This window comes from Hippichthys cyanospilos, chromosome 9, assembly GCF_059441005.1.
Source record: "Hippichthys cyanospilos isolate Australia breed blue-spotted pipefish chromosome 9, RoL_Hcya_1.0, whole genome shotgun sequence".
Classification (NCBI taxonomy): Eukaryota; Metazoa; Chordata; class Actinopteri; order Syngnathiformes; family Syngnathidae; genus Hippichthys; species Hippichthys cyanospilos.
Window position 1 is genome coordinate 7,117,930 of NC_142377.1, and position 144,179 is coordinate 7,262,108.

General features: G+C 39.6%; 5 protein-coding genes across 5 annotated transcripts; 1 reads left to right on the forward strand and 4 right to left on the reverse strand.

Annotated features, from left to right (window-relative positions):
- Positions 1-1,990: 1,990 nt before the first annotated feature.
- Positions 1,991-63,634, forward strand: suclg2 (succinate-CoA ligase GDP-forming subunit beta). The gene is made up of 11 exons (XM_088424394.1): positions 1,991-2,097; positions 11,349-11,490; positions 20,643-20,742; positions 21,563-21,653; positions 24,043-24,195; positions 25,019-25,108; positions 26,326-26,422; positions 27,719-27,880; positions 30,061-30,203; positions 55,583-55,703; positions 62,866-63,634. Exons 1-11 carry the CDS (start codon positions 2,014-2,016, stop codon positions 62,976-62,978), a joined length of 1,296 nt encoding a protein of 431 aa, XP_088280520.1. The 5' UTR covers positions 1,991-2,013; the 3' UTR covers positions 62,979-63,634.
- Positions 63,635-83,530: 19,896 nt separating this feature from the next.
- Positions 83,531-85,317, reverse strand: LOC148418663 (C-type isolectin Sp-CL4-like). Its single transcript, XM_088423968.1, has 6 exons — positions 84,807-85,317; positions 84,647-84,742; positions 84,451-84,581; positions 83,942-84,073; positions 83,761-83,875; positions 83,531-83,688 (listed from the first exon to the last, which is right to left on the reverse strand). Exons 2-6 carry the CDS (start codon positions 84,723-84,725, stop codon positions 83,576-83,578), a joined length of 570 nt encoding a protein of 189 aa, XP_088280094.1. The 5' UTR covers positions 84,726-84,742; positions 84,807-85,317; the 3' UTR covers positions 83,531-83,575.
- Positions 85,318-86,259: 942 nt separating this feature from the next.
- On the reverse strand, positions 86,260-88,869 carry gtf2a2 (general transcription factor IIA, 2). Its single transcript, XM_088423786.1, has 4 exons — positions 88,590-88,869; positions 87,785-87,889; positions 86,586-86,712; positions 86,260-86,433 (listed from the first exon to the last, which is right to left on the reverse strand). The coding sequence occupies exons 1-4, from the start codon at positions 88,659-88,661 to the stop codon at positions 86,408-86,410; spliced, it is 330 nt and encodes a 109-aa protein (XP_088279912.1). The 5' UTR covers positions 88,662-88,869; the 3' UTR covers positions 86,260-86,407.
- A 4,600-nt stretch (positions 88,870-93,469) lies between these two features.
- Positions 93,470-102,162, reverse strand: LOC148418665 (monocarboxylate transporter 2-like). The gene is made up of 5 exons (XM_088423374.1): positions 102,106-102,162; positions 100,357-100,577; positions 99,601-99,744; positions 98,192-98,986; positions 93,470-95,925 (listed from the first exon to the last, which is right to left on the reverse strand). The coding sequence occupies exons 2-5, from the start codon at positions 100,571-100,573 to the stop codon at positions 95,663-95,665; spliced, it is 1,419 nt and encodes a 472-aa protein (XP_088279500.1). The 5' UTR covers positions 100,574-100,577; positions 102,106-102,162; the 3' UTR covers positions 93,470-95,662.
- A 792-nt stretch (positions 102,163-102,954) lies between these two features.
- On the reverse strand, positions 102,955-112,545 carry kbtbd8 (kelch repeat and BTB (POZ) domain containing 8). The gene is made up of 5 exons (XM_088424556.1): positions 112,516-112,545; positions 109,853-110,060; positions 109,453-109,759; positions 108,468-109,287; positions 102,955-106,743 (listed from the first exon to the last, which is right to left on the reverse strand). Exons 1-5 carry the CDS (start codon positions 112,529-112,531, stop codon positions 106,280-106,282), a joined length of 1,815 nt encoding a protein of 604 aa, XP_088280682.1. The 5' UTR covers positions 112,532-112,545; the 3' UTR covers positions 102,955-106,279.
- Positions 112,546-144,179: the final 31,634 nt, after the last annotated feature.

Here is a 144,179-nt window from a genome sequence, read left to right on the forward strand (position 1 = left end):
TTCAACTATGCCGTCTGATGATGCCTGCAGCTGTGCACCTTGACGCACTTTCAATGAAACATGACGGCCTTTGAGGTGCTCACCAATTTTTACTTGCACCTGATCAATACTGTGTGTTTGTATATTTTATATATATATATATATATATATATATATATATATATATATATATATATATATATATATATTTTTTTTTTTTTTTTTTTTAAACCTCTTTTCACCTCTGAAGCACTTTGATTGATTTGATTGATTGATTAATCCATAATATGATAAAAATCATGATACAAAAGCCACTCTGGAACAGATTGATATGAAAAACGAAATATTAGGTTTCAAAATCGATACTGATATCGGTCATATTGCAATATGACTTTGTATTGTAATATATCAATTTGTGTATATATATAGGTGTATATATTAATATGTTTTGCTTTATTTCGTTTTGTATTCTTTTATAAACTCAGTGATTTTCGTAATATGAAAGGAAAAAAAACGTTTTACTTTTTTTTTAAAGAAGTTTAAGTGAAACCAAGAGCCCGTTTTGTTTCCAACGCTTGCATGCAGCATGAAAATAATCCTCTAAAACATTTCTAAATAATTGATGTGTTTTGTTTTGTTTTGTTTTTTTTCTTCGTTGTTGACGCTGCTCCAAATCTGTCTCTTATACATGTCTCTTATACAGCTATTGTTGAGTGGTTGGAGAAAGTGTCTTCCGCCTCACATTTCCTGCCCATTGACAGCTCCTCTCAGGGGAGCGACTCATTCCAACTTGTTGGAGACAGAGCAGCGGCCAGAATCTTCTTGCCACACAGACCGAAGCGGACTCTAGACAAGGGCCGCAGAGACTAGCGACTGACCTTTATTGGACCTTGTATGGACTAAGTTGCTCTCAGCAGGCGGCAGCTGGGTGCAGAAATTCAGAAATACATCCCTGAATGATATTATATCAGAGGTTGGCACACAGGTGGCGCTCTGTTGCGCATACACAAAGCATTCAAACACAGTGGTTGCATAAGAAGCAAGCTGTGAGCAATGTGACGCCCCGAAAATTATAGCAATTACCAGTCATTAACATAGACAGGCGTTCAAAGTTTTGGCAAGCAAACTTTTGCCGCATTATAAATAGCCCAAATATTATACCTCCGTGTATTTAATTTTGTAACACTGTAATGACAGGCTCTTGCCCTTCTTGACTTTAGAGCTAAATGTCGCTGGAAGATATAATTTAGCAAGTGAAAAGTAAGCGTTGAGAAAATATATTCAGTGACTCACAACCACCTTTTCTAATACCTTTTTTGAGTGGGCAGGGTGTTTTTTTTTCTCTGTATATAGCTTAACTAAAAACTATTTGGTGAAACACCAACAAAACAAAAAGCGTTTTAGGTTAAATGACCTCTGGCGGGGAACTAGCAACAGTAGAAAGACTGCCCTAAATACCCTATTAAATAAATAAATGTACATTTAAATAGAAAAATAAAAATGTCATTAATTATTTCATTACTTATATAGATGAATACGAGTTTAACTAGTTAATTTAATGTGGGATTATTTAACTGTTTCAAAAACTACATTTTCATTAAATTAATATGGAATCAACTCCCCTTTACATCCCCTTTAATTAATGAATGAAATTATAAATTAATTAAGAGATTGGATGGTATGTTGTATTTTTCTCGAAAACGTTATAAAAACATCCAAACATGTTTCATGTTTAGATTTTTAATTTTCAATGCAATACACAAAACATAAAAATAAAACAACACTGAACAACAACAATGCAACAATTTCAATAACGATTGCAGTCCTGTGAAATTTTGATTTCAATTCTATTTATTGCTCATATTTATTTAATGTACCTGCCGGCCAATTACAGTATACGTAGTTGATTTTTGGATTTTGCGAACGACCTTTGCTGAGTGTTTTGATTTTTCTTAGCACCCCCCCCAAGTGTCCGTTGACGTAGAAACCGAGCACGTGTTCGTGACGTCACCGCACTTGCATTTCCGGATCAACATGGCGGCATCCATGGCTGCACGGGCTGCAACGAAAGGACTTCGGACAGCCACGTCAAAGCACCTACTTTTGCACAAACTGAAGGTAATCTCTTTTCTTTCCTCCTCGGACTGCACGTGTGCGTTCGCATGTCAAATTTGACGAAAATTTACTCGATCGTTAGGTTAGGTTGCTACTCTGAGCATGTTAGGGCGTTAGTATACGAGGGGCATGCAAGGTAAAGTTAACACTAAGTTGTTCACATAATTATTATTTTTTTGTTGCACTGTAATAATTGTAATGTTGCGTTACGTGAGTAGAGTTACCCGAGTTTTATTTTTATTTTATTATTTTTTTGTTACACGAGTTTATGTGAGGAAAAATGTCAGCAATAATGACGTCATACGGACGAACACGTGATACCACTTTGGCATTAGGGTGCATGGTTCCTCACGTTTAGTGTTCTTATCATTCTTTAGTGCTGAATTCAGCGGAATAGTTTGCTGAAAGCTTATTAGCATTTGCGGCCTTTATTTTTATTTATTCGATGTTGTACAGAAAAAAAAATCGAGTAAGTTTGTTTTACGTGCTGTTGAGCTTTTGCAAATATGCAATTAAACTCGAAACTATATTTCGCTTGACTGAAGTCCATTAAGTTTTACAAGCAATATAGTTTCTTGCACTTTTGATTCAAAATAACAAAATGAAAAAATATCACGTGATTAATAAAAAGTAATTGCTTAAATAATGGTGAGCTTGTCCGATTTCAGTTCTGAATGTAGATCTAAAATTCAGATGCAGTGCAGTGACATTTTCTGCTTGGCTGGAAAATGTTCTGAAATCCCCAAATCTTGTAAAATGCTTAACTAGAAACTTATCCATTTTTACTAAAACAGCAATGTTGAGTATCAAACAAAATGCAAATAAAACGATTGGTCGATTTAAGGGTGCTTGATAAATTAACAAAAAAAATTCTAAATGGCCCTTGTATCCTTTGCTTGGTCTCAATTATGGTGCTTGGAGGTAAAAGTTTGTCTTGAAGCAAAAAAAAAAAAAACAGCCTCCATCAGATACCCAAAGCCACCAACGTTGCAAATAAGTGTAAAGGTCAAACTTTGGACTTTGACCAATTGTTGACTGGTTTTGCTACTTTGAACAAAGCGTTTGCTCTCATTGGATCTATATGTATAGCAAAAAGTTAGTTAACATTCCTTACACCTTTTTGCATCGCTGGACATGCCTTATAAATGATTACAAAAAATAAATATTTTAGATTTAAACAACACAATTCGATTTTAGTGTTCTAACGCACAGATTTGCATTTTTATATTGGCCGTATTCTTGCGTACAATAATTACCGTAACTGGACGAGCTAGAGGGCTTACGTCAGCAGCTGAGGTTGTTATGACGTTATTCTCAATAAAAGAAGCGAGCAGATTGAACCAACAAAATATAATTATACATAATATATTATTTATATAATATATACTTTATATATAAATAAATATATATTTATTTTACTCTATGCTTTATTATTCAATAGAATTTTCTGTAAGCCGCAGCCCTAATAACTGCTAATAACCTCCAACGAAAATGATCTTCCAAAACTAAATCAAATAATATAAAAGGGTTTCTTTAAGGACATTTTTCAATGACATCGGGGCCATTTTTTCGTGATATCAGACTGGCAAATGTTCAAATACCTTCACTTGTGAAAGTGGCATATGGCAGCCATGCAGCCAGGCAGGCATCTGGCTCACTGTCTCGCGAGACACTCTCTCGACAGTAATTATCGTCAACGGCACTCCGGGGACAACCTGACTCCCTAACTGCTGCTGTACTTAATACCACACAAGAATTCAGCCAAAACAACTCACTGCATGTACTGTGCGTACAAAAAAATTGCAGACAAATGTCTTCTGACTGATGTTGTGTCCGGATTCACAATTCCAAAGTATTGTTTGTAGACGATTTAAAAAAAAAAAATTAATATCTACATCACAATAGACTTTTTTTCAAAACAGATTATATAGCATTCACGGAACGCTGTGCTGTATTCGCACCCCCAACATGCCGCAGTGACTATGAACAAGATTATTATCTAAAAAAATTGTAGAAGTACACTTAAAAATGTATCTTTTTTTGATATATGTATCCTTTTTAATATTAACAAAAAAGCAATATAAATCCACTTTCAACACTTTTTACAGCATTTATACAGCTGACAGGCCAGTCTAAAACTGAAAAAAAGACAAGTGCATCAAAATACAAATTAAAATCAACACTGATATTTAAAGAAAAAAGCAATATAAATCAATGTTCAACACATTTTTGAAACAATTTATAATGGCCTTTATAATAGGCCATTCGTTGAAGGTACACCTTATAATCCGGTGTGCCTTATAGTGCGGAAAATACGATATGAAATTTACATGTCACAAACTTTTATGCAAGATCTTCATCAATTTAGACAGAGTTTTTATATTGTCGATACTATATTTCAAAACTCATTTTGATTCACATCTTCTCAGTTCTATTTCAGAATTGTTCCATAGATTGACACCTTGAACACATTTTCTTTACTGGTGGATTGTCTCCTGGTGACTAGTGAAAAATAAGCCACGGGGCTCAAATCATGAGAAAAAAAATGTGTGGGTAATAGTCCAAAAATGATGGTAGTTAAGTGTTGTTGAAAGTTGATTCATGTTGCTTTGTTCTTTTGTTATTGTAAAAAGTATAGAGTTTTACATATACTTTGACAATTTTTATAGATAATGATGTTATTGATAGTCACCGCGGCAAGGGGGTGGGGGGAGGGGGGGGGGGTTCCCTTTCCTACGGGGGTCTTGCAAAAAATAATTGGGAAGCCCTGGATCCGAGTATGTTCAGGCAGTTTAGTCAGCTACCAGAGTTGACATCTATCACGAAGCCCTTGCAGACGTGCAGTTGTGATGTTACACTACTTCATACTTGCTCTTGATCGTTTCCAGGAGCAGCGCAGAGGCACTGCCTTTTTGCTGTATTATAAAAACCTCTCTCCGCGCAATGCAAATAGGCGGGGAATGACGCAAGACGTAATCGGTGAATGAATTTTGCTTTTAGCAGACTTGCAGCAAGAGTCTTGGCATTCTAGAGAGTGATCACAAAATGTCAAAGTAATATGCTGCGGTAGGAATGGGTTTTAGGGCTTCTTTTGTTTTGAAGATGAAATGTCGAGTCCTCTATGTATAGATTTGAATGTCATCCATCCCGTATTCATCCATTCACCCGTCTTCTATGCAGTTTGTTCTGTTCACGGTCACTGGAAATGTGGCGCCTGTTCCATCTTAAAAAAAATGCTATGAATCAGTCAGTTAAACAGAGGAGAGAGTTCTGGTTTCAAAAATCCTCTGCGGCTATTGGAGAATGAGTGCCGCAACTAACTATTATTTCAATAATTGATGAATATGTCAGTTTTTTGTTGATGAGGACGGCAGTGATAACATTGCCGAAAATGACGACGACGATAATGACGATCACAGCTACGACAATGATGCCAACGACGTCTGGCGATGATGACGATAATGACGACGACAACGGTGGCGATTACAGCTGCGACTATGATGCCAACGTCAATCACTGCGATGATGACGGTGGCGACAATGACGATATTGCTGAATACGACAATGTCGACAATGATGACGACGAAAATGATCACGACGTCGATGACATCGATGTCGATGATGGCGATGACGTCAATGACGACGACGTCAATGACATTGATGCCTACGACGACGATGACCATGGCGACAAGGAGTACACCCATGCTGTTTTGAATTCAGATTTTGACAGAGGTCGAATGCATAGAAATAATAACTGACTGGTCCGTACCTTAAAACAAAAGATGATGGCCACCTAATATGGTCAGCAAAATTATAGGCCATAGCTCAGAAACTGTTTAAGGAAGGTGTAAATTTTGGATTTCCACATTTGACATCTTAAAGCTAATATCAGTATCCAAAATTGCAAAACTGAGCCAAGTTGAAATGACAAAGAATGACCATTCTAAAATCTCCGTTATATCACAAACTAGTATTTTTTAGAACGTCTTAAAAACAGATAAAGCAGTTTTTCCAAGCTTGTTTTTCTATCCTTATTCACCTTCCAACGTACTATGTCCTTGCCTGTTGAAAATGAAAGTCAAACGCGAACCATTAGGGTATAGAGAAAAATGGCATCTGTCTGTGAAAGACCTGTAAATAGTACAGATGAGCGGAGGCAGGAGCAGTGGAGCATGGCCTCCTGGATTTAGATCAGGTAGATTTGCATCCTGGCAGGGTCGCTCTAATCTCCTGCAGACAGGCTTAAGAATGAAAAACCTGACTGTTGTGTCTCTACAGGTATTTAAGTCATTAGCATAGGTAATTAGCTTGCGCCTATGTAGTCTTATTCAAAGGCTCCGTACTCGAGAATAGATAAAAGATGATGATGTAAAGGCGCTGCCTGGCCGCAGAATTGTTGTGGCGCAAATAAAGTATGAAAGTAGGTCTTATAAAATCAAGCCATTGATGTTCTCTCGGCACTTTAGTCACTTTGTTGTTATGGATACGTGCAGACCGGTCGCCCTCAGGTAGCAACACTAGATTATTTTTTACTGTTTAAGGCAAACATTTGAGAGGCAAAGAGTGTAGAGGGCAATGTTAATGCCTTAAATACAATTTAAGTATCTTCATGGGACTTTGCAAGCGCTTGTGGTCAGGTGAAAATACAGTATCTTACTTTGTGGATCATCATTCTTTTTAATGCCACGGGCAGTAGACATATTGATGTATAACAATGTGTATGGTTGCGTAGTAGCACTGCCATCACTAGATTTATTGCTCAAAAATGACACTGTCTGGCTGATAAATTGTCTTATGAAGGCAAGTAAGGTCTCCTTGACTTTAATAAAACGTACCATGACTTGAATAAAATGTCTTAAAGAATCCCCTCAGGCTACGATGTAGGGCTTAATGCACAATAACGATTTTTTTTGTGCAATCCGATTTGTGTGTGTGTGTGTGTGTGTGTGTGTGTGTGTGTGTGTGTGTGTGTGTGTGTGTGTGTGTGTGTGTGTGTGTGTGGTCGTTCACATTTCCGATTGAATGCAGCCTGTGTGTGTACGCTAAGCGGCCCACAACTGCGCATTGAGTACACCGTGACGTCACGCACGCTAACATTCGTGATCACAGGAGAAATTGACGATCTTGAAATGGCGGTTGTACCAGAGAGACAATATCTTCAAGCTGATAAATTTAAGGAAGAAATTGAGGAGGGGAGGAGTGAAGTTTTTGGCCAGGGCATTTTGTGTCGTGCCAGCAACGTCTCGCTCGCTTGCTCGAACCAAGTAAGAGAGAGAAATGTCTGGTCAAGGGTAAAATTTTGTCTATTGCGCCCAACCTGGCATAGTCTTTGGAACTTCATTTGTGCCATTATCAGTAGCGGTAATTTACATGTTATCATTTGATTTTCGGTGTCACACAATTTTTCTTAAATACTTGATTTTTTTTTTTTTAGCATGCACATCACATTCCCAGTTTTAGAAGCTTCTAACGTTTCCTAATCCTCCTCTAAATTATTGAAAAGCCCTAAGCACCTCACTAGTTACAGAAATGCCTATTAACCTTGGTAAAGCAGTATTCAAATCTAGTTAGAGCTAACTTTGTCCCTTGCGGGGAGGAAATGTAAATGCGTTCCCTCTCTGAGACGGAACGAGAAGCTGCCCGTTGTTTGAAGTTCCAGCAAGGGCTGTTTCAAGCAGAGGGCTCCCCGCCCCTCTGTGTAAAATATTCACGACTGAGCCTCAGTGAGACACCTTTGTTGCCTGTGTTTTCCTACCAATCATACAGTGTGGGGAAATCATTAAGTTGGGGTCCTTAAGATGCGGGTATATCATTAAGTCGGGGGCTTGACGAGTTTAAAAAAACAGCAGCAACAACATGTTAACAAAGACAACTTGCTTGGTGAAGCCGGAATCTGCTTTGCTTTATAAAAGACTGTCAAAGGATAAAGTATCACACGCAAATTAAATCACCCTGAAGGTCGGAGTTTGCTGTATTTACAGCCCGTGCACGCAACTATAAATTTGGCTTACAAAAGATTTTGAACACTGAAGATAGTGATAACGCTTGTTGATGACATAATCGTATCTGCCTGGTAGAATAGCTTCAGAAATGTCTGACCGCGGAATTGGAGGAGCTGTCGGATGGTTACCCACTCGCTCTGCCTTCCCGGGAATTCATATGTTGGTGGAATGCTAAGATAGCGCTCGGCAATAAATTGAATCAATGCAATTAATAAACAATCAAATGCCAGAATGCTAGATGAATGATTTGCAAGATGTGTTCCCAATGCCGCTTTCCCGCACTATAAGGCGCACCGGATTATAGGGTGCAACTTCAATGAATTTTAAAACTGTTTTAATATATAAGGCGCACTACATTATAAGGCACATAGAATAGGAGCTACAGTAGTGGCTGAGGTAGAAAGAGCTATCTATATATATATATATATATATATATATATATATATATATATATATATATAAATAATGTAACTGAATTTAATAGTTCAAAAGAAAAAAAATAGCACTGAAAGCATTGCGTTAAAGTGGGCATAGACTTAGTGAACCGTTGGCCCTTCGGCTTTGTAAATTTGAAATTGTTCATCTTGTCTAATTACTCAACACCAATAGAATTAAAGTATCAGTAATTAAACTCACATTTGGTTTACTAGTCATGTATTCTTTGCTATGCTGAAGCAGCATGGTGTGCAGCTGCTCTCAATCTCGCATTGTGCAGCCGTAATGGTGACTAAATGAGAAGCTTTGCTGCTCATAAAGGGGATTTTGCCATCTGTCCACGCCTTGTTAACAAGGCAAACGGCTAGTTAAATTATAATACATATTCAGTATAATTTAATAATTTATGCTATGGTATCATTGTTATTTGGATACATACCAAAGTAAGGAATTCAGCTGAGCAATCAAACAATTGCGTGAGAATCAAATAACACACTAAAAAATGGAAATTCTACTAGAATTACTGTATACAGGGATGCAGTCATTGGTTGAAAGGAAATATTTTAATGAGCTTAGCACACAGCCCTGTGGAACATCACTGTTCGGTATGTGAGTTGAAAGTGCGGGTGCGCTAAAGGGAATGTTAACAAAACAATCAGATCAAACGTTATTAATAGACAATCCGAAATTAAGAATACAGATGATTTGAGGAAAGTACTATCTGGGGAAAAATACGTCCTGATTACATTAAGACTAGTCAATTTTTGATGTGAGTTTGAATTCAGTTGACAAGCTCCAAATAGTGGAGAATCACACAGAACTTACCTTACAATAATCCTTGTTTTCATTCATGCACAGCAGCACTATAGGGACTCTTAACTCCAACATGCCTTTTCTCTTTACACATTTAAAATTCAATCTGTTTTTAATAGCAAGAGCAGCTGGAGCTGGCAGGGCCTATGTCTGCTGATGGTGCAAATAGCTCTAGAGCTGTCCTGGTGCTCAACTTGACTTAACGCCTCATTACTGGGAAAAGAGAAGGAGAGATGTTTGGAGGCAGCAGACAAGACAGAGTCAGGGAGTGGAGAGAGAGAATGTAGTCTGAGCAGTTCCCAGATAAGGACACTTGTATTGTGATTTTGTGACACGGCAGAACAGAAGCGTTCCCATTCGAGAAGACAGTGTCCATTTGAGACTTTATTTGGACGATTTTACCTCCATTGCGATTAAACTCACTGTCAAATCTTGACATCTTTCTTATCTTCAGTGCAGAGTTATCAATAAGAAAGACTGGTGACCAAGAACACAACCTGAGTCAAATATGTCAAAGACAAAGATGACGACAACGATGATAATGACAACGATGATGATGACAACGACGTTGATGACGCGAGCTGACGACGTCTTTGATGACAATGACGACGGCGACAATGGTGACTGATTAAAACGATGACAATGACTGACGAGATGACAATGACGATGACTACGACAGCAATAGTGACAATGATTAACAAGACAACGATGACGATGACCAAGACAATGACGGCGACGACATCGTCGACAACGACAATGATGATAGTGATTAAAACGATGACGACAGAAATGACAATGACAAAGACGACGGCAAAGATGACGATGACGACGATGACTACGGCGATTATGACAATGACCACAGCGAAGATGACGGCGATAACGGCGACAATGGTGACAATGATTAAAATGACAACAAAGACTGTGACGACGACGAAAATGACGACGACAAAGATGTCGACAAAGACTATGATAACGATAAAGATGATCACGACGACTGATGCCGACGACCGATGACGACGATGATGACGATGACTACGATGACGACGATAACGATGACAACAATGGTGACGATTAAAACAACGACGACAGCAACGATGACCAAGACAAATGACGACGACAATAGTGACGATTAAAATGACAACGAAGAATGTGACGACGACAAAAATGACGATGACGACAAAATGACGATGATAAGGATGACGACGATGACGACAAAGATGTCGACGACAAAGACTATGATGACATTGATGACAGTCGACTATGATGAAAAAGATGATCACAACAAAGACGATCACGACTGATGACGATGAGTATGACGATGACTACGACGGCGATTATGACAATGACTATGACGACGATGACGACAATGGTGACGATTAAAACGACGAGGACAGCAACGATGACAAAGACAAATGATGATGACGATGACTGCAAAGACGAAGAATGCGAAGATGACGGCAACGACGATTATGACAACGATGATGACGACAGCGATAGCGACGACAAGTCAAATTTGTCTTTTTTAAAAGGAGAATAGTTTTGCCTTTTCAGATCAAACCGGGGAGCTGAAATTGAACTCGGGACTGAAACGTGAGGCAAATACGCTAACCACTCTTCCACTGCGCCGTGGTTTATAACCTTAGCCATAGGTGTCAAACTCCAGTCCTCGGGGGTCGGTATCCTGCATGTTTTTGAATCCTCTTTCAAGCATACTTGAGTCAAGTGATTAAGATCATTTTCAAGCTCCTGTTAGTGAACTAATCATTTGAAAGAGGTGTGTTGGGGTGAGAAAACCGGAAAACATGCAGGATACCGGCCCTCGAGGACTGGAGTTTGACATCTATGCCTTAGACCATGAAATATGCCTGCAGGCAGGATAGCCCCTAACTAGTCGGGGACCTTCCACTCTCCGTCCAGAAGTACCACGCCCTGAGCGAATATTCATCATTGAATGCATGGGTTATGCATGTTAAAATGAGATAACTTTTATATTTTTCCTTCACAGTGCAATGGGTTTAGTCCTAAAAGATGGCTGAATCTTCAAGAGTACCAAAGCAAAAAGTTGATGCAAGAGTGTGGCGTTGCTGTCCAACGCTTCTTTGTAGCCGACACGGCCTCAGAGGCCTTCGAGGCGGCAAAGAGACTCGGTGAGTAGTGGAAACACACATTTGTTCTATAGGCTTGCGGATAAGAATCATTCAGGTTCTCGATTGCTATTATACCACTAATTCTTCATTTATGTTCATGCTACATTTCGCTTCTGTAAGGATGACCCGATCACGTTTTTTTTTACTTTTTTTTTTTTTTTTGTGAGAGTCTGAGCGATTTGATTTTACGAATCTGCCTATGCCAAGTCCTGACCTGACTTCGACATAAAGGGCACATCCGATTTCGGGCAGGGCCTTGTGGCCTAAAAATATATAACCTCAATTTTCGCCATGCATTCTAGACTAGTACGATTTGAATCCATTTTAATTGAAGTGTTAACCCAACAAACCATGGTGCAGTCTCACAATACCAGACTTATGTGTCCAAAATGTCAAATGGAGGTCGTTCAAAAATGGGCAAAATTACAGCAATTTGAATGTTGCAAAATTAATGGTGCGCCTTATACACTTGTGCGTCTATTTCGGGAGTTACCGTAATTAACAAAATGTTTTGAGAAATATTTAGACAATGATAATGTAAATGGATTTTGAATCAGTTTTATCGTGAACTTAATATTCATAATCTTACGGATAACTTGCTTAAATGTTACATTTAACCGATACCAAAGATGTTTTTGTTAAATGTATTTCATGAGTCAAGGCATTCAATCCTAGGTATCTATTTATTTATTTATTCATTTTCAAGTGTGAAGGTTATTTTTAAAATGACAATTATTTTACTTTTCTTTATACTTATATTTATAAGTATTATACTTTTATTTATTTATTTTTTGCTATCTTGCATTGCACCTAAAGTAAAAATGCCGGTTTGATTACACTACTATTTAGTTAGTGAAACTACCGTATAATTTAATATAAAATTTATGTTGCGTGGCTCTTTGGCCGTGCTACAAGATGTGAATTGTTATGATTAATCCGAGATGAAGTTTTATCAAGATTAATCATGTCTTCCAAATTTCTTGCTAATGCTTTGCAGCCTCTATTTTATGTTGTTGCTTTTTTTGTGAAGCTTGATGATTACGCCTTCTTGTTTTTTCATCACGGCACTCAACCGAATAGATTTTTTTAACAGCCTCTCGCGTTCAGTTTTTCACACATCACATGGCTTTCGTTTGTGTTTTTCTTATTTTATTTTAACCCTCGGGTTGCAGTTTGGAATCTTTGGATCATTACCCCCGCGTGCTCACGCCACGCCATGCTGAAAACGTTATTTTAGTTATACTTGATAGATACATTTGACTAAAATAGAACAGAACCCCAAACACATTTGTTTGCACTCACACAAACATATTTTGCATCTACCAGCTTCCCTGTTCTTCTCTCTGCCCCCACATCAAATTATCCAGAATGTATTACTTAGCTTTGTCACTTTCTACCTTCTCCAACTGAAGCTTTGTGTATCCAGGATTGCAATTAACAAGTATGTTGCTACTCTGTTGCCTGGCTTCGGAAATTGGCGGCTATCGATATCCTCGATAAAAGCACATTTTTACAGACTTTTCAGCCAGGTATTTTTCGAAGAGAACGATGAGGCACACTGAGGACAAACTAACAAGACCGATGAAGTTTGAATTGACTTGCGTGGAAGTCAGCCGAAAAAAAAACATCACTCAAGAACAAAAGAACACAGCGTTGTTCACATCGAATGCTGCTCGCGCTACAAAGTAAAAGATGATCCAGTAGCAGATCGTAGTCTCAACCTTGCTTCCTGGAGGAACTTCAAAATAAAATAAAGGCCGTTCGTTTCCTACATTACTTGTTATCCCACATTTTATTTTGAAACATTGTCTGGTTTTCTCAGAGCGTTCCTCAGAACTCCCACGGTTGTGCCACAAGCCAAGACACAATTGGCTCCCGGAGTGACCAATGAGGGCAGGAGTTGTAATCTACTCTCCCCCTTACTCCCATGGTCGCGCTTGCGAGCCATACACGTGTCTTGTAGGGATGCCCGAGAGCTGCGCTTCTTCATAAAACTCCCAAGCTGCGAGGTGAGATGTGGTGAGGAGCAGCAAGACAGCTATGGCCACGAAAGAAAGCGTTGTAAATCTCTTACCTAGATTTCTTTCGTCATAAATTGGAATTTCAAGTGTAAACTCTCATTGTTATCATGTTCGGTCAGCTGCAAGCTCACTAATTCTCTAATTAGACTTCCGGGCGCCGTTAATGTAACCTCGGCTCTCCGTGAAACTACAGCCGAGGGAAGGGATAACAGTACAGTTACTTTATAAAGTTTAATAATTTAAGAGTTAAGTAAATATGTTTACTGCAGTACTATTAAATATAGTAAATATGTAAGTAAATATGTAAATATGTAAGGTATAAATAATTTTCACATTTTAAAAAATTATTGTATCCACATACGCATGCATAAAAATTCCGTGGCGTTGTCCTCGTTAAGGACGAAAAATGTGAGATTTCTGTATATCATATTTGAATTCCCAATGTTCTAAAGGTAAGATTCCATCATTTTATATGCATACATTTAGGCTTATAGTACCATGATATAAACCTTTTGAAGTCAACAAGTAAAATACTCATTGACCCCCCTCACCCCCCATGACTTTAATAACATTTTGTGAGGTTAATAGTGGAGTTTTATTAACATTTTTGGCAGATGGGTGACTTAAACAACAATAGATCCTTTTTTGAATTATTATGGACCCATACTGGGACACACATGCAAGGAGCTGTCAGGATGTCAAAGCTTTTCTAACACGTACACCTCAGGGACTCCAAGGTAACATGCAGTTTTATTTCAGCCACTCTGTCTATCAAAAGTTAATTGCCCAGAACCATTACTAAAACACACATGAATTATAAACTGTGTGAATTTTTGAACTTTTTCCACCCTATTTATTTTCAGATGGGCTTATTACCTTGCACGCCTAACCAAGTCCTTCTCAAATAGTGGGGGCAGTGGTTAGCACGTCAGAGTTTAGGGACCCGAGTTCAAATCCGCGTGGCTCCGGCCTTCCTGCGTGGATTTTGCATGTTCTCCCCGAGCGCTTTGCACTGGTTAAGGGGTACCTGACTGAAAAGATATTTCACAGGGGGTACATCACTGAAAAAGATTGAGAACCACTGTGCTCTTTAACTGCAGTAATTTGTAATATTCGATTAGAAAATATGTATCCATTCATCCATTTTTTTATGAATATGTTGGGGTTAAATATACAGGCATGTTCAATAACAAAAACGTTTTTTGGGGGTCAATCTTTGCTGCCGCGGCTTATATATGGGATATACAACATCTCACATGATTGGAAAAAAAAAGGTAGAGAACCACCTGTCTAAATGAACAATTTCGTTCCTGAATATATTTCATCAACGTGAACAAAATGTATTTCATCCACCAATCCTCTTGTAGCTTTCACTCACGCAAGGTACCATGGAAACAAGAAGCTTCTGCTGGCACATTAGTATGGTGCTAATTCAATAGAAGGAGGATGTGTGTCTAAAATAATTCCATGTCTCACCCTCGTCGTGAATAGGTTAGGGTGCGTAATGAGGAGGTGGAAACACTAAGCTGCTTACAAAAATCATCTCTGTGAGAGACAGGCGGCTTTACACTGCAAAGCCTATTTACAGCTGTTAGGACAATTTAGCAATTCATGGCTTCTTCAAAACCCCAGACTTAAAAGCTAGCTAATTTATGCTGTGACATCAAGTCCAACGGAGGACAGTGGACAGTGTTCCTTCATGCATGTGTCTATGTAAGTCCTTGGATTACCTGACTGCTCTGTTGTTGTTGTTTTTTTTTTTTTTTTACCTTCTTTAACTAATTCAATCCCAAAGACATGTTTTGAAGGTTTTTTTTTTTTTAAAGTACAGTACAAATATTCAATTCTTTAGATTTTATACAGATGCTCATTCGCATACGAAGGCATTACGTTCTGGTCGCCCGTTTATGGAGTAAGCGGATGACTCTAAATTTTTTTGAGTTTTAATTGGTTTTGCACGCATACGACTCTAAACTGTGTTGAGTTTATGAATTGAAAACTTGCGAGTGAATGACTGGAAGTGAATGTCTGGACTCTTAACTATTTCATTTCCAAAAACACATTTAATTATAAAGTGCAATAGCAATTAATTCCAGGTACATAAATACGTATTTTTATCAAGTGTTTTGCCAAAAGACGGTCTAAGCATGGCTTGTGAATTAAGAATTATGTAATGAATGAATAAGGCACTAAAATATACTTAGTTACTTAAGGTACTAGAAATACTAAGATAATTGATTACTTTAGAAATCAAATTACTATAGCAATGAATTACTTTAAGCAAATATGTACTAAAGTATCTGACTACTTAAGGTTCTACGTACTGAAACAATCACTTGCGTTTTAAATATTCAAGCACCTAAAGTAATTGATTACTTAAGTACTTAAATTAGTGCCAGCCATTTTTCACACACTCCTTCAGTCAAACACTTGGAAAACATGGAAAAAATGTAAATAAGTGCCTTGGATCCTGGAGTCTTTTAAGAAAAAAGTTTAACATAAATGAGTAATAAACGAGATGAGAAAAAACGTAAAAACACGTCTTTGGGATTGAATGAGTGAATTGTATATCTCCAGCCTCCTAATCAGGTGTTTACCACAATGGCTAGAAGTGCAGAAGCATCTGTCTTCCTTTGTCACAGGTAAAGGACAAAAGCTGCTCTGTCCATCCAGGGACTCAAGGGAATGTGCTGCTGAGGCACAGCACTCAATTTATTGAGCTCATGTTGAGGCGAATTGGCTCGAACTAGGGCATTGAGGTAAAGATGCTGTACGGTTCTTGCATTACTATTTAATCAACAAGGAAGGTTAGGCACAACATTGAGTTCGATGTACTTAAAAGCGAGAGGCATCAAAGGATGAACGGCATTGAGAAAGCAAAGTGCTGCGCAGGTGGACCTGAAGCGGCGTGGGCAAGAAAATAAGTGAGGTTAAATGTAGTTTCGGTCCATTTAGTACAGTATTTGCACATTTATGGCGGGGTTAGCTTGCAAAAAAATATCAGCAATCAGTGAAATCTGCAAAGCCTCCGTAGATTTAATAAACAAAATTTGATGGAATTAACCCAAAGGATAGAACATTCATTTAAGAGATAAAAATGAATGCTCATTCTCCGTTTGCTTCATCTGAGCCGATCTTAACATCTTCTTAACAAAAAAATGTGTGTGTGTGTGTGTATATATATATATATATATATATATATATATATATATATATATATATATATATATATACATACATGCTATCGTTCAGGAACAACATATTTAGTTTTCATGATCAATCTGCAATGATGAACACAAAAAAGTATTACCGTATTTCTCCAAGTCAAGTTTTTTTCAACCTCCATTTTAGGGTGGTCGACTTATAACAAAATAACTCAAAGCAGACCATTTTTTTCCCACATATCTGTATTTGAATAACATGAATTCAAATGTGAAAGAAGTAATGTATTTCTCTGTGTTGAAGTCCCCCCCCCCACCGCCTTTTTTACTTGTATTTGCATGAATTTTACATAAGTATAAGTCTACCCCTGATTTTCGTGGTTACTTATATCATTTGTGTCCATAACCACAACAGTATGTTATTCAATATACGATGTAAAAATGCCTCTAAAAGTACCGTAATTTTGTCATTTTAACTCCTTCGGTGCCATGGACACGAACTCTCATCTTTTAAAATAGTAATAACAATAATAATAAAATTCTGGTCAAATGCAGGGTTTGTTTTTTTTTCATAGAAAAGAGCTGACACCCACAAGTAATGCTTACCAAATATAAGCCTATTGAGCACTGTAGTGCTCACTTTGACCAATGGATGGCAGTGTTTCCACACTTACAACAGCTATTAACTACATCAATTCTAACTGAAGAATGGAAGTCAATCTTTTTATGGCAGCACCCATATTTACATAGACATAGCACACAATTGTCTGTTGACCTTGAAAGGTGGATAAAAATGCGAAATAAACTGGTTTTCTTTTCCAATAACGCATGGCACTGAAAGAGTTAGTAACACACACGTGTTTTAATTGTACAGTCATGATCTATAAAGCGACTAATAGAATAATAATTTCCCCAAATTGAAGTAAAAAATCTGAGTTTTAGAAAGGTCGGCTTGAAATACGGTAATAATAAATTACTCCGCATATTTCACCCTTTATCTGGCCACGGCTCTTCGAATTTCAAATTAATTTGATGGATTCAAGTAAAACTATTGGGAATCTCCTTAAGTACATCAAATCGTTTAACACACTGCGCTGCACTTTTCCCCAGCCACTCACTCATCCTTATAAAAGAAATGAATAGGCCAAAGTCTCTCAGGGGGAGGAGCTTCACATCATTGACTTGTGAAATGAAAGATAGCAAACGCACCAACAACTGTGGCTTTGTATACTCATGAAGTTGAAGTACTTATTCAAAAGTAACTCCATCTACAGTAGTAGACCATCAAGAAGAGCATAGAAAAGTCTCCATATGCTCCACAGATACACGCAACAACAGCACACACACTCGCGCGGAGCTCTAAGAGGGTCGGTCGTCTTATCCCTCAGCACTTCTGACAAAGACGGCAGCAAAAGGACAGTGCTTAAGCCAACTCTACTCCGCGCTAAATGCTACTGTCAGCACTTTTCACCAGAGACACTGCCTTATTTTCTGAAAGGAAGAAGATGAAAGTCATTTGAAAAAGGCGCTTGAAGTGTTAAGGGGCACAAGGCGACCGTCGGAACAACAAAAGAGGGTTTACAGACAGAGAGGAAGTCCAGTCAGCCATATGCCGTCACTTTCGCCATATTTGATCGGCGTTTGGTTAGATTTCCCTTAGGTTGGGCCGGTCCTTCTCTGTTAGATTTTGCAAAGGCCCCCGAGGAAAGAGAAAACCCCCAGACTAGGAATAAGATTGTTAGGTACCAAAATTACAGTTACACAATTACAATTAAGTACAGTGGTACTTCTGCTAATGAAATGTATATGTCATTTCATAACGTTTATTTTTCGTAAGTAGAAGCGCTTCTTACATGGAAATCAGTTCCAAGCCTCCTAAAAACACCCCTTTAAATTACCGTAATTTCCTAAATATAGGACGCACATGTTTGGAGGACGCACCCTTAAGATTAAGGGTCAAATTCTGGTATTTTCTAAGTTACCGTGTATATGACGCACCGACAGTTTGGGAACAGTATAAAAACTGTCGCAAAACAAAATCTCCTCTTTGTCAACCTTTCATATTTTCTTGTGTTCATATTTGTAAGTTATATATTTGTTGTGGGTTAAGTGTGTTTCAGATTTCCCACATTGTGACAGCCCAGTGAACGTCTCATCAGTGGAACGTTGAATCCGCGCTAAGCCGTTGTTTTTCCTTTTCCTCGTGACGCTGCTCGAGCTCATTTTACCTGGAGTTGCGTAGCATCCGTTTACGAATGTATATGCTGAAGGACCGCACTTTATAAACGAGAAATGGATATACCTCTCCGTTTTCTCTTACCGGTGCGCTCATAATTGAATCAGCCGGAGACATCCTAACTTTAACGTTTTAGTAATATTCCTGCATGTGAACAAGGATGGACTCGGACGTTGCTTCAGTCTGCTCACTTCTTTTATTGAAAATAATGCCGTAACAACCTCAGCTAACATGAGCTGGATGCTAACCGCCAATGAGCATGTTCTGTTAATGTCTATTAGTTTTTTGTTGTGGGTTAGCGTTGTGATTTTTTGTGGTTTTCTGTTCTGGGGTTTTGTGGGCTTTTGTTCAGGTTTTTTAGTTCATGTTTTGTTCCCCTCATGTCTGTCCTTGTCAGTGTGATTGTGTACATGTCTGCGTATACCTGCTTCCTTTGTATTGGCCAATCATCTCCCTCTTCCAATTGTTACCTGTACAGGTATTTCGTGTTGTCTCGTTAGATGTGAGTGTATTTAGTTCCCCGTTTCCTTTCGGTTCTTCTCGGGTCATTTTCTCTTATTTCGTCTTAGGTCGAGTTGTGACACGTCCACCCTCTAGCCCTTTATGGTATTTATTGCAAGCAAGAATACGGTTTATGTAAAAATGCACATTTGTGCGTCAAAACTGCAAATCTGTGCCTCAAATGTTTGTCTCATATTAAGGGAATTATGGTATTTTTAAACAATCAATTAATATCTGCACAATTTAGTTTTTCTTCATCTCTTTTGCTTTATATAGCAAGATATAGATATAGCCCACGAAGCCCCGTTGAAAGCTAAAGTCGATTGTGATGTCATCCTTGTGCAGTTCGTGCCCGCCAGGCACTCTTATTTCATCTTACTTTGAACTCTTTTTAATTTTGCAAAATGGCCTTTTTATTACTTTATTTATTCATTTATGAATCCTCTCAACCCTCTTTTGTGTGTGAGTACACCCCCCCGCCCCCCCTTCGAAGCTTCACACTGCGAAGACTGGATCTCACTAATGCAGTGTTAGTTTAATCCCCGCCACCCTGTCAGAGACTATTTTCTCTTCTACTTTTTTTTTCTGTCTCTTCCTGCAGGAAATGTTTTTTTTAGGCCTCTGTGACTTCCCAGAGTTGTGTCTTCATGTTCTCCCTACTTTTCTGACATAGGATGATCTTGTTTCTTGCCTCGGGGGTCAAGGTGTCCATCAGGCTGTCCGCCATTTTTTTTTCCACAAGCATTTTCCCAACCTGACGAGAGCCTCTTGCTCTCGTCAATGGCCGGACTTGCCCACTTAGGTAATGATAACCTTGCCTGGAACCATCTTTTTATCAAGAGTACCAACTCTATTTAATTGGGGCTCTTGTAGGATGAATGCTGAAGAGACAGCTGAGTGGCATGGTGATTTTTTTTGCCTCTTGTCAGGTTAAAAAAAAGAAAGAAGGGCAGCAAAGGAGAAGCTGTGTGATTTTATATGAGAGCAAGGTCAATTTTTTTTTAACGGCATGAGTTTGAGGCTAATAAGTTGACTTAACATTAACGTATTTACCACTATATATATAATATAAAAGTAAGGCTAAATTCTCCAGTGACTAAATATTTTCCACATTAGACTTCACATTTCACACTCAGTATTGCATCTCAAAGGTGCAAAACTGCAATCTCATGTGCCGTGTGTTTTTTGTTTTGTTTTGTTTTTTTGCCCATAATTGCCTCTGTTTCGTTTCAGATGCCAAAGAGATTGTGCTAAAGGCTCAGATTCTGGCCGGTGGAAGAGGCAAGGGCGTGTTTGATAGTGGCCTCAAAGGTGGAGTGCATCTAACTAAAGAGTGAGTCATACTCCTTTGCTTGCTATTATTTTATCATTATATCATATAATATCATAGTTTTATTTTATACCTGCTATAGAATTAAGTGTAAAAATATAGGATTTTTTGTTTTTCTCCCTGGGATGTCCAAACTTAGGCCAGTGGGCCATTTGCGGCCCGCCATCCCACATTTAAGCGGTTCGTGGCATATGCTAAAATTACATTTTAACAAAATAAATAAATAAAAAAAAGCATTTTTTTTTAATTACTACTTTATATAGTCTATGTATCGCCCAATTGCTTGCTTAACTGATTGATTTGTACAGTTAATCAGTTCAAGTAAATATTATTAATAGCAATTAAGACTGTTAGGTCTTTAGGTATGTGGACCACAGAAGAAAAAGTTTGGACCCCCTGCATTAATGTCTCGCTTTATGCAGCAAGCTTTCGTTTTACTTACAAATTTGGTTTCCCCGGATGGCAGATTCACATCGTTATTTTCCTCTGTTACGGTTTTGTGCAGTAGTCTAAAAGGAGGATTTACCGTGAAGTGTTGTGCATATTTTTCGATTCCCTCCCTTGCATTTCTTTTTACTATTTGGGTTGTTTCTGAACCGTTAAATATATGTGAATATTACTGCTGGGACTTTTTTCCTTACAGAAATAACTAGTATTCGTATATCACAAGCATGTGGCAAATGACATCAATTTGCATAATATACACAAATTCTCTTAAAAATAATAATTAGTGTTTTTGCGCTCAACTAAATGTCAATCGGGTTGTTCTCTAGTCCTTCATGTTGCATGCATGTATGTGGCAATGTTATGGTCTCTCCCGTAGTCCTGCAGTTGTTGGTGAGCTGGCCAATAAGATGCTGGGTTTCAATCTGACAACGAAGCAGACACCTAAAGATGGAGTCAAAGTGAAAACGGTAAGTTATTGTCCGGGCAACATTTTGTGACTATATTTGATTTTTTTTTTTTAATGACTTTTCTCATTTCTAATTTGATGGTACAGTAATGTCTTGCGACATGACTTTACCGTAAATTTCAGAGTATAAGATGCTACATTTTTCTCACACTATAAACCCTGCAGTTTATAGTCCAGTGCGACTTATCTGCATTTTTTTTTCTTTGCCACTGATATCTGATGTTTTTTAGTTGTTTGTTACCTGCATATGTAAATGATAAACGCCATGAGCATCAACACATACCCACAAAAATTAAACGATATCAAATAAATAAATCAATATCATCAATTTCAGAACATAGGCAGTTTTGAACCCTGCGGCTTAATAGTCCAGTGCCACTTATCTGCACTTTGTTTTCATAGCCACAGTGGGGCAATCTCTTGGTAAACAAAAGAAGACACTGTTGAAGTATTTGTTTTGAGTTTGAACTGCTATTTTACTTGCCACTCTGCACTAGTAAACATCATCAGGCATGCCACTATTGTGTTGGGGCAGTGTTCTAACAATCTGAGTTTGTTGGTATTGCATTATGTTGAAAAGATGTTATACTCTTATTTCTGTGTATTCTAAATATGCAGGCTCGTTCAGTCTGTGTTGAAGGCATGATGTTGGATTTTGAAAAATGGAATTCAAACAACTTGCACACTTAAATATCTGATGCTACGTGTGGTTTACAATGCGGTGCAGCCTTGGCATTATAAAAGTAGATTTTCTGTTCAACTTTTAACTTATAATCGGTGCGATTAGTAGTCTGAAAAATACAGTGATTTGTTCTGTGACCGCTCTCACAAGTCAACACTTTAACTTCAAATCCTATTTTGTTTTTGAAAAGCATTTTCTTCTGGCATCCCCTAAAAAAAAACTGACCATTATTTTTTTTAATGTATTTTTTGTACAAGAGCAGTAGCACTTTGAAATGTTGTACTTGTACGTCTCTCATTGCTAAAAATCTTTTTGAAAGAAGATGATTAAATGCAATTTAAAAAAAAAAAAAAAACACAAGACTGACTCTCTTTTCACCATGCAAGACGCTCCTTAAATTACACTACTCAGAAAAACGTGCATTAGGCTTTTGGGTGAAACATCTACTGTATTTGAACTTGTTTAACCTTCCGAATGCATACATCTTGCACAACTTTTCGTTCTCCCGCCAGGAAATCTATGACTACGTTCCCATGGCAAGTGTCGAAGGAAGGTCTGAGTGACTGTAGAGCTTTTAGTCTAAGCTCGACCAATCTTATGACAGCCCGAGCTTAGTTGTCAATGTTCCAATGAAGCTTGAATCTAGTCCCAGGCCTGACTGCACCACAGAGCAAAAAATGGCATGCAGACGGAAGCACTTGTGCATCCGCTAGCTACATGGATTTGCTGTCAGTGCTGATAGAGGAATAAGCAGAGGTGATGAGAGAGGCGTGTGAAATATCGTTGCGGAATATGACAATATGCAGGATGGCACGTCGGCAGGCTATGTCTGAGATTTGAACCAGGCTCCTGCGGGTGTCAGCGAATCGAATACCATATTTTCCGTACTATAAGCCGCACCGGTATATACTGTAAGCCAAAGCAGCAAAAAAACCAAAAGAAAAATTTTTGGCGTGTATAATTCCAGCCGGACTATAAGCCGTCGGTCATAACATCAGATTTTGACGCAAAAAGATGGTAATATGGAAGTATTTTTTTTTTTATTTTATTAATTCATTTTTTAAACTTTTTTTTAATTGTCTGCTTACCACCAAATATTCATTAAAAATGGACCGATGGATATTTTTAACAATAAAACAAAACATTGTAACCAACACATTGCACACAATCATACTTATGGACAATATACAATCATATACACAGTCTCTCAAATTTAGACGTCACAAACGTTTGTACAAGATCTTAATCAATGGATCTTACAAGATGGCTCTCAAAATGCATTTGCACAATGTCGTATCTTTATAATAAGTTAGATACAAATGGCGCAGCACTCTGAAGTCTTCATCATCAAAAAGAGTTTAGAACTTCCGATTGAGACAATAGGTTGAAAGCAGAATGAAAAACTGAATAATATCATCCATGAACCTAACCGCTTCTGTCCCTGAACTAATTTTGCAAATTGGCCTCTCGTGCATTTCTCTGATTTGAATCTTAAGTCATTCTGCCAATCCTTCATAGTGTTTACTATTCAAATATATTAACTATTGCATATGCATTGTGACAGTGTATTTTCCGCGGTCAAAGGGGGTCGGCAAATTATTATCTTTCACCGGGGCCGCATTTCATAACCTCTATGGATTTTCAAATGTGTTATTGGAGCCAACTAAAGTCATCTATCAGTCAATTGTCCCCTGTTGTCCACGTCTAGGTGATGGTTGCAGAGGCCTTGGACATAAGTAGGGAGACCTACTTTGCCATTCTAATGGATCGCTCCTGTAATGGTCCCGTTATGGTCGGAAGTCCCCAGGGAGGTATGGATATTGAGGAAGTAGCAGCCAGCACACCAGAACTCATTTTTAAGGTATGCCCTTGCGAAATAGCACTATGCATACGTCCGTATTCTCCGCGCTATCAGGCACACCTAAAAGCCTTCAATTTTCTCAAGATGATAGTGCACTTTATAATCCAATGCGTCTTATACAGCGCATAAACCGCCAGTTTTCATTTTTCATTCTATGGTTGCCGTTTGATTTAAAAAAAATACATTGTAATATTTAATGGAATCATAATTATAGTCTTTAAACTCTTGATCTAAAAACCTTTTTTGGAATCAAAAGGTGTTTTTTCTCCATTCTTCAGGTAGTACTCTCTACAAATCATCTATATTCCTTATTTCTGACTGAAAAGGTTGACTGACTTCTCTGATGGTTTTATTTTAATTCCCTGTAGTGCAGCTCCTTCTACTGGATGCATAATGCAACCCCAGCCACTACTGTAGCTTCTATTCTATGCGCATCATAATGCAGTGCAAGTTATATAGGAAAACAGTTTTAAAATAGATCGTTTGTTGAAGGTGGGCCTTATAATCCGGTGCGCCTTATAGTGTGGAAAATACGGCAGCGGATTTTTTTTTTTTTTTTTTTTTAAGCCTCAAATTTAGAAAAGACGCTTATATTTCTGTATATTGTTATTATAAATTTCAGTTTATTGTGATCTCTATATATTTGTTTTTTGTCATCTCTCTGTCTCCTTTCTACTCCTAGATAATCCCCCGCCTCCCTATTTAATATGAATGGACGTTTGATATAAAATTGTACCCTAGAGTTTGAGATGCTGTCTACTTTTCTCACCTTTTCTCCCCCCCCCCCCACCCCCCCCCCCACCCCTTACCCCAACTCTCACAGGAAGTCATAGATATATTTGAAGGTGTACAGGACGATCAGGCACTTCGCATGGCAGCTAATTTGGGTTTCAAAGGACCTCTGCAGAGACAGGTAATCGGCACAGGGAAGGTCTTTATAAAGTCATAACAAGATGTGATGCAGACCTACTGATACATTGTGAGTGTATGTATATATTCTGTGTGCCCAAAGACAGCTGCATGATTATTTATAGACGGATCAAACTTGATATTATTAGTTGTTCAGATGTGCGCTGTGAAGTGTCAACGCACGAGGCACACTTGCCAGAGGGTCAGCTGTCACATCTGGCACTTTTGTACTGCGCTGTGTAAGTGGTATTTCCCTAGGTTATGTTTAGAGTGTGAAAGACATTTACTTGTATTAACTAGCCCTGTGGTTTCCAAATGGGGGGGGGGGGGGGGGGGGTTGTACATGAGATTGTAACAAGGCTTCTGCAGGGATCTATTTTGCCAAATTTGCATGCTGCGACAGGAATGATACATTTTTCTTTTCAAATTAAGAGCAAATTAGTTGAATCATGAGGCAATGCCTTGCAAAATTGTGTTTTATGTTGTTGTTTTTCATTTTGTTTATACAAATGCATGACTTCATTTTTCAGTTTTTTCATTTACAGTTTTCCAGCAGATGAAAACAGAAAAACTAATTAGCTATTTAGTAAACTAGATAGACAGAAAGAGATAGAGAGGTGAATTTCCTTAAAGCTTGTAATGGTTCTGGCCAAGCTGTGTACTGGAATCTACCGGCAGACAATGCTGGTTGGTGACGAAAACGAAGACCTCTTGGACTCAGGTGTCTTGGTTGGAAAAATATAAATCCAAAACTGTTTCAAAATCTAACAAAATCACATAGGGGTAAGCCTCTGAACACATTTTTCACATTTTTGATTGATATAATTTTTTGTTTGTGAGCGTAACATCAGTTGTAGAATTCCATTTTTTTTTCCATATTTTTTCAGGTTTCCCTTGTTGAAAATAACATCATCATCACATATATATATATATATATATATATATATATATATATATATATATATATATATATATATATATATATATATATATATATATATACACACACACACACCCACATTACATCCCTTATTTAGTTTAGAAGAAAGTCTATCGGTATCAGTATTTGGCATTCAAGTTCAACAAAATCAGACAGCGTGAGAGTGAAGGTGATCTGCCATGTTTGGTTGCGTGTGTGGGGAGGCTTATTGGTGTTGGTTGGGCCGGCTGCTCACTTCCGAACCACCGGGTAATTATTTTCCTCCATGGACTCCCTTTCAGGCAGCAGATCAGATTAAGAGGCTCTATGATCTCTTCCTGAAAGTCGACGCCACTCAGGTTGAAGTCAACCCTCTTGGAGAGACTCCTGAAGGACAAGGTACCTTCTATCACTATTCAAACCATTTATTTTTAATCTAAAGAAGTGTTTATATTTTGTTGCTACCATGCTTTTTTGAGGATACGTTGATCTTGAGTACCGTGTTTTCTACACGATAAGGCACACCGATTATATGGTTACCTTCACTGAATGGCCTGTCTTAAAACAGTTTTCATGTTGAAGGCGCATCACATTGTAAGGCAAGTAGAATAGAAGCTACAGTAGTGGCTGGGGTTGCATTTTGCATCCATTTGATGGAGCTGCGCTAAAGGAAATGTCAACAAAACAACTAGGTAAGTCAAAGACCTTTTAGATCAATGCCAAGATAATTCAAGAGTTTGAAAGAATAAAATTATGTTTCAAATAAATATGAAACATAATTTTTTTAGAAAATTGAAGGCTTTTTGGTGTGCTTTATAGTGAGCAAAATGTTATTTCATTTTAATAATACCATACAGTATATTTTGGACTATACCAAATTATAATCAGCAAAGTGCGGAAAATACGGTACACAAAAAAAATTCGGTAGGCCTACGTGGGGTAGGGTCAGTGTATTGTACTGTATTAATTTGTGACCATTGTCGTGGACATTTGTTATTGGTCAACATCTTTTGTCTCATTTGTGCGACACTACACACTACAGGTACTTGTGTGCTAGATGACATTCTGGCCTTTTCCATGAAGTCCTTCATGTCCGCGTGGGACGCCACTAATCTTGTTGTCTTTGGCTTACGGAGACAAAATGGACACAAATGAATAGGCTGGGTCTCGGGAGAATTTCCTATGTAACACGTTTAAAAGGTCATGCATTGCAAAGATATATTCTGATATTATGCATTGATGCTTTTTATTTTTGACACTATATTCTTTTTGTTTTCAAAGCAATTTCAAAGAAGAGACTAACGAGTGAATATTTCTGCCCGGTGTCTTTTGTAGGTAGCCTAATGAATGTGGTCTCTTTGAAATTAAATCTTTGAAGTGTAAAGGAGACATCCATGAGGTCTGCTATAATGGTCTATCCCTTGGAGGCAGCAAGGAGACACCAAGCAACGATTTATTAGCATGCTAACCTCTGAAATAATAATATCAACAGGCCAGACGAAAACCTTTCATTTAGTTGATTTTAGTTTTTTGGCGGCGAATTTATAATTAGCTGTTTGTGTGCCACATCCTTTCATTTTTCCCGCAGACCTCACTGGATCCAACTTACGTTTTTTTTTGTTTTTGTTTTTTTTTCTGCCGTTATTACCATAACCAGCGCTAATCCCCCTCCCGCCTCTCTTCGTACTTCACCAGTGGTCTGCTTTGATGCTAAGATCAACTTTGACGACAATGCCGAATTCCGTCAAAAGGCTGTCTTTGCCATGGATGACATGACTGAGAGTGACCCCACAGAGATGGAAGCGGCCAAGTGGGATCTCAAATATATTGGTCTTGATGGAAACATCGCTTGCTTTGGTATGGAAATGTGAAAAAAAAAACATATATATAGAAACATATATATATATATATATGTATATACAATTGCCAACTGAGTTGCTTGCTTGCGTAACACAAATGCAGTGAATATAAAAAGTCGTCACACCCCCGAAATGTGTTTTGGTGGTATTATTACTCATCCATTGCCATTGACGTGTATACTTGTTACTGGCAGTGAATGAGTAATTGATGACTACCGTATTCTCTGCACTTTAAGGCGCACCTGATTATAATGCGTACCTTCAGAGAATGGGCTGTCTTAAAACTGTTTTCATATATAGGGCACATCGCATTGTAAGGCACATAGAATAGAAGCTGCGCTAAAAGGAATGTCAACAATCAGATAAGTCAATCAAATTTTGTTGACAGACAATCAGAAATTAAGAATAAAGATGATTTGTGGTTTATCTGAAGAATGTGGGGAAAAAATACCTCTTGATTACATGAAAAGACTGTTTTGATCAATGCCAAGTCGAATCAAGAGTTTAAAAGAATAAAATGATTTAATTAAATATTAAACTTAACCTTTGCGCGACCTATCTTTGTTCTATTGCTGATAAAAGAACAGAAAAAGTAGAATCCACCATATATATTTTGTAATGGGTTAAGTAAGTGTCTTTCATATTTCCCACGGTCGGCGAATGCCTCACCAGTCTAATTTTTAATGTGTTCCAAGAAGTTGTTTTTCCTTTTCCAGCTCCGGTTTATTTCGCCCTAAGTGCCTGTAATGCGCAACATCTTTGCTCCACAAAGTATATGGTTGTGTATACATGCCAAAAAAAAAAAAACGCAATTAATAAATGAGTAAAATGGAATACCTCTGTGATCTTTAACCGGTACACACAGCTCCATACTTTGTCACTCTTTGTTGAATCAGCTAAAGACATCATAACATTTACATGTTCCTCTCGGTTTTAGTAATATTCCCGTTTGTGAACAAGGATGGACTCGGACGTCGGTTCAGTCTGCTCGCTTCCGCCCTCTAGCTCATCACTTTACGGTAATAATTGTAAGTAAGAACACGGGGGATACAAAAATGCACATCCCTGCGGCAAAATTCGTTATTTTTCTCGAAAGATTTCAGTCGGTCACGTTAAAAGCGAAAGATATTTCTGAATGATGTGTCCTGGTCTCTTTTTGCATCCCAAAAACTTGCATCAAACAAGGGCTATATAGACTATAGCCACTGTAAATCTTAATTCCCTTGGGACACAGTTAAATCCTTGCCAAAGTAAAGACACTCCAGGCTCTCCTCTAATCCACATGACAAGCCGTTTTCCGAGGACTCCAGAAGGGATGCCACCATAACCAATGTGTTCTAATTAGTGATAATCCACCCCGAAAGTCTCTTGTGAGCTGGATTGTTAGTATTCTCATTAAAGGCCTACATTATTGTCATAAATCAAAGCTTTTACAGAGTACAGCGGCACCAACAGGTGCACTGTCTCCTTCCCATGTTGCCTCATAAACACAAAGATTTTCTCAGCGCACTCTCACCTATACGCACACATGCACCTGTCCGGGCACCTCTTCATTACTTTTTGCAAAGCTCCCACTAGGAAAAAGAAAAAAAACCTTCACGGTTTTTTTTTTTCTTTGAAGATTGAAGATTTGATGTAAAATACAATATTTTACTCAAGTAAGCTAACTAATAGCCACAAGCTTCACAGAAAATGAAATCGTTGGTGAAAAATTAGATAAATCATGATTAATTATGCAAAATTTGGTAATGCTTTAGTTTTAAAAAAATATAATCGCTTTGTATGTATTAGACCAAACTGTTGCACCTGGCAAAAATCTATCATTGTTTTTAAACTTGTATACCATGCTAGTCCCGTCCGCTTGAGAATAATTTTCCTCCTGTGGCCCCTGAGCTAAAACGACACCGCTGGTCTAAGTGATCATAAAAATAAAATCATTGCGAGTTATTGTCACATTATGCACAGTTTGAACATTAATACTGTACTAAATACGTAAATACTGATGGAAAAGTTTGACTACAACAGAACCATGCCTAGTCCTTCAATTTCCTCTAAAGTGATCTCGGGTACTAGTGGCAAACTTTGATGGCAATCAGTGACATTCACCTCGTTTTGGTTATCCGTCATATTTGCATTTAGTCTGCTGATATAACGCGCATTGTGGTTTTTCACCTTTAGTAAATGGAGCTGGATTAGCCATGGCCACGTGTGACATCATTGACCTGCATGGGGGAAAGCCAGCAAACTTCCTGGACCTTGGAGGGGGAGTCAAAGAGAGACAGGTGTATGAGGCCTTCAAGCTTCTTTCGGCTGACCCAAAGGTACATTCAAAACATTTTTTTAGGACACACTTGATCACTTATGGTTTGTCACATTTACTGGCAAAAAATCGATACCTTTGGTATTGCCTGTTAAATGCTTTCTTTTTCTTCAACGTTGTAGACTCGTCACCTGTCTGTTGACTGAGCCTTTTCCCTTTCCCAAAGTCATCTGTTTTTTACCCATTGAACTTATTTTGTGAATTTTGACGCTCAAGTGACCGAAACGAATCCAAGATAATCTGTCCAATTTTGAAAATGTAAGGTTTTTCAAAATAAAATAACTTTCAGACTCAGATAATACATAAAACGGGAATAGTTCATTATTTCGGGTGTGTCTCATGCGGCCCAGTATCAGTTAATCCACGAACCGGGCCGCAGACCAGCGGTTGGGGATCTCTTGTGTTGACTTATACCTTTGTGATACACTCCACGTCTCCCTGCAATGATGCTATACATTTGCTCGATAACAAATACTTTGCGGTGGTCTTTTTTTAAAGCCACACTTTGATGACACACGTCTTAGCTCCTTTCACCTCCCCGTTCCCCCCACCGTGTCTCTGGCTTTGAAGTCTCAAGCTTATTGTGCTGAGAAGAGTGCGAGTGACAAGAGTGCGCTGTTGGCACCGAATAGCAGACACCGGGCCTACGATGACAAAGGCCTCTTTCTTTTTTGCACACTCCCATCTGCCATTTAAGCATTTCTTGCTTTAACCATTATTATTTCCTGAAAGAAAATGGAGGCGGAAAAGCTGAGAAAATTGCCTTGCTGTATGGGAAGACAACCTGGGAAGACAGGTTGAGAGAGAGAGGGAAAAAGAGCGAGTGTTTTTTTGCCAAGTAATGATAAAACGGGTTTCTGTATCTTGGGTCAGCAACAGGCTATTCGGTTTTGTATTGAGGCCTCTAGCATGTTTAAAGCTCGCAGATTTGTTTTCCTGACAACAATAAATTGCACAACTCTCTCCATGGCTCACGTAGGGATGTTTATGCACTAACATTGCGGAATGTATAAGGCTTACGTCACGTCACCTGTAGGCAAGATGCTGGTGAAGGCAGAAAATACCAAATAAGCCTTTTATTGCTTTGTGCCTTTGCAGTGACTGATGGATGTTTTGTCCAACTCTGGATCCATTTTGTTTTTAGAGCCAAAGGCTGTTTTCTGAAATGTTATAGGGTCGAGTAAGTAATGACACTTCTGAAGAATGGCAAACATGGTCAGATATTGAGATACGTTTAACCCTTGTGCGGTATTTTGACCATTTTGGGTCATTTTTTTCCACATGTTTCTGGCTGTATTTTAGCCAAATGATGGCACACTCCGAGTTGGGTGATAAGTAATTGGCTGTGCCATGTTGATCTTTGACATGTTGTCGCCATCTGGGTGAATTTTCGGCTCCCCTGTGTCTTTTTTCATTGCTTTCCGTTTGTTGTGAAATGCCTTTGCAGTGACTGATAAATGTTTTGTCCAACTCTGGATCCATTTTGTTTTTAGAGCCAAAGGCTGTTTTCTGAAATTTTATTGGGTTGAGCAAGTAATGACATTTCTGAAGAATAGCAAACATCATCAGATATTGAGATACGTTGAACCCTTGTGCGGTATTTTGACCGTTTTGGGTCAATTTTTTCCACATCATTTTGGCATGCCTTCTCTCCTTCTTTGTGTAGTTTCTCACAAATATGCAACAGGTGAACTTGACAGCTGTCCTGTAATTGACACAATTTCGATTACCAATTTTTTTTTCCCCTTATTTTCAAGCCCCATATTAGGGGTCTACTTATACCTGCATACCTCAAAACAAAAACACTTTTTTTTCAACGTGTTTGAACAAACATTAATTTTAATGTGAAATAAGTAATATGATGTCACCTACAAGGCTCAAAATGATTATATATACCTTATTTCTTCGAGTAAGAGTCGATATCAGTTACAAATCTAACCTCCCCCGTTTTTTTTACTTCAATTTGGGTGAATTTTACAAAAATACGATTATAAGTCTACCCTTGACATTAATGGTTACATCGATCTTGGCTGCCCAATGTGTGTGTGTTATTAAAATGAATAAATTCCGATACTTTTTGACTCATTTCTTCACCGTAATCCAATAACATACTGTTGCGGTAATGGGGGTAAGGGCGTAAACGAGACAAGTGAGAGGCAATGTGCGCGCAGACACAAATGCTGAAATCAATGTTGCAACAATAAAGCGATTTGAACTTTCCATTTTTTTTGTCACAGTTGAATATTAATTTGTCTAACAGCCCTAAAAATCATCATCACTACCTGACGCCCCAAATAGCTCCTCCCATTTAATTCCCAAATGTCCTTTTCTTCCTTCTCGTCAGTTGTTCAAACATCCTCGTTACTCCTCCACGGGTAGTCATCTTCAGACAGATGATCTTGCTGATCATCTTACTTGGGATGTTCTATATCCAAGTGACAACTGTTGTGAGTGCAGAGCCTGGGAGGTTGTCCGCTGTTTCTCCCCCACCTGCCGACATCAGTGCCATATTTTCCTTTTCATAATGGGTCAAATTCCGTGGAAAAAATTATCCATGCAGAAATATGGTATTTTTGTTTTACTTATTCTATGTATCACCCTCAAATGCCGTAACTGGCTTAGGAGAAACTCCCGTTGTTTGACTCAAAATACATTTTGCATATGTCTCGTCACTCGAAATTATAATCATTATTATTGACTTGATTCTAAAGAATTATTATTCAGATTGCCCCCTCTCACGCAGTTTCTTGAAAATGGGGCCATTTGGAGTCCGCCCACACTACTGTACACCCTCCACTCCATATAATATAGGCTTCGCTATGGCTGAACAACTGCACTGTGAACTCTTACCTTTTCTCTGATGCAGACATAATACAATCTATCGAGTGTATGTCAATGTCTAGCCATACACTGAAGAATTACAGCCGTCTTTCAAATGCCATACAAGGTCACAGAGTCAGTGCCATTCAATCTGCAACATTCACTTTCCATACTACTGTTATGAAGTATTGTTCTCGAGATCGGTCTTAGTCTTGAGACCGGTCCTGAGACCATTTTTAAGAGTATCGTCTCAGAATGAAAGGATTTTTGAGTAGAAGGCTTTTTTGAGGGTTTTTTTTTTTTTAAACTTCAATTAAAGCCGATTATAATCATAATCATCCAGTTTCACAGATGGATATCAAAATTGAAAATCAAGATTTTATTTTTTGGCCATATCACCCAACAGCCGAAGTCCTTATACACTTAGATGCAGTCCTGTTCTTGTCTCGATCTCAATCTCCACAAGTCTTGGGCTTCAAAAGTCTCGGGGTTGTCTTGGTCTTGATACTTTCTTGGTCTGGGTTTGTGTGGTTTTGACTACAGCACTACTTGTTGTGGCTTAATATATAGCGTAATAGATGCAGTCTTGGTCTTGTTTTGATCTCAATCTCCACAAGTCTCTGGTTAGTCTTAGTGTCCGCCTTCAAATGTCTCCTGTTGTCTTGGTCTCAATACTTTCTTGGTCTGGCTTTCTACAACTCTTGTTACAGATTAAAATATACCTTAATTAATGCAGTATTGGTGTTATCTCGATCTCAATCTCCACAAGTCTTGGGCTCTTTTTAGTCTCCGCTTTCCAAGATCTTGCAAGTGTCTTGGTCTTGTTACTTGGTCTTGGTCTGGGTTTGTTTGGTCTCGTCTATAACACTACTTTTCGCGGATTAAAATAGACCATAACAAAGTATTTTCCTTTAATCAACGAAAACCATCACAAGAGAAGGGTTTTAAACGCACTGTAAGCAGATCTGCAGAAAAACATTTGATGAAGTAGAACTTCTCCCTCGTAATGGCTAACCAATACAATGGCTTCGCCACAATATACTGTAGGTGAAAAATAAAAAGAGAAATGAATCACCAAGACAGCTCATTCTGCTTTAAGTACACAAACCCACACACTAACTGTCACTATGGTAGATCGTGGTCCAGACTAAATACACGTCCCCTCCATGGCCATCCCCGTATTTGGTTTTTGTGTAATATTCTCCACTCTGGGAATGAGCTCATTTATTGTGGGAGGTTGTTTTATTTATTTTTTTTCCTCCCGTTCCTGTTGGCTCGCATTGCTTGTGTTTACAACACAGGAGACCAGGCACCTCCCACAGGTCCTCGGCTTCAGGCGCAGTGGTGATTTCTCCTTCTAAAAAAGCCAGCTTGTGATTAAAAGTTGCGGTGTTGCCAGAGTGTAATGTGTGCGGGCTTCCACAGACAATATAAACGTTCACATTACTGAATGTAATGTTACTCTATGTGGTATGAGCATTGTTCATAAATCAGCTGGTCAGGAATTGTGCTAAAACTTTGGCTCTTGCTAAATGTCTTCTGCTAGCTTTGTAGTAAGTATAGAAAAGTAACATATTTGGGAAAATAAAAAAACGTAATCGCCATGTAAATTTTTACATTTTTACCTCTTCATTTCAGCTCTAAATGTATTTTTTTAATAAAAATATTTATTACACCCTGTTTTAAATTTCTATATACTATATATGCTTCAATTTTATAGCAATTAACTTGGGGCCAAAGCACAAAAAATGTGTTTTTATTTTCTAAAAGAAAGATTTTGTAAAACAAATCCAGAACGTTTTTTTTTTTAAAATCTACTAAACAAAATTTGCCCATTCTTCAGATAGTACTTCCCACAACTCATCTTTGTTCTTAATGTCTGATTGTTGATTCATAAAGTTTGACTGATTATCTGATTGTTTTGTTGACATTGCCTTTAGCGCATCAAGTGGATGCATTACGCAACCCCAGCCACTACTGCAGCTTCTACTCCGTGCGCCTTATAATACAGTGCGCCCTTTGCATGAAAACAGATTTTAAATAAGCTATTCGTTGACGATGCGCTTAATAATGCGGTGCGCCTTATGGTGCAGAATATACAGTAAGTAAAGATGACAAACTAAAAAGCCGCTATCCATCCATACATAAGGTGCTCCATATCACAAATTGTACTTTTTTTTTTTTTTTGTGGAAAATGTGGAAATTTAAGGAAGTTCCACTAGTTCCAAAAATACAGTAAGAAGGTAGATTTTTGCTTTCTTTTCTGCTAGGCCGGGGAAAAGGATTAATAGGGTTGCCGCGCATTCCGGCCAACATTCGTCTTTTGAAGGTTAATTTGAAGAAGTGAAGGGATTGTCTAGAAATGCGCAAGGGAACCGAAGACTTGTCAGATTGATTTGCCCCTCAGAGAACTTTTGTCTCGTCTGTCTTCTTCACCATGGCTTAAGGGTTAGTACAGTGCCTTGGATGTTTCAGCACACTTAACAGTATACTGTATCTGTTTATCATCATTAGACAGCAGTATTACTTAAGCGTACTTACAGTATGGACGGAGACTATGGACTGCTAATACATTGCCCGCATGCTGTCACCTTGTCCAATTTGTCCCTGTGGACTCTCACACATCCAGACAGGTCCCAACGGCATGTCTGATAGAGCGTTCCCCTGTTCGGCATTCCTTATCTGAGGGAAATCAATACGGGATCTGGGATTGGAGCGCCGGCTAATTGAGCTTTGCGCTCTTCGTTCTCTTATTGCTGTCAGGAGTGTTTTGTCATTGCGGCACCTGCTTCACACTCCTTGGACAAGGGGTGCTTCTCTGTCATAAAATCAGGGATTTGAGGAGCAAAACGTAGTCAAAGCAGTCAGAACAGCGTCGAAAAATGCAAAAGAATAAATGGCAAAGACAGTATTGCAAAGTTTTAATGACTAAATGGTTTGATGGGAAATATTCGTGGTTTACTTAGGTTGTCAGTTGCTGCAATGAAGCAAGTTCTTGCATCTATTTGCATCCATTTTCCATCCCACTGCTAACTACGAGATGCCATGGGAACAAATTAAAATTCACTGCACTCAATGCCTTGGCAGTATCGCAACACAGTTACCTCCACATAGTTTATGTATTCCAATAGCAGCCATGATACCGTTCTCTGTTGTGTTTTACGTTACCCGTGATGGGCAATAAATTCTTTTCATGGATGAATTTGAGTTTATAGGTCAGGCATGCATAGTGTTGGGCAAAAGGTAGTTTTTTTCTCTCCTCACAAAAAAAAAGCTTGTCCCAAATATTAATTTTGACTTATCCATGAAAATATTAATTTTCCACAGATTTGGAGATCTTTCAAAATACTGTACATACATATATATATATATATATATATATATATATATATATATATATATATATATATATATATTATGTATGTGTGTATATATATGTATGTGTATGTATGTGTGTATATATGTATGTATGAATGTATGTGTGTATATATGTATGTTTGTATGTATGTGTATATATATGTATGTATGTGTGTGTATATATATATATATGTATGTGTGTGTATATATGTGTGTGTGTGTGTATATAAGTGTGTGTGTGTATATATGTATGTGTGTGTATATATATGTATGTGTGTGTATATATATGTATGTGTGTATATATATATATATATATATATGTATATATATGTATGTATATATATATATATATATATATATATATATATATATATATATATATATATATGTATGTATGTGTGTGTGTATATATATATATATATATATATATATATATATATATATACACACACGTACACATGTATGTATACTGCGTGTGTGTGTGTTAATGAAGGAACTACATTTTCACCCTGCTTTTGCAAGATTTCAAGTGCCATCGACAAACCCGTTTGTTATGCATGTGTGTGTGAGCTCTTTATTATTGACGGTGCGCAAACGCAGTGTAAAAAGGCCTCCAGAGGTCAGAGTTGATTTTTGGGGGGGATAGGGGGCTGATTTTCTTTGCGTCATCTTGTGGTAGTTTGCCACTACAAGACTGACAAAATCAAAGTGCACTGCGAATAATAATATGAAGCATTTCTTGCAAATGTATTAAAAAATGAAAGAAATCATGATGTATCCTGTATATAGTACAGTCGAACCTCTACATAGTGAACTTCAAGGGTCCGAGGAGAGAAGTTCACTATGAAGAGAGATTCACTTTATAGAGGTTTTCCTAAAATGTTCAGAATTCATTGATGAAATATGTGAATCATTTTTTAATAAATATGTAAATAATTTTATATACGTTTTTTAAAAAATAAATATGTAAATAAATGTACATTAAACAACTTAAGTTGTTTAAACACTAAAATCTAATGCGGTAAAACTAATGTAAAAACATTTTACATTGAACAAATATCTTTATTATTATTCAACAATAGTTAATGAATATATGATCATAATAAAACATGATCAGTGCATGTCATCAGCGCGGAGAAAGTAACTGTCAATACGAGGTATTATCTCTTCTCTCTTCTTCAGAATGCCACATATCGCAGCAGGCGAAGCATCGTACTCCTTTGCAATGGCATTCTGCTTCACTCCACTCGCACACTTCCGAATTATGTCGCACTTCTCCTCCAACGACAAAGGCTTTCGCTTCCGACTTATAGATCTAGCATCCATACTTTTCACGGCAGATTCCGACATCTTAGAATTTTCGGAGGGATGACCAGCGGAGAAACGCGTGCGCAGTGGACGGCGGACGAAGTGAAAATGCAAGAGAAAGTCGCGGCGCGCGAGAGCGGCTAGGCAGGGAGGAAATCCCGACAGTGCGCCCAATTTTACAACTTCACAATTTTCGATAAGTTCAGATATTCACAATATAGAGGTAGATGCTGTCAAGGGACTGACTAATAGCATCACTATGAAGAGATTATTCACTATGTGGAGTTTCCCTATGAGGAGGTTTTACATACACGTCAAATATAGCTGTTTTGCAAGGGACCGTAAAGATTCGTTCACTATGAAGAGAGATTCACTTTGTAGAGGTTCACTATATAGAGGTTCGACTGTAGTAGTAATAAATGTGTTTACAAAATACAGATGCTAGTTTGTACTTGAATGATTTGTATACTTGAAATCAGTTTCCATGTCCTGGTAACCTCATTTTCACTCACTGTCCATGTTATAGTTGCATGTTGCTTTGTAAGACATGCCAGCCACAGTACAGCAAACGATTATTATCAGTGTAATTGAATTTTCCCGGCCTGATTCAATACTACCCTCTTCTGTGATTCTCCTATGTCTATAATATCTAGTATAATGGAGAGTTGATGAGGCTCATCCGCAAAGAAAGATAGCCCCGCCTTTTTGTTTTTTACATTCATAGTCTGGATAAAAGGTAATATGAACTGCACGGACGCAATGTTTGAGTTAATATAACTTGCTGTAGAGTTTTAGTGCAGCTCAAGCATTCCTCTAATGGTGGGTTATTGTGTGATGCGACAGCGGGAATACAGAACAAATTTCCAGTATTTCTCTGATTGGCTTTTGGCCAGGAAATGCAAGATCTTTTTTTAATTTTCCTAATTAAAGATGTGGGGTTTTTGGTAGTAAATTCAACCTCAGAAATACTTTGTTTCACTTGTAATGTATGTGACGGATGAAATTTCTTGAATGAAATGTCTTCTATAGTTGTAGTTAGAAATGAGAAATGGCATCCCCCATTATAGTCATGGAAAGCATGATAATCCCATCTAGTGGACATGATTGTTAGTTGCGCTCTCGGCCCCTGTAATAAACATGACGGTGTATCCTAGGGTTAAACCTCTTAGCTGGCCTTGTTTTTGTGTTACACTTATATCACTGTGTCGTGTTTCAATTGCAGTGTAACTATAGAACCACAGACGTGGTGTTAACTTTTAGTGTAAAAACTAAAGCAGAAAAAAAAAATTGTATGAATGTAGACAGAAATAAACCAGCGCCTGATGAGTGACGGACCATAAAAAAAGAAAAATTGTCAGATGTCGCCCTCTAGTGGTAGTGGAATAAAAAAAAATACACCAACGGACTTATACAGTTTTCACCGATAATCATCTCATTTATAGTCACCGCGGCTAGTGGGGCGGCGCGAAATGTTTTCTCTTTCCTTGGGAGTGCTTTGCAAAAAAAAAAAAAAATAATTGAGAATCACTGATGTAGAGCATCATGATGCTAAACAGTTCCTTCACCCATACATTATTGTCCCTGCGTTGCGATAAGTGACAGCCAGAAGAAAGAATCCGAATCAGCCGCTGCGATCCTGGACTGACATGACAATCTGATGCTCGAGCAATCTGCCATGTTCACTAAGCAGGAGAGACAATGGAGAATGCCTTAGCGAGATTGTTATCTCAGTCAGTATCTCCTACTGTCAGATGAAGCTGCAGATAGTCAAGAGATTTGTACTGGATAAATTCAACATTGCCACAGAAGGGAAAAAAATGCACTGGAATATTTTTCTTTCCCCGACATCATTTTTATTACATACGAATTAAATTTACGAGGTTGGATTCAAAAGGTTTAAAATAAAGTACTGCACTGTGTCCATAATTCGGGAGGCTGACAGCTGTTATATACTGGAACTATTCTTTGTGGTGTCAAACAATTGATGTGTTCAATGCAAAAATTAAAAAAACATACATTTGTGGAATGGTTTATCACAGTACAGTGGACCCCCGCCATATGAAATTAATCCGTTCCGGAGTTGGGGTCGTAAGGCAAAATTGTCGTATCATCGCCTAGCCTTTAAATAATTAATGAATTATTTAACAAGTCGCTATAAGTTGCTGGCATTATACCTCAAAATAAAAATGCCAGCAACGTATAGTTTTCCCATTTTGGGAACAGCATTGAACTCATTCACTGCCATAGACGGCTATAGACGTCAAAGATTCATTTTGACTGGAATGGGAGTGAATGAGTTAATCTGATGAAGATCAGTTTTTGTATAAGGGGATGGGATTTTTTTTTCAATATAATTCTTTGAGTAACCAAAGGAGTAAATTATTGTTAGTTTTCTAATAATGTATAGAATATATTCAGTCAAGACATTTTTGCTTTATTTTGGTTCATGATTTTATTATTATTTTATTTATTTTTCCTTTTTTATGATGACTGCAGCAGTTAAAGGATCGGAAATGCCAATTGGAGTCAAGAATCCAAATAATTAGAAGACCACGGGCACAGAGCAAATATGGCACAATAAATAAAGGCACAATTTTCGACATGACACTTGCAAAAAACATAAACAAGAAGTGGAATTCTCAGCGTGAAATGGTACATTTTAGATAAAGACCTGATGCATGTCGTAAAATTGCCAATAACGACTGCAGAGTTAACAGATCAGATCCACCCCATCAATGCGGGCTTGACATCATGGAAATGCACTCATCGCTCATCAATACTCGGTCACATCTGCTCAGTCAAGGCTAATAAACATTTTTGAGAATATCAAGCTGTGAATATAAACCACGGCGCAGGCATAGATCATTAGATCCCGCCTAAATATGTTTTAATAGAGCTGTGTTGACCATTAAACAAGAAAATTAGATGCCAAAAGCGGCAAGCGGTATTATGTGGAGTTTACTCTCATTTTAAATCAATAGGAATGAAAAAGTCAGCCCAGGCTAACTCAACAGTATTTAATTTACCGTATTTTTAGGTCTATAAAATGCATAGGATTATAAACTGCACCAACGATAATTTGTCAAAAAGAAAACCCTTTCATATAGTTCATATTCATTTTATCAGCTTTTAAAGGTCTGTTTAATTCAGCGGTGGGCAATTCCGGGCCTCGGGGGCCGGTGTCCTGCATTTTTTCATGTTTTCTCTCTCAAACACACCTGATTCAAATGATTAGGATTATTTTCAAGCTCTATCAGAGCTTGTTGGTGAGCTAATGGTTTAAATCAGGTGTGATAGGGAGAGAAAACTGGAAAACATGCAGGAGACCGGCCCTCGAGGGCCGAATTGCCCACCCCTGGTTTAATTGGAGGTTATGAGGAGTTATTAGGGTTGCAGGTTTTGTATTTTAGCTCTTACTCAATATTCTATTGAATAATAAGGTATTTGGATAAACATAAAAAAAATGTATTTTTTGCTTGGTTAATTAAGATTGTGATGAAATTGGGCCAATCCTTATTTTATTGCAATTACTCTTCACATTATAAATATGACTATAAACAAGATTAGCCATAAAATTGCATAACTACATAAAACTAAATCCTTTTTAACTCTTTTAGTGCCTTTTATCGAAAAAGAAATGTCTAGACGGCCAGTATATTTCGCATTTGACTCATCTTTCAAGGCTGACAGATTATTGTGGGCTATGTCTGTAAATATGGGCGCTATCATATGAAAAACCAATTTCCTTACTTTGATTTGCATGTAGGTAATATCTGTGTTATAAGTGTGGAAACACAGCCATCCAGTGGTCACAGTTATCACTTCAGTGCTCTGTTGGCTTATATTATGTAAGCTTTATTCAAGGGTGTCCAACTACCCTCCATGAAAATGTATTTGATGAGAATTTCACTCTATATTATTGTTGCTCCTATTTTTTTAAAAATGACATTTCTCATCCATGGCACTGAAAGAGTTAATGTTAACAAAAAAAGCAATATAAATCAGCTTTAAACAACTGTTAAGTTATTACAATGTTAATACAGGATATAGGTTAGTCTAAAACTGAAAGAATTGCTTGAAATTAAAACAAAATGATGTCAATCCTTATTTTATTTCAATTACACTTCACATGACAAATACAAAGCCATTTCTCTTGGGTCATCCACCCTTCAACATCATCGCCCACCTCACTATTTAAGAAGTACTGCACCCACACAATAGTAACATGCTTGTTTTTTTGTTTTTTTACTAGTAGAAAGTGCCCCCTGGTGGCACTCAGTTAACACTTGTATAGTGTCTTCTTCTGTCACTGTCTCCCTTTGTTTACCAAGCGATTGCCCCCTGGTGGTTACTAAACCGCAGAACAAACATCCCAAAAAAGATCAGATATCAGAATTCAACTTGGAGGCACTTTGATCTCCGCTGTAAATCCTGCTTAAGTGAGAAAGATCGCAAGATAAGGACAGAGATTAAAGCTAGCTGCTACGTTTATGAGCCCGGAAAAATGAATGGAAGAAGAGCCCAGAAATGGCGGGACTCTGAGAGGCAGGGCTTCTCGCTGTGATTACATTGTCCATCAGGGCACAGGACGGTCCGCATCAGCCCACAGGATTGATGCTTGACAGAATAATTAGAAAACTGTCTCGGCCCGTAATCACTGGAGCTCATCTTGCAGGAGAAGACTTCCATTTGCTGTCACTGACACACATGGCGCACTCACACACGAGCGGCAAGTCCAAGCCATCTGTTGTTGACTGTTATATGGGGCAGTAGCTTGATAGAGTGCTAAGATGGGAGCGTCCCTGTTTATTCTCAAGGTACTAAAAGAGAGCGCCGGTGTGGCGCCCTTTCACGGCTCGCTGAATGCAGCCATGGAGAACATGGAGGAACTCGCAGTTCATGGCCTGTGAAAGGGATTTAATGGAAGTTTGACGACATGGGCGGACGCAATGTAAAAGATGTGACCGATGTGCTTTGCGTGTCTTCCCTATGCGCGCTCATTTTGAGAGGGATTGTGGCGTGGACAGTTATATTCGCTGTCATGAGTGGCCCGCTGTCATCCAGTTCCGTGTTTCCCCAAATAACAGACGAATTTTGGGGTCGAATTCTCGTATTTTAAGACGGAACAATGTAAAAACTAAAGATCGACCGGCTGGGCTGATTATCGGGGCCGGTATTTGGAAATTCGACGTATATTGGTATCGGTCCTTTTTGTTTTGGTTTTTTTTTTGTTTTTGTTTTTTTTAAGTCCGACCGGCCGTTATGAATAAATCAATGTGAATATATTTTCCTAATAAATTGGAATTTTGAGTGTAAACTCTGCTTGTTATCAAGTTATCAGGCTTCACTCTAATTTGACATCTGGGTGCCGCCAATACAAGGAAAAACTCTGCTCTCTGTGAGACAACAGCCAAGGGATGGAAACGGGAAGGGATAACAGTACAGTTACTGTATAAGGTTTAATAATTTTTAGATTTAAAAAAATGTGTACTGCAGTGGTTTGATGTCCGACGGGTGCCCATGGCATGTGCATTTACAGTTAACTTGTCTATCTGAAGGAAGAAAAAAAAAATTCACGAAGGTGCGAAGTAGAAATCACTATACACACACATCACGATTAAAATGCGATTAATTGTGCAACCTCAGGTCCACCTACCTCTGCTATACTACGTACCATACAACGGAATTTCTAAAGCTGTACGTGCTAAAAGCCGTAGTTTTACGAGCATATTTTTTGGGAAAACCAAGTATGCCTCAAAAGTTGCACAAAAGTGAGGTTACATATTTAATGAAAGATGAATAATGATGGAATATACGCTGCCAAATCTGCATTGTGTATCGTTAATGTGTCGAGATTCCCATCCGAGATGCACTGTAATCCTTCCAATTCAATTACGATGCATAATTTGTTGTTTTGCTATCCTGTGCTTAGCATAATTTTACATTTGCAAGACCACCGCCAAAATTAAAACGCATGATGCACGAAGACTTCTAACCTACAGCATTTATCTCTCCTCACTACTGGGTTCCATACGCTCAATCATCAGGAATGGAATAATTAAAAATGAAAACTACGAACCATTATTTCTTGTCTTTGTCTCATGATCCAAACAGCCACAAAAGATGCTCAAAAAATTGAATGACTGTTGTAAAAGGTCAAACATTTTTCACACTCCGTAACTGAACTCACAGTGTCCAAACTAAGGGCCATTCGTGGCCCGTCGTTCATTTTTAAGAGCCCCACGGCATACATTAAAAATGACACTTGCTACTGATATATTCGTTGCATATTTTTGAGGATTTTTTCAAAATATGCGGAAACGTAAATAACCATTTACAACTAAATTACATGACTAACTCATAGTTATCTCTGCAGTGCTCAATTGGCTTTTATTTGGTAAGTTTATTACATTTTATTATTGATTGGTTTTATCACGATTTTGAATGACATGAATTATCTTCCATGGTACAGAAAGAGTTAACGACAGATTTGGCTAAGCCAGTTTTCACCCACTGTGAAGAAAACTGGGCCAAAACCCTCCATCATCAAGTGAAATTCCAAGGGCGGCACAACTATTTACTTGGTGCAAGGAGCAATTACCTTTTCTCAAAGGGCCATATAAATGACTTTTTTTTTCCTCCGTTATTATTACCTATTACCTGTAAAACTCAATCTCTTTTTTAGAAAAAAAAATAAAAATAAAAAAACATTCTCGTGGTGAAATGTTCTTTTTTCTATGAAGATCAGTGTTGTTTGTGTCAAACTAAATTCTCGGAATATGTCCAAAAACTTCAAGATTATGCTCGATGTAACGGTAATTGAGCCACCGGTAATCACTGGCAACGGGTGCCATATTTCAATGCCAAAGTCGGCGTAATGAAGTCGTTTGTTAGCGCCCTGAACAACAATCCATGTGTTAAAGTCTGGCGAACCCATGATTGAACTTTTGTCAGTCGTCATACCAGGAAACGGTTGGGATAAAGTGTTGAATTTGTTTTTAAAGTTTAGCCAAAAAGGTCTATTTATTCGCTCAAATGTTTCCTCTCATGTGTGACCGACGACAAAACTTGACAATAACACTCGGCTCTTATCTGCAGCTTCTTAAGATAACACCTAAGAATGTATTCTGTGAGACATGTTGATTAGTTTTAAGTTGTGTGAGTGTGTGTGTTGTGTTTGTTTGAGTTGCGGTAGGTGTTGGTAAATGACAGTAACACCTCTATGCTTCTGGAAGTGAGGTTTTCCTCGACAAAGTTACTTTTCTGTTAGATTATTTTTGTTCTAATTTGTTTAGACGTTATTGGGTGGTTATGAAGGACACTATATTTTAGCAATGTAAAGGTGTGACCATTGAATAAGTACCGTAATTCCCCAAATATAGGACGCAGCTGTGTATAGGACATAATTTTGAGGTTTAATTTTAACCCAATTAAATAAAAAATAAACAAAAAACTTCTTGGATTTAGGTAACTACGGTAGTTGTCCATTGGTCGCAGTTGGTAAAACTGGCGAGTCTTCGTGTCAACATGCAAACGCTGAAGGAGTGTCAAAGGAAAAAAAAAAAGTTGGGGCAATAATTTGCCTTGCAAAGGACGCCCATCTGCACTTTTAGTGGCTCATTGGCTCCCAAGATCATGGTACAATCTAAACGGGAATGATTTGGTTAATTGACCTTCTATGTGCATACATTACAATAAATTAATTTGGGTCAGGCATGCAACAATAGGAACAAAGCGGAGAATGTTGGCTCTTTAATATTCATTTGACAGTTTATTGTACCCTGCCTTTGACCTAACTATGTCTGCCATTTCTCTTCTCTATGTTTCTGTATGCATCGCTTCCGTTTAGTACATGCTAGGGCTGAAACGACTGTTTGTGTCTTTTGAGTAACTTGTGAAAGAATGCTTGAGACATTTTCTTGCCCCAGTTAACCGCTTATTAGTGTTGCACGTCAAAGAAATATGTCGAGCCGGTGACAGCCGACTTTGAACCGATTTCAAAATAAAATATATGCCTTGGTAAGCTTTTATTTTGAAGTTGTTCCCGACAGCATGTCGCGACATAACGTCTTGACTGGCCTTTCTACTTCAAACGTTACTTTCGATACGAGCGGCATAACATTGTTCCAAAATCACGTTTTATCAGCAATACTTGGTTTCCGGCGTAAATTGACATTGCGAGTGTCACAGGATAGATTAGCCGCTAGCTAACAGCGCTCAAATGCTCTGTAGGTAAAGTATAAACAACTTTATTACGTTGACATTGACATACAGCACCTGTTGCCGGTGTTTTCTTTATAGTCGAGCATAAATTAGCCACTAGCTAGCAGCGATCGAGTACTCCATATAGGCTGGCGAAACAAATGTAAATAACATGCACACATTGCTCAAACATTGCTGTTACTACTGAGCACTTTTTAACAAACCTTGCTGACGTAAATGTACTGTTTTTCGACAAATTTGTCTCATAAACCAAAATTTAAAGGGAGAGGTTTGTGTAAAATGTTATTTTTATAGAGAAGAAAGTAACATGCTGCTAATATAAAATCAAATTTAAGTTAAGAAAAAATATTTTTTAAGTTGGTCAATTCAAGTGAATCGACAATTCAAGGTGCTAACAAATGACTTAATTACACTGACATTGCTTGTGTTGTAGCTGCGTGTAGCATAAATTAGCCACTAGGTAGCAGCGCTCGAGTGCTCCATATCGGCTGGCGAGACCACTTTTTAACAAACCTTTCCTGATGTAAATTACGCTGATGTTGGCATTGCCAGTGTTGTAGCTGCATTTTGCATAAATTAGTCGCTAGCTAGCATTGCTTGACTACTCCTTATAGGCATAATGACACACATTGACGTTCACAGCCTGACACAGTTGCTGTTCCTACTGATCACAACAAACAATGCTCACGCAAATGTTCTGTTTCAGTTTGCAATTTTGTCCTAGGCCGAAATTATTTTTTTTGTATTTTTTTTTTTAACCGTGTTTCTAAGACGGAAATTGTTGTGCTTCTGAAGCTTAAATATTTAAAAAATATATAAAAGCTGGTCATTCAAAATTAACTGGTGTTTTATTCTGTCTTATATGTTAACAATAGTTTTTCACCAAGCAATTCTCTTCCATTTTTGGATGTTCAATTTCAATCTTTTGTAGGCTATCCAAATCCCCAAAATACTGCAACCCTGTTAGCTGCCCTGCGGTGGGGCAGAAGAGAACTGCACACCGCAAAAACGCACTTGCTATTTTCTCCCTAAAGTAATTTTCCGACTTCCCTCCCCAAGCACCTAGCGTTTTTTTCAAATCTCCATAAGTGACCTTGTTATTTCAAGGAAGGTGTCCACATTGTGTGTGTCTACACCGGGCCCATGTGGCCCTCCGCATGTCTCACGGCTGCCTGATGGACAACTATTAACCCGCAGTGAAGGGGTTGACGAATATTTATGTCTGCCTGTCAGCAGTGACATGACACCCTCCGGAGAGGAATAATATGTCTGTCCTACCCGACTCCAATTGTTCTGTCCAGTGTGCCGCAAAGTGGTGTGTGTGTGTGTGTGTGTGTGTGTGTGTGTGTGTGTGTGGGGGGGGGGGGGCATGTGTGTTGAGGCCAGGGACATCTTCATAGCCTGAGGTGAGCAGCAGCACGACATCCCTCACTGACATGACAGAATTGCCGTTACCTGCAGGAGTTCGTCTCTCTTCAGTTATGCTTGCAACCTCTCAATGACTTGATGTCTGTAAGCAACAGTAAAGCGTTCATGTCCATTATGTGCACAGTCAATTCTCGGAACGATGCCATTGCTACTGGTCAATACATTTATGACGAGACCGATAGGATGATATTTTTTGTTTGTTTTATTTTGGCCGCTTGAAGAAGTGGGGGCAGCAATGTGTTAGCTCCGAACATATCAGGTCAGAAACTTTTTGGGTGTGGTCGAGTGATTGTTGAAAATAAGTAGGCACCAGCTTAACATTGGTTCTTGCTCAGTCGGAATTGATTCGTTAGACAACTGTTTGTTCACTTCAGTCACCCCATGATACGGAGATACATCTTTATGTTTATCACTGCTTTTCCGAAAAGCTAGAAAATGACGGGTTTGTTCAACCATAAGCATCTGTGTGTGTGTGTGTGTGTGTGTGCATATATATATATATATATGTATATATATATATATATATATATATATATATATATATATATATAGATAGAGATATATATAGATAGATATATATATATATATATAGATATATATATATATATATATATATATATATAGATATATATATATATATATATATATAGATATATATATATATATATATATATATATATATATATATATATATATATATATATATATAGAGAGAGAGAGAGATAGATATAGATACATATATATATATATATAGATACATATATATAGATACATATACACACACGCACAGTGGCCCCCCGTGTTACAACGTCCCTGATTTATGGTATTTTCCTGTTGGGGCGTGGAATACTGAGTTTTTTCATCCCCTCCTTATGACTATAGAAATTGGATGGCTAAACATACACGCAGGGGCTGCAACAATCTTATTTTAATATCCTAATTTGTACCTTAATTTGCTGATTAGTAGATTAATCCGACTTAAAAAAAAAAAACGTTTTTATTTCTATACCATTTAAAAGCATGACGTTATTTCTCTCACGTCAGAAAGCAGACAAAACATGTTCCATAGTAAAATGTGAATATTTTATGTTAAGTCAATTAAGAAGATAAAATTCTGAGCATTTGGACTGTACAAAACGAATAAAACACTATCTAAAGCACGTATTTATATATATATATATATATATATATATATATATATATATATATATATATATATAACTGACTTAATTTGATCATCATTTCATCGCGTTTTTCTAGCACCTCTAATACATACGTATATGTTGGTGGCAAGTAGCAGTCAGCGGTTGCATTAGCTTTCCCGCCGTCACGTAAAACTTAAGCCGCCGCTGTCTGTCAAGAGGTATCTTGGCTTGTGACACGGCCAATCTTTGACATAATGCTCAGTCTGTCTCTCAAGACCCGAGAAGAGCCTGTCATGCTTCAGCAGGCCGGATAATTATTTCCCTCTTATCCCCCTTGCCAGGGCCGGCCTTAGTCTTCAATAGAAGTCAGGGACTGCACCGCTTCCCATCGCCTCATTCCATCTTCTTTTCTTCTCCGTCTATTTTCTTCCATTGGTTTCAGTGCGCCTCGCTCCGAAAAGATTCCGGGACCCTCCTTTCACGCAGTCTTGGTTTGTTTAGGCTCTCTTTTTCTGGATCAACCCTATGAAGAGATTTGCGCAGGTATTATAGCTGTTCACTTTTGGAGCTCTTCATGTTCAAAAGGTGAATGTTCCCATCAATAATGTGTCAATAATGCATCTTTATTACCGATTTTTAATCTCCTTCAATTATCCAAACGAACGTTTACACTCAATTTCATTCGCACAGTCTCAGCGCATTTACCGCAGCGTCAAGTCGGAATCCTACAAGGCAAGATATGGCTCATTTATAGGACAGTAGACCCCCGGGTCATGGCGTCCCTGGCTTACGATTTTTTCTCCTTACAAAGTGGAATGCTACGTTTTTCCGTCCCCCTTTACAGCATTTCTCCCGCTTTACGGCATCAACGACTGTCATGACCCGTGGTGTTGGTTGTGTTTATGTTGTTTTGCCTCCCTCTTCAGGTGTTTTTAGGTAATTGCTCTTCTTTTTTTGCGTCAAACTGCCTGCGTTGCAACACATCACTAAGATGCTGGTCTGTTATTGGGCGGCTTCACGGTGCCATGCTAAAGACTTGATCTCGTGCCAGCGCTTACAATATCGTATTTACTGTGCATTTTAGTACTTAATTCCAACTTGGTTAGCCATTGGTCCCAAGATTGCTAGTGATGTTAAAGGTAGAAGTAGGGATATGATTAGTTCCTACTAATGCACCTGATTATCGGATGCGTGTATGAAAACTCTTTTAAAACACTGTAAGTCATTCGTTGAAGGTGCACCTTGGAATCGGGTGCACCTTATAGTGCGGAAAATGCGGTGATTGCGTTATTTGAAAAAAAAAAACGCATGTAAAATACGGTGCGCTTGGTAGTTCCTTTCGAGAACTAAATGAAATTGTGAACCAGACGAAATTGAAAGCGAACTCCTTACTCCTAATGTGAATTGAGTTCCCAATGAAGTGAAAGACGGCAATGGGCGCCCAGTTAGAGCCAGATGTGTGATTAAAGAGACCGAGCCCGCCTTCATTTGGAAGTCGCGCCTGTTAACCTGTAGCTGTAGGGCATATAGCACCGATTGAAAACAAATAAACAAGGTCTGCCAGAGCACGTGGCGACAGTACAGGCTGTCTGTTGAAGATAAGAAAGAACAATGGCTCCCTAATAGGCCACAGAGGGACACGTAGCCATCTCCATTTTCCAAGCCTATCTGCTTTCTGCTAACAAAGAAAACACCATGCTCTCTCTTTTCGTCCCTTCCTGCCGAGAGATTAAGAGTGCTTAACGGGAATATGGGCATGAAAATGTGTATCTGACTGATAATTCAGCAGCGCTCGCAACAACTCTTCAAAAGAGCCCGGCAGAATGAGAAGGAACACAATGCTGCTGCTTCCCTCCTTGGCTTCAATCTTGAGGGGAGGAGTACTGTACTCTTCACACAATTTTCCCCTCTATTAGTTTCATTTGGTGACTGAGGAAAAGTGTTGATGTTTCATTTGCAAAGGTCATGCAAATGCATTCTGAATGAACTTGGTTTTTTTTAATACTGCCTAGAATAGGTATTACCATAAAATCCTTTATATAATACGCACCTGTGCATAAGTTGCCTGACCTAAATAACGTTTTTTTTCTTGGGACTTGTGTCTAGTACTGTCCCTTAATTCACTAGCATCCATGACCACACAAGCCATTTTTTCCCAGTCCACCATTTTCATTTTGTCTAGAATTACCGTATATAATTTGCAACTTTTTTCTCATGCTATGAGCCCTGTGGCTTATACTATATATGGTGTGTGTATGGGTGTGTGTGTGTGTGTGTGTGTGTGTGTGTGTGTGTGTATATATATATATATATATATATATATATATATATATATATATATATATATATATAAAACTTGAATGAATATTTTAGGAAGATGAGATTTCTTCTGTTTTGCTCTAGTTTTTACATTGTTGCCAAAGTGTTGGTGCGTCTTATGCATGATAAAATGCCAGAATATGTCCCCAAAATGAAGGGTGTGTCTTATATTTGGGGAATTGCGGTACACCTAAGAACCTGAAAACGTCTATAAAATGTTTAATTTTTTTTATATAAATTCTTGTAACATTGGAATGATTTTGGATCATTGTATATGAGAAAAGAATGCATCTTCACTGGATTTTATGGTATGTCTATCTGGTGAGCTTATTCGAACTTGCGGTAGCCCCGTTTCCAGGTTTGACTGAAATATACGTTGGCAGCTTTCACAATGCCAACAGCAATGATCTTATCCAGTAAAATTTGAATAATTTCACATGGCATGCAGGTAGCAAACGGCTCATTCCGTATAGCGTTGCCTGAAAAATAAAAAAAAGGCACAAAGATCAGCTAGAAGTAGCGAGTCGGCGCATTATAATGCGAGTCTTTACACGTGCTGAACTTTGATGAAAGAATTCCGCCTCTCTCGTGACTAGGAGAAGCGTATCATGCTCCCAAGTTTGACGTCTGATACAGATTGGCACAATTTCAAATCTTGGGGTAGCAATTTCGAGAAGTCGACTAGAGCAGGGCAGAACTTCTGATTGGAGTGGCTGTCACATCATGAAGATTAGCCCTCAATTGGCGTCTACTCCGTCGCTTCCCGACTGCGCCGTTGTAACCCCCCTAAAGCCTCGGGCTTTTCCTGCACAACTTAAGGGGCCTCTGGTGCACCATTTTCAATAGAAAATGTCTTATTTCTTTTTCTACATTTCAACATTTTATTGCATCAAAACCTCGCCATGCGCTGCGAAAAGTTCCGGAGCAAAAACAAGGAAAAAAACAGGCACAATTTCTTGTTTCAATCAAGTAATCTGCCATTGGGGTACTAAGATTTTTCTTACTTTTTTTCTAATGGTTTTAAGAGCAACTTGAGTGCAAAAACAATTGTTATTTTAAGCAAGTTGCAAATCACATTTGAGCCAGTAGTTCTCAATGCCAGGTACTGTAAAATGTAAACCTTTGGGGCTTGAGAAAAACATTGTACTAAATTAAGATGGTCTTGGTTAAGATCATAGGTGTCAATCTCAAGGCCCGGGGGCCAGATCCGGCCCGCCACATCAATTTATGTGGCCCGCGAAATCTTGGGCAAACTTCAAATTTCTGGGTAAATTACTAAATTTGCAAGTTGTCCTCAACATTTAAAAATTTGGGGGTAAAAATAACAAGCATTTTTTGTTCCCAATATCTTTTTTGAACAGTTTTTACGGGGCTCTTATTTCAAAAACTAGTTAGAAGTGTGACAAACACACCTAAAATTGATTTGATTTAACAATTATACCGGCCCTCTGACAAAAATTATAACTACAATGCGGCCCCCGATAAATATGAGTTCGACACCCCTGGTTAAGATCATTCAAAATCATCGTTTCATTGCTATCAGAAAAAATATGAATATTTCGAGCAAAGAAATCCTAGTAAGAAAATTCTTAATATCTTGAAAATAAGCATTTTATTCTTCTGATTTTTTTTGACAAAAAATGAGAATATGTTGCTTATTTAAGTAAGTCTTTTTTGCTTTCTTAAAATTGACTTTTTGCTGTGTAAACTGTTGATTTAAGTAAACATAAGTAATATTTAGTTCAACTTGAATAACCGAGTTCGAAAACTGGAATAGATTTTATTTTATGCTATTTTTTTCCCTAATTTGAGAAAAATGGGCTTAAGAACATTCAGTCATCTTATCATTTTGCTATGAGGAAAAAATATGAATGTTCTGAGCAAAGAAATCTTAATGAGAAAATACTAAATTTCATATCTTGAAAAAAATTACGATTTTTATTGCTACACGAGGTATTTTTCCTTTTTAAACAAAAATGAGAATATATTGCTTATTATAAGCCCTTTTTACTTTACTAAAGATGACTTTTTCCAATGTGCACTGTTGATTTAAGTAAACATACTGTAAGTGTAATATTTCATTTAACTTTTACAATTACAATTACAGAGTTGGAAAACTAGAGTAGATTTTATTTTTGCATTTTTTTTTTCCTAAATTTGTCTTAGTTAATCTTGTTTAAGATGAAGATTTCAAATTCAAAATCATCTTTTCATCTTGCTATGAGAAAAAAAAGTTTTGCGCACAAATAAATCGTATTGATAAAATACTAGATTTAGTATCTTGAAATAAGAATTTAATGTTTTTTTTTGCTTCCTTTTTGGATAAGGAAAATATTTTTGTTCTAAGCCCTTTTTACTTTCTCAAAATAGACTTTTTGCAGTGTGGTCATATAGTCACAGTCATTCCCTCTCACTATTTCACTTTAAAAATATGTTATTTAATTGCCAACTCATGTGAGGAAAATCTCCCACAGACCGCATGCGTATGGTAATAAGAAAACACAAACTTTGCAAAAAAGAAAGTCTCAGACACATACGCATTGTTATAAACAGCACTTACCTTTGTGCCAAGCAACATAAATCTTTCCTTATGTATCATTTATATACATGGATGTCAATAGGAGACGCATGAATGGAAGAAATATTGTTCTTCCCAAACGAGACAGGCTTGAAAAATGGCTTGCAAACACCAGCAGAGTGCAACCTTGCCTAGTGAGCTCATCAAAAAATGCTTCTGGATCTATGCTGCCCCCTAGTGGCAGCCCGGAGAAAAATACAAGCAAACACAGCTTGTATTTATTTTCCTGTTGGTCATTATGAGACGTTGCGATGCTGTATATTGAGAATGTACTTATTTATCCTTCTTTTTTTCTCTCTCTCTCTCTCGGCTCTGTCCACCTCTGTGTCCTGATCCGTGCTTGTTTACACGGAGATAATCATTTGGACAGCATGTAAAGGACAATGCCTCGCCTGTCACTCCATTAGCTATCCAAGTTCTTGATCTTCTCTCCCAGTAAACATCATTACCACACGCTGAAAGCAGAACACGTCGGGGCAAACACACACATGCGGGAGACGCTTGCGAGCCCTTCGTCCAAATCGGCAGCAGCAGATTAGCAGTGATTATAAACAAGCGTAGAGGATTAATCCTGTGTGTTCTGTGTCCACTTTTCCAGTCAGCTAGCCAGGCTAATTATCAAGAAGAAGAGCGGAAGCTTGCTTTCCTTGTTTGTTCAAGAACTAGCAAACGAACTCTGCTGTCGTCCAGGCGAGACACCGTCGGAAGGTCGGGCGGCACTTTGCAAAATGTTTTTGTGTATTTTTCAGGGAATGCGCACAGCAAAGCGTTGAAGTCATCGATTCCCGTCTTTGTTTAACCGGCGGAGGTGGAAAATGTACTGAGGCTGTACGACAAGGCCCACCGTCAATGAATGGATTGTTTTAAAATGGTTTTCATATACGGTGCTCACCACATTATAAGGTGCATAGAATAGAAGCAACCGTAGTGGCTGTAGTTGTGTTATGCATCCACTAGATGGAGCTGCGCTAAAGAAAATGTCAACAAAGCAATCAGTCAATTTAGTCATTCTTGATTAATAGACAATCAGAAATGAAGAATGATGATTTGTGGAAAGTACTGAAGAATGGGGGAAAAAATACCTCAATACCTAAATACTACATTAAAAGACTGTTAGGATGAATCAGGAGTTGAAAAGAATACAATTAGGATTAAATGATATTTTAAACTTACATTTTTTTCTTAAAATATAATATACATTTTTTTCCTTAAAATATATCGTTTTCTTAATTTAAAATCAGTTTCTGGATATATGTCATATAATCGCACTATCTTTTGCAAAAACTCATGTTTTTTTGTTGTTGTTTTTTTTTCACCTTTTCCCCTTATAAATTGCTTCAAAATTCGACCAATGGCGGCAGGAGTTCCTACAACTCTTGGGCAGTAGTAGATTGCAACCCCACCGGGAGCCAATCACGTGCATCACAGGCATCAGGTAGATGCGAAGGAAGCACAGGAAAAAGCCAGAGCATTGTAAATCTCTTACCTAGATTTCTTTTTGTAATGAATTGTAATTCCAAGTGTAAACTCGGAGTTTTATCATGGGTGGCCCGCTACAGGATTCTCTCTAATTAGACTTCCGGGCGCCGTAAATATAACCGCAGCTCTCCATGAGAGTATAGCCAGAGGGAAATGGGACGGGATAATTAATCAGTACATTTACTGTATCAGGTTTGATAATCTAAGACTGAAGTAAATATGTATAGTGTGATGTCCGGGGAGTGTCCTTGGCAAGTGCATATATAGTTAATTCGTTCATTTGTCTGGCATGCAGAAGAACTTTACAGTGCGTCTCTCCGTAATATGTTTGTTTTTTTTTTTTAATAGAAAGAAAAAAAATGCACTCAGAGTGTGATAGGAGAGGCACGAAGTAGCAAGGGATCACCGTATTTAGCATATCAAAATTTCAAATGGGCCAAATAAGCATTTTAATTGGAAAAAATACTTTTGTAACGGAAATGCAGAGGTAAAACTTTACATGGCGATTAAGTTATTTTATTTTTTCCTCCCCCAAAAATGAAAACTCTCAATGTATGTACAGTATAAGGCTCGCCGGATTATAACGCGCGCTTTCAGCTTTTGAAAAAAATGGAAGGCTTTTACGTGCACATTATAGTGCGGAAAATACGGTATCAGCCGCAGGGTTCAAAGTGTGAGCAAAAAAAAAAAAAATGATAATACTCTTCATCTTTTGAATTTCAGGTTGAGGCCATCCTGGTCAACATTTTTGGCGGGATCGTCAACTGCGCTATTATTGCCAACGGGATCACCAAGGCCTGTCGAGAACTGGAACTAAAGGTGCCGCTGGTGGTCAGGCTCGAAGGTAGGAAAATACTTCGGAGCCTCTGGGTTTCTTTATCACGGTGATTGTGTCGCTTTTCAGACTTAATAACACCACTGGTAGCAAAAGAGGATGAAACTGAAACTTACAGCACGCCAATTTTTCACCTTGATTTTACCTTTGAAACCACTGCTGCTATGAGATTATTCATCTTCATTGCGGTCCAGTCTGCCTATACCAACAACGGCGCATTCCTCAAATGTCACCTTTATGCCGCAGCCGTCATTAGGTGTAGGCAGTATAGAAGAATGGAGACTGCATTTATAAGCTCACCTTTCAATCTGGGTATGCTAATGGGACCTGTACAGCCGTGTGCGCGTGGAAAATGTCATACAACTAGTGACTATGGGGTCAGAGTTGTTGCAGAAGTAGTCACAAATGCGTATTCTTGGACACGTCTCCTATCGACCCATTTACCTCTTTCAGTACCAAAGAATTCTCGTCTTTTAAAATACCGGATTTTTTGCACTATAAGGTGCATTGGATTATAAGGCGCACATTGAGTGAATGGCCTATTTGTCATGTATAAGGAGCACCGCATTATAAGGCGCATTGAATGGAAACTACAGTAGTGGCTGGCTTTGCGGTATGCTTCCACTAGAGGGAGCTGCGCTAAAGGGAATGTCAACAAAACAATCACATAAATTAGTCAAACTTTTCAATCAGAAATTAGGGATTAAGATGATTTGAGGTACCATTTGAAGAATGGGCAAAAAATTACTCTTGATAACATTAAAATACTTTTTAGATCAATGCCAAGACAATTCAAGAGTTTAAGAGAATATAATAATCATTCAATGAAATACTAAACTTCATTTTTCATGAAAAGCTTTAAAACATTTTATGTTGATTTAAAAACTGTTCCTGGATTTATTTTACAAGAATTTGTGGTTTTTGCACCTTGTCTTTTGATAAATTCCTTCAAATTTGGAGCATATATAGCATATCAAAATTGAGGGTCGGATCCGGGACGCCACATCATTTTATTTGGCCCACAAAATGCTAATTATGACTTCAAGTTTCTGGCTAAAATGCTAAATTTGCAAGTTGTATTCAACTTGTACACATTTTTTTTGTTACCAAAACCCTTTTTGAACTGTTTTTAGTCACATTCGATTCCAAAATGTGTGACGATCATACTTTTGACATACAGTATAAATGCGACTCTTGACAAAAAAATGAGTTTGACACCACTGCTTTATACTGATGACTTTTTTTTTTTTGGTGTAAAAATATTTATTACCAATTTTGATAGCAGATTTCTTCTATGATCCAAAAGAGGACTCTTTAGGTGGGGTACTTGGCTGAAAAGATATTTGACATCAGGGGGTACATCAGTGAAAAAAGGTTGAGGAGCACGGATCCAAGATGACTCAGCAACTCCAGAAGGTCACTTGGCCCAGGCATGTTTGTTTGGCCTGGGCCTCACTCTTTAGCTGTGAGTCATAGCATCTTGTGGAGAAGATAAGTTGGGAATCAATCGGCTCAGCTGGCTGCGGGGCAGCGGGCGCAGCCCGACGCTCTGCGACGGGATCAGAATGGATTAACTGGCACGCTTTTAATTGAGAACGCTCTTTCAAATGGCTTGGCGCCATCGCAGTGGCCCAAGAGTTGCGGGGAAATCAAACGACTCGCGCGAGGTGTTTTATTTTTTTTTCTCTCGTCGGGTGGAAGCGTCCAACTTAACCTTTGATCACTTTCTTCAGACGACTCCGAATTTACATCATTGATGTAAATTTATGTGAATTTACATCTTCACGCTTGTGTGAGTGGATGTAACTCTGCTGCGCTCTTTGACCACACAGTGAAGGGAGGGGGGAAAAAAACAAAAAAACAACTTAAAATAGCCCTTAGGGCGCAGCAAAAAATAAATAAATAAAAAGCTTTGGCTGAGCTGTGGTCCTGGCCTATTAATTTCCCCCTTTGTCCCATAACCGCCTGTCAAAAAATAAAATTGCTTTCTCCTGGAAAAATGATTTGGCTTTGTGTTTTATTAAATCAATTTCATCATATCTGCCAGTACTGGCATGCACCCCAAACTACTCACACGCAATTCAATTATTATTGCATTATACAGTAAGTATTCTCGAGTAAGGGATCCTGTTTTAGTTGTCCGGACTTTCCTTCGGGCAGAATTTCCTTATGTGGGTAACCACAGTACATGTCCTATGTGGACGTGCAATATGTTAAGAAAATACAGTGCAGATGTAACAAGGAATAAAATGCAAAAACACAAAGTCCCAAAACGTATACAGTATACAGTACATGTGTATGAACAAACTAGAGTATAACAAGATCAGTAATAAAATCCAACTGGTGCAAATACGACATCTATAGCCGTCAATGGCAGTGAATGAGTTCATATAAGGCGCCTTTCCTTTAAGCCGTAAACTTGCACTGCTTACGTCTTCAACAAGAAGTCCAAACAATATTTGGTTAATGACTGGCAACACATCAAAAGAAAAAGTACGCGTGGCGCTCACAAGTACCTAGCATGCATTCTGATGAGCGCATTTGATGTTTGGCTCACGGGATGGCAAATAGGAGGAGCGCATTTCAAACATTTTTGGATGCAAAGAGAAAACTGGCGCTGCTTGCTACTGATAATTATGAGGATTAAAAGCCTCAACAAGTATGATGACATCGGGTGATGAAAGTCTCCAGAAGTAGATCTCAATATTAGTCGGGCAATTTGCAGTCAGTTTAGATTTTTATATTATATGTATATATTTATATTCATATTTATATATACATGTTATATACATGGGTTTTTAAGTATAATTTTGTTATATATTTACATATATTTATAAATTAATGTAACAATAGATTTACATAAAGAGTGTGTTGCATCTTAACTCCACCTGTGACAGAAACAATATTTCCTTTTCAATTTAAGAGCCAAGTAATTGGAACATAACTTTTTTTTTTTTTTCACCCTGAATCGCGATAGCTACTCCTAGTGTGTAAACTCCAATCGGGAAAGCCAGAACCGAAATTCAAACCCCCAATTTCTGATGCAATTCAAACCGTTGCTGCAAACCTAAATCTGTGGTCTCAAAACTGGTTTGGGTACCACAGTAGTATGTGAAAGTCTATCAAGGTTTTTTGCACAGATCTCAACTCCAATTCAATGCTTTTTGATGCAGAGAACTAAATAGTACATTTTTCTTTTCAAATTATGAGCAAATGAATTTGAACATGAAGCAACTGATTTGCCTTTGCAAAATGTATGCCTTCTTAGAGTATTTTGTTTAGTTTTATGTGGATGTATATTGTGTATGTATACTATATATATATATATATATTTTTTTTTTTTTCCATTGAAAAATGGTTAAGAGCCACCAAACTAAAACATGCATGAAAATGTAGACTTCCTGTTCTATAACGACACCGCCTGAAGTCCTTTGCAAAGCTAAGCCGTGTAATTTCCTCTTCATCAGTTGGGAGCCTTTGAAATCGCACCTCCTTAAATCAGAATGGCGCAGACAATTAGGAGCTTCCTCGTCAACAAAACTCATCTGCGCCATCTTTGGCACAGCCCCAAACCTTTTTATCCCCTTGAAATATGGCGGCCTGTAATTGACTCGCACATTAAAGTGACATTCCCACAATAGCCCAGTGAGCTGGCTAACTACGGCGGAGACGCGGCAGAAAGCGACCTGTTCCCTTTTTCTATTGGACTATTGTTTTTTGTTTTGGGGTTTTTTTTTTGTTTTTTTGTTTTTTTTAGGCGCCGCGTGGCTTGGAAACGTTTCAAAAGTTATGGGACCGCTTTGACTTGAGATCGCAATTGGGGCTCGTCCCAAAAGGAAATGCCAGATCATATGAAAAGAGGACTAGGCCCTCTTATGACGAAAAAATAAAATAATGAGAAAAGAATGGTTGTCAGGATTCTCATTTTTAGCTCAGAATTCCTACTTCAATCCAGTGTTTCTCAATTATACTTTGCCACGCCCTCCCCAGGACGCACTTACTGTAAATAAGATTATTATTTATAAAAGGGGGGGGACAAGGCGATGCCGGGGGGGTGCAGATGACCCCAGGGAAAAAGCTTTGTTTTTGTCATATGAAGTATAATTGCAATTTTGTTTTTTGTTTTTCGTTTTTTCAGATTTTGACTAAGCTGTAACCCGTCTACAAGCTGAAAAAAAAAATTAACAGTTGTTGAAAGTTGATTTATTTTGCGTTTTTCTTTTGTTAATGTTAAAAAGGATACAAGTTTCCAACACTTTTACAATTCTTGTAGATAATAATCTTATTTATACTCAGGACGTCAAGTGGGGGGGCTGGACAAAATCTAATTGAGAAGCGCTGCTTTAAAGTCACAATCCGAGAATAACGTCAGAAATGAATTCGGAATTCTGACAACAGAATTCTCTTATTACACTCACCATTTGGCTGAAAAGTTTGAAGCAGTGCTTGGGAATTATTTTCTGCAAAGCCCCTCGAGGAAAAAGAAAACATTTGGCTCCTCCCACTTGCTGCGATGGCTTTGAATAAAATCATAATCCATTCAAAATTGTATGCCTAAAATTATCTTATTTTCAACATTAACAAAGGAGGAACAGCAATATAAAACAACTTTTAAGCATTTTCCTTGGGGATGGGGGGGGGGGGGGGGGGGCATTATATGAGAAGGGCAGTTTTAAAGTGAGAATCCTGCCAATATTTTATTTTCTTCTCCCCTGTACCTATTAAAGGAGAAGTGAGTGATATTTCTTTTCTGCACTGTTGTGTGCAGGATAAATGCATGGTCCCATACAAGATGGTCTCCAGCACCACCTAGTGGCTGCACGTCAACATGCACCCCTCTATTAACGCGCACACACACACATTCTCTTTTGCTCCTGTGAGCAGTCAGCACTTGTGTGTGTGTGTGTGTGTGTGTGTTTGTGTGTGTGTGGGTGTGTGTGTTCTGCTTTCACGCTTTTAGAACAGAGATGCAGCAGTAACTAACAGTGTCGTACACACTCCACACTTTATCAATATTTATGGGATAGAATATCAGCAAAGCAGTGTTTATTTATTTTCTCACCATTTGATGCTCTTGTAGCAGACGTTAGTGTGTAATAAAATACAGTATGTCATGAATTATGGATTTGCCTCAGCTATACATGGCAGATTTGTCTTTTTTTTTTTTTGAATGTGTTTTAATGATCCAACGGTCATTTGGTCATGCTCGGCCAGTCCTTCTCAAATAGTGAGGCGGGTTCCCCTGGGGGGGTGGGATGGGATGCGATGGGGGGAGCGCGTATGATCCCCAGGAAATGGCCCTTGGTTTTTGCCGTTTGAAGTGTAATTGCACATCTATGCCACCGGGTGGTGCAGTTGCTCTCATTGACAAAGTCTTTGTGGGAGCTTGAGAATTTTTCAAATCGCTGTCACCATCTTTTTTATTCTAAATCACATTTATTTATGTGAATGAAGTAATTTATATATATATATATATATATATATATATATATATATATATATATATATATATAATAAAATTTCTAAAATATTATATATATCATTTCTAAAATATTATATAAAAATAATTAATTTGAGAATAAATCAATGTTTTATACCCTTTTCTTCAGGTTAAAATGTTTAAGAGATTGGTGCTCCTGTGTTGATGTTCCTGATTATTTATTGATTCTCATTTTTTTTTTTTTTATCAAACTGTTCAGTCGGTCCAAAAGGTTTCAAATTTAAATATGGATTCATATTGTTTTTTTTTTTTTTATATTACAGGCACTTTGCTTAACTTTATGTTTGACGAGTAAAATTTCAGTTTTTTCGCTTTCCCTTTATTCCACCAGGAGATTGCCCCCTGGTGGCGAGTTAAAAAAAGAAAGTCATTGTTTAAAGCGTGAGGAAAAAGTAGCGGCTTATAGCCTGAAATTGACGGTAATAGACATGGTTGTTGAGTATCAGCATCAGGACCGTTTTTGCTTTGTTTAACCTTTGTGCCGTCGGCCCGGATCTCATCCGCCGATGCTCTGCGGGTTCCCCGGCCGGCCGGCCGGCCGCGTCCTTCCGTCCGCGGCGGCGCCCCCTGCCCGTGTTGTGACAGCCTTGTCAGCTTTGTGTTTGCTTTCATAGAGAGCGCCGCTCACACTCGCTGGCTCGTGCTTGCGTGCGTGCGTGTGTGTGTGTGTGGGGGGGGGCTGTTCCCCGCCGGTCCCGGGCCACCATGTCAGGCAGCATCTGCTACCCTCTGTTCATGTTGCAGCCAGCGGAGCACACGCAAACAAACAAGTGCGCTGTTTACACACAAAGCAAGTGAACTTGACCCAGCCGCCGTTCGTGCAATTTCCTCCCTTAACTTGATTTGATTTGTTGACCACCAAACCAAGCCCAAAAAAAACACAAATTTACAACAGTTATTCGATTGAAAAAACAAACTTAAAACATGCCATCGGTGTTTGGTTAATTCAACTTTAGAACCCTTCAAATTTTATTTGTATTGGTCCACAAAAAATAATCAATGTAAATTGTCCTCTTTCGGATCACAGCCGAGATCTGTTATCAAAAAGAAATAAGCTAATTATTCATAAATATTTGTCCATGAAAAATGTTCAATATAAAGTGTCAGACCTGTTTTCAAAAAGAAATCATTCTAAATAAATGTTTTGTTCACAGAAAAATATTCAACATAAAGCATCATCTTTGGGGATTACAGGAGAGCTCTATTCATAAAAATAAATCATTAATTTAATTATTAAGTATTAAGTATTTGCTCACAAAAAATTATACATAAAGTTTCAGACCTGTTTTCAAAAATAAATAATTAAAAGTAAATATTTTGTTCTCAGAAAATTATTCAACAGTCATCTTTTGGGATTGCAGTAGAGATCTGTTCATAAAAATAAATCATTAATTATGATAAATATTTGCCTACAAAAAAATGCTTAAAGTGTTATCAAAAATAAATCATTCTAAATAAATATTTTGTTCACGTAAAAATATTCAACGTAAAGCGTTGTCTTTGGGAATTACGGTAGAAATCTGTTCATAAAACGCAATCATTAACTTAATTATGAATAAATGTTTGTCCACAAAAAAAAAGTGTCAGACCTGTTATCAAAAATAAACAATTCTAATTAAATATTTTGTTCACAGAATAATGTTGATGATTTTCTTTGGATGTGCGCGTTAGGGACCAACGTGCAGGAGGCCAAGAGGATCCTGAGCGAGAGCGGCCTGCCCATCACGGCGGCGGACAATCTGGACGACGCCGCCAAGAAAGCCGTGGCCGCCATCGGGAAGTAGAAGAGCCCAATTTATCTTCCACCGCGACCTCCAGGTGGCCTTGCTCTCCGCTCGTCTTTTTCTTCCGCTCGCAAATCTGACCTCGGGCCAAAAGCTACTTAGACTTGTTTTTTTTTTTTCCTTAAGTCCAGCCGTCATGACCGCTACGTTTCTTCGGCTGGTTTAGAAGCTACAATCAGTTGTCCTCCTCCGTGCAGATTTACTGACAATAATTGCCGTTTTACCATCTTAAAAAAATATCAATCACTCTTTGAGCATTCCGCTTTCAAACGCATATCGTGTTCGTTTTTGGAGCATTTGATTGGATGTGACCTTTTTTTTTTTTTTTTTCAATAAAAATGCATTTGAAGAAAGAATGAATCAACTGCTTTCACGGCTGACGTTAACATCCGCAAAGACGACACTAATTAGCAGCTAGCGCTAAATCATTCTCGATTCGTTTTGCCTTCGCCTTAAATGTGTTTCGTATGAAGTAAAACAAAAGTAGAAGGCTGTGAATTTTCATCGTTTGAAGATCTTCAAATCTGTGCCATGTTCAGCTCAAATGTAATTATTTAAAAAATATACTTTTTATTTTTACTACAATGTCAAATGGAAACAAAACAATGGTGAAATATATGAACAGAATTGAAATAAATGTCATTCAATAGAGTCTCGACTGTTGTAGCCTGTGGCCATTTGTCCGTTCGGGAAAAATAAAGCACAAATATGTATTTATGATGTGAATCCACATCACAGTAAAATACTTTGATTTCACTCAGAGTTAAGTAGTGATGGCAAAATGAAGCTTCATGAAGCATTTGTGATTTTTTTTTTTTTAACTCCTCCAGATGGTGCCTCTTAGTTTAAAGGTAAATGCCAGTGCAATGCAAATGTATTGGGTTTATTCTGGCTCTTTGAACCAAGAGTGCCATCTAGAGGAGTGGAAAAAATTATCAAGTGCTTCATAAAGCTTCATGGTCCGTATTAATAAGTAGTATATAAGATATCCCAAGAACACCTCAATATGATTGTCATCCATCTTGTTTGACAAATATATTAAGTTTCCCCTGCTCCTTTGAACCAAGAGTGGCATCTGTAGGAGTGAAAACATATCAAAAGTGCTTCATGAAGCTTCATTTGATTGTATTAAGAATTACTATATGAAAGATAGCCAATATTACTTTAATATGATTGTCATCTTTTTTTAATTTGGAAATATGTACATTTTTCCCTGCCTTTTTGAACCGAGTGCCATCTAGAGGAGTGAAAATATATCAAGTGCTTCATGAAGCTTTATTTGCCCATATTTAGAAGCAACTTTTAAGATATCCAAGAACACCTTAATATGATTGTCATCAATCTTGTTTGAAAAATATATTAAATTTCTCCTGACTCTTTGAACCAAGAGAGCCATCTAGAGGACTGAAGACATATCACAAGTGCCTCATGAGGCTTCGTTTGTTCATATTAAAATGACCATATTAAGGAGAGATCCAAGAATACCTTAATATGATTGTCATCCTTTTGTTCCATGGCTTTTTGAACCAAGAATGCCATCTAGAGGAGTGAAAAAATATTGCAAGTGCTTCATAAAGCTTCGTTTGTCATCGGTGTTAAGATTTACTATTTGAAAGTTGAAATCCAAGACTACCTAAATATGATTGTCAAATGCATACACAAAACCTCTGATTAAATATCACTTTTAATACACAAAGTTGCATCTCGTAGCGCAATCAAAAATAAATTCGCTAAACCCTACCATTTCTCACACATGACCAGTAATTCCTGTCATGTACGCTTTGTGCAAATATTTTGACTTTGGAATATTTTCAAGAAAAGCTCCTACTGCTATGAGTTTTGAGGTTGGACTTCGACTTTTGAGCGAGACACTGGCGGAAAGTCTCTCGTCTAATTTTCTAATACAACTCCCAGAGCAGACTGGAGCGGAGTGACTGTCCTTGGTGGTCTTCATAGAGACTTGCCGGAGACGTCCTCCTCCTGACAGGAGCGCTGACTGCGTGATGGATTATCTGTCACTTCAACCTGAGAGACAAAACGACTTTGACTACCGCCTGTGTGAATAACACCAAATAAGTTGTTTTTGTGCAAAGAGGAACAGCTCGCCGCAAACTGAACTTTTGACTATTTATGTGCTCTACTGAATAAATCAAGTGTACCGGTACTCATTGTTGCCACCAGGGGGTGGCCATGTCCACTCCTTAGAATTTGCTTCCCACCCCACAGGTATGTTAATAAATGAATTATAAATTGTTATATTTCTCCCCGGTATTTGTTTTGATTTCAATGAAGCCATAAATTGTTCAATTTGCATAACAGAGTTGCTATATTTGATAAATGTTTATTTGATAAATAAATGGTTTTATTGTGAAAAGCAAATCGGATGTTGTTGTGTTATGCACTTGATTAGCATCCTGCAAGGACTCTAGCAAGAGAGGCTATAGCCCTGTGTCCTTAGCTTAGCAATATTAGCTGAAATATTCCCCTTGACCATACCATCCTTTGTTTTGTTACCTTCGAGTTAGCTAGCTCGCACAACGTTGTTAGGTAGATACCTAGGAGAGTATATACAATACTGTAGGTAGGTACAAGAGTACATATCTAGTTAAGTATGTGAGTATGTACGTATGTCACATGAGTATGTACGTAAGTATGTACTTAGTAGGTACGAGAGTACGTACGTAGTTAGGTATGTGAGTACGTGCTCTGGTAGCTATGTGAGAATGTATGTCATAGCTAGGTATGTAGATACGTACGTACATGAATGTATGTAGGTGCATAAGTATGTACTTAGGTCGGGACGAGAGTATGTACGTAGTTAGGTATGTGAGTACGTACTTTGGTAGGTACGAAACTACAACTTTAAATCAAGAAAACTCATGTCGTAGTGAAAAACGTTTTGCAGGAGTCTCCAAATCCGTCCTCAAGAGCTGGTAATCAAGCCACGTTTTCTAGTTTTCTTTCCTCGACACACCTGATTCAAATGATCAGGTCATCGGCAAGCTCAGCAGAAGCCCGATGATGATCCTCATCATTTGAATCAGGCGTGTCAGGGAAAGAAACCTGGAAAACATGCAGGACAGCGGTCCTCAAGGACCAAGTTTGGACACCCCTGATTTATTGCATCACATAGTGACATACAAAAAAAGCAATATCCGAGTGAGAAAGCACACACCGAATGCGTGCGCGAAGAAAAAAAAAATCCTTGAGCGTTAATTTATTTATCATGTTTTATTTTTCGTCACCCCTGTAGAAGAGTCGGAGTTGAGTTGGAGAAGTGCGCGGGCTCATTTGAGCTTCCTTCATGCCTGTCGGCCAAGCCGTAGAAATGGACTGAAGGCTTCAATAATTGCCTTATTTCATGCTCTTGGCTGCGTGTGTCAGAAAGCTCCGGGCTGATGGATTGGACGGAGGAATTTTAAGGCTTGTTAAAGCAGCCTTCTCGGGCCCTCATATTGTTTAATTCAGTGTCAGGCTGGAGGTCACAATGAAATGTGCACACTGATTTACTGGGCAAAATTAGTGCCGCTCCATCATATAAATATAGATGAGGGCGAAGAAGCTTTGGAGGTCAGCCCGAAGACTTCTGTAAGGCGGCCTTTTAAGTGCACTAAATACGGTCAGTACCTTTGGAGGTGGCGCGGAGACTCTTGCTCTCCGTGGGTTGCTTATCTCATTAAGCTAGTTATTATGCCATGGGAGTTGTATTCCCACTTTATACTTAGGTAGCTAGGCACCTAAGCACGTAAGCATCTACGTACACATGCATGTAGGCACCTAGATAGGTACATATTCACTTAGGTTTCTAAGGACGTATTCACCCAGGTACTTAAATACATAGAGCACCTAGATGTACGTACGCGAAGTACGTCAGGGCACCTAGAGGTAGGTACGTTAAGTACATAAGGCACCTTGAGGTACGTACATTAAGTACGTAGGGCACCTAGAGGTACGTACGTTAGGTACGTAGGGCACCTAGAGGTACGTACGTTAAGATACATAGGGCACCTAGCGGTACGTACGCGAAGTACGTAGGGCACCTAGAGGTACGTGCGTTCTGTACATAGGGCACCTAGAGGTAGGTACGCGAATTACGTAGGCAAACTAGAGGTAGGTATGCAAATTACGTAGGGAACCTAGAGGTACGTACGTTAAGATACATAGGGCACCTAGAGGTACGTACGCAAAGTACGTCAGGGCAATTAGAGGTAGGTACGTTAAGTATGTAGCGCACCTAGAGGTACATACGCGAAGTACGTAGGGCACCTAGAGGTACGTACGTGAAGTACATCAGGGCACCAAGAGGTAGGTACGTTAAGTACGTAGGGCACCTAGAGGTACGTACGCTATGTACGTAGGGCACCTAGAGGTACGTATGTTAAGTACATAGGGCACCTAGAGGTACGTGCGTTCTGTACATCGGGCACCTAGAGGTAGGTACGCGAATTACGTTGGCAAACTAGAGCTAGGCATGCAAATTACGTAGGGAACCTAGAGGTACGTACGCGAAGTAAATAAGGCACCTAGAGGTACATACGCGAAGTACGTAGGGCACCTAGAGGTACGTACGTACGTTAAGTACACAGGGCACCTACGTACCTTCGTACGTGAACTTTATGTCAAGACGCTTTTATTCCTTTTGCTCATTTTGCATTTTTTCCTTTGCTCGTTTGCTTTGTGAGAATATGGCAGGTTAGGTGCTTAACTCAATCCCCAAAATGTATTTTTCTGTTTTTGTTTGATTGTTTTTTATTTTTTAGTCCTGACATTCAATCTAATTTACTCATCACTTTTTTTTTGGTTTTTGGCTATCTAATAAAAAAGTATCTAAAAATCCCTGGTGCCAAATGAATTAAGTTTAAACTAAGTATCTTCAAGTAAGTACTGAAGTCTTCAATTAATTCAGGCACTTCAGTGGGATGGTATCTCAAGTAATCAATTATTTTTGTACTTGAGTATCCAAAGTACTCATTTACTTTCGTACTTATTAGCTAGAGTAATCGATTACTTCGGTAGTTGATAGCCCAAAGTTATTGATCGTCTTAAAAATAGCTATTTTTTGCTCAAGGTTATCATACTGTCAGAATCTGATATCGGCTCGCGCCCAGTTGATACCTCGCAAATGAACAAAAAAAAAAAAAAATCTATTTGAAACTGTTGGCATCTGGAGGACTCTGAATCGATTCAAATGACTTGAGTTGGTAATACTAATCATCACACCTCCACAGTCTTAATTTTTGCCGTGACAATCTCTTGTTTTCACCTTGTGTCCCCACCGCTGTCATGCTCTACCATTTAATCGAGAGTCAATATTCATTTTCTGTATTGAACACCCAGAAATCTGAAATTCATCTCTCACTCATTCTTATCTATTCCACTTCTCCCATCTGAGTCATTGCAGCAAACCAGGTTTCATTGACACAAAACTTTCCGTTAAAAATGTTTTTTGTTCCAATGTGCAATCAATCTCGGGTGCAAGTTTCGTACCATGGATACCACAGTACTTCAACGTTCATTTAAAGTGACCTCTGAAAGGCATTAAAGCCAGATGACAGAACCGATAATTACGCCCCAGCGTGATGAGCCCAGATATATTTTTGAATATTTTGTTTTGTTTGTGTGTGCGTGCGAACTGTTGAATCGTCCGAGTTGTTTTTTCGCGTCCGTGGCCAAGGTGACTTTGACGCTTAACGTCGATAACGGTAACATTTCCTCCACCGTCTCATTTTCAAGTGGAATAAATTAAAGCGGCTCGTGCGTGCGTGTCGACTGCAATCGCAGTCAATGACTCGCCCGACGGCCCCAACCCATCGGAAAAGTGCTCTGTCGTCTGTGATTTTGCCACTGACAAGCGAAATACAGTTGCGCTCTATTTCACACACGCGCGCGCCAACAACAAGGTACAAGGTGTGCACAAGAACTGGAGCATGGAACGAATCAGCGCTGACTCCAGTTCAGGAGCGAGTTGACCGTTGGAAACAAACGTCAAATCTTAGCATATTGTCGTGAAGTGTTTGAGCACATTTTAGGCATCTAATGACCATTATATTGAACTGTTAAAAAATCAGTCAAGGAAGGCCATCTAGAGGCAAAGTATCAACTCCTTTGTTGGTTTTGGCCTCTTATGCAATGCTAGCATGAAGAAAGTTTGCAAAGTTACACTGTCAAATGCCTTTTTTGTGAACTTAGCCTGCTAGCATGACAAAGGTGACATGGATGGATTTAAAAGTTTACTAAATGGGAAAAATCACCCTGTTTGCTAATTTGACCAGTCTACAGCCATGTCATGCTAGCACAAAATACCACCATCCTTTCTTTGTTACCTTAGTGTTAGCTAGCCAGCACAAGGTTGTTAGGTAGGTACCAAGGTAAGTAAATAGGTATGAGAATACGTTGGTACAAGAGTTAGTTAGGTATGTGAGTATGTACAGTATGTAGGTAGGTGCGTTGGTGCATAAGTATCTACTGTACATAGCCAGGTACGAGAGTACGTACGTAGTTAAATATGTGAGTACATATGCAGGTAGGTACATGGGTATGTATGTACATTATATGTACCAAATTATGTAGGTATGTAAGTATGTGTGCACAAAGTTACATAATTATGTATGTAGGTATGTACCTAGTTCCGTAAAAATGTATGTCTTTAGGTACCTAAGTAGGTACAGTATATAGGTAGGTAAGAAGGTATCTAAGTATGCACATTGGTACGTACGAGAGTACGTACATATTTAAGTATGTGAGCACGTATGCGGGTAGGTACATGAGTACCTACGTACGTACTTACGTGGGTATGTACGCTCAAATGTGAGCGTACATACGTAATATACATTATATACAATATATAATATGCATACAAAACGTATGTCGGTATGTAAGTTTGTACCTAAGTAGGTAGGTATGTGAGTACATGCATAGGTATGTAAGTTTGTAGGTAGGTAGGTACATAGATATGTAGGTAGGTACTTGAGTATCTACATACATCGTGGCTAGGTATTTAGGTACGTACGTACATGAGTATGTACACGGTAGTTACACTTGTACATAAGTATGTTCGTAGGTAGGTATGTAAGTTTGTACATAAGTAGGTACAAAGGTATCTAAGTATGTAAGTAGGTAGGTATGTCGGTATGTAAGTTTGTACATATGTAAGTACAAAGGTATATAAGTATGTACGTAGGCAGGCATGTAAATTTGTACGTAGCTTGGTACCCAGCTATGTATGTACGTAGGTAGGTACAAAGGTATGTAAGAATGTGCGTAGGTATCTACGTGAGTAGGTACCAGTAGGTAGGTGTGTGTAGGTTGCTACACACTTACATAATTGCTTTTGTACTTACCTAAAAAATATAATAAACAACTATGAATTTGGTGTCTTTTATGATGGAATATTTGATGTGGTTTTTGCATTGATGTTGCGTTACAGCAAATAAGCTATTACACTACATATTCATTCCAAGGAGTCCGAGTGCCATTCCCACTGTTGAAAACCAGATGCAGGAAGTTTGTGTCCGTTTGAAGGTGTGTAAGGGGGAGACAATGCATAATGTGTACAGGGCGCACGCTCTTCCGATGAACACATTACCCACATCCAGAGGAGCTTTCAAACACTTCACTTTGTAAAATTCTCCATTACATGGGTCAATAGAGGGCAATGGGAGAAGAATAAATACGCCTACCTTCTCTTTTACGTCCACACGCGCGGGCTGACACTCGCTGTCAGCTCGTCTGATTGCCTGTTAGCGAGTCTCCCCCTCCGCGACAAGTGCCCTTTTTCGCCAAGAAGCATTTTCCCCGCCATGTCAGATGCGGGGATATTAATGAATGCGCAATGACAGTGTTTAGGGAAGCACGCCGCCTTTCTGCCGCCACAAATTTTCCCGCGGGTCACTTTTTGTATGACAGCAAAGAAAAAAAAACAAACAGGTGCGGGTCAGAAACTCATCTCCTCTGGAGATTAAAAACTCATCTTTCAAAGCGGCGCCGCGTTATTGAGGCTGATTTTCAGGACCCTTCATGCAAATGGAGGCGGGACGAGGAGCCGACGACTCCAGCGTGTGTGGCTTTGTGTCCGATTCCCCCCGAAAAGGGCAAAAGGTCATATTTGCTTCTAAAAAGGTAACTTTCAAGTACCGTAAATTTCAGACTATAAACCGCTACTTTTTTCTCATGCTTTGAACCCTGCGTCTTATGCGTCCAGGGCAGCTTACCTGCAATTTTTTTAACAGCCACCAGTGGCAATCTCCCGGTCAACAAAGCAAGACAGAAGAAAAGGCTATCGAAGAATTGATTTTGAGCTTGAACCGCTATTTTACTCACCACCAGGGTGCAGTATTGTAACGTTCCCTGTTTGTCGGGGTTACGTTGAAAATATGTTGGCACGACTTATTTCAAAACGTTATGAATATAGAATAATTGAAATAAAATAAATGTTGTCTACCATTTTTCTCCATAAATACCTGATGTAAACACTAGCGACTTAAAGTCCGGTGCATTCTATGCATAACAAAACTAGATTTTCTGTTTAATGTTTGTTGGTGCGTCTTATACCGTGTTTTCCGCTCGATAAAGTGCACCTTCAATTTTTATTCAAAAGCTGACGGTGTGCCTTATAATCTGTTGCGCCTTATACAGCGCATAACCTGTGGGTTTTCTTTTTTGTGGAACAAAAATATGAATTAATCGCCATGTAAATTCTTCAATTTTTACCTCAGCTACTCAGTTATATATATATATATATATTTTACAGTTCAATTTATTTTTAACACCCTTTTGAAATTTTGATATGCTATATATGCGCCAATTTTCAAGCAATTTATTGGGGAAAAGCCACAAAAGCATTTTTTTTTGTTTGTAAAAGAAAGTGCAATTTTATCAAGTAAATCCAGTTTTTAAATCAACAAAACAATAGATTTTAAGGTTTTTGGTTGCACTTTGATGAAAAATGTACCATTTATTTGAATCACAATTACATTCTTTGATTTAAACAGTATTTTAATGTAATCTAGGGCTTTTTTTTTCTTCCCATTCTCCCATTCTTCCGCAAATCATTTTTATTCTTTATTTCTGGTTGGAAAGTTTGTCTGACTTATCTGATAGTTTTGTTGACGTTCCTTTCAGAACATATTTTATTGACTAATTGCTTAACAGTTAGTTGATAATGCTGGTAAATTGGCGAAAACACTTGACAATCCGACTCCTCTCCGATTGACAGTCAAATCCCCCCCCCCCCCCCCCCGAAAAAGAAACGTACTCCTGCATCCGTATTTGATGCGTCAAAAAAAGGTGGTGAAAACGGGATGAATTTGCAGCTCATTAAAGCGCTGCTTCTGATGCTTTTTTTAATGAAATGCGCCCCAGTAGGCCAAAGGCAGACGGCATAAAATGAGAGCCATTTTTATCTGCTGTTTTTCCCTCATTAACCTTAAATTATGCAAACCAGTCGAGTTCACATTCCAGTTTGCGGGGAGCGCTTGCTCGCTGTGCCTTTTACCCCCCGCCCCCCCTCCCCACCCCCGGTTTTCATCATCATGCTAAGTACCCGCTGCGTGCATTGTATGGCTCGCCTGTGTAACAGTCTACACACTCTTAAATGTTTTGCCACTTACGTTTGGTCTATGTAAACAGACCCCCCCCCCCCCCCCCCTCCAAATTTCTGAGTCACATCTAGCGTTGGCTAGACCACAATGAAAAAAAACTGACCTAACAACTAGCTAACTAACTAACTAAATAAATAAAATATAAATATATAAATATAAATATTATTGACACACAAACACACCGTCGCAAAAAAGTAGATTCAAATATTAACAATACATAGAAAAATAAATGTATGGGATGAATAAATATATATAAATAATATACATACGTATATGTATTCACACAGACATCTTCACAAACATTGATTTGAATATTAAGAATAAATTTAGAAAATAAATGCATATTTACACAGTCACAAAAACTAGTCTTGAAAATATATATATCCACACACACACAGTATATGTTAAATTTCTGGACTCCTTAAAAAATAACGTATAAAACCATTTTTGGCAGCGAATGAGTTAAAATGTGAACTGACTTGCGGTAGTTTCCATATTTTAACACCGCTGGGTAATCCAAGGTTTTGTTGTGAGCGTCAGTTTGAAACCTAATGACTTGCTCTCGCCGCCATCAATCTTTTGGATACTTGTCAAATAGCAAAGCAGTGGGAGAGACGTTCAAAGTATCTTTCAAGCTCGATAAATCACAAGTGTCTTCTGCCTGCCACATCTTTTGCTGCTCTGTCTTCTACTTGTTGCGTAACTGGAGAAGGTAATTCCTATGTCGCCTAAAAGAATCAAAACATTCCAATCTCTAGATGGTGGTTATCTTTAAAGATGTTGAAATGCTCGTGCAATGGAAATGCCTCCTTATACCAAGACTGCCATCTAGAGGAGTAAAAAAAATCTCACAAGTGCACCATGAAGCTTCATTTGGCGATTAATATTTGTTTTAGTGCTGCTCAAATGAAGCTTCATTTTGTGGAGCCACTTGCAACGAGTAAACGCAATCAAGCGTGTTACTGTTGCATTGGTGCAGTATTCTATCAATGCCAGTCAACCATCTTTCTGCATAAATATCTATGTCAATGTCTTTTATTTTCCTCCTCCATTCGGCGGTTTTACGAAGCTACAACAATATTTGCGAGTCATCTCAAAAGCATAACAACTCCAAATAAAACATTTATGATCTCCCACAGCAAAGCGTAGCACCAGAAGACGCGCGCATTAGCATTTTGTGTCCCGATTTCCCGACTTGTTTACTATCTGTCATCGGACGATGTCATTTTCCAGTCTGCTCGTTGAGGCACTTCCTCTTCGTTGTGTTTATGTTTTGGCTGAGCGATGGCGATTCAATTAGCGCCTTCTGCCTCGTAATGCGCGCACTAGCAGGGCGAGCTCCATGGCAAATGGGCGCCAAATGACTGGGACACGTTTAAAAGCCTAATGGGGACTTCTCTCCCCTAATTAAGACGCATGAATAATTCAAGCGGCGGCGCGCTAATTAGCATTCAATCCGTCCTCCGCCGTGACGGGATTGGCTGCTCACGGCCTGTTCGTGTCCAAGATGACGACAATATACAAGTGCGCCCAAATGTTTGCGGGTCAATAAAAACGTCTTTGCAGGAAAACGGGTCTTTGAAGGCTCGTTTTTGTTTTGTTTTGTTTTTTGCAAGAAATTGGCCACGGGTGTCATGAAAGCACTTGGTAATATGGATTGCGCTGCTTTAAATGCATGATTTAATCATGTAATGGCCCTCCTGTTATTGCCTCCATTTTATAGGGGCACTTTAATGTTAGTAGAAGAAATAAATTGTTGAGATGGAAATTAATTCCGGGTAAATCACAGGGGCTCTTCACGGATTTATTCTTTTCCGTGCAGAGTTTGCAAGGAAGGTTTCCAAGCTATATATATATATATATATATATATATATATATATATATATATATATATATATATATATATATATATATATATATATATATATATATATATATATATATATATGCTGGGTGACAGGCAAAGCTGCTGCAACTGGCTTGCATGCCTACATATTATGTTTTTTTAAAGTGTTGTTTTTTTGTTTTTGTTTTTTTTCGATATGCTCACATATATATGCTCATATATATTATTTCTTTTGCACATGTTTTGTGGTAAGTTTGCATTCATTTTGGTTTAGTGATTGCATTGTTTTGCATGTTTTTTTATTGTAAATTTGGTTTTCTTTTGCTTTCGGGCTTGCCTCCATTTTTCTTTTTTATTGAATATTTTTTGCACTTTTATTTTGTTGTAAGTTTGCTTCCATTTTGGTTTTTGCACTTTTTTTGTTGGAAATTGGTTTTTACTTAGCTTTTGGGTTTGCTTCCGTTTGTTTTTTTTATTGAATATTTTTTTTCACTTGTTTTGCTATAAGTTTGCTATCAAATTTGGCTTTATAATAGCACTTTTTTTGCATGTTTGCATTGCTTTTTGTATGTTTTAATCTCAGTGTGCTCTTTTTGCACTTCATGTAATTTTTTGTCACGCATCTTTTTTTCCATCTGTTTTAAACGATGTTTTCCTGCACTTTTGTTGTAGGTCTCTTTCTAAAAGAAGACTAGGAGAAACCTAGCTGCTAAGTAGCAAAAAGAGTAACTCAGACCAGCCAAGGTTGACTTTTCTAAGCCTAGGCAAAGGGAAAATCTTGGGGTATGTACTCATGCATTGCCAATAGCATTCTTCGTCGCTCAAGCGCCCCTGCCTGCTTTTTTATTCCAGCAAAGCATTGCACATTACAAGACATAACAAAAAGCGCTAATCGGGCGCCACCAACAGCTGGGCCAAGGTCCCAGCTCACACTTTCCTGCGTCAACAGCTTTAGCTAAGGACTGGGGCGAGATGAACTAGGACTGCATAGATGGATAGCAAAGCACACTATTCTAGACAAGAAATAAGCACATAATTATAACAACCTAATATATATTTCCCTTCACAGTCTTTTTGCATTTGTTTTATTATAAACTTGCTTCTTTTTTGTTTGTTTTTTTTGACTGCATCATTTTTCACTTTTTCTGTTGTAAGTTTGCTCCGTTTCATTTTTGTGATTTTATTTTTTGCCTTTTTTTTTTTATGATTGCATTTTTTCTGAGTAGTTTTTCCTGCCTCATTCCTGTGTTTGCAGCATCCTGTGTGTTGCCGTGTCTTTCCCCCTGCCAGCCGCCATAAATACAAGATATTTATGATTAAATGACGCATCTGGATTCATTCGCTGTCAATGACGTCAAAGATGTTTTTTATACCGCGCTGGGAACGAATGCTCCATAATACATGAAAATGGCTTCAGCGAGTCTTCCCCAATGGGAAGGTACAGTATTTATGTTTAATGCCAATACACACAGGGCCAAAGAAGAAGAAGGAAGCCAGCAGCCCCGTCACCTCCCCGCGGAGCGGAGCGGACTGAGCTTGGTCGGCGTCTTTGTGCGGAGGTTAACCTTGGCTGCGGGCTAAGCGCGCGGGGAATGTTGCGAGGGGACCTTCAGCCATCAGCTGCAGCTTTTCATATGGTGCTCCACTCCGGCGGGAGCCCCGCCACAAACACCGCTATTGATCCGCTGTCATACGCCTGCACACACGCCTGCCTGCATCCGGCTTTTCTCTCATATTGGCCTCAGTGTGTGTCAGTGTATGTGTGTGTGTGTTCAGCTTAAAAAAACATATTCCCTAAAGTGGTGACAAATCCCGTGATGTGCTATGCAGAGGATCGATGTGTTATTGGTGTCCAGAGTATCCAGTGGACTTTGGCTTTTGCATCATATTTCTGTGTGTGTCTATTCATAGCTTGGCATGTCATCAAGATACCTGTGAGATGTGTGTGTAGATTCTATGTATGCATATATTTATATTAGTACATAATATATATATATATATATATATATATATATATATATATATATATATATATATATATATATATATATATATATATATATATACTGTATATATATATATATATATATATATATATATAAATGTGTGTGTGTGTGCAGTGTATATAGCGACTAAAACAGTACCTTTTTCTTTTCAAATTAGAAACAAATTAAATGGAACTTGAAACAGCTGATTGCTAAATTCTGTTTCAGTAACTTTTTGGCAAAATTAAGTATTCTTTTATTTTGGAGTTTCATATGGCTACAATTGTCCTGCAAACCAGACAGCAATAAAACCTTCTGGAGTTGTTCATTTTTTCCTTCCAAAAATGCTTTGTAAATTTAAAGGGACACTGTGCAAGATATAGACCGTTTTTAATGAAAAAGGAATAAATTAAATGATTGTAAATTTCAAAAACTTGCAAATAAATCTGCTCTCAATAGTAAGTTTTAAATATAACGGTAGGTCTAGTTATCATGAAATGATATTACATGGGGGGTGGCACCCCTCCAGAAGCTGCCATGCCTGTTTTGGTTACATACAACGGTAAATGCAGAACCTCCTGCTGTCCGGAATGAAAAAGGGTTGACATCTTACACAGTGTCCCTTTAAACAAACATTTGGCCCAGCCTGCAATATAGTCAGAAATAGGATGTGTGAAAAGGGTTAAGATGAATTCATAGCAGGTCATTTCCACATCATAAATATCATACGTACTTCCAGTGGCGATTTGCGAGGCGGTCCCGGTCCCTTCGCGCAGCACATGCCAGCTTTGACAAAAAGGCGCATTTGTCATTTTCTGGCCGATGAGCGCCGTCGCCCACACCTCCCGTGTTGGGATTGAGAGACGCCGGGACGGACGGCGTCCTGCGAGGTCCCTCTGTCAAAAAGGCAGTTGAAATGAGACGCTCCGCCCTGTCTTGTGTCTTTTGTCCCGGGTGGCCACATTGGACAGGTGACGAGTGGACGGCTCCGACTCCTTTTTCTCAATGTGGGAACGCGGGCGCCCGTGATTGATGACGGTGCCGCTCGACACTGGAACTTTGCTGTGATTTCCCTCCGCCGGCCTGACGTGACAGCCCGCCTGCTGTCAGCTTGGACATCGCAATTTGGCTCCACTGGGGAAAGAAAAAAAAAAGGCAGATTGGATGGTGCCAAAATTGCAAAATATTCTAAAAATAAAGATTGAGTCTTTAAAAAGGAGAGCACTTCTTCTTTTTACAAGCACACAAGCACAGTTAAGAAAGTTATTTCCTCTCCTACTTTGACACCCTTAAAATAAGTTTGAAATCCTAACCTGAGTTTTGAAACATCAATTTCAAACCGTAACGCAAGTTTCCAATCCTAATCTGAGTTTTGAAACCCTAATACTAGTTTGAAACCCTAATTCTTGTTTGAAACCCTACTTTGAAACCCAAATTCTTGTTTGAACCCCTACTTTGAAACTTTAACCCTAGTTTGAAATTTTAACTCAAATTTTTAAAACCATAACCTTAGTTTGAAAGCTTAACCTGAGTTTTGAAACCCAAACCATCCTTTGAAAACCCTACTTTGAAATCCTAATCTTCCTTTGAAACCCGACTTTGAAACCCTAATTTTCATTTGAAACCCTACTTTGAAATCCTAATCCTTGATTGAAACCCAACTTTGAAACCCTAATCCTCATTTGAAACCCTACTATGAATCCCTTATCATCATTTTAAACCTTACTCTGTAAACCTAATGCTCATTTGCCCTACTTTGAAATCCTAATCCTCGTTTGAAACCCTAATTCTCATTTGAAACCTGATTTTGAAGCCCTAGTCCTCATTTAAATCCCTACATATAAACCCTTAATCTAGTTTGAAACCCAAATATAAAACTCCAACCCTAGTTTGAAACACTTCTAATCAAACAAAAACTAGTTTGAAATCGTACGTCAAAACTCTAAATTATTTGGATATGAAAATGAAATTGGCAGAATAGCTACACAATCAAATGCTCATTCCATTGACATCAATAATGACCCACAAATGCACACACACACACACACACATACTTCCCAGCTGGAAGCAAGGGTGACACACCAAGCACCGTGACAGGACAGCAGGGGCCCCGTAGCGAGGGGTCACTTGGACAAAAAAAAAAAATAGTGTGTGCATCTAGTGTGACCATTGCTAGTGGTCATGCCTGAAGATCACGCCAAGGGCACCGCGGACAGCTCAAGCCGCTTCGCCTTTCTCTGTGTGTGTCTATTTAGCACACAGACCATTTCACTTATACAGTAGGAATCCACTCTGTGCGTGTGCGTGAGTGTGTGTGTGTCACCTGTGACCGAGCGTGTTTGCTCGGAGGCAGCGCTTTGTCTTTGTGCTGACAGTGTGAATATGATGGAACGCCTTGCTCTACCATCTTGCCTCCACTGAGACCCGCAGATTTTATGGCCATAAGTTGTGCGCGCACACGCACACACAAACACACACACACAGAGTTTGGGTGGCAGATTCTTTTCTAGATCAAGAGATATATAAGTTCATCAGATTCAACATGAAAGTGTTTTGGTGGCGTATTTGAATAGGCAGTTAGTGATAACCAAATGAAGCTTCGTGAAGCATTTAAGATTTTTTTTAACTCTTCTAGATGGTGCTCTTGTTTTAAAAATGAATCCTTGTGCAGGGGAAATTGATTAAATTTCCATTGGCTCTTTGAACCAAGTCTGCCATGGAGGAGTCAAAATATACCGCAGGTGCATCGTGAAGCTTCATTTGGTCATAACGACTGAGCTGATTCCTCTTAAACATAAAATTGTCAAAGCAATACAGTGAAGTCTGTTTTGGTGAGCTACTTTTCATTTCTTTTTTGTTAAATGCCTTTAACTTATTTACTTATGAACAGTTTTAAATAGTGATGGAAAACGAAGCTTCATGAAGCACTTGTGAATGTTTTTCTTTCTTTCCTCCTGTAGGTCATACTCTTGGTTAAAACATAAATGCTCATGCAGAAGAAATTTGGACTGCACATTATTCGGACATTTAAATACGCCCTGGGTCAAAGTGACCCAAGAATATTTTTGCTTTCTCGGATTTGGTGTTCAGCAAGATTGCAGACACAAAAAATCTGAAACCTTTGGAATATTACCCATGACTCTGGGTCAAATTGACCCTGGAGTTTACCATTACTATCCCAGAGAATGAACTTTGATACTTTGTGAATGGGTTTCCAACTGAAACAACACTTGCAAAAGTGCACACACCTCCGGGTCATATTGACCCAGAGACAATTTTGCTGTTCTTGAGACATTAACATGAGACACCGGTCAAAATGAAGTATTGGATTTGGATTATACACAAATTGGACACCTTTTAGGTGACCAAATACATACAGACTTGATTGTAAACAAACATAACTCATCTGTTAACTTGGTTTCGCACAAACGAACAGAATCTAGGGCTGACTACAGGGATGATTTTTCCGACCTTGAGTTGCCCTTGGTGGGTAGTAGCAGCAACATCATGAAACCATCTTGTCCCACTGTTTCCTTGACATGTGGACTTCCTGTCAGTGTCCCGCTCACCTTGTGGCACTTCTGGCACCAGCACTCGCAAACTTCGGCAAATTCATTAATATGATTTCCATAACGCCAGCTCTGTGCTCTAAAATAAGCAGCGGTGGTGACAGAGCCAATGCGTTATGTGCGGCACAGACCCGGGAGGGGGGGCACTCCCCGGGGGCCCGCTGGCCTGGAAATGACACCGAGTGAGGGAAGAGCCCCCCGTAGCCCGGAATCACTCATCTCATCTGCGGGAAGGACAAAGATGCGATGGCCCACCGCAGGGCACAAACGCACCAGCGGGGAACATTTAGCCGCTGACTTTTAAATACGCCATAGCTTTGGAGGGATTATCCTGCCATGATACGGGCCGCTTTATCCCTTTGGAGGTGTGATGCCTTTATTCAGAGCTGTTGCTTCTGTTCATTGACAATCGCGTAACAACACTTAGTGACACTTGAACCCTCATGTTTTGTTTGTTTGCAAGGAATAGCAATCATGTACCCGGGGCTTAAAAGGCCACCTAAAAGTCTCCGAAATGTGTCTAATTCATATCCACTATTACATTTTCACCAGTGTTTTACTTTCATTTCTCAGGAACTGTAATAATAGCTCTGGGTCATTTTGACTCGGGGCGTGAAAAGGCACCTAAAAGTCTCCAAAAAGTGTCTATTTCGTATCCAATATTACATTTTCACCAGTGTTGTATGTTCATTTCTCTGGAATTGTAACAATAGCTCTGGGTCATTTTGACCCGGGGCATAATAGGGCACCCAGAAATCTCCAAATGTGTCTAATTCCTATCCAATATTACATTCTTACCAGTGTTTTATGTTCATTTCTCAGGAACTGGAATAATATCCTTGGGTCATTTTGACCCAGAGCATAAAAGGGGCACCCAAACGTCTCCAACATTTGTCTAATTTATATCCAATGTTCCATTTTCACCAGTGTTTTACCTTCATTAATAAACTAATTATGATCATAAAAAGTTTGTCGTCAATCTAAACATTAGCAATTGTCAAGGGACAGAAAAATCACAAATAGGGTGGTCAGGGGTAACATTGGCCTCCAGTGCTTCATCCTAATTACCGCCATGCAAATCTGATGGGCCGTTTATGCCAAGAATTTCATAAGCGCTCGAGTATTAATTGGCCCTGCATGATTTGAGTTCTATTTAATATGCAAAAAGGCACGGGGGCCATTAGCGGCCTTGTGTTTCGATGCGGCTCTGCGTGTCAGCGCTCATCAAATCCAAACGTTGACTACAACACATTCCCTGAATCAATATGGCGCGTCTCGCCTCGTGTGTGTCTTCATCTTTGTCAATATAATGTGTCCCTCCGCTTTTTTTTTTTTTTTTTTTTTGGGGGGGGGGGGGTTGCTCATTGGATTTCCTTATTCAAAAGCCAAGGATATTACAATTACAAAAGCTTTTTTTTAAAAAAAAAAATATTCTTACTGACGTCACAGTTTTGGTTTTCATTTTATGTTGTTGTATAAACAAAATAGACCTCCGCATGTGAGGCAGACGTACAAACCAGTCCTCCACCGTGCCGCCACAAAATTAAATGCTATATAAATTTTATCTTCCATTGTTTCCATTTGAGTCAAATCCAATTTGGACACAAGTTTATCCAGCGAGTGCAAACATCTGATACCTTTGAGGGAAAGAATGTTGACGTGTTTTTGTAATTGAAGTCACAACGGAAGTTGGACTCAGACGCAACACCTCAAGTGTGATCCGGACAGTTGAAGCGTGAGAAAGATAAGATGAAGCGAGATGATCGACAGGGGATGAAATTGAAAAGCGAGTCTCACGTCATCAGTGGAGCAACACTGACCTCTAGCGGCAAATCTACGCACGATTTCTAAAATGCCTTGCTTAAATCATTTGCTCTGCGAGTAAGGGGAAATATAAATCAAACGCGCAGAAGAGCAGAAATAATGAGAAGAAGAAAAAAGAAACAGTGCAGTGCCAATTACTGGCCGTGGTTCGTCACTGCACTTGTAAAAACGTAATCAATCACTTGCTCCTGAATGGACCACCTACAAGGAAGTTTACGGTGCCGAAGGTCATCAAAGAATAGGTCACGTTTCTGATTGAATTCGCCTCAGAGGGTAATTTAGAGATGACGGTAGGTTTTTACTCATTCATATTTGCGTTATTGTTCTTTAAGCTTTTAAACTGACAGATAAATTGTTAATGTAAAAAGTTAAACGATTGTCAAATTTAAAAAAAAACAAAAGGTGCCTCAACTTTTTCTTTTTTTTGTCTAAATTCTAATTTTCCAATTTTTATGAACACAACATTCGTGCTCATTCACGCGCGAATTGTGGGTATAACTTCCGGTACGGCGTAACCAGTTTATTGTTTACGTTTGGGATGCCGAGAATTTTTACGAGGCCAATGTTTTTTAATTTCACTCCATGAGTATTTTAAGTCTGTAAACAATAGCAAAGGAAAAATTACTCTGGACATTTATCCTAATCTGTTTAAGTGAAATCTGTCATTTGTATATATGCATTGTGTATTATAATTATAATAATTATGTGTTATTGTTGTTTGATCGTTTGTATTGACAAGTAAATTGTTTATTTGAAATGTTCAAGAGATGTCAGTTAAAAAAAAGAAAAGGCCCGAAACTTCGATTTGTCCAAAAATGTTCTTCATCCTAAGTCCCATGAACCTTCTAGTGAATAGTGGGTATGACTTCCAGTGTGACGCAATTAGTGAAAGATACATACTAACAGCGCGAGTACGTTACCAATCACATTTACAGACAAACCTCAAAAGAAAATAAAAGCAGCACTAATTGCTATTGCTCGACAGAAAAAAAAAGTCAAGCCAATCATAGCAAAATTTGTTAATGCTCCAAATGACAGTAAAGAATACTGCACCAACACAATAGTAACATGCCTGATTGTGTTTATTATTGGAGAGTGCCCCCTGGTGGCAAGTAAATTACCAGTTTAAACTCAACTTCTGTCTCCCTTTGTTTACAGAGAGATTGCACTCGTGGCTATTAAAAACTGAGGATAAGATGCACTGGGTTATGTACTGCAGGGTTCCAATCGTGAGAAAAAAGTGGCGTCTTATAGTCTGAGATTTACGGTAAATTCAAGATAAATTGTTCATAATTAAGTGTTATTTAGTCTTCTGTGTTTAGAATCATTCTTTAATTTGTATTATTAATTTTTATCGGAGTACTCTATATCGGATTAGAATTTTCCGTAGGATACCGAAATACGGAGAACACTTGACAGCTGCAGGCGATTTATAACGACCAAAAAAAACACGATGAGGAAAACAGAAGAAAGCCGAGGTAAGAAGTAGTTGCTTGCTGGTTACAGTTTATTGCGGTAAAACTGAGGGAGTCCAACTGATTTCCTGGAGTTTCCCTTTCCTGCATGTTTAAGATATTTCCCTCCTCCAACGCACCCGATACAAATGATCAGCCATGATGTGTCGGAGGGGAGGAGGGAAACATCTGGGGACGCACACAGGACGAGGAGCGCCCTCAGGGACCGCAGTTGGACCCCCCCCCCCCTCCCCCTCCCCCCCCTCCCCCCCACCCTTGCTGTAAAAGTCACAGCTGGCATGCGTTCCTTCAGAGATGCTCAAGCAGCTTGCTCGTGCTCGTGACCAGGTGGCACCGGCAACGAATGTTCCGGGAGCTGACACACCACAGAACTGGATTCCTCGCACGACCCGTCGTTCCACGGCCCCCAGGCTGGACGGAGACAAGCGGCGAGGTGCTTCAAATACCGAGCTACGACGAACCCGGCGCCGAGCTCGAACTTACCGCCGGAGTTCATCCACACGCAATTCTCATGGCCGCCGTGGTTGTCGGGCTGACCGTGACGCCACGGGGCGTCGTGGGGGACGGTCCCGCTTCCGTCCACCCACACAAAGTCATCCTGCACAAAACCAAAGGCGCGTGCGTCAGCGTCTGCTCACGGGTTAGCGCGCAGGCGGCGTCTCACCCCGTGTCTGGTGGCGCCCAGCCAGTAGTGAAATCGATAGGGCAAGTTCCAGGATATGATGCAAAGCAGCTTGCGGTACTCCTCCATATTTTTCGGGGTGACCAGATGACCGCCAAAGTGGGCGCACGCTTCCTGAAAACGAGCAGGATCCATATTACTAGGGATGCCATGAATAACTATTTGCCTGTTCTCCCCGTGCCTGTGGGGGGTTCCTCTGGGTACACTAGTGTCTTCCCACATTCATTGGTACAGTATATGGATTCCATGTATATATTCCTCAAAGTTTATATGGGCTTTAAATGTCACTCATCAGCCTCTCTGACTACTGATTATCGGTATCGTATCAGCCCTGGAAAAAAGCGATTGGTCTCTAGAATTTGATTTAGGGCTTTCGCTCTTCAGAGGCAAAAAATGATCAAGATTAGTGGGCTAATCTTAGACGAAGAGTAATGGACAGAATATCCGCATCTTAATTGATGACTGAAATAACCATGACAGGCACAGCTCACCTCCGCCTTTTCAAAAGTGGTGCTGTAGGTGGCGATTTTCAGACAAGAGTGGTGATTGAAGCGGTAAAATCCCACACCGCATGTTTCCAAGGGCACGTCGGCGCACATTTCATGAACCTCGTGCAGATGCTCTGCGGCAAACAAACGATTAGCCGCCGTCTTTTTTCGCCGATGTCGCCGACGGCTCGCTAGTTACCGAAGCTGAGATGCTGAGAAAAAGCCCCGTTGAGCACCAGCGCCCCCACCAGGAACACGGCTGTCGCGACAGATTGCATGTCCGTGCACTTTTGACCTGCAAACATCGCAACGTTGATTTGCGCTGGCATTAAGGTCACGTCTCAATTTGTCTCTCTCACCACAGAGATGATAACGATGAGTCCTTTTCGGTGGCGCTCGTCCGTCCGTCTCCTTGCAAGCGAGAGGATTTCAAGCGCCCTAAAATAGGGACGCTGGATGCCCTGCGGCCAAACGAAACTGGCAGCGGCGCGCTAGATAGTGTTTGTCAAGACCGATGCGGCCAAAAGAGCTTTGAGGCAGGCGGGTTCCTTCAAAGCGCTCATTGACAAACAAATGAGGAATTTGATTCCTGTGTCCAAAAATTAGCCAATATCTTGACAAAGATGGATACTCTTAACTTGAATGTCATACACACTTTATTATATTTACGTGAAATAACTAGCAATAAAAGTCAGCCCCGCTGACTTCACTGACTTCCGTTCTGACAATGTCACAAAACAGATATTTTGGCCGAGGACATCATCATTTACGTTCCCGCCTTCAATTATGGTTCTAAGTAGGGCTGAAACGAGTCCTTATAGAGTACCGCAGCAAAACAAAAAACCTCCAAAATATTTTTCTTGCCACAGATACCAGGAGGTACCCTAACCCTAAGGAAAATTGAAATCGCTGACACTTACTTGACTCGGGCTCCGTTATAGCTTCCTAGCATAAATCAGCCGCTAGGTCAGGGGTGGGCAACTCCAGCCCTCGAGGGCCGGTGTCCTGCATGTTTTCCAGTTTTCTCTCCCTAACACACCTGATTTAAAGCATTAGCTCATCAACAAGCTCTGCTGGAGCATGAGAATAATCCTAATCATTTGAATCAGGTGTGTTTGAGAGAGAAAACAGGAAAACATGCAGGACACCGGCCCCCGAGGCCTGGAATTGCCCACCCCTGCGCTAGGTTGTAGCGCTTTAGTGCTCCATATAGGCTGGCAAGACAGACGAAAATGACTCATGACGCGTTTTGATGCTGAGGGCTTGTAATTGCTGTTCCTAATGATCACTTTTGAACAAAAAACGCTGACTGGAATGTGCCGTTTCAGTCCGAAAACTTGACTCATTGACCAATTAACGTGCCCGTATCCGGAAGGGCTGACAAAGAAAATAATAAAAATAATTCGGCTCTTTAAAGCACATCTCAAGCGCTATTTATTAGCATAGCACAAGGTCATTTGAAAAGGTGGTGCATCGCAACCAGGAGCCGGGGTTACCCATCATGCATTGCGTGACAAAAAAAACATTTGTGACCTTGATGGAAGCATGACGAAAAGGAAATGTTCGCGCTTCTCATTGGTTGCCCTGTAGGATGGAGGTTTTAAAAACGCCTGCTATTTTGTCTATATTTTGTACCTTGGCTCATAATATTCTCTTACATCACCCACATTAAATATTTGCTCATTTGCTCTACAAATCGTTTGTGGATATTCCGCCTCAAAGAAAAACATGTTTGGGGCATAGAAATTGGCACGGTGGATAACTTGAAACTGATGGAGGCTCTACAGCAAGCAACCAAAAGACACGCCCGTGTTGACTTTTTTTTATTTTTTTCTTTTATTCATGTTTCATCAAGATAGAAAACAAGACTAAAATAAAACGCTGCCAAATTGACTTGCACACACATTAAATACATGCATATATTTATATAATATAATATACACTGGAGCAGAGGGTGTGGTCACTCTCCTGTGTTGGAACCAGAATCTGAAAAACAAAATGGAGGAGGGAAGGGGTTCTAAGACCAGTAAAATAAAGAGCTTTGCGACAGTAGTCATCAACGGCCGAGGGAAAAGCGACAACGAAAGCGAGCTTTCCCGTTACCGCGACAACGCAACGGCGCGCGCGCGACGACTTACTCTTTCCGTCGCAGGCCACAATCTTGACCTTGTCCACCTTGACCAGGTCGGTGACTTCTCGGAACTCGACGTCGTTCAAAACGAACGTCCACACATTGTCGCAAAAGCGATACGTGTTCAGCGAACCCTGAGAGCGCAAATGGCCAGGTCAACAAGGATGCAATAAGATTCTTCTTGTTTTTTAATTGTTCTTAGCAAATCGCAAGCTGGTAAGACATATTTGAGACAAAGACCTCCTCCTTATCTCTGTACATGCCAAGAAAGGTATGAAAAAAAAGGATTGCCATCTAGTCATTTTCAAAGACGCGGCTTGTTGCGTCAACTCTGCAAGCACTAGTGATACTGTATCAAATTGTCCAACTCCAAGCGTTTCCATGAACGTCCGCTGTGAGGCGCACTAGACTGACGAATATATCCTAAAAAAAAGTATTTTCAAAATAACATTGAATAATATCACTTGTGCCCCTTAAAATGATAGAGAAAGCAAGTTCGTTTGACTAAAGGTCTTGTTTTGAGTGCCATCTTATAAGAGCCAAAAAAAGGCATTGCTAAGCGTAATGACTTGATTTTGATTGGTAAAGACAAAATTCAGAAGCTTCTTGCATGCCAAGAAAGGGGGAAAAAAAAAACAAAAAAAAGCAGGTATTGTCAATTAATTTGACAGAGGCAGCTTGTTGAGTCAATTCTGCAAGCACTCGTGATACCATATCACTATCCCCTGTGAGGTGCACTACACGGACAACTAAATCCTCATAAAAAAATATATTATATATATTATGTGTTCAATGTATAACATTTAATGTTATCACTTGCTGAGCGCAATCTTGGAAGATCCCCTAAAAAAAATGCATAGAGGCCACGCAAAGCGACATGACTTGATTTAGCTTAGTAAAGCTTCAGTTAAGATTTTCCATGCATGCCAACGAGGTTAAAAAAAAAAAAAAAAACTGTAGTAAACAGTCAGCACTGTTATTGACCAATGCCTGAAGGCTACAGACCCAAATTGGTCAACTTTTTTTTTTTTTTAAACCCAAGCCCTATATTGCCGTTTCATTTGATTTCAAAATACAAGTCGTGAATGTTGACAGGTTTTGCACAAACAATATTACAATATTTTATTCATCATCACAACATTGATGACCACGTGGCGGAAGATGCTCGATGATGACAAAGCACAACAAACACATCATAAAACTCACCTTGAAGTTAACACGGTTGCGAACGCGGTTGGCGAGCGCTGTGTTGATGGCTTTGTCGAACTGAAGAAGAACCTGCAGGGCCAACTGAGGAGTGATCTGCTGGGTCTGATATAAACACAAACACACACACAAAATTTGGGCAAATTCGGTCTCACTAAGTGTCAATCAAATATAGGCAACATTTAACGGATTTATCCAGCTCATAGCTTCATCCCCCCTTCATTTCAATATCCCTGCCAACAGAGATGTACAGTCTTTTTGAACATAGTTCTACTGCTGCCGTCTAGAGGGATTTGTTTGTCATCACAAACTTGACGGTGAACACACAAGCTGCACTAGACTTGCCTTGATGCCCCTCCATTGTAAAGAAAAAAAAAACAAACAAAATAAATAAAATGACAGACCTGATCAGTATCTGTATTGTGTATTCTGTGATATGTATTTTGGGTCTGTGATCATTCATTTTGGCAAGATTGTCCCAATCCAAAAGGCATGAGAACGAAGGGCTGATTTTCAGATTCTGCAATTTTCTCAGCATCTTAAGTCAAGAATTAAGACATATTTTTGTCTTGGCAGAGTGTAACTGAGAGAATAGAGTAGAATACAACAAAAAATAATAGATTTAATAATGCCTGCCACATCCAATATGGCCGACGCGCTGCCGTGGTGCAAACCGCGTATGTGGTGGAAAAAAAAATACCCACAATAAGGGCTCTTCTCACCTCATTGTTTCCAAATCAAACGAGCGATGGCGAGTTTATATTTTTTATCCCGCGTGAGAGCGGCTCGCGCGAGCTTCAAGTACCTGAATGAGCTCGTCCAGGCTCTCCTGCAGGCTGTTTCCGAGTGTGGTGTTCCTGTACAACTGGTACGCCATGCTGGCCCCGAGGCCGGAGGCCGACGCGCTGAGATAAGCGAACAAACGGACGGACGCGAGGAGCACAAGAGTGGCGTCTGCGTCCTTCTGGTCGTCTTCTTCCTCCTCTTTCTCTGGGCGGTTAACAGACAAACGATTCCTTCTCCGTCGTCGTCGTCTTCTTTTTTCTCTAGGCGCGTGACGGGCAAACAATTTCTTCTTCGTTTGTCGTCTTCTTCACACGGTGAATTGTGCTTTGCGATCGAGTCGCGCCCCCTAGTGCTGACACGGAAGGAACGGCTCGATGGATGGATGGATGGATGGATGGATGGATGGATGGATGGATGGATAGATAGATAGATAGATAGATAGATAGATAGATAGATAGATAGATAGATAGATAGATAAAATTTTAGAGTAAAATGTACTTTGTGCTTATGTACTGTATTTTTTGACTATTGATAATTAATTGTTCTACACCCTCAGACTATTACGTGAGTGCTCATGTTTCACGGTCACTCACTGCTGTGTCCAAATAATGTCCTGGCATGCATGATGTTGCAGTGCAGTCATTTAATGGCCGTGGCTCCCCACACGCACGCTTAAGCGACGTACACAGCTGGCTTGATGGCGCATGCAGGCGGGACAAAACAGATGCCACTCAGTCCTGCTGGACAAAGTCACCCAGAAATTAGCTGTCTAAGCACCTCCAAAGGGGAGGAAAATGGGAGGGGGGGGGGGGTTGTCACCGCTTTTGCTGCCATTGTCTTTTTTCTGCTCTTCCAAGTCAATCATCGTTCTACCTTCATGTCCTCTAACTGGGAAATGCTGATTAGTGTGTGTGCCCTTGGTTTTTGATGCAATTTTTTTGCTACATAGTGGAAACAAAATCCCTTTGTGGGGACCTCTTGAATTTGTCTGTTAAAGTGGGTCCCATATGTTCTCTTTTAGTTTGTAGTTTCTTATTATACTGTGAAGTCAAAGTTTTGTATGACCATCACACATTTCCATTTTATAAAATCAGGGGCCAATCAGAGAGAAACTTTAAGTCCAAATTAGCATTTTGCGGGCCACGTAAAAGGATGTAGCGACCCCCCGGGCCTTGAGTTTGATAGCAGTGGATTCCAGTGTGGGTTAGGGTTATGCTATGGGGATGTCCGCACTAGGAAGGAAAAAAAAAGCGCTTTTGTGTGTTTGAGTGTGTGCGCATGTGGGTGTACCCTTGGGTTTGACTACATTGTGGGGACCACAATCCCCGTTTTGTTTGTTTGTGTGAGGGTGTGTGTACACACATTGAGGGGACCAAATCCTGTGTTTTACCTTTCCTTGTGGGGACCACTCGCACTTGATCAAGTTCACAAGTTCAGACCGCTTTTTGAGGGTCAAGATTTGCTATTAGAGTATAGGTTTGGTTTGGATTTTGGTTTGGGTAGCCCTCTTTTTTTGGTGTTTGTGTGTGTGTTTGTCTATGACGTATTGAGGTAATAAAAAGCCCCTCCTTAGGGACGGCTGTGGCCCATCTAATTAAACACCTCGGCTGCGACCTTATTGCCGTCAGCTCTCATCTGCACGGGTCGTGCACCCTCCTCTGCATCTTTTTTTTTTTTTTTTTGCATGCCCGAATCATGGAAAGTACACAAAAGAATGAAAATATGGAAAGAAGGAGAAGTTGCAAGGTCGTTGTTTCAGAAAGCCAATTACTATTGTGTGTAAGAAACCCTTTTCCTGCATGCAACGGGAGGATTAAAATGCAGAACGCAGCGTCGATCTTCTACAGCAGTTACCATGACAATCAGAGAACAAAACTCATCTTGACGGGCTCATTTCAAAACGTAGGAGGCGGTTTGGGGGTCCTTTCTCAATGTCACAAATAGCTAACGACTAATTGTATTATGACTAAATGAAGCTACATCTTCAAAATACAATAAAGGAAAGTGTTTGGAGGACTCCCGTTTTTTCCCTTTTTTGTGTGTGCGTATACCTTAAGCACCATGAGCCTGGATTTTAAAATATTTGTTATTTTCTACATGTGTTTTTCTTTCAGTCTTTGTGGGGACTTCTTGTCCTTGTTGGGCCATTTGGGTCCCGCTAGTCCAAACCTCATTTTTTGACATAAGAATTGATTTTAGAGTTCAGGTTTGAAATGGATTTTGTTTGAGGCTATGCAATCAGTTGCGATGATTTAGATTAAGGGCTAAGAAATCAAGAAATGAATTATGTCAATCGGCTGGCCCCACGAAGGTACTAAGACAATCCTGTGTGTTTGTGGGCTCCTGTGTGTGCGTGCCTGGTTTTTGCTATACAGTGGGGTTTATTGTCTTTGTGGGGACCTCTTGCACTTGTGGGACTATTTAGGTCTATTAGGACTATTAGAAGTCCCCACTACGATAGAAAAACCTCATATGCGTGTGTGTGTGTGTATATATATATATATATATATATATATATATATATATATATATATATATATATATATATATATATATATATATATATATATATATATATATATATATATATATATATATATATATATATATATATATGTACACATAGATCCAAGCCTGGTAAATGGAGGTGTCCTTTTATCCACTAAGGGGGAGACACCACCCTGCACCTGTCCCTTTCATCTGTCTCTACCTCCATATGGCGGCCATTAAACTGCGAGCCTTGGGCAGCACGTAATGTAGTGAGTGAAGCCCGCCACATCTGTTGACAAAGTGGCCGCAGTGCATCCAACCCTTGAAGTACGTTTTTCAGGTACAATAGAACAAAAATAAAACATGATTCCCTTCACAGCCATTGTAATTGTCATTCTTTGTGAAAGGGACAGAAAACCTAACGGTTAAAAATGACGCTTTTTTTTTCCTGATATCTATCACTGAAGATGAGCCAAATACGAAGTGACAGCATACTCATTTAATTGGAGTTTAATTGTGTCAAACAACTGCTTTGTGACACCGCCATTTTTTTTCTAATCTTTTACTTAAAACGTCAAAACGTAATAGTATTTAAGATACAGACGTGAAATGAGAGATATTGGAAAGTCACTGGCAATTTGGTTATGAGACGCCTACAAGATGCAGCGTCAATCGTGATTACGATAGCGCTCCAACATTTATTTCTAGTGATAAAAACGGACAACCGCCCACTTTTATTTACTCTTCTCTGATTTGTGAGTTAACCAGAAGATACGTTTTGTGTGATCTCAATCAATTTTCTCTTGGGCAAAAGTATTGGCACTGGGCGACAGAAGCGGACTGATGCCCAGTCTTTTACGCTAATATTTTCAGACAATGAGTTTCGGCTCCAACTATAGGTCATCAGTCTTTGTTAGTTTGATGTTTTATGTCAATATTATCCCTTTCACCTAGAACAGCTGTCTCCAAATATCAAGTTATCATCTCCTTGGTTACTAATTGCTGTTCAAATCTCGCTTTTGTTACATTTTTGAAAAGAAAATCAAAGGAGTCTTCAAGTTCCAAATAATTTTCTCTTAATTGGAAAAGAAAAATCAGGGTTCCCGTCTCGGCATAAATAAAACATTAAAATGGATTTTCTTCTACAGAAATTCTGTTAAAATCTTGCGTTTGTGTGCAGCAGTATTTTGTTTTAAATGTACAACAGAAAATACATAAAATCTTGTTATTTTTTCTCACTTGGTTTTGACAGAAGAGTAAAGAGGGAGTGGTGACGTGTTAAAAAAAAAAAAAAAAAACAAGACAAAAGAGGGGAGTCATCCAGGAACAAGCCAGAGGCGTCGACCCCACCGGGCCGGCGTCTCACCTTACTTGAGGACACTTGGCGAGGAAGTCGGCAACGAGAGGGGGACATAATATCACGCGCACCTATGGGAGCGCCCTGGCCCAGATTGCAGGCGAAATCTGACCTCAGCACTGCGGGAGCGGCGCTCAGTGAATTAGCATGTGAGCGCCCCGTCGCCCCGTCACGCCAGACCCCACGCATACGCATAATAAACACACTCCATCACCTGGCTCGGCCCAGTCACACTGCCCAAAGAGGGCATATTAATTATAGATGTATGTTAAATTACTTTCATTAGCTCCACTGCTCAGCGGTTGGGATGATGGATGGACCGGGCTTTGCTACGCCTCCCTCAAGTAGGAAAGCTCCTCCATTACTTTCGCAAATCCTTCCCAAAAACCTTTTCGTTTTTTTAAAAATTGTGAGTCAAATGTTACCAAAGTCAACACTCACGCCATTTTTTTTCAGAGAAAGGCTTGGAGTAAAAAGTAAAAAGGTGTTGTTGTCTTTTTCCATGTACAATTAATATCTTCAAAAATGTATTTTTCCTGTTGTTAACGGTATACGAAACGCGTCCTCGAGGGTCAGATAACGACCAATCACAGCTCACCCTTTTTCTGGGTTTCGTCATGTGACAAGCTAAGCTGTGATTGGTTGTTACTTGAGCATGGAGAACATGATGTCATTTTCAGTTGACACCGAGTGGCAAAATGTCTTATAATCTTGGACGTCTATAGCGTCATTTGTCATGAAAAAATGAGGACTGTTTTAAAAAGAAATGCTAGTGAAGTGTAAAAATTTTACATCTCAAGGAGTCAAAAAATATAACAAGTGCTTCACGAAGCTTCAGTACACTATCACTAGAATACACAGTTTGAAAACACCCTCTAATTCAGTGTTTTTGCAGGGGAAAAAAAACACGTTTTCACAGTCTTTCGTGAGCCATCTAGAAAAACGTTTGCTTGAACATTAATTTTGACCTAGTGGGGACCACAAATAATGATGGACACCATCTTTTTTTTGGGTTATCACTGTGTGCTTTGTGAAGCCTTTATTAGGCCACCCCAAGAACATACAGTACCAGTCAAAAGTTTGAAAACAAAGCCTGATTCAGTGTTTTTCCAGACATTTTAAAAACAACAACAACAACAACAAAAACACTTTTCACAGTCTTTCATGAGCCCTCTAGAATAACGTTTGGTTAAACATTAATTTTGACCCAGTGGGGACCACAAGCTATGATGAAAACGATTTTTTTTTGTTTTATCACTGTGTGCTTCACAAGGCTTTATTAGGCCATCACTAGAACATACAGCACCTGTCAAAAGTTTAAAAACTTTTTTGCGGGAATAAAAAAAGATGGTTTTTTTTCACAGCCTTTCACGAGCCCCCCAGATTATTGACCTAGTGGGGACCACAAGGGGTGACCTCTGAAGACACCATTTTGTGTGTGTGTGTGTGTGTGTGTTATCAGTGTGCACTCCCCAAGCAAACAAAAGCATGGAAATTGTGACTTTACCCCCAACGGCCTCAGCGTGTCACGTGTGCGCCCGTTCCAGCGCGGTCCGTAAGTTTGATCTGATCCCGACGAGGGGAAGCATTACATTGTCGCGCCTTGTGCTTGCTCAACGCTGGAGGCCTATCTAATCTCTGGCGCTCTCCAAATCCCATTCAATTTGTGCTCCTGATAGATGCCAGTGCTCTTTGAGCCCCGCGGGAGCTCGTCGGTTCCTCGCCGCCCGTCTCAGACTGTCCGCTGGCGTAAGAGCGCTCCCGATTCATCGGCTCAGACGGCGATTGTAAACAAGCGGGCTTTGATTGTTACAGATGCAAAGGTCAGGAGAAAGGCCGATTATCAACACCCGTGCACTACAGTTAAAGATAGTGTCTGGCTAGTAAAGGCTTGAGGTTTGTTTAGGGGATTTCAAACATCTTCAGAAATGTTTTGAGCATCAGCGCTGACTCGGATAGAGACTGTTATCACGCCAAATCCATTTGAGTTTTTCCATTTGAATCAAATGGGTCATTGTGCACGATTTAGCCAGCTAATGAGCTATATTAAACTGTAAAGTAGAGGTCCCCAACCGCCGGTCCACGGGTTGGTCCCGGTCCGTGGATCAACCGGTACCGGGCGGCATCCGAAATAATGATGTTTTGGAATTGATTGAGTTTATACTTTATTTGTGCTCTGTTTGGCTTGATCTTTATTTTTTGGCGCCGCCTCTGGTCGCTGTTGATATGAGATTTTACAGTGAGGATGGACGGTGTGGTTTGAGTTGACGCTGTGAAGTGTGGCCAACAAGTGTCTGTAAGTTGTACTTTCTTTGTAAGAATGTTGTCATTTCTGATAATACGCCCGAAATGAGTTTATATGCTGATCCAACAACTTGTGACTGTGGATAACATGCTAGCTAATGTTGCCTGTGGATAACATGCTAGCTAATCTTAGCAGGTTATAAATTGCTGCCTTGTATACGTTTAGCTCATTAGCATTTTCGTTCGCGCCAGAAAACCTGAAATATTGATGTATCGGAACAGATTTAGTTTATCCTTTAACACAGTGGTTCTCGAATGGGGGTACGTGTACCCCTGGGGTACTTGAAGGAACTCCAGTGGCATTTTAACTAAAACAAACTAACTAACATGCAATAATCCTTTTAAAATAATGATTGAGTTAATTAAATGTTTCCGGAAAATTTAAGTTCATTAAACAAATTGTATGTTCAGTAGGATATTCAATTTAATTCTTTTTAAAAGCCTGATTGTCCCCATACTAGAATGGTATGTGTCAAAACTCGGTTTATGTGAATCTTTCTCGAATGGTGACAAAAAAAAAATCTAATCCTTAAATTACCGTTTATACCTTTTTTTGCGTCTCATATTTGTGGAATTAAAATGGTTGGCGCAACGAAATATTTTTCGTAAAAAGTACTCTGCTCGAAATGGATTAGGGATTTGCCGGTTAATGGACATCCAGCAGCGATTGCTGATTTGGGGTGCGAGTCCAGCTCTTTGTGGAACGTAAACATACTGAAATTATGCAGTAGTTGCCTAGCATTGACATAACAGTGTATATTTGAAGATTGGCAAACCTGTGTAAACATTGTTTGGATTTCGTGGCTTCACAGAAGCACGAGCGTTGCTTGGCAGCTCATTCAAATAATTGCAAAGATGAACAGCGTTTTCACTAAATGGCCAAATGGGCTCAGCGGATGCGGAATACATCACTGAAAATGAATCGGAATCAATCGCATCCTTCAACACGCGGCTGGCTCGCTAACGTCGTTGCTCTCTGGCGCGGCGGATTCTTCTGTGCCAAAATCGTGTTTGAGTGTGTGTAGCACCTCGGGCTGGTCCTGGCCGACCGCGTGATTTGACTTTGATTTTCTAGCCTTCTCTTTTTCCAGCATGTGATAGTTGTAAATGTTCATGACGAGAAGGAAGAGCCCACCGGTAACGATCACTGCGCCGCACAAGAAGAAGAGGTATTTGTAGTCGCCAAATATATCCACCAGTAATGCTGGAAGGAGACAAAATGGACAGTTAGAATCAAGACACACATGAACATCTTCAAAGAAATACTTTAGGACAGCGGGTCAACTGTTTTCCACACTGCAAAACATTTTTTCACCAGATTTATAACTGTAAATTTCAGATTGTAAACCGCTATAGTCTGACAGTACGTTCCGTCTCGAGAACTTCGGGCACAACTGCTTGTTTGTTCTTAAAGTGAAGATAACTTGCAAATTTGGTATTTTAACCAGAAACTCGAAGTCCAATCAACATTTCGCGGGCCACATAAAATGAAGGGGCGGGCCGAACCTGGTCCCCGGGCCTTGAGTTTGACACCTAAGGCGTTAAGCAACTTTTCCATACAGAACAAGCCAGTGTTGGGCCGACTGTAATCAAGGTGGATTGCGCTGTACAATTTCCCATCGATAAACCATCTAGTACTACGGCAATATATTGATATATATTATACTGATTACTATGTATTGTAGGTGTTTGGTGAACATTTTCACTTTTTGTACAAGTATCGTGGTGTACTCTACGCGATACATAGTTAGAGACTTTGCCTGGTAGCTTGGCGTGACATCGTCTCGATTTGCATATTCAACTCAAATTTGAAGATCCCCAAATGCAAAGGATTTCGAGTCGTACTCGTACGAAAACGATTCAGAATCGACACAATTTAGTCCCACTCATACAAATAATTAAACAGGCGTGCGTCTTTTTGACAGCAATCTTACTCCGTGGATCACAGCTTTAGAACAAAGACAAATTCATCAATGCATGTGGCAGTACATTGTGTGTGTTTTTGAGGAGAAGGCGCGGGAGAAACCGAGAAAGGAGCAAATTGAGAGGCGCTACATTGGAAAAAGAGCATGGACGGTTCCCCTTGGCCACCCCGCGTCTCTGGGAAGGCAATTTTGACAGCTGCTAGCAAAACGAATCAGAAGTGAGGTCTTGCTAACAGCCGCTGATATCAAGGCCAAGTCTGCAGGAAAAAAAAAAATGACAAATGCGCTTTGGATTAGATTGAAGCCTCCAGATGTCCGCAAGTCCCTCACCTTCAGACATGGATCAATTGGCAGGTGTTTATCTGGCTCCTGTTCGGTGTGTGTGGCGCTCCATCCCCCTGGCCATGTCACCGCATTGCAATCGCTCATTCTTTCCATTAGATTATTGGCAGAGGATTTCTATCGTTTAATTGCGGTATGTCGCACAAAGAGCGTATTAACCACCACGACGGACCTTTACTCACCTCTCATTCGATTTGTTAGGTCTCTTTAGCGCTGCCCTAGTGGCTCCTTGGAGCTTATCCAAAAATGTGAAGTAATTGGGAAAAAAAAATATTCTACAAACCAGGGATCGCCAACCTTTTTATCACAACAGACCGGTCGCCGTTTGAGATTTTTATTGTGGACCACTAACAAACTTTTCAAGCATCACGACATAGCATCTGATTGATAGCTGTCATATGGTGAACGTACACAAATGAGCATCATCGTCATTAAGGCGGTCTTTGTTTGGCAAGGCGTTAATGGGGTCCATCTGGCATGCTCACCTTTTGGATTATACTCCATTTTAAATACGGCGCAAGTGCCCTGTCTTACATGAGACTGAACGGGAGCCTCATTAAAGAGCCGAGGCGAAAAGCTAATTAAACAGACTTGCCTCGCTTATATCTAATTGGATTAACCCAAAGGTTTGGGGGAACAGTTACAAGGATATCGGTTGGGGCAGTGGACGTAATGATTATGCCCTCTGGAGGAGTAGGCAAGATGCGCAGGGAGGCGCTTATTTACCCTTTTAAATGAGCGCCTCAGCACAGGGTCGCAGAAGACAAACCCGGGGCCTAGAAAATTCCCACCTCATTAAAACTCAGGTTGCCGCCGCAGTAGTTTTGTCACTGGGCTGCACTTGATTAAGTTATGCGGCGTCAGGGCTTCTTCAAAGCCTTTCTTTTGAATATTCTGTACAGAAATCTCTCATGTGTAGGGATGACGCCATCCAGCACACTCTCAGGGCATCACTTATTAAAGAAGTGGCAAAGCGAACAAAGTTGCCTTTTGGAATTCATTGCACATTTACGCAATTTCTGGGGAACCAAGCCGAGGGAGGGAGGGAGAGAAAGAAGAAAGAAAGAAAGAAAGAAAGAAAGAAAGAAAGAAAGAAAGAAAGAAAGAAAGAAAGAAAGAAAGAAAGAAGGAAAGAAAGAAAGAAAAAGAAAGAGAAATGAGCGCCCAGTTTGTGACTTGAAACAAGACGCTGTCCTTTGTTACCTGCAGTGGGCGGTCCCAGCAGCATGGGCACACACTCGATGATGGTGACCAATCCGACGGCAGCGGGGAAGCGCCCGTTTCCCATCAGGTCCATCAGGCACTCAAAGATGAGGGCGAAAACCATGCCGAAAGCTACGCCGAAAAACACGGCGTAGACCAGCAGGAAGCTGTAGCCGCTGATCAGCGGGCACAGCAAGTGACACGAGCCGTTCAACACCATGGCCAAGCTGAACAAGTACTGGACCCTGGGTCGGATCCACTTGCTGTTGGCCAGCAGGCCCGTGCAGGGACGGACGAACATGTCCACCAAACCCATGACCGAGAGCAGATACGCCGCCGAGTACTGGTCCACGCCGCGACTGACGGCGTAGGCGGACAGGAAGACGATAGGAGCGTAGGCGCCGAAAATGAACAGGACGTTCCCCACCAGGTAAATGAGAAAACCCCGATCCTTAAAGAGGCTCCAGTCCACGATTTTCTTGGCGGCGCTGGCGCAGCTTCGCTTCCGTGTCACGGCGTCCTCGTCGGCGGAAGGCTCCTCCGGTTTTGAATTCCGAGAAGCGACGGGTCTCATCAAGGCCCCGGCGACGCAGCAGTTGAGCATCAGAGCCCCGAGGATCATGAGACTTCCTCTCCAGCCGAACTGGTCCAGCAGGTACTGATTGAACGGGGCCAGGAAGCACAAAAAAACGGGACTTCCTGCCATGGCCAGACCGTTGGCCAGAGGACGTCTGGCCAGAAAATACTTGCTGATGATGGTGAGTGAGGCGTTCAGGTTTAAGGACAGTCCAAAACCTGTGTGGGGATGGATAAATGAGGGAAAAACCAATAATACTTTGCAAAGCCCCGCCGCCTCGGAAACATCGTTATCTATAAAAACTGCATAATTATACCTAAAAATGTATCCTTTATCTGCAGTATTGTGTCCATGTTTTTGGACAAATTCTACCACATTCTATTCATAGTATTTGAGCCAAGATATGACACTTTCCTGGAAGTGTCGGTTGAGCCGTTTCAAACTTTGACATGATGTCACTATCTGGGTGAAATTTCAGCTCCCCTGTGTCTTCTTTCAATGCTATCAATGCCATGTATTGCAAAGCATTTATGTATAAACTTGTTTGAATCATGAAAGAGAAAGCTGTCTGTGGAAAAAGCAAACACGAGAAGAAGGGAGACATCATGACCTAGCCACAGGGCGGGACGGGCTGTGGATGGCCATTATGTTTTTGGAGAAGAAGATGGTAAGTACCCTCTGTATGAACTAATGAATGAACTAATGAACTAACTGATGGTATAGTAGGGACACACACACACACGCGCGCACACACACACACCACTATTGCATGTCGATTGTCACGTTGCTGCCGTGTTGCTTTTCTAAGCGAACAGCAAATTTGAAAAGGTACCTGCAATAACGCCAATGCATAAGTAGAGGTAAAAAATGGAGTTTCCAAAGGAAGCAGCTAGCATGGAGGCCCCACACATCAGCCCCCCCAGGATTACGATTGGTCGGCTTCCAAATCGATTGACCAATGCGCTGCTGACTGGTCCTGTCAAATTAAAAGAAGACCAAGACGCTGGTAAATGTTAACATCAACATAGTTTTCACAAGTGGAATACAATAAATAGAATATATATTTTGGGCTAGGAAGCCCATCAAATGTGATTCTTTCAACATTTTATAAGATTTAATTATTTCAATAAGCATGTATTTGAAAATTAGTAACATCGTGAAATTGTTTTTTAATATACATAAATTTAAACATACGTAAATGTTTAGTTTACATTCATACCGATTAAAAATCAGAACACTGAACATTCTCTCCTGAGAAAATTGTGCAGGGTTTATTTTTGAATAAATCTTTGTCAGGTTTGCTACTTTGATTATAATGACAGTATAACAGTAAAATAAAGGAGTTGGACAGGCCTGCTTTAAAGCAAATGGATGCAGACAAGTCATGTGAAGTCACTTAGCAATTTGACATGGAGTTCACGGGACTGCAATTTCTTTCTTTGTGAAGAACGTCCACATGGCATAACGAGTTCAGCGAGTGTCCAATTAGGACAGCAGCCAACGACCTTGGACATAGATGTTTCTCATTGGCTGCTTGTGGCGGTTTTGAGACACTATGCAAAAATGACCACGATGGGGGTCAACTCACCTCCAGCGTACATGGCCGCCAACATGATGGAGGAGATCCACGCTATGTCACTGGAGCTGGCTTGCAAATCTGATTGGATATCCTTGAAGAAAATGGAGAGGGCTTTGGGCGTAGCATAAGCAAAGCCAATGGAAATGTGAGCCCCGATCACCACCATCCAACCCCAGCCGCCATCTGGAGGTTTCGAGCTCTCCTCATTGGTTGGCGCGGGGGACATGTTTCTAATCAAAAGGCAAAGACAAGTGTTATTTCAAAATGGTTGTGTTTTTGAAAATGGACACAAAATGTTGACGGAAGACAACAGCGTCATCTAGGTCAGAGGTCACCAAAGTGGGGCCTGCGAGCACCAGGTAGCCCCCAAGGATCACATGATCACATTGTGATTTTCTATGAATTTTACAATTATACATATGATACACATTACCATACTTTTCTAAATATAAGGTGCACCTGTATATAAGCAGCAAAAATTGGAAAAACGAAAACCTTACAAAACAGCACACTTCAGAAAAAAGTTCCAATTGATTTGCTCTTAATTTGAAACAAACATCATGTTTTTGTCTATAAAATGGATCCAAAACATCAATAAAGCAGAGGTTTTTTTTTTCATTTGAAATGTTGGCACTAGCATTTGTTGAAAAAATGCTTGATCACAATAGTGATAAAGCATTCCATGACGACTTATTCTCAAATAAGACTTTTTTTGTTTTTTTTAACTATGACAATTTGGCTAATCTCTTCAAGAGATTGATTGTCATATGTATAGTTGTACCAGAATGAAATTCTTATTCTGTTCACTTCCCCGAGCAGACTAGATTCAACAATTGAGCAATAAATAGCATTGAATAGCAATAAACAACAAACACTCCACCTGTTAATTCGTGTGAAAAATCAATGTTGTGAAAGGAACTTCGCATTATTCAGTACCAAAGAGGTAGATTTCAGTTTCAAAAAGGTTTCTGACCCCTGATCTAGAGGAGTTTAAAAAATAAATAAGAAGCGCTTTGTGAGGCTTCATTTTCCCATTACTCTTCTTATGTTCTACCTTTGTTGTTCTCAACCTTTCTTCAAGCTCTAGGAGTATTTCGTTCAGCAACTCCAGAGGACTAGGTTATTTAAACTGCTATAATAATAACTTATAATAATGAATATTCACTTATGACAATAAAAGTGAACCAAATAACACTACACGACGTTTTGTGAAGCAATCGCAATAACATACTATAGAAAAAAGTTCCAATTGATTTGCTCTTAATTTGAAAAGATCACTGTACTGCTCCTGTGAACAACACTGAAATATGTAAATAAGATTGTCTGAAACCCACGCAAAGCCTGTTAAAATCTCACGCACTCGCATTCGAGATACATTGTTCCACACAACTCGTGTGACGAATGTGCAGCAGCATATCTGACGTAATAATAGTTAGCATGTGACAGTCACCGATCAATTGAAATTTCAACGTATCATATTTTAGCACAGGCAAACAACTTTTTTTCAGATCACACCATTTTATCTGTAGCATACTCTTACAAATATATATTTTTAGTGTATATTTTCATAAAGTGGTGCGACACGCTACAACTATAAAACCGTGAAGCGAATAAGCGCATTGTTACATGAAAATTACCGCGTAACCTCACGAGGGTAAATATTAACACGTGGTCTTACGTAGTAGTGTGAAAAACTATTTTGCACTTTAAGACTTCTAAGGGTAGCACTTTCGAGTAAAAAAATGCTGGTGAGTTTACCTTTTGTTTATCAGCCTTCGAACAGCCAAAGTAGTTTGCCAAACTTTGTGAATGAGGCTCAGCTCTTCTGGTCACGTGTCACCCGGCGTTTACTGTATTGGCCTCGTTACAGTAACCACGTGCCACACTTCTGCTTGCGTGTGCGCGTGCGCGTGCAAACTCAAAGCCTGTTGGTCATTAGCGGTATAGCTACGTAAATACAGTGGTTGTTTGAGAGTTCTCCCCTGTTTATCGCGGGGTTACGTTCCAAAAAATACCCACAGTAACCGAAATTAGTAACCGAGGTAGTATTTTCTTTTTTGCTTTTTTCTTTTTTTTCTTATAAAAAAATAACAATGCATACATACAATCAATATTTTTGTGTGGTTCCCATTCGAAGTATAAAAGATATGAAGAAATATAATGAGGTAAAATGCAATAAATATGGTTACAAAAGGATGAATTAGAGGTGGATTTTTTAAAAATTGTTATTGGCTATTTTTTTACTCCCTCGTTTATCACTGGGTTACATTCTCCAAAATTCCTACAGTAAACAGAATTATTAAAATAAAAACAATAATAATGAATATATTAAATCAATATTTTTTTTGGTGTGGTCCAACTCAGAAGTATGAAAAATATAAAAAAGAAATAGTGACATTAACCTGCGATAAATATGATAGTAATTGCATGGTTTTTTTTCAATAAATATTTTTTTTAACTTCCTCATATCTCAGTGTAAAAATTCCTGCAGTAACCAAAATTTGCAAACTAGAGATTTTATTGTTCGCTTTATTCCCCTTTTTATGTCAAATAAAAATGAACACCTGAAAAAAAGGCCACCGAGCACAGAATTAAACAGACTTCTCCTCACTTTGTATTCTTTTATTTTCAAGTTATGTGCAACGTGAAATTCACAGTTGAGCTCAACCACCACTATAAACCATAACCCCAAAAAGACAAACCAGCAAAAGTTGTCCAAATGAAAAGCATGAGGAAATCGAGTAAAATAGCACCCGGACGCACACATCAATTTTGATGAGATGAGCTTTTTTTGTATTGCAGCCCAGGACCATGAATTTTTCATACACACAATAGCAATTCTTAGCTCGTTGTACTGTAAATTCATGAGTGCTGTTCAAAATGTAGTTTATTGATCTGTAATGCTTATATTTGGTGTGTGTGTTGGGGGGAGGGGGGGTCGATTCAAATGTATTACTCGTGCAGGCAATCGAGCAGGATTAATCTACTATAACTAAATAGGAAATAACATAAAAAGCCACTGAAGACAACACAAAAAAAATCTAGTTTTTTCAAGTTAAAAAAGAAACTGAAGTTTAAAAACTGTGCAAGTACAGCAAACCTATGGTACAGTATATTACACATAAGAAAAAAACAATTGAAAATACAGTACTGTTTCAGTAGAAATCCTGAGAGTTCCCCATTGCTCGCTTACCGACTATAAAATGTGTTAATGAAGCTTTAAAGTGGATTCGGAAATACGCTGCAAAAAATATTTGTTTTACGGTGTTCTCTTTTTTGTTTTATGGATGCTTTTTATTTCTTTTTTCTTTTGGAGGGATTGGGGGGGGGGGGGGGGGGGGTGATTGTAAAAAGGTTACTGAAGCTCCTCCAGAACATGGGCCGCTTTTGTGTAGTAGTGCAAAGATGACTGACACATGACCAAAATTGACAGTAATGTACTGAAAATGTCACACGGGCACACAAATGCTTAGCTGCTGAATTCCTTCGTTTTTCTGTAGAAGATTGTCAAAAAAAAAAAAGTTGAAGTGAGAGCCATTCAGTGCAATGCGGAGTTAAGACATTTTTTTTTTCCGATTCAACCACTTTTTGTGTTTCATGTCCTTTTCAATATCACACGAGCACACAAAATCATCAACGCACTTTCACTGAAGTCATATCAAGACTTGTAGCCTAATCACAGTTCCAAGAATTATTGCTACAAAAAAAAATCAACATCCAGATCAGATATTACAAGACCTCTTTCTAGGCTTTTTAACTCATTAAATCCCAGAGTATTTTTCCTTTTTTTTTTTTAGGTATACAAGGTCAATTTTACACACACACACACACACATTTTATATATATATATATATATATATATATATATATATATATATATATATATATATATACACACACACACACACACACACACACACACACACACACACACAACTACATGAGCCAGTGAATGAAGCATTCAGAAATTAATTAAGTTCAAAAGTCATCATTTAGTTTAGGTACTAATTATAAAATAAAGAGTCCATGACATTCAATCCTAGTTACATTTTTTTCAAGTGTTTGGCGAAAAGAGGGTTTAAAAACGGCGGTAGTAATCAACCAATCAAATATGTACTTTAGTACCTAGTCCATTACTTTGTTGTTTAGCACCATCAGTAATTGATATACCATCTAAATTGATCATTTTTTACTTCAGTACCTAAAGTAACTTCTTTACTAAACGAACTAAACTACTAAACCACAAAAAACACCTCTTTGGGATTGAATGAGTTAATGACCCGCTGTTACCCACATCTTAATTTCCCCGCCATTGTTTGTTTTTCTCCTTTGAAGCACTGATTATAGACAACTTTTTACCACTGAAAAAAGCAAAATAAGCGAGCTGTCCCTTTAGCTCATTCACTACCAGCCAGTGAAAATGATGTCTATAGCCATCGTTGGCAGTGAAGGAGTTAAATGTTCTTCTAAATAAAACTGTTGAGGAAGTCAAGTCATGTATATTGATTCTTTGATGTAGGCCAGTGTCGTAAATTGACCAGCAGAATTAACTCATTCACTGCCAGCCAGTGAAAATGACGTGTATTGGCGTCATTGGCAGTGAATGAGCCAAGTCCCGAAATCCACTTGTTTTTCTCTATGCAGCGGCCATTTTATCATTTGCCGTTGACCGAAAATGACATCGCAGTGGCTCAGGTAACAAGCAATCAGTTTTAAAAAGGTGAGTCGCGATTGGTTATTACCCGAGCAGCTGTGATGTCATTCCCTGCGGTCAAAATAGTTTTTTTTTTTTTGATATTCCCACAAAAATATTGATCCAAAGACGGCGTTTAGACAAGTGGGGCCACATAGAACAAATCGAAAATCAATTTTCGGTCTTGACTTCCCCTTTTCAAAGTGTTTGGAGTGACACTCCAGAAAGCAACGCGCGCAGAGCTTAACATTGTTGCTCCATTCAACAGAAAATGTCCAAAATTGTCTTTGACTTTGTCTCCTCCGAATGGAATAGCTCTGAAGTCTCTTGAGGTAAGCCTGGTAAAGTTGGTCTGAACTTCCCACTTAGTGTTGACACAAAAGTTCGCTCTCGTCGTTTCTCCAATGTGGAGAGGGAATATTCCGACATTACACGTCACGGGTTGTCTTCATGTGGGACACATAAACCGACAGCAACTGAAGGGGTGGGAGGCACGAGCCCCCCGTGCGACTGGACTCTAAACACACAACGACAACAACAAACAAAAGGAAAAAGCTCAAAAGCCACACATAGCGTATTGTTTGACACGTGTGGAGGGAGAGCAGGGAACATACAAATATCATACAAGTTTCAAAAACTGCTGTGAATCACAACTACCTTCAAAATAAGTCACCTAGAAAAGGAGCTTCAGAGATTTGACTTGGGGGAGGGCGGGGGTGGGGGCAAACTAATAATGAGCAATTCATTACCCGTATGAATATATAGTTTATATATTTATATACGTATATATAGAATTTGACTTTTTATGCCAGCATGTAGCATTCATACCTCCATAGTGCGCACCATGTATATACGCTTCTGTGGAACCTCACCTACGCATCAAGAACAAAACGGCGAGAGCGTGGCTCGACGATAAGCAAAACAAGTTGAGTAATTGCACTTATGATTGGTTGTACGGTTTCCTAGAGCAAGCATGGGTGTTGGTAGGTGGCGCTGTCTGGAAAAAAGGGAGGGGAAAAGAAAAATACTGCAATCTTTAAAAGCACCCCGGTCTTGATCTTGTCGAACCAAAAAGGTTCGACGGCTTTAAGACGTCTGTAAAAAAAAAGAAAAAAAAAAAAGAATGAAAGAAAGGGTCTTTGCGGCGCAAACCCGAGGTAACACCAGGCACAAGGCGGGCAGGACCACACCACTCCCTCTGCCTGGCCCGTTTGGATCCACGCGGCAAGCCGCGCTACATCAGAGCACCCTCTGCAGACACTGCGGATAGAGCTTAGCCACCACGCACTCAAAATGGCGGCCCAAATCCCAGAGGCGGTCGGGCGTCTCGTAGATTTTGGTCCATGCGTCCGCCTCGTCGTCGTACTGGTAAAGGGAGTTCTTGCGGCTGGTGCGGAACACGTGTTCTTCCACCATGACCTGCGTGGCCCGTACAAACAGGTGCAGTTTGCCCTGCAGCAGCATGGCCTTGATGTACGGGCTGGTGGCCTGGTCGAAGGGCAGGTCCCGCTTGCGGCTCCAGCTGTTCCTCTCGATGTCGTACACTTCCACGGTGAAGGTGCGCTGGTGGTTCTTGCAGATGCCGGCGATGTAGTAAATGCAGTTCTTGTAGAGGGCCGCCAGGCCCTGGCTCCGAGGGACGCTCATCGGGGAGAGATGACTCCAGTAGTCCTTACGGGGGTCGAAGCAGAAGAAATATTCGCCTGCGGACGATGGAGTGCCATCAGAAGCTTTGTTTCGGTGGACGTTGATGTCAACCCAGGAGTTTTCTTTACAATCATACGTTCTACTGGATGAGACTCGGGTTACTTACATCTTTAGGATTGAATGTGCTTTTACCCTAATACAGCAATTGCTCAAATCGAAAATGCATTCATGTACAGCCGCGGTCCCCAACCTTTTTATCACCACGGGCCGGTCAACGCTTGGGATTTATATAGCCGGACTGGGTGCGCGTCCCTGACTTACTGCTCTCAAAAACACATCATCCTTCTCACTATGTGATATCAACAGCGGCCAGAACCGGCACCAAAAAACAAAGATCACCCCAAACAAAGCACAAATGAATGAACTGTTAAACTAAATCAGTTCCAAAACATTATTTTCAGCGCGGCCCACGAGGCCCGGTACCAATTGATGCACGGACCGGTACCGGGCCGCGCAACGGTGGTTGGGGACCACTGGTGTACAGGACACACCCTTCATTTTGGGGGCAATTTCTATGTTAAAGTGTGCAGGACGCACCGACACTTTGGCAACAATGTAAAAACAATAGCAAAACGGAATAAATCTCACCTTTGCTCATCTCCGTACGTGATATGTTTATTGTGGTTTAAGTGTGTTTCAGATTTCCCACACCCTTCGCTAGTGTAACGTTGAATGCGCTTGAAGCAGTTGTTTTTCCTTTTCCTCGCAGCTAGAGTTTTACCATAAACGCTCACCATCATAAACGGACATAAATATAAATGGAATACTTTTCCATGTTCTCTAACCGGTGCACACAGCCGTATACCTTGCCACTCTTAACTGAATCGGCTGTAGGCATCATAACTTTTCCGTTTTAGTAATATTCCTGTGTGTGAACAAGGATGACCTCGGATGGTGGTTCAGTCTGCTCGCGTCTTTTATTGATTATAATGCCGTTACCATTACTAGAATTATTATAAGTAAGAATAAGGCAGAAAAAAAAGTACATCTGTGAGTCAAAACTCTGCTTATTTGGCTGACAGGTCGATCTTCCTTGAATGGTATCAAATAAGAAATATTCATAATTTCAAAATTACCGTTTATAGAACGCATCCATTTTTGACCTTCCATTTTCGGGAAAAAAGTGTGTCTTACATTTAAAGAATTGCGCTATTTGATTAAAAAATATATTGGAAATTAAGTTGAGAGGATTAAATATTCAGACTCTGTATATATGTACTAATGATGGGATGAAATCCCGCACGAAGAAATCTCGCGAGATTAAAGCGGCACGAGGTTTCTCTTCTAATTTAAATTACACCGCAGCTAACAAGAGTTGCGTGCATTTCGTTAAAGGTAAAATGTGTACATTTGCCTGCTGTGGACTCCATCTTGTGAGACATCTCTTCTTGTCGGATTTGTGCCTCGCACCATCTCTAAGAAGTACATATTTGGGATGTAATGAGTTAATAACGCATAGGAAGCAGCAAAATCCACCCGTTTGTAGAACGTATTAAGTACGAATGTATTCATTTTCACCTGATTCTAACAAGGGAACGAAGCAGCGAGAAGCATCAAGTTACATTTTGAGGGTTGTTCACCCCCCTCCATGTTACACTGAAAGCGTGTGATTGAAAAAGCGAGTCCAGGCACGAGAACATCTAAAACGTGACCAACGCTGAATTGTTTTTGTACACGCAAACACACAAAAAAAGCCTTGCACTAAGACGGCTTAACATACCTTGGAGGACATAGATGCGATCTCTGTACTCCACAGCGCTATGAAACTCCATGGCCACGGGCATGGGACTCACAGCCGTCCAGCAGTTGTCCCTGGCGTCGTAGCATTCGACAGACTTCAACGCATTTCGACCGTCGCCTTCGTACACTCTGCCGCCCAGCGCGTAGAGCTTCCCGCAGCAGTGCACCAGTCGACAGCCGATCCTGGCCCGCAAAAGAGGCGCGTGCGGCATCCATCGGTTTCCCGCGTGTTCGTACTGCCAGAAGTCGCTTTCCGCCCGATGGTCTATGGACACTTCGCTGTTGCTGGGCCGGTAGCCCCCGGCGATGTAGATGTCGTTTTCCGAGGACACCAGGATGCCGACTTCTCGGAGGTCGTTGGGCGGTTTGCACAGCTTGAACACCCTCCCCGTGGCCGTGTCCAGGCAAGGGACCGTCTGCTTCTTCCCTGAGTGTTTGTGAGCGGCATCGAAGCAGATGACCATCTCGGAAGCAGTCATTCCCAGGCGCTGGGGGCAACCGTTGGTCCCGGTGAGGCGAGCTTTAGCCTCAACGGGATCTTTAGACAGGGAAAGGGCGCAAGCGAACGGCGCGGGTATTCGACTGATGAAAGTGTCGTCCAGCAAAGGCAGACGGATGCACTGGGAGAACACCTCGGCCAAGTGGGCCTCGCGTCCACTCAGATCGTGCTCCAGCCAGCGGATTATGCTCTCGTAGACGTGCTCTTCTTTCTCCACGTTGAGGTCGTCATTGTTCAAAATGCTGACCAGCTGCTCCTTGGTCATCTGGAGGAACTCTTGCTCTCTTGAAACACACAGGAACTAAAACAAAAAAGGAATAAAGTCCTTAAAGAAATAGGTACCATTCACGAAACATTCACTTGTAGTACTTGCTTCAAAAAGCTTTGCGTTGTTTGGAAACGTTGAGAACCATAGCTGTAGGTAAAAAATAGTAAATGAGAGGCCTATCAGCTGTATTCAACTGACCTTTTTGCGGATGTAGTCTTGTGAGCGCTCCTTCAGCTCCTGGTGCCCGTAGGCGTCTGCAAACATGAAAACCCCGATACAGTTCTGGGGGTCGAGCCTGCTGATCATAAACTGGGCACACTGGTCCTGCAGGGCAGGTATCTGGAAAATGCTGGCTGCAGTGAACAGGGCCTGGACATTGGACTCGGACAGCGTGACCCTGGACGTGTAGGCATAGTCTAAGACAAGGTGCATAGATTCCGATTCCACCCCGACAATTCTGACCTCCCGTTGACTGCTTTCTGTAAGGCCACTCGTGAACATGGACCTAACAATGCAAAGAGCGCACACACAGACTCAAACTTTTGAGGATTAACGATCGGTCAAAGTGTACAATCAAGATGTGCAAACGGTTTCTTACCGAAAATATGGGCTAATAGCGGCAAGAACATTCCGGTGACATGAGAAAGTCTTGCCGTGGTCCACTTCTACGACAATGTCTGTGAGTTGAGCTTCATCGTACAAAGCTTTGAGCTGCTGAAGGATATTGCAGGCGTGTATGGCATCTACCCCGTTGTAGTTGGTGCTTGGAGGTGTCCCATTCTGAACTTGTAACAGCTTCCCTACCTCTAAACACACAAGACAGACAAGTTTGACTTTATTTTCAATTCACTTTTGTTACGTTTTTACTCAAATCAACTAATATTAAATCCATTACAACTTATGTTTTAATTATTGTGAATACAATTTGAAACCATATGTCTGTGTGGCTTGACAGCTCAAGGCCTGAACTTTGGATCATATAGACCCGAAGTTTACAAATTACTGATTGAAGTAAACTGACCACGAATGCTTGTTATCAAAGTTCTGGGTCACGTAATTATTGATTATATCCTCCGGAGACCTAGCCTATTTGTTTGTGTCCACTGTTGTGCCAATTTTGTCTAAGCAAGGCAGTAAAGTGGATTGCACTCCATACAAACATATGAGACGTCCCTAGAAGGTCCAGGATGTCCTCTGGAGCTTCAGTGAGTCAAAAGATATAGACCAAAACTAAATGTCCTCTACCGTGGACATAAATAAATTCATATGCTGGGTTTCAGGAAAATATCTTCAAATTAAAATGTGTAAAACAGTGTTTTTCCTCCCTTTAATTAAAATTTAAAAAATAGAAATGAATACAATATCACCTTTTTTGTTTTTGTCACTTGAAAATGCAAAGAATATTAATTCGGGGGGTCATAAATTATATTTAGTTGCAAAAAACTTCTAAGAAAAGTAACACATTCTAGTAGGCACTGCCGATCTGCATGTAGCTTTAAGACTGAATGTGGAATTTGAGGAGCACAAGCAGCTAAAGTGCTTAGCTGTTTAACACCTGTGGCTCCATCCTTGGAGTTCAAACTCGACTGCTCGCATATTCCATATATCCTCTAACAACTCACTATCATTTGTCATGTCTTGTTTTTCTTTTAAACGCATGAATGTAGCTTCAAGATTTCGCGAGATTATTTGCAAATTTCTTTTTAACCTATCAATGATAATATAGCATATGTACTAAAAAGCACCCATTTCCTCCTGTGAACTAGCTTAAATATTTGTGTTTGGTCTTTTTTTTAATCATTCGAGCTATCCTATATTGTCCTTGTGTGCTCAGTAGAGGCTTTTCCTATCATGACTCATGTTTGGGTGGGATACAATTCACTTTGTTGTTGCAGTGGACACAAATGAATAGGCTGGTTCTCAGAAGGATATACTTGCAAAAACCGTCACCATGTGTTTTGTTTTATAAAGAAAAATTGGTAATGTTGATCCATGTCAGTGGTCCAAACGACAGCCATTTGCAGCCTGTCGTCCAGAATTTTACAGCCCACGGCATATGATTTTGTTTTATTTTGACATGGCCGGCAATGCTATCTGAAAAAAAAAACATCAAAAGGTTTGATGGAAGACAGTGTTAAAAGTATGGGGAAAAAAAAAAAAAACAGTTACCTCCTCACATTTTACAGAAAGCATTGACATTATATAGACAATACCATCTTGCTTGATTGATCCATGTCTACATTATTTAAGAAGCTAAAGTGTAATAATAACAAGCAACTCTTTCTAATGTTCTCTATCTGGCCCTCAGTGGAAAAAGTTTGGACACGTGGACCCTGACAAAAAAGTTAGTTTCAGTGCCAGTCATTAAGTCAAAGATTTAGTATTTTGACGGCCACAAAAAATGTATCAGGCAATAATAAATGATATGCTTCGATAGACTCCAAGCATTTGTAAACAAGTTTCTTGTCACGTCGGTGGAATCCAAAAGGCATCGGTGCCTCACTTTTACTCTTGCGATCTGGTTTCTATTGGGGGGAGGGGGTCAAACTTTCACAACAAACACCTCGTGTTGAGCAACGCTAGCTTCTTGACAGGACAAAGAGTTGAAATGAGGGGGATTGCAAAACACAGCGGCAAATAAGAGCTAGCTTCTTAACTTAAGGAGGAAGAAAGATAACCGGGTTACAACTCCCCCACCCCAAAAAAAAAAAATCAACGCCTCGATCGGTTGACAACGTCGCAGATCTCAAGTCAAAGCGATGCGTTGTAAACGTCATCAGGTAAACAACTTTTAGCAGGCGGCTAGTCACCAAGCTATTGTATAGCAAGCATTACCACATCAAATTCGGTGCTTTAAAAAAAGAGAAACTTCAGATGCTTTTATCCCCGACATAAATATCGGTTCAACATAACAACATGCGACGTGGCCTATCTGTCATTGGCGATGATAAACGCTACGACGGCTTAAACTTTCAAACCTTTGTCTGTGGTCACGAACAAATGTTTACACTATCAGCTGGAGGTAGCAAGCTAACCGGCCGAAAGTTAGCCAAACGGCTAACGTTAGCCGCAAAGCCAAGCTAGCAACAGCCAAACACTTTTGAGGAGTCATTTAGAGCTCGGCCTCCTTTAACAAGAACACAGCATGTCACCTACAAGTACTGACAATATATTCTACAAACACGCAAGCACACGATTTATAACTTCAACCGTGTTATTTATGACTAGTTAGTAGAGAAAACGATGTAGATTTTTGCTAACCTGCACTGGCAGCCATTCTCTCCAGTCTGTCTCAGGGCAGACCGAAAAAAATCGTCAGTGCATAGCTGAGCCCCGGAAACAAGGAGGAGCCAATCGAACGCCGAGGCACCAGCGCAACAGCCAATCACAATCTTTCTATCTAAAATAGGGCAACTAAAGTTTATTGGCTTAATGAGAACTTAATACACATTGGTGCACTCGCCCTTAGTAGAAAATGTATTGTATAGTAAAAAAGGTCACAGCAACGCCGATTTGATTATAAATTAGAAATAAACAAATTAATAGTGTCAAAGTTGCATTTCTAATCCAACAACATCAATGATTTGCACGAATTTTGTTTGTTGTGCATGTTGTACATGTATAACGTCTTTACAAACGACAAACGAAAAACAATTTGCTTTCCCTCTTTATAGTTATTCGGGTGGGGGATGATCTACAGAGCCCATCTCGCTGACTTTGGGCGAAAACTTTTTGATTTCAAAGCTAAGAGGGAGGTTCGTTTATTTATTTATTTATTTATTTATTTATTTATTTATTTATTTTGCATCATGACCGTGTCTTTTGTATATAAAAAAGCAATACGGTTAGAGATTAACGGATAACGGTCCTTGCGCTGGTTCCATCGGTTTCTGACTATTTCACCAGTACATATTGGCCTGTATGTAGAATTTACTTGCTATGAGTATATAATATAATTATGGGAGTAGCATAAAGAGGCGGGATTAGAGGACTTGCAAAAGCAGATATGAAATGAACGGAAATGTGATCATTGTTGATTGGCAGGGCAGTTCCATTTATCTGGACATCACAATTTTGGCCGCACCCCTTCGACTTTAACGCTCTCTTCTTCCATCATTATCCCAAACACAGTAATCTACTGAAATGTATTCTTCCTCTTACACCATTAAAATACCACACCAACACAATGGTAACATGCATGATTGTGTTTACCTGTGGAGAGAGCCCCCTGCTGGCAAGTAAAATATCAGTTCAAACTCCATATAAATACTTAAACTGAGCCTTTTTTCTGTCTCCCTTTGCTTTCCAGGAGAGTCCCCTGGTGACCAGTTTAAAAGAAAACTTCAGATAAGCATATCAGGGGGAGAAAAGGCATGAGAAAAAAGTTGCCATTAGGCCACATTAGTTGATACTGAGGTAGCAACTAATCTTTCTTAGGTCCACTTTTTAAAAATACAAATACACATATTATAAAAGACAAGGTGGTTAAACAATAAAGAGACGAGCTAAAAATAAAGCAATGCATGCTGCAGTTATAAATACATTAGCATTTTGTGGGCCACATGAAATAATGTGGCGGGCCAGATCTGGCCCCGGGCCTTGAGTTTGACACAGGTGCGGTAGAGCACCTAACCACAGAATTGAAAAGCTTAAAACTCTTTTCTTTAGCTCTGCATTGAGACTCATTTTAAATAACTCATATTAATTGTAGTTGACAATATGAATGCAGTCCCTTTGTTTGCCTTGAGATGGTGCTGGTATGTTGGTGAGGAGTGCAGAGGGAGAACTTTTTAGGTCAGTTTATTTGTACATTTTTATTTTACATTTCCAGTGATCTAGGCATCATTTTTTAAGTCAGCAATATTATTTCTTATTGGATTATCCAGAGCATGTAAACTTAGTTTGAGGTCATGCGATGTGCTTCCTGTGTGATGTCATTCAGCAACTACTAAAGTGCCAATGACATGCTAATGATGCTAACGTCTCACGCCACAGCCCACAGTGGTATGTTACGTTTTTTTTTTTTTTTTGGTTAGCCGTCGCTATTGTCAATTTTTTGTGTGTTGGTTCCTGTCTTTCCAATCCTGCATTTTCTTTCCTAACTAAACACAAAATTTATTCCGCAGAGGTGTTTCATAACCTGAATTTTGCGCAACGAGACACACACATTTGGTTGCTATAGAACACTGACAACATTTTCTTGTCACAGCATGAGCCCAAAGTGTCCTTATCTTGAAATGCACTCCAACATTTGCAAATGACAAAAAAAAAGGAGACAAATAACTGCAATGTAAGCGCGCAATTTTTCCCCTCCCTGATATCATCTCATTCTGCCAAAGCGCAACCTGTGAAATTGGGCCGAAACCTCCGCTAAATGATACAGAGGGGCTTCCTTTGCTGGCATTTATTTCACAATGGATTTGCTTTCTGTCCCTGGGTGATACATGGAAAGCGATCACCTGATACGTTCTCCCTGTCTCACAGAGAATTTTCTGGTCACAGCAATCTGAGCAAGAGATTTATTCTTACAGTGTGCAATCACAATGTAGTGATTCGGTCTGCAAGAAGAGCCACCGGCGGTGGAATTAAAACGAGGTGTCTCTTGAGAATATATATGAGTAGGTGAATGCGTGACTTTTTGCTTACAGCAGGCTTGAGAGAGGAAACAGCTGCTTCGTTTTCCCCTAGGACAGAGGTGTCGAACATACAGCCCCCCAGCATGCTGTGTACTTCTGACGATTGACAAAGACCTCCCCTCTTATCTTCAGTGCATCCAAAAAGGTATTTAAAAAAAAAAAACCTTCTTAACCAATATCCAGAGGGGACACACCCGACTTGGTCAACTTCTTTTTTTGGTTTCGTTTTTAAACCCAAATCCAATATTGCCATTTCAATTGATTTTCAAAGACAAGTAGCGGATGTTGATATGGTCTGCACTAAAAATATCAGTATATTTAGTTTCTACTATACAGTATTTATACAATTCTATGTGCCTATTGGGAGAGTATCAGTTGAGAAAAGAGGTCAAGAAAAATAAATGGATAGACAGATGAGAGGCAGCTTACTCTTAAAGCAGGTTTGTCAAACATAGGGCCCACGGGCCAGTTCTGGCCCACAAATGTGTTTAAACAGGCCGGTGAGATGATTTTGTAATGTGAAGTATAACATTTTTTATGTGCATAACAGTACTGTTATGTTTTCTGATTTGTGATTTTGTGCCTGTACAATTTTGGACAGTATTAAAAGAGAATAATAAATAGGGCTGCTATCTATAATTAGAAAAGAATATCTTCCTAATGGTTTTAACCCCTGGGTGTCCGGTGATTTTTCACTAGCCTGGCCTTATTATCACCCAACTTGGGCTGACTTTGAAAGAGTCATAACATCGTCAAATATAAATATATATTTACTGCATTTACTTTAAACCCCTCACAATGTTGTGGCATAAGCCCTACCCATACATGTATCTTTTTTTTTTTTTTTTTGGGGGGGGGGGGGGGGGGGGGCTACCTCTTTTATGTACAAAAATTGCAAAAGTGCAATACACTAATAGCAAAAGTAAGTACGTTGTATATTTAAGTATTTATGAAATTGAAATCGGAATATTTATTACGTCATAATGAGACTATGAAGACTTTTGCATTAAGGGAGTTCAGGCTAAGACAATCATCAAAGTCATTGAAAAGGCTTGCAAATGTCATAAGTTGCCCGCTTTCGGGCTGTCAACACAAACAATTCTATTGTGCTCCGTTCGCGAGTTGCTGTTAAAAGGGTTTAATGTAAAAATTGGGGGGAATGCATGTGCAAACCATCTTCAATATGTCAAAAATTGACAATACTTCCAATTTTGAATGGCAGTAAATGAGCCCGACATGGGCTAAATTTGACACTGATAGTGTACCTCTCAACCTCCCGTTAGCAAACATTTAGACGGGACGGCAGCATGGCATAATGAAAGGTGTCATGTTTTCTATGCAATATTTTAGCCTCCTGGTGTTTTTCTTTGTATGCTTTTCCTTTGATATCACACATCAAAAACATTGAAAAGCCCGAGTTGGCTCACCATTTCCCCCTGGGGTTAGTCTTCTGTCCCGTTTCACCCGGGCCTTCTCTTACAATCTCTGAGGGAGGAGAGCGAAACAGCGGCAGGGGTTAAATGAGGTTGTCCATCTTATGACGCAACGTATTTCAGAAGAGAAGAAGACAAGTCTATGATGAGATGCATGAAGAAGAGGAAGCAGGGGGTGTAATTGAAGTTTAAACGTGTGCTTTTTTTTGTCAGAGATGCTGATAATGGGCTATTATATGCCTCAAGGGACTTTGGTAGGTTTGCCCGCAGATGTTAGAAAAAGCTATCGGTTCCCCCATCGGAACACTCACAAGGGGGCAAATAGGAGCACTGCAGGAGGATGCTGTGAATACACACTTGGAGTGTCTTTCCAATGTTTGTGGCTGGTGGTGTGAGTGTCCCTACGGGTAACTTAATTTCCATACATTTCTCAGCAGCATAGTACCTCATAGTATGTCGTGGCCAGCTGAGATATTTTTCATTTCGAATTCGGGATGAACCAGGAATCGGCAACCTATATATGTATATACTTGGAGCTATATATATATATATATATATATATATATATATATATATATATATATATATATATATATATATATATATATATATATATATATATATATATATATATATATATATGGGTGGGAGCAGTGGAAGCAGTTGTGTGTTATCAGCTTTTGTTAACCAAGGTTGTACCACATTATATTCATTAAAAGAAGCAAGCAGACCGAACGAATGTCTGAATTCATCAGTGTTCACAAAAGTAAGAATTCATCAAGCTGTTCAGTTTGAATTGTTTATCTACCTGTGTTATCTTATTTTGTGATATCTGCTTTACAACTAGAATTTTTTTAAAGGATTCATTTGCTAGCTTGTTCAATAACATCTCGCAAAACTGGCTAAATAGTGATCAATGCTTACGAAAATTAAAGCAGGTGTTTGCAAATGTCTTATTTTGATTCAACACAGTTTGCTTTCTTAGAAGGCCTCAAAAAATTGTAACGGCGTCTAATTGATCATAATCCATAAATCCATGCTAAAATAAAAGAAAAATCAACACATTAAAAGTCTACTGATAACCATGGGACACGTGAGAGGTTTTCTTGCCTCTACTGTCCTTCAAATTCCAAAAGCAAACAAACAAACATTTTGTTGTAACACCTCACTGTGTGCTTGACTCATTTGTTCCGCTTGTCCAGCTGATGGATTTTGTTGAATTAAATCCGCCTTACTTTAGCATCCCACTAATTACTTAAAAGAGACAAAAATTGCGCACATCATTGTTTTTTCAGTGTCAAATCAACCTTCAGGATGCTTGCTCGCATGGATGAGCCTCTCTCTGGCTGGGGGAGTCACAACCCTATGTGTGTCTTGCTTTTGCTGCATGGTGGGGACCAAATGGTCTCCTAATGTCATTGTGGGAACCTCTCGCACTTATGGGGACCATTTTGGTGGAACTCACAAGTTCTGACTTTTTTTGAGGGTCAAAACTTCAATTTAGAGTTTAGATTTGAATTGGAATTTGGTTAGGGTTATTATAAAGATTGGGTTAAGGCAATCTGTTTATGTCAATGTTATGTCCCCATTATGACAGATAACCCCCGTGTGTGTTGCATGGTGGGGACCAAATTCTGGTCTTCACCTTTTACATTCATTGTGGGAACCTCTTGTACTTTTGGAGACCATTTGGTGGACCTACCATGTCCCTATGACAACAGAAAACCCCACTTGTGAGTGTGTGTGTGCCCTTAACACAAGGTGGGGACCAAATCCCAGATTTGACTCTGTTTGTGGGGACCTCTTGGACTTTTGGTAGACCCCAGTTGGATTGGATTTTGGTTGAGGTTAAGATTAGGCAATCAGTTGTAATGGAGAAGGTTAGGAGCTAGGAAATGCCTTTTGTCAATGAGATGTCCACACTACAATAGTGTGTGTGTAAGGTTAGGGGCTAGGAAATGTCAACGATATGTCCCTATTACAAAGGAAAAACCCATGTGTGTGTGTGTGTGTGTGTGTGTGTGTGTGTGTGTGTGTGTGTGTGTGTGTGTGGGGGTGTGTGTCTACCAATCCAACAGGGGACGACCCCATCAATACACATTCACCAAGTGGGGTCCCGTCAGCCAAGAGGGGGCAAACCAAGAGGGGACTAAAACCCTCTCGGTCATGCCTTATACCATGTTAAAATCACGTGAAAACCACTCTGCTGAAGTTTTTTAAAAATTTGCCAACAGGAGACCTGAAGGCTTGCAGGCGGCCATGTATAAGGCATTTCTGGCGCAGGAAGATCTATAATCCGATTGGTGGTGTCCCACCAAAAAGCACCACAAGGGGCTTTTCCCTGCCTCCTATCCACTTTCCTGCGACATTATATTCTGCCCCAGGAGAGTACGCGTCTCGGTGTCCATGGAATGGAGCAGACGGAGGCAATCATGCGGCCTCTTTGGCTTCCAGGGCTGCCTGCTAGGAGAAGCAAATGCAACTTTCGCACTTCATCGGCTCAGTCATACAGTCGATGCCACGCCAGTCAATGGGCCGGCTTTCACACAATACGAAACAAGATCTTTCGTGGTGTGTGTGCATATGTGAGCGTGCACTACCCGCTTGAGGTCTTTCGCTCCGTTTCTACGCAATTTCATACCTTTCCTATTGGAGCCGATTTAATGCGCTGTCTGTGCTTGCATTGCAATTCGCGGTGAAAATGAAAAAAAAGATCTCAGTTGGACGCAGTGTTGCCTGCTGCCACCTGCTGAAAGATTTGGATTCATGAATCTCCTTGCAAACAGTGCCACACTTCTTGGGAGTTCATCCTGGATTTTAGGGATGCTAATCGATATTAGCGCATACGCATGAGAGTCATTACAAAGGGCTGGCTGAACCCGCCCCTAATATGCATGAGAGTCATTACAAAGGGCTGAACCCGCCCCTAGTGATGGTCAAGCGGGGCTTTGTTGGTGCTTCGACACTTTTCGGAAACCTTGGTTCACTGCCCGAAGCATAAGGACATCTAGTGGTCATAAAATGAAGTGCAAAACAGACGCTTTGAAGAGTCCAATTACTTTCTCTTCTGCAGCATACCTATTTAGCTCACAACACGTCCCAGGGATTCATGGATCGTTTTGGATTCGATTGACTATGCGCATGATGACTCTACGTTTGTAGTTGACATAATAATAATAATAATGATCTCTGTAGGACCATTATGGAAAAAGAAGAAAGCAGCACTTGCATTTGTTAACCATCTATCTATCTATCTATCTATCTATCTATCTATCTATCTATCTATCTATCTATCTATCTATCTATCTATCTATCTATCTATCTATCTATCTATCTATCTATCTATCTATCTATCTATCTATCTATCTATCTATCTATCTATCTATCTATCTATCTATCTATCTATCTATCTATCTATCTATACTGTGACTAGCTACAGTATATATACAGTATATATTTATATATCTATATTGTATATGTATTTTAAAGCACTCAAATGCGTCGTACGTCGCTCATTAAGTCACATGACCAAAGCCTGCCTGGGCACAGTGTTTCTTTCGAACAGTGGTTCTCAAAGTGGGGTCCGCGGACCCCCGGATGTCCGTGACCTGACTGCAGGCGGTCCGTCAAATAATATGGGTTATTAATAAAAATATATGTGTGAACTTCATTTTAATAAGTAACAAATATACTTACCAATTTGAATATGTTGGTGACTAGAACAACACTTATGTTTGGTTTAAATTCTCTTTCTTTTCTTTTGATTCTGCAAACATATGCAATGAGTGTCCTTGGAAAGAGTTCACACTAATACGAGTCCAATGTGCGCCCAAGGTAAAATAAAAAAGTGAAAATACCGAGTGTGAGCACGGAAATGTGTGTATTATCAGGAATATCGGGAGATTGATTATCTGCATAGCCTCAGGGGAAGACATAGGAAGAGGACAAACAAGAGCGTCCCCAATGGACCTGTCGGAATCAGCCTCAGGGTGGCCCGACTGCTCGGACCAAGTTAATCCTTTTTTCTGCTGCGAGTGCCCTCGCTTTACTCCGCTAGGGCCCGACAAGCACATGTATTATTCACGGGTCCCACCGGCTGATAAATGGGAGCCCTCGTTGGCCAAGTGTTGGGATACTCACTGGTGCTTATCTCTTTTAATCCAATGAGCTCTGGCAGAGTTACTCAATCAGTGGTGGGGCTGTAACGCAGAAACAGATAAAAGTAGGGCCCCAACTCACAATTATTATAATAATCCATTAATCTGCTCGTGAAGCAGGTAATGGGACTCGTCAAGACCACAACGACAGAGACCAAGATAATATCGAGGGTAGACCGTATAAAGACAAGACCAAGACTTTTGGAGCTTGAGACGGAGACAAGAGCAAGACTTTAGAGGTTGAGACCTAAAAAAGACCAAAATGTCAAAATGAAATCACACCCCAAATAAAAAAGAATATAACACACTTCTAAAAATAATGCGATTACTCATTGACCACAACAGTAGCTGTCGTAGAGGTCTCGATCGGTCTAAAAACTAAAGTGCTTGAAGCACGCTTAACACAAAATAAATGTCATCTTAGTGCCCATGCGTGTGAGCAAGGATGGACGTAAACGTTAGGTCTGTCTGATAGTTCTTTTCTTGACAGGAAATACAGAGTGGCCTTCCAGAATAAAAGCAGTTATTTCAAAACAAGATAACACAGGTAAGTCAACAATACAAACTGGAGCGCTTGAAGAATTCCTAACACTGTCAAAATCATATCTTGCCCCTGTTTGTGAACACAGATGGATTCAGACATCGGTTCGGTCTGCTTGCTTCTTATAATGAAAATAATGTGGTCCAACCTTGGTTCACAAAAAGCCGCTGTAAGCAACTCCTCCGCCCGCTTCCGCCCTCCCACTCGCCTCATTATCATAATTATGGTTTTATCCCCCAAAGTCTCAACTCTGGCAGAGTTTGATCCATCTATTTTGAACCATCAAACAATTTTTCAACTCTTCCTTCACTCTCATTTGAAGATGGTCGAGTCCTGTACAAGCGTAGAAGCAGGATTCACTACACCCTGCACAGAAATTGGACGTCTGCCACAAAGCTTTCTGGAATACTAATGAGTCTAGTTAAGAGAGTCAAAGTTACTGACCTGAGGGGTCGGCGCGGAGCAGAGAGCAAGAGGTGGGGGCTTGGGGGGAGCGCCGGGGGTTGATGCAAGTTGACAGTTGCAGGAAAAAAGGCTAGAATATTTTTGCTGACTATTTGCTCATTAAGGGGGAATATTTTTGACGAGACAACGTAGCAAACTCCGTTTCGTTGGATTCGATTGGGATGCAGGGAGACGGATTCGGAGTCAGGTGGATTTTATGTATGAACAACGTGAATCAAGGATGAGAAGTCGCACCTCAAGATTGTGATTGATTTAAGTCGCTGTATGATTTTAGGCTCGCTCATTCGGTTGGGACTCGACTCGTCTTTTGGGACATTTTGACGAAAAAATCTGGATGAAACAGCAAGAAGATGTACGGAAATGTATGTAAAAAAGGTTCTAAAAAATTAATTCCTTTAGCGCAGTTGAATTACTAAAGTAGAAAATATTTTAGAACCTAAAAACATAATTACTACAGTAATTAAAAACATAAAATAATAAATTACTATATTAATAAACTAAAAAAATGGATTTCTTTCGGTGGTGCTACTTAATACTTTACAATTTATTACCTTAGAAGTTGATTGTGTTAGTACCTGTCACCTAAAGTAGTCAATAACTTTAGATGACAAGTATAAAAGTAATTACTCTAAGTTTACTCTACTGAAGTAGGCTGTGTTCACTCCCACAGCGGCGCACACCTCTGACATTAACAACACTGAGTGTAGCGCGCATTTGCCCAGCGTTATGCCGCGCCAGTCTCACCAATTATGAACATAGAGCCTTAAGTCTTGAAACATCCATGTTGTGGATGGCGCGAAGGCGCTACAAAACGGATCCCTCGAAACTTTGAAGTCCACAACACCCTCGCTCATCTTCTCCCCGGCGCGACACTTCCCCCCTGTTTCATTTCGATCCTGATTACGTGCCTGTCTGCCCAAGTCTCATCTTCTCTGCCCATCATCTGACGATCTCCCAACTTTTTCCCCAACTACAGTAAAAATGTCAATCTCACCCCGCCGCACCATCTCCTGTCTGACGGCAGGTGGCAAAGCCAAGATTGGAAACGCACGTTCTCCCTCTCACACACACAGCCGCAAAGAAAATCAAAAGACGGGAATGTCGGGCAATTAATGTAGCTCCTTGTGGCGATGAGTAGCCTCTCCATTATAAACAAAGCCTATTCATGAGCTGGGAGATAACCCCCGTGCCTTCATTTGTATCGGGGGAAGAATAATTACCCCCCATGCAACTCGTTTATCTCTGCAGCTACTATGTTGCCGTCTGCTCCAGGAGTTTGACTTGCCGTTCTCTAATACGGTGCTTCTCAACCTTTTTTCAGTGATGTACCCCCCTGTGAAATATCTTTTCAGCCAAGTACCCGTTAACCGGTGCAAAAAAAAAAAGACTCACAACATGCCGTCGGCCTCTGATTTGTTAAACTTTAGACGCTGTTTTGATTTTGTCTTGTCTGCTAATTACAATGCACATCCATAGAAAATAAATCACAAAAAGGCAGAATGTTTGGCAACGCATAGCAATAAGGAGGTTCATGTTCCAAATCATTTGCTTTTAATTTGAAAAAAAGTACTGTTCCGGTCATGACATCAAAATGCAATTAAAGAAGCTTTGTTGTAACTTACAAAAATCCAATTAAAGTCTCACATAAACCCTAAAATGCACCACAGCAATACTCATAGACCCATTTCATAAACATTACACTAATACACACCGCAAGCATATGTATAACAGAGAGAATGCATGCACTTACAAGAGTTTTTTTTTTTTCTATCGAAAACTAATTCCTGAGTGTCAACATCTCTTAGTGTCTAGTATGGTTGCAGTGGCGTTTATGTTAAAAAATAAAATACTAGGGATTAGGTTTTTAGATGTAAGAGAGTACAATAGTTAGCTGCAGCAGGACCTTCTTGGGAAGAGCAGCATTGCCATCTATCATCTGGAAAAAGAAATGCAGGCATTCCCAGCAAAATAGTGTATAGTACTCTATCTTTAGAACAGATAAAGTTTTGAAAAAAAAATAGCTTAAACCAAAGGAAAAGTTCATTCAGGATATACTGTATATATATATATATATATATATATATATATATATATATATATATATATATATATATATATATATATATATATATATATATATATATATATATATATAAATCTTCAATAAATCTTCAAGAAAACATGCCCATTATAAAGCATGGTATGTGTGGTTTATGTTGATTATAATCTTTTTTTCCAAGTCCTAAGATATTGATTTTTCTTTTTGCCCCTCCTTCCTAACTCCCCTCCCTCCATCCTTTGCTCTTCAGCGCTAACAGCCCTTGACAGCTGAAGATGAAATAGAAATTTTGATATCAAACACCTACAGAAAGGAGGCCTGACCTTTGATCAACGTCCCGTTTGATGTGGTGACATGAAATTTGCATTACAGGAGCCCGAGCGGCGGACGCTAGCACAAAGGACTAATGTCAGAAGGCTGTCAGGGAGCCGCGAAGGTCAAGGATCTATTAGAAGCGAACAAGCCCTCCAAGAGCCCCGTACAGCATTTGATGTGCGCTACACAGAAATAAAATAGAAATTTGATCTCCACTTACAAAGCAGTCACGCTAGACTAGAGCAATCGCTCGGATTAGTCGGTGGATAGTGCAAGAGAGTTACGGCAAAGTATACAGAATACGTCTAATACTGAATGTTATGAAGAAAAAGAAAACACTGCTCTGCGTACAATATTTCCCACATTATAAAGCACTCCTTCAATGATTTTGAAAATTGCAAATTTAATACATTCCACTGCAGTGGCATTTATGTTTAAACCAATAGCACCATCTAGTGGAGTAAATTTTAAAACGTGCTTCATGAAGCTTCATTTTTCAATGACTACAACGTGCCCACAGAATTTGTTCAACATCTACATCGTTTGGATTTAAACAGTGTTTGGCAAGCTAAATGGATCGTGCGGTGAGCTGAGCTATACTAGCAAAGCTAAAGTCGTACTGTACTGTGTGTTCATTGATCTGTGGACAAGCTGTTCAATTATTCACACCGACACGTCATTTTTCAAGGCAAGTTCTGTTACACAAGGAGCAATATAAACCTCATCCGGTCATCGGGTTGTTGTCTCATTATTCACACATGTCGGTAATGAATTTTACAACTGGGATGCACATAAAATAATTTCAGTATGTATGTTATTATCTGTTCATTTGTTGGGTGGGATGACATTTGTTCTCTCAAATTTCTGGTTAAAGTAAAATGACCATATGTAATTTAGTACATTGAGGAAGTTGCTTTACTACCTAAATTAATTACTTTATTACTGAGACAATCCATTACTTTAGTCATTTTAGTTGTGAAAATACTAGTATTTTCAGTACCTAAAAATAAATGATTACTTTGGTACTTAAGTACCTAGTAATCAACTACTTTAGTTGCTTTTGGTACTTTAGTGCCTAAATTAAAGCACTTTAGAAGACGGGAAAAAAAAACCAGAAGTCAAGGCTTTTTGTTGAAAGTGATGAGATGAATTAATTATTTCATGCTAGCAACAATATTTACCATCAAACCTATTTATTACTTATTATTATTAATGTACAGTATTTTTAGCATGTGCCGCAGAGCGCAAAAGTGTGGCCGCAAATTCGCCCCTGCGCCGCAATTTGGACACCTCTGCTGCAGATTAGAGTCATTTTAATATACGACGTAATTCGAGCAATCTCCAGGGAATTTGGCGAATATTTATCGTATTACCTCACTTGCCATATTTCCTGACAACTTTACGAGAAAAGGCTGAACAGGTCAGACGCTTTTAAGACTTTGCTGCCCTGATCGATCATTTTGTTCCCAGCAATTATCTCACCATCGCGCTCGTTAATTACACTTTCAAGGCTCATTTCTTGCCCGCAGATGTCCATTCGGAGGGGGGGTGATTAATAATACTCTGTCGAATGTTGGCCGCCACACAAAGAAACGACAATGCAAGAGCTCGCTCATAAAACTTCAACAAGTGAAAAGAAATCAATAAATTCCTCTGATGAGCCTAGATTGCACATTGTGGGAAAACTAGAAGGCTTTATTATTTTGTATTTATTGTTTTGTTTTTGTTTTTTTTCTAGTTTTGGTTGGTACTGTACGTCACGATTAGTAGATAGAGCGATTATTAGGGCAACAAATCAATTATCTTGAAACAAAACAAAAATAAAAGGCAATGCAAGAAGGTTGGTGATGAATAAAGCGCACCTTGCACTCTGATGCCACCTGCTGTCTGGAAACGAACAACTTGTTGTCAATAAAATGAACAGAAAAATAAAGAAAAAAGATTTGGTATTAGCCAAAACTCTTCTCTCAGAAAACGATGCACAAAAGAATATTTTGTGCAGGGAGTAAATGAGACTGGCAAAAATACGTCTGATTTTCCAGCGTTTTGACGTTATAGGATGCGGGTGTGCATATTTCAACGTGAGTTAATTGCCATAAATACGTGTTTAATTATTGAACATATTTTTCAAAACCAGCTTATATATACATCCCATTTTTTTTTATAGTGGCGTGGTTTTAGAGTCGATCTGCATCAACATTCGGCAAGCAACATTTTTATACAACACTCGAAGACTTGCTGAAGTACCATTTTTCTCCACAAGAGGGAAATCACGAACCAGTATTTGCATACACAGTGTACTGTATTACAAGTATAGGTACCTGCAAATAACAATTTAAGTATGGATTTGTTGAGGATAATGTGACGTGTCCTCCTGAGACCCAGCCTATTCATTTTTGCTAAGTGTTTCTTTTTTTTTACAGTTATGTATTGTGTATATGTCCAATTACAATTATAATCAAGGCATTCTATTCTGTTGTATTATATTTAGTCTCGGTAAGAGAGTTAATTGCAATTCATCCAAACTTATGAGCCATCATCATCTGAGAGGTCAGGATGTCCTTTACTGAGGACGTCAGGACTTGAAGCGGTAGCTCCATTGAGTCAACTGTTGTCTGTCGGAGATTTATTACTATGTATTGAGTGAATTAATCTGTTGGTCAACCGAGGCTTTATTTCATTTTCAGCTTTTTGCTTTAGCCTCGGAAATTAATTTTCCACCCCGATGGACAAACTTGGCCGTTTTATCCCCTTTTCAGTTTTTTTTTTCTTGCCCGAGGCAGTAAGGGAACACAGGAGGTTTTGTCTTCCACTGTGGTGGAACCCCCCCAACCCCCCCAGCACTTCTCCCAGCAAGTCAACTTGATGTTGGGAGATGAGACGGGAAACAGGTGTCACCCATGACCTTCAGTGTTCAAACACCGCAGGCCTCACAGTGAGGGGCGCTCCAAGGAGGGGGGCTACATTACCAGGCCCTTTTCCGCCCTCCTTATCGCCATAGCAACAATGACCAATATGAAATCACCTCAGATGCTGGTGTTGTGTTCTGCAGCAATGGCTAACGGAGACTACGTTTCTCTTGGAGTCAGGTGATGAGCCCATGGACAAAGAAAGCAACACATCGTAATAAGCGCTAAATCCCAGCCGGTGGCTTATGTGAAGCTTGAGACATTATGGAAGTCGGCTGCCGAGGGGGATCAACGCGTCTGAGGCCTCGGCGCGTCACTCAGCGCTAGTCCCTCGTAAGGGGAAGATGAACTAATTTAATCCCGAAAACGGAGATAAATGTGTTTACTTTCCAGACATTCAATTCAAGGTACTAATTGCTCGAGTTTGTTCAATATTAGGGTAGAAGTTGGCCTCAAATCGTATTGCATACAGGTTATCTCTATCTGTCGATAGATAGATAGATAGATAGATAGATAGATAGATAGATAGATAGATAGATAGATAGATAGATAGATAGATAGATAGATAGATAGATAGATAGATAGATAGATAGATAGATAGATAGATAGATAGATAGATAGATAGATAGATAGATAGATTACGCAGGATTTGACATCTTAGACTCTCAAAAGACACATACTGTAAAATCACATCTTTGGGAGTGACTGAGTTGATTCGGCAGATTGAAAAAAGTACTTACTGTTCGCCAGCGATCAGAAGACGATGATGCTTTGTTGAAACGTGCCCAACGGGTGGCCAAGCCCAGGTTGAGGACATGATGCGCCTTCTGTGAAGTACAAGGCACAATGAAGCTTTGTGAAAAAACGATGAAGATGAAAGGGGAAAGTCACTAAAGGTGTGGAACATGCTGCCAAAGGCATGCCAAGGTCAAAGGTTACTTTTCCTTCCACGAACCATTTCACATTTTTGCAAAGTGCACAGGGTAATGCACCCCCCTCCAGAGGTCCATTAATGTATTTTATTATCTTAATTTCATCCGCAACTGTTTTTCATTTGCCGTTTCAATAAAGTGGGGCAGAACATTCCTGTAGATCTTATTTATGTGATGTTTTGACAATAACGATGACTTTGCTTAGTGTTGCAACTAAATACTGTATGACTTATTACTTCTCTTTCCAAGAGAAAACAAAAGAACACATTCATGAAATTTCTTCCCATTACATTGGTGACTTTGTCCTAATGTTTTTTAAGGCAACCCTAAATTATTTATTCATTTATTTATTTATGCATATTTTCTGTGTGTGAAGAAGTATACAAAGTAAATGTTGACTTTAAAAAAGTATGGAAGAGGATTAGGGTCAGCGAAGGAAAAGAAAAAAGCCACTTCTGACTTTAAATTCAGAATTTTCACTTTAGGGCAATAAAGAGAATAGTGAGAATTATGAATAAAGTATAAATTCTGAATCTTCTCTCAGAATGTTTACTTAAAAGTCAAAAAGTCAGAATTCTGACTCGCCTCAGAATCGGACTTTAAAGTCATTTGGATTATTTTCAGTCTTAAGCATAAGTACACACAGAATGTTCTGACAGCGGGAATGCTGACTACTCTCAAAATGCTCAATAAAGTTAAAACTCTGACCCAGAATTGTCACTTTATCATCAGAATCCACACTATATATATATATACATATATATATATATATATATATATATATATATATATATATATATATATATATATATATATATGTATATATATTACAACCAAGAACATTTAATAAACAACACACAATGAAGGAAGACAAGAGGCTTTTGATTCTTTTTGCTCGCGAGGAGAACGGACAGAGATCTGTGATGTATTCTGCAGTTACAGATCTTTTGCTGCTACTCTGGGAACTACAATTAACATGCAACAGTGGTACGTGTGTGTGTATTTGTGTGTGTCTTTGCTGAATAAAATGTATTCTGAAAATTTACTGTGTGGGTCACAGCTTTACACTTTTAACTTTGCGCATACTTGATGATCTAAATCTGTAAGTGCGCCTGTTTATGGACTAATGGTTATTTGAGTTGTGTGTCCATGGCATGAGGCTGAGAAACAACTGCTGAACACAGCAAGGCCACAAAGACAGATGGCAAGCAAATGCCGTTTATTGGTTGCCTTCACCACATGTGCGTCTCCATCACATCAGCTATGGACGCAAAACCTGTCCCGCGCCGGTTCTTGACCGGCTACCCGTCAAACCACCTGATCCAAATGGATGCTGGAATACTTTCCGAGTGTGTTTTCTATGCCATCTCTGTCAACAGCGAATATTCGCCCTGCGGTATATACGGCGCAGCGTTTCCACGCATCCATGCAGAGTGCACATACTGAAGATGCTTGCACGTGTGCGTCCAAGTGTCATATTGCCTTATTATGTGCTGATACAGAGCCTGGAGCTACAAGTCACACCTGGTGTGTGAGAGCACTTCGCCAGCTGCTCATGATTGAGTGTCAGATGCAGACACACGCGCGCACACATGCACGGACACAAGCGTTTTTTTTTTTCTTTCTATCATGGGGACATGCCTTTGACATAAATACATTTCCTAGCCCCTAACCATGACTGCATTTGACTAACACTAACCCATACCCTTATCTCAACCAATATCCAATTCCAATCCATACTCTAAAAGTTAGTCTTGACCCTCAAAAAGGTTTGAATTTGTGGGGTCAACCAAAATGGTCCCCACAAGTCCAAGAGGTCCACACAAAGAGAACACCCACACACGTACACACACAAGGGTGTTTTTCTGTCATAGTGGGGACATGCGATTGACATAATATATTTCCTAGTCCCTTGCCTTAACCATCACTATAGTTTACCTAACCCTTACCCTAAACTCAACTAAATATCCAAATTCAAACCTATACTCTAAAAGTGAGTCTTGACCCTCAAAAAGGTCTGAACTTGTGGGGTCAACCAAAATGCCCCCCCAAAAACAAGGATTCGGTCCCCTGCATGTAGCACAAAACAAGAGTATGCACACACACACGCACACACACACACGCACGCATGCACACACGCACGCATGCACGCACGCACGCGCACACACTTTTGTACAGCTATACTTGTGAGGACATTCATTGACATAATGCATTTCCTAGACCCCAACACTAACCTTAACCATCACAAATTATTTGTCTAACCTTAACAATTACCCTAACCTCCACCCTGTAACATTATTAATCTTATTTTATTATTAAAATAGCAAAGCAACCATGCCTCCTTTCGGGGATGTATAAGAATCCTATTCTCCCCTATCCTCCTTGTCCAAGTGAGGCTTCATAATTGGACCTTTGTGCTGTGTGTGAATTCTTTGCCTGCACGCTTTCCCAGACCGCGTCCAGCTACCAAACAGATGGGGCTTGTATGCAGAAAATGCACGAATGCACAAACAGTCAAAGTCACACGCAACCTCGAGCAAAATAAAAATGTGGCACAAGAACAAGAAGGACTTTCAAAGGGCCTTGAATGTGTCCAACCAAAACTCACAGACTCTTGCAGTCCATGCACCGTAAATTTCAGACTATAAGCCACTACTCTTTTGTTACATTTTTTTTTACCAGCCACTAGGGGGCAATCTGCTGGTAAACAAACGGAGACAGAAGAAGACGCTATCGAGTATTGATTTAGAGTTTGAATTGCTATCCACTAGGGGGCACTGCCCACTAGTAAACACAATTAGGCACGTTATTGTTGTGTTGGTGCAGCAATCGAACATTGTGAGCGTGTCTGCGTTATGTTGAAAATATGTCGGTGCTGTTTGGGGTAATATTAAGATTATCAGTAAGGACCTGTAAGTTGCATGGCAGGGAGGAAAAAGAAAGGCATCTCCAAGGCAACCGAGGGGCCTACGATTTTGTGATAGTCCTTCAGAGCTTGCAGCTGCAATGGCTCTGCTCTGAAAGAGCTCTTTTTTGACCATTGGCAATCGTAGTGAGGAAAAGGGGCAAGGGGATTGAGGAGCGGGCCTCCCTTTTCAAGCTTTGAAAAATAACAAAAGCATTTCTCCCCCTTTTTGTTCTGTGCTAAATTGGCAATCTTCCTGTGACATTCACTCCTCCTGTGTTTCTCATCTCGTGCTGTCACTCTCTCGCTTTCCTGGTATGTCTGGGACATTTTAACAGATGAGCAAACCTTGCACGCTTCATCTGATTCGGCTTCTTTTTTTTGTTTTATTAAGCTTATTCTGGTCTTCTTTTTGGGACATCTAACCCAATAAATTCTTATTGTGGGTGTGGCTTTAGCTGGGCTACAAATCAGATTAATTAATTGAATTTGTCATTGATTCTTGCACTACCAGGTGACATTAAAACAACAAGACAGAAAGAAAAATGCACAAGTGGCATATAAACTCATCGTAATGACTTTAAAACTTGTCACAATGATGGCTTTAAATATTGCAACGATGACTAAAATGACCGGTGTAAAATTGGTCAGAATGACTTTAAACATCGGAACGATATTAAATCTCTAAATCTTTGGATCTCATCATGATGACATATGATTTTAAATCGTCAAGATGACTTTAAATCTGGTCACGATGACTGATACTCATAACGATGACTTGAAAATTTGTAACGACTACTTTAAAACTCATCATGACGACTAGAACCTGTCATGATGACTACAAATCGACGTGTGACTTTAAATCTCTAAATCTTTAAACCGTCACAATGACTTTAAAACACACCATGCAGACTAAATCTCATCAAAATAACTTTAAAATCTCATCTTGGTGAATTTAAAGCTACTCATGATGACTTTAAATCTCATCATGACTAACTATCATAACTAAAACTCCTCACAATCACTAAAACCTGTCATGATGACTTTAAAACTCATCAAGGTGGCTTTAAATCTTGTCATGATGATTTTAAAAATGGCGATGATGACTGAATCTCGCCATGATCATTTTGAAACTTGCCATGATGATTGACACCTCATGTCACTAAAAAGTAAGACGGATCACTCACTCAATCTTAAAACGTTCCCGCTTTCCGAGAAACGTTTTTCCGATGTTTCTTTTTTTTGTGCCTCCTTTTTTGGCAGGAGATACAAGTTTGGAACAGAGCACTTTTGTAATTCAAAACGTACAAGTGTGATGGGCTCTAGTTGGGACTTTTTCCAAATCAATAGTCATGCTTTTTTGGAAGGAATGTAACTAGAACATCTGCTGCTTGAGGTTGGGCTGACAGGTGCCGCAGAGCACCAAAGTGGCGTGAGAAAACCAAATCTTCCGTGGGCATGGCTGAGCCAGCTGCTCTTTGGCCATCTTTGTTGAGAGGGGGTACTTTATTTCACTTCATTAAACCACCAACAATAAAATGCTTCAGATTGGAAGGCCTTGTTTTTCAGGCGATCCTCTACATACGAACATTTGACTTACAAACATTCGGAGATAAGAGCACAGTTCGAGGAAGATTGATCCGTCAGCCACATAAGCCGAGTTTTGACGCACAGATGTGCATTTTTAAATCGGCCGAATTGATACTTACAATAATTACCATAACGGGGCTAGCTAGAGGGCGAACGTCAGTTGGCTGTTCGCAGCTAACAAGTTGTGACGGCATTATTTTCAATAAAAGAAGCGAGCAGGCTGAATCAACGAACGAGTCCAGCCTTGTTCACACACAGGAGTAATCACATACTGTAAGTGATACAATAAAAAAGATGTCTTTGTTTAGCTGTCCATTTGAACTTTTGGAAGATCACAGGTTCTTTATGAAGAGAACAAGTAAAGCAAATGACACTTTACCCAGAGTAGTTTGTTTACCGTATATCAAGTTGTTCATAGCTGGATTCCTACAGATTGCTTTTGCAAGCTTGATTTTGATCAGATTTGGATCTTTGAAAAGGGGAGTGGGAATTGTAAAGTCCAGTTGTTGGCTGTGCCAGCTTTAGGTAACAGCTGGTCTCCGGCCATGAATGAATGCGTGTGGATGGCTGACGCATACTTGTCAAGAGTCCAAAGCCGTCATATATGGATTTCAATCATTTGTTGACTGAATGACTGCAATATTAAGGGGTATTATTTAATTAAGAACAACAGCCACTTTTTACAGTGGAAGATTTATTACTTTGTAGAAACAACACTATAATTAGATTGTAAATCTTCACTTTATTGAATATTTGATTTAGATCATTTTTACTTGGCAGTTGGTTTTTGGAGTAGTATAGAACCCGGAGATGATGGCAGCACGACATATCTTTAGTTATACCTCCTGCTGGTTGCTAAGTGACAGAATAGAAAGTAGCCTGGTGCTTTTTATTGTTGATTTTTAACCGTTTATATGAATCATAAAACATTAGCATTACTATTAATCAAAAAACAAATACGTTTTTTCATACATTGAAAAAATTCAGCTCTTTTTTTATACTTTACAAAAAATAAGCTCTTTTTTTATACTTTACATCACAAAATCATCTCGCGGGCCGGATTGAACCCATTTGAGGGTGAGAACTAGCCCGCGGGCCATATGTTTGCCACCCCAAGTCTATGATCATGTTCTCCTTTTTCTTGTATTGTATTGGATTTTTTTTGTTTGTTTTTTTAAAAAGGCCTCCCACTGATATGGATTAAATAATGAGTAGATTTAGCTGCTTGATTCATTTTTCACAAATACAATATTAATCAGAATAGTGTGTTGGAACTAGTGAGCCTGCCCAGAACATATTAAAAAAAAAAAATCTTTCTAAATATAAAATTGCAACCTGTTTCCCTTCTGTCAACACGCTAAATGGTCTTCGTCTTACCCCGCATCTAATTGGTCATCCTGTCGCAACATTTAGCAAAGCTAATGAAAATCAGACACTGCAGCCCTACCAATTTTCTTTTTCCCTTTTTTGGTAAGAAGAATTAAAAGGAGACTGTAAAAGCTCGTACCAGAGTTGAGATATTATGTTACCGGGGCGTTTGAATGCGAGCGGCGAATCGAATGAAGCAAAGACAGAGGTCTTCTCACATTGCGAGCATCGTGGCATGACTGGCACACAATCACAATCACACAATTGTGTCCTGTCTGGGGACCTAAGTAAGCCTGTGGGAGGTCCGTGAGGGTTATCGGTTTCTGTCAACTCCTCCCACTTTGAGGAAGCGGTAAAAGGCCAAGATTTGATGACGCTACGTCCCCCCAGATTATATTGCGTTTAAAACTGATAGAAATCAGCAAAATGAGTCGGAGGTGCTTTTCAGCGCGGCTCGGAGTGTCACATCAATTGTGTACTTTGTAGCTTTATTTGTGCGTCGTAATCACCAAATCGCTCGGCGTGAATGTCCAGCGTATAGCGTTACCGAATGTAGACGGCGTTCACTTTGAAGAGGAGAGCACTGTGTGTATCCTCCCTATTACCTTACCTCATCTATCACAGCACATAATCTGGAGCTCTCCTGGGTCCTCACTTGCTGATAGGCAAAGGTTAAGACCATCAGCAGCCTTAAATGGGGCCCGTAACAGCCAGCGCGCTATAGGGAGAAAAGACAGTGTTGAGGATGGAGAGACATTGGCACAATGCAGTCAGTCCGTTTCGGACCCTTGAGAAAACTAAGTCTCCCATTGAATCTGTCCTACTTGTAGACAATGACTCCACAGACTTGCCGTATGGACACCTGGAGACTGAGGCCCTTGTGAAAATTCTCTCCACCTTCATCACAGTCTGGTACGGCAACTGCACGGCCAAAGACGGGAAGGCTCTCCAGCGTGTGATCAAGTCCCCATCTGTGGAGCAGCCTTACCCTCACTGCAGGACATTTACCACACCAGGGTTCTGCAGAGAACAAGCAAAATCATTAAAGACAAGACACACCCACAAAACGACCTGTTTGAAATGCTGCCATCAGGTAGATGCTACTGGAGCTTGAGGGCCAGGACTGACAGACTGGCAAACAGCTTCTAACCACAAGCCATCTGGATTCTCAACAAGTTCCTCACAAACTAATTTGCCTAATGCATGCATAAACAATGTCTTGCACAAACATTTTGCACTAAACGATATTCTGCACTACATTATTAGCATCATAGTCTCTGTTTGTTTTTTTATTGTTTTATTTATTTATTGCTATTTATCGCTATTTATTTATTGCTAGGTTATGAAACGTAGTCTGCTGCATGGGAAGTGAACAGAATAAGAATATCATTGTGTAGTGCAGCTATACATATGACAGTAAATCTCTTGACTCTTGAATCTCTTGAATCTTACTCACGTTACACAATGTTTCTGATTCATCTTTAGATTTCATTGCTGGAAAACATTCTACAATAAAGGCTAATATGTGTTTTTTTGTTTTTCTATATCTTCCTGAGACCCAGCCAATTGACTTGTGTCCATTGTGTCTATTCTGTCTCAGTAAGACAGCAAACTAATGTCCACGACAGTGGACACAGCTAAATTGGCTCGGTGTCAAGAGGATATGTCTGGAATTCGATAATTACAATTAGCATCATGCTTGCTAAAAATGTGGTTTTCTGCGTTATTCGTATTTCTTTTAAATTATATTACATGGGGGGTGGCACATCTCCGGAGGCGGTCATGTTTGTTATAGCTATGTACAATGGTCAATGCAGCACCTGTAGCACCTCCTGCTGTCCGGAGTGAAAAATTGTGTCAATCTTACACACTGTCCCTTTAACAAAATAAAGGCATGCAATGTTTTGTAAAGGAGTCAACCATAATTAAAACAACCTTTACAGTCATTTGCTTCATGTTGCATTTAATTTGCTCTTAATTTAAAAATGAAAACATACCGTTCCTGTCATAGTAGTACATTTGATTTGCTGTTACTCCCAGAAACCCGGAAACCCAAACTAGTAGTGTAGCTGGAAAGAGGCAAAAATATAGCCCAAAAGTAAATGTCCACAACAGAGGACATAAATGAATAAACTGCGTATCAAGAGGTTATAGGTGGGTGGATACAAGGAGACAGCTGGGAAAAAAATGCCACACTTTTTTTTTTTTTTTCTGTAGTGGTGCTTGGTCCAAAAGGGTGAGGACAGTGGTATTGACACCCATTTAGAGGATGACAGGGACACGTGTCTCACCCTTTGGAATGCTTGCAGGACTGAGTGTGAACGAAGGCACTGGGTTGGGGTGGCAGGTGGTTGGACGGGCGTGCCAAAGCAAACAGACAAGATGTCGTCAGGGTGTGGCATTAAGTCACAGTTACAAAATACAGAACAAAAAAACCAAACAAAAACAGTTGTTTCAAATATAACATTCCTTGATTACTAACATTGGTTCCCGGTGCTGCCCTCCATACACTAACGCCAGTCAGAGGATGTTGGAAGATGGGCAGAGAGAAAAAAAACAAACTTACACTGATTGTGGGACAATTTGTTAATTCCTCAGTTCAATTGAGTGTAGCTTCTTTTCTTTGTGCCTTATAATGTGGCGTTATATATATATGATAAAGCTTTTAAATAGGCCATTCATTGAAGGTGCGCCTTATAATCCGATGCGCCTTATAGTGCGGAAAATACGGTAACCCATTCATGGGCCTGAAAAGAACTGGGCGAATATTTGGGTCAATTTGACCCAACATTCTTGGGGGAAAAAGGATAAACCTCAAAAACAGATTGTTTTTGGAAAACAACTGAGACAATTGGGCCAAATTGACCCAAAAATGACCCATATTTTTTTTTTTTTGGACCCAATAATGAAAACTCACATTGCTTTTCTCACTAATAACCTTCCATCAATGTTAGTTAAGTCAGGTTTTATCGTAAGTGCCGCCAATTTTGAATGTTCGAAAAATTTGAAAAATCAATGGATTTTTTTTTGTCAGCCAAAAGAGAAGGAGGTTCCATAAATAGAAGACAAAATGGAAGAAGAGAAGAAAACGTTGAGAAATAATGAAATTATTTAGAGTCTACTTTCCCTCAATTTCTCCAGAATGCTTCATTTGATTTTCAAAATTCTTTTTGCTTTGTACTCTGGTTCAAAAGTCGTGCATTTTGCCCTTTTTTTTTTAATCAAAACAAACTCCTGTCACGCTCCCAAATAGATCCCCGAGTCCTTTTCTGCACGGATGACGTCATGCAGGAAGTGACTGTTCCGATTTGATTAGCCGCGAATGAGGTCAGCTTTGCTCACACCCATAACAGCGCAGACCAGCGTTTTTGTGAAAATCTGGCTTGTGTATGTCTGTAAAATTACACCTAGCGTAACAAACATTCTTTCAGAGCGACTTTTGCAGCAGTCACATAAAAACAGACCCCCTCAACTCCACTCTGGTAGCACAATGTTCTGATCCAAAACTAGAGCTGAGATGAAGCAAGCACGACACAAGCAGTAAACATGAGCTGGGGAATGTCTGATAGAAGTTCAGAGGTTAGAAAGAAGCATGCCTTGGCAGGGACAGAGGGACATAGCCACCTGGTCATCTGGGTTAATTATAAATGGGGTGAGCCACAAGGGGGGAAGATGAGCTGGACAGCTGCCTCTTCACACTCACATTTTAAAACACACACACGCAGAATCCCGACTACAGACCATGTGAATCGTCCACTCCAGTGAGCACCGGATCCCAGGGGCCCAACATGGCTGAAAAGTCCTTCAAAGCGGCCAGGTGGAACTAGAGAAAAGTTCAACAGCACAGCCACTAAACTCTTTTCAAGTATTTTGCTTAGAGCTTCCAACAGAAACAGAATATTAGGTTTCCTCCTTGCGTTCTTCTGCCTTAATTCTTTTTTTTTTTCTGACTGATAATGAAAGAAGTTCCAATTAGAATGGGTATGAAGTCAAATGTGTACAGGGTATAAAGTGCATAACACATTCGATTCTAATCAGTTTTGACAAATTTAGTGAAGGTCTCAGCATCACTTTCCTCTGAATTAAACGTCCAAAATGTTCGCGGATGTTCGTCCTAAATCAAACGGCCACTCCTTAGCAACGCCCTTGGGACTACGTCCTAAAAGGTAGCCTAATTGTGATATAAGCGGTTGTCCATGCACATGCAGAAATCTGAAACCGAGGAACTGACACACACACAAAATCACACATACATTATAGCATATAACACATTCATACAGTGTACAACAGTGTTGTCAAATATATGGCCCACGGGCCAGTCCAGGCCCGCAAACGGGTTTAATTCGGCCCGCGAGATGCTTTTGTAATGTGAGGTATAAAAATGAGCTGAATGTTTTCAATTAATGAAAAACTCGAAATGTTTTATGGTTAATGTTCATGTTTAATGGGTAATAGTGATGCTGCACTATTCTAGATGGAATTAAAAAGATAACACATTTTAAAGTTAGAGAAATACTGTATATAACATGATTTCATTGGTCCAGCCCACTTAGGAATAAATTTTCCTCTATAAGCTTAATCAAATTTGACACTCCTGATATACACGATCAAGATTTATTCTTTTAGGCTGATCACAATCATCGATCGGCGAATTTAAAAATACCACATGACCGATTACCAAACTGATAAAAAGAGAGGGCAATATGTCCATTTAAATATGCTGTTTAATACGTGCATAGTTTGTTTTCGAGTGTCAACAAAGTTATTTAGACACATTCAGTATCATCGGGGTGGATCGGACGATTGCGATCGTTGATCAGCGAGTTTAAAATTACTGATCAGCAATCCAAACACAAGACTGGAAAATATGTCCATTTAAATAACTTGTTTATTTATTGCATTGACTTGAACACTGTTTACAAGTAAATATACAATAAATAATTTTTGCAATGTTTTAACAATTTTGCCACACAGGTAAAAACATCAAAAACGTTTTATACATCTTTAAGATTGAATGAGTTTAACTACTATTTGGTATATTTTTATTGTAATGAAATGACTTTGCAGCAAAAAGCAAATACTGCAAACATGTTCCAGCAAACATTCCCATAACTCCTATAAAATGAATAGTTACACTGGTGAAAATAAGAGGCATAATATAGCCCCTCAAAGCATTCATGCGACACGTAATTTGTGAAATCATGAATGAAATTATTGATCACTTTGCAAATTATGACATTATAAATACCATATTCCATACGATCACGATCAAGCCGATCAAATAGGCATAAATGGAGAGTAAAGAGGTCCAGGTCATGTCCTGAAACATGATGAATGAAATTAGATTCCAAGAAGGTGAGATGATGAGAAAATTTGATGCGATGGAACTGATAGCAACAACTCCAAGCCTTCCTCACAGGTTATGGAATGCAACATTGCACTTAAATGCATATCAGTCATATTGGGCACTCCCATTTAGACTTGATAGTATTTCAGCCGGCTGAGCGGTGATGGATATACAATGATGACGCAGGCTGATTATTTTGTGCTGATTCTGTATAAAACTCAGCAGACTGTGGTGTCACAGTCACGGGAGTGAGCCGTGTAAAATACTTCTCAGCTTTCGCCTCCAGACACAAGAGATCAGAAGAGAACGCACTTGACCTTTTGTGGAAGCATAGTCCAGAAGACAATGCTGACAGAAGGGAAACAGTCTCATGAAAGAATGTCCTTGTTTGGACTTTCGCTGTCCTGAGGCTGGAAAAGACATTGGAGAAAAGAGGATATTTATTCCTGGTCAACGGTACGGATTTTCCATTAAAAGAGCCATAAAAGTCTTCATATTGGTCAAGTTATGTAAAACTGGGGATCAATAATAAATGATCAGCAGCTTGATTGATTGGCAAGGGGGAAATTATGTTTTATACGCACGCATATACTGTATTCATATGCAGGGGCTCCTCGGTTTATGACCGTCTCGACTTACGATGTTTCCAGGTTACGAACGCGCCGTAAAATTGTAAACGATTGCGAGCTAGTTTCTTGCGCGCAGCGGATGAATACCTGCAGTAGAGGAATATGCTTGGTGGTGGTTGTGAGCAAAAAAGACAGCATCTATTAGGTTTCTCTTTGCACTGGCGCTTTTTATCGTTCTTTTAAATAGATAGATAGATGTGTGTGTTTTTATATATATATATATATATATATATATATATATATATATATATATATATATGTGTGTGTGTGTGTGTGTATGTGTGTGTTTAGATAGATAGATAGATAGATAGATAGATAGATAGATAGATAGATAGATAGATAGATAGATAGATAGATAGATAGATAGATAGATAGATAGATAGATAGATAGACACACTCACATGTAGTGTTCATCAATCAGTTTTAGCTGTACAGGATAAAACAAAGTGCTGCCGTAAGAACACTATATAAAGAGACCATCTCATGAATGCCTTTTGACTCCATTTGTGTCCAAGCCTCCATCTTTGTAGTGCTCTTGCATAATTGAGCGTGAACTTTCAAGACCTTCAGTTGAAAGGCGAAGTACCAGGTTTGAACTCGTCACAATATGCAGAAAAAAAAATAAGTATTTCATCATTCTATCATCAAACAACACCGAGATTTACTGCGTTTCTGTTTGAGACAAAGCCAGCTTGCTGTTTACAGCAGATGGCTTGGGGCCCGTGTTGCCAACAGCATCCAGCCAAAGATAAATAAAGAAAAAGCGCCGATGGGCTGCAAGTTGAGACCAGCTGTTGCTAGCAGCAATGAAGCAGACGACTACATGGCCAGTGCGACAAGAAGGCCGGAGGTGAGGTGGCAGCCGTGGCGTGGGAGTGCTGAAGGAAGCACAGGGGATGAAAAGGGATCAGCCCAGAGTGTTGCAAGCGGGATCGCATGGTGTTTGGCCAAGGCCTGAGGAAGTATCATATGTGACACGATCATGTGACTTACTCGGGGATGAGTCCGTCTCCCCGCCTGAGGAACTACCCGCAGATGCACACAAGCAAAATTAATAATTACAAGACGGGTGTTAAAAAATAAAGCCCTTTTATTACACCCTCTCCTGAAAGGTAGTGCTTTTGTACACTTGTGAAATGATAAAATATTGGTGGCCTAGCAACCTTGAAAATTGTTCAATTGATAAAGCCTGAAAGTCATCCGTGACAGATAGTTTTTAGTTCATTGCTCATTTCATTACAGTGTTTTCAGCACTATAAGACGCACTAGATTATAAAACGCACCTTCAATGAATGGCTAATTTTAAGACTGTTTTCATAGGAAGGGTACCTCATTATACCTCATTATAAGGCACATAGAATAGAAGCTAGATTAGTGGCTGGGGTTTGCCTTATGCATCCACTAGATGGAGCTGCCTAAAGGGAATGTCAACGAAACAATCAGATAAGTCAGTCAAACTTTATTAATAGACAGAAATTAAGATTAAAGATGATTTGTGGAAAGTCCTATCCAAAGAATTGGAAAAAATACCTGTTGATTACATTAAAAGACATTAAAAGGGGTGTCAAATTCATTTTTGTCATCGGCCACATTGTAGTTGTAGTTTCTGTCAGAGGGTCGTAATAAATTTTAAGTGTGTTTGTCACACACTTCCCTAGTTTTGAAATTAGAGGCTGGTAATAACTGTTCAAAAGACAGAGAAAAAAAAATGTTGGTGTTTGAAGACAACTTGCAAGTTTGGTATTGTAGCCAAAAACATGAAGTCAAATCAGCATTTCGCAGGCCGCGTAAAATGATGTGGCGGTGATGTTACATGATGATGAAATGAAAACTTGTATAAGGTGCACTGGATTGTAAGGCGCACTTTCAACTTTTGATAAAATCGAAATATATTGCGGAAAATAGGGTACTCGTAAACGCAGTTGAGAATCACTGGTCCAAGGTATCTTTTAGGGGAAAAAAAAAAATTGCAACATCGACGAGTCTGTATGTGATAATCCAAACAATAAACAGCTGAGTGTTGAAACTATAATGCTCCACCCAAACAAATCGAAGCTTGTTACCTAATCTTCTGTCCCCAAACTTGGATTGGGGACCCCACAGAGCGCAAAGCGCCGTTCAATCCCTTTTATCAAAATAAACATGTGTGGAATAGCGTATGATACGAAACAGACATCTCCTAGAAGACAACAAAAACATTTGGCACATGAGAGCATTTTTCATGTGACACGGATAAAAGGATTTAATTCATCCCAAATGTCAGGCCATATGCATGAATCACATCTGACTTCAAAAGAGATAAAAAGGCACCTTCTATTTTGCTGATATTTCTCTTTTTCGGAGCTTGTCCTTCATATTAGGGTTAGCATATTAGGGTCCAATTAGCATGTGATCGTGTCAGATAGCGATACGAGTGAGTTTTGCTCAAGAGTGGTGGTTCGAGGGTTAGGGTTAGACTCCGATTTGGCGCAACGCTCGTGACTGACAGCTCCGCTCTCAATAATTCATCTGGCCCGGCCTGTGTGAAGGTCAGGAGATCATCTGTGAGGGGTGCTGAGAAGAGCTGGAACTGTCATCAAATATTCATTAACAGGCTGTACTGCCAATACGCTCTAAAAACACCCAATCCCTTCCGCTAAACAGCACAAATTGGCACACTTCAACGTGATATCAACGATTCGTCCAATCCTTTGATCCTTACATCAAAGGAATTTCACTTTGAAGGAAAAGCACATAAAAGAAGGCACCAGGGAGCTGAAATTTCACCCAGACGGTGTTTTTTTTTTTCTCTTGCTGTCACACCACGACTCCGAACGTTGTAGAGGAAACACTTCAAAGTTAAGGTTCAAATCCAGTGCAAATTGTTAAGAAATATTTTAAGGGAAGGTGTCTTTTTTTTATCAGCCAAGCAGCTGGGGAGAGTTGCAAAATCAATGACAGCCCTAATGCAGGCTCACACACACACACACACACACACACACACATGCACACAAAAATGAATATGGTACACACTTGTCTTAATCCGCAGTCTTACGCTCTACTTATTCCTCGATATTAGCCAGGTGCTGCTGTTGTTTGCCGCGGCTTTTTGTAATCCTAAACTGTATCCGTTGGATGCATCTATATCAGCATGATATGAGAAATGACTTATAGCTATCGGTATGCCGGAGAACGAACACAAATGGCCCAGCTGTTTCAATAAAAGGCGTCTTCGCGTGAATCGGGAATCTAGCAATGTATCTGTCAGATCTTTAGTTGACTGCTCACAAGGTGCCGTATCATGTAATTGTGTTTAACATGATTGTGTGCACACGTTAAATTTGTGTGTCGTCTTCAATAAAAAAGTAAGTGAATTGTGTTTATCTCATCTAATTTTCAACAATTAATCAACAACTGATTGATCATTAAATAAATTGATACCGTATTTTGCGCATTATAAGGCGCACCTTCAATGAATGGCCTTATAGTGAGCGCCACATTATAAGGCACATAGAATAGAAGCTACAGTAGTGGCTGGAGTTGCGTTGTGCTAAAGAGAACAATCACCACAACAATCAGATAAATCTGTCAACTTTTATCAATAAACAATCTGAAATTAGAATAAAGATGATTTGTAGAAAGTACTCACAATTTTTGCAGCCTGTCCCCATATAAATTGTTTGACATTTGGAGGATATATAGCATATCAACAAGTTGAACAGGGAGTAATAAAAATTTTAATTTTAAAAAATATACAAAGGGGTAAATATTTACATTTTCTTCGTCCCTCAAAAATGAAAACTCGTGGTTTATGCGCTGTATAAGGCGCACCGGATTATAAGGCGCACTGTCAACTTAGGAGAAAAATTAAGGCTTTTAGGTGCGCCTTACTGTGCGCAAAACACGGTAATCATTGAAAGTAAGAATGCTGCTGATATAGAAATGTACATCTGTGCATCAAAACTTGGTTTTGTGGCTGACTGATTAATTTTCCTCGAAAAGTGTTGGAGAAAAAAAATCTAATCTTTAAGTCACCCTTGCACCCATACTTTTGACCTTCATTTTTGGGAAAAAAAAAAAAAAAGTCTGCCTTGTATTTGAGGATTTACGGTATTCATTTGTGTCCCCTGTTGTCTCCTGATGAGACATGATTGGATAAACCAGGTTGTCCTCTACTGACCAATGAGTCAAAACATACAGACCAATAACAACTATAGAGTGCTAGTTAGCACATTGATCACTGAAAGGTTAAAAGACTTTGCCAGTTATCTCATGAAATCTTGAAGCTGCACTCATGTGTCTACGAAACGAGACACGGCAAATGGCTGCGAGTTGTCGGAGGATATATGGAATATGTGAGCAGTTGTGTCGGAACTTCGAGGATGGAGCCACAGGTGTTAAACAGCTAAGTACTTTACTGCTTGTGCGGGGAAAGATGTTATTGAACCAGGAAGGCTTGAAGAAGCAAACTCAAAGCTAAAGGTCAAAGGTCACAGCGGGCGCAGTGCGCGCCAATGGAAGTCATTTGTTTGGTTGTCGTGGCTCAACATGTGTGCGCTGGAATGGGGGACAGGGCTTCTCAAATCATCTAACCCCACAAGAAAAAAAAAACATACCCCCATAGACTCAATAGCAGGAATGTCCACCACACACGGCCACT

Coding starts and splice junctions, on each gene's coding strand:
- suclg2 (XM_088424394.1), top strand. CDS start 2,014: ATGGCGGCATCCATGGCTGCACGGGCTGCAACGAAAGGACTTCGGACA. Junction 2,098..11,348: donor TACTTTTGCACAAACTGAAG/GTAATCTCTTTT, acceptor TTTCCTTCACAG/TGCAATGGGTTTAGTCCTAA. Junction 25,109..26,325: donor AAGGACCTCTGCAGAGACAG/GTAATCGGCACA, acceptor ACTCCCTTTCAG/GCAGCAGATCAGATTAAGAG.
- kbtbd8 (XM_088424556.1), bottom strand. Junction 109,760..109,852: donor GCTATTAGCCCATATTTTCG/GTAAGAAACCGT, acceptor TTGCATTGTTAG/GTCCATGTTCACGAGTGGCC. Junction 106,744..108,467: donor TCGCATCTATGTCCTCCAAG/GTATGTTAAGCC, acceptor CATCGTCCGCAG/GCGAATATTTCTTCTGCTTC.
- LOC148418663 (XM_088423968.1), bottom strand. CDS start 84,725: ATGCAATCTGTCGCGACAGCCGTGTTCCTGGTGGGGGCGCTGGTGCTC. Junction 84,582..84,646: donor TTCTCAGCATCTCAGCTTCG/GTAACTAGCGAG, acceptor TGTTTGCCGCAG/AGCATCTGCACGAGGTTCAT. Junction 84,074..84,450: donor CCACTTTTGAAAAGGCGGAG/GTGAGCTGTGCC, acceptor GCTCGTTTTCAG/GAAGCGTGCGCCCACTTTGG.
- gtf2a2 (XM_088423786.1), bottom strand. CDS start 88,661: ATGGCGTACCAGTTGTACAGGAACACCACACTCGGAAACAGCCTGCAG. Junction 87,890..88,589: donor GCCTGGACGAGCTCATTCAG/GTACTTGAAGCT, acceptor TGTTTATATCAG/ACCCAGCAGATCACTCCTCA. Junction 86,713..87,784: donor GCAACCGTGTTAACTTCAAG/GTGAGTTTTATG, acceptor TTGCGCTCTCAG/GGTTCGCTGAACACGTATCG.
- LOC148418665 (XM_088423374.1), bottom strand. CDS start 100,573: ATGTCCCCCGCGCCAACCAATGAGGAGAGCTCGAAACCTCCAGATGGC. Junction 99,745..100,356: donor GGCGGCCATGTACGCTGGAG/GTGAGTTGACCC, acceptor TTAATTTGACAG/GACCAGTCAGCAGCGCATTG. Junction 98,987..99,600: donor ATGCATTGGCGTTATTGCAG/GTACCTTTTCAA, acceptor ATCCCCACACAG/GTTTTGGACTGTCCTTAAAC.